The 121,896-nt window shown below is 48.1% G+C and overlaps 1 protein-coding gene and 1 pseudogene across 1 annotated transcript; one reads left to right on the top strand and one right to left on the bottom strand.

The window, feature by feature from the left end:
- Nucleotides 1-539: 539 nt before the first annotated feature.
- Nucleotides 540-103,341, bottom strand: Ark2c (arkadia (RNF111) C-terminal like ring finger ubiquitin ligase 2C). Its single transcript, XM_034518248.2, has 8 exons — nt 103,206-103,341; nt 25,775-26,090; nt 19,329-19,439; nt 11,531-11,660; nt 9,389-9,493; nt 9,046-9,141; nt 4,987-5,093; nt 540-4,571 (listed from the first exon to the last, which is right to left on the bottom strand). The coding sequence occupies exons 1-8, from the start codon at nt 103,264-103,266 to the stop codon at nt 4,454-4,456; spliced, it is 1,044 nt and encodes a 347-aa protein (XP_034374139.1). The 5' UTR covers nt 103,267-103,341; the 3' UTR covers nt 540-4,453.
- On the top strand, nt 28,961-30,107 carry LOC117719865 (gem-associated protein 8 pseudogene; annotated as a pseudogene).
- Nucleotides 103,342-121,896: the final 18,555 nt, after the last annotated feature.

Here is a 121,896-nt window from a genome sequence, read left to right as displayed (position 1 = left end):
GACTGACTCAGGGGGACCAGGGACCGACTTACTCTTGATCACAGGGAACCTACTCCAGAGCTGGTCTGAAGACAAAAGTCTTCTTGCCCCTACCTAATAAAACAGGCTCCCTGTCTTTCAGATGGCCGTGCTCATTCTGTCTGAAGAACCCCAGTTCTGAAATTTCACGAGTGGGAGCCCAAATCTAGCTTAGTAACCTCTGGTGCACTGAAACTGTCCTCAGGGGGTGGAGGGTGAGTGGGCTTGGGATTGAAGGGAAGGGAGGGAAGACAGAAAGCAGACTTGAGGTGGGGAAAGAGGCGGAGGGGGGGTTGGGGGGAGGGGGTGGGCAGGGGTGGCAAGTGAAAGGATTACCCCAGTCTGCTGACAAGTGCAAATTATATTTATATATGTGCTAAATACACTCACTATATTGGAGCTTTCTCACTAAATCACAGCATACAGAATCAAAGGTTTGCATTTCGTATGGAATGTATCCAAAGAGGCCAGCACCACAGTAGGACAGCTTGCAATCACACACCCTGATAGTTTGGACAAAATAAAGTTCGCAGACTTTTATTTAAAACGGTTTTTTTTTTTGTTGTTGTTGTTTGTTTGCTTGTTTCGCAGTTGTCATCGTACCAATGCATGCAAAGCATTCCATTCCCAGAAACGACGCCAAAATGAGGTAATAGGAGCAATAAAAAACATTAGTATCCTTTCTAAATAAATAAATTATAATTAAAAATGCAAAACAACTATAAAAATAATTAAATAAGAACCCACGATATCTACAAGTTAGTCATAAATTATGATTGTTAAATATAAGGCATTTAAACTCACAAAACCCTGTAAACTAGCAACGTGCCATGTTTTTTTTTATTTTTTTTTGTGTTTTTTTTTTCTTTTTTGTTTTTCTATCAGCTGAAATCGCTCTAGCATTTGCTCTACGCGCGCGCAGGAGATGAAACACAAGGGGGACCTGACAGACGTTGCTACAGCCCCACAGGGGGAATGTTTGTCCCACAGGTGGGGGTGGGGCTTGGGGGATTTCTTCAGGAAAAAAAGTCTGGTGCTTTTTCTTCACCATTGAAAAAACTGTGCTTGTTCGTTAGGCGTAAAGAGTTTAAGAATGCTTGCACGGAGGCTGGGGGCCTTTGCGGGAGAGGAGCTTGAGGCCTGTCACAGGTGGTGGCGAGGGTGACCGGGGAGCCTGGGGTCCTTGGCAGGTGGAGGAACGCGCAGCCCAGCTGCCCTCTGCCTGTGCCCAGCTGGATTCATGGCGTTGCGTTGATTGGTGTCCTAGGTGGACCTGCTGCGCCATGGCTGCGGTTAGGAGGCCCAACTTGTCAAAGGCACTCATGCGTCTCAGTCAGAAAAGGGTCTGAGTCCCTTGAGTTGAGCAGGAGAACTGCATGTCCCTCTCCTGGAGATGGTGGATGTGAGATGCTGAGGCCTGGCCCTACCTCCTCTACACTCTTTTCTGGCTTCCTGACCAATCTGAGAACTGAGCAGAGACACTGGCTTTTCTCCACCCAATCAGTAGCCCCGAAACGGGAGCTGGGAGGGCTCTAAGTGCTGTTCCAGGGCACCAGGACCCCTGATAGGTGGGAAGGGGAAGGGGGTGGAGGGTCAACCCCTTCCCTGCTCGGGTCCTAATGTTAGCCTGGGGCATTCAAAGAGCCTGCGCAAAAAATTGCAGCAAGAAGAAACCATCCTGCCCTTTCACTCGGCCTGTGTGCCGAGGCCTAGGAAGCAGGCGTACACACGCACAGGAGGCCTCTCAGCAGTATGGCCGGGCGGAGGGTAGCTCTACAGCCTGGATGATGTGTTGATGTTAGGAGGAATCACAGGATGTGTTTTGGGAGAAATTTAGGGAGCATCCAATCAACTTCCTTGTGTCACAGCTGAGGAAGCTGAGGTCCAGCAAGCCATAGGGGTGGGGACAGGGGTTCCAGCATCACCCAGTTTGTCAGTGAAGAGACAGGACTAGAATCTGGGACACTGGTTCCAGTTCCCTCCTGGGTCCCTGCCAATTTCCTTTCCTACTAGCCTTTCAGGAGAGCCTCAAAGGAAAGAACAGAGAATGACCCACCTAGGCCACCCAAACGACAACCTCTGAGCCACAGCCGTCTTCTGATGACACCTTGGTTTTGACACAGCCATCGGGGAGCAGCAGGAAAGAAGTCACAAGTTGTGTCTTGTGGCTAGCTCTCTAGCATCCTGACTTTCTTTCCCCAGCTAGCCTTTGTACTGGAGACAGTGTTCACGACAGCAACCAGAGTTGACCAAGGCCATGTTCAGCACTCCTGACCGTCACCGCACGAACTGCTGGATGTGTGCTGGTCCTCCACCCCTCTAGTTCCACCAGGCCAAGACATCGCCTGAGTGGTCATCTTCCTCAACGCTTGTCCCACGTAGGCAGTCCACAGAGATTGTATGAGACACCAGAAGACGGGGGCCTGGGAGTAGCCTTCGCTTGTATAGTAGACCATTCCTTCATGATGGTTGTGCTGGAAGGCTTTCTCTCAAGTCCAATCGGCTGCTGTCATTTTTTGGTCACGATTCATCCTCGGCTAACTTAACTTGGTAGAATTTCTCCTTTTATCTGATCAGCATCCCATCTCCTGCTCTGAGCATATGAGGGTACTGAGACTGGCTAGGGGTTGAGGTCAGGGTAGTTTCTGAGAGCAGTGCAAATGAGGGGGTTGAAGGAACAAAGAGAGGAGGAGGGGGAGGGAGAAGAGGGAAGAAGAGCAGGGTTGAGGAGAGCCAGTGGCAAAGGAAGGTTAAAGAATGCCAGGAGACATGGTATTTTCTGCACACAATTAAGAGCTACAGTCGGGTTAGAATTTGGCAGATTTCCCCCGGCCTCCAGAACTCTGTCCTTCCATCTCTCTGAGTGGTACAGAAAGCACGCACTAATACTGTGTCACTTGGGACTCTCCTTTTTCACTAAACCCTCAGAGACTCCTGTGAGAGAACAGAGAGCACAAGAAGAGGCTGGAAGGTGTTAACTCTCAGATCTAGGTGAAGTAGGAGGAGTTGGGGGAGATGGGGACACGCGGTTGTTTCTCCCCACTGGAAGGAGAAAGAAACTGAGGCACAGAGAAATAAAAGGAATTTCCCAAGATTACAGAAGAATCAGAGGATCGATCATGAGGCTAGGGGCACAGGGCCTCCCAGCCCAACCAAGGAGGAATCTTGCAACAATGGCCATCTCGGAGGGTCTAACCAAGCAGGATCCCGTAGGAGGCTCAAGTTACTCCCAAGGTCGTGGACCTGACCTGAGCCCTAAGTGCTGAGAGCACTTTGGCCAACACCAAGTCACACTGCTGATGCTGTTCCGTCTGTATCATCTGGTTAATTTTTTTGCATAGGGAGGCAGTGGCTACATTGCCTCTTTGTGGCAAGATGAGAGCTCAGGATAGAGTTAGGAACTGGAGTGAGCAGGGGATGCCGGCTCCCAGGAACGTGGGGGTAGGCTGTAGCTGGAGGCATTGTACTCCCTGCTTCAGTGTGGAACCTAGGAACACTTTTGGGGCTAAGCAACGGGCTCGAGAGCTGGGGAGCCCACTGCGAGATGGGGAACCCCTTCACTGGCTAGGGTTCTGCGCTCCTCACCTTGCCTGAAAGCCTCAAAAACCCAGTGAGACCCCCATCTATTTTTAAGCCCACCCCCTTCTCAGATGCCCCTCCCACACTCCGTGCACTGTAAACATGAGAAAAACAAAGCCCAAGGAAAAAAACAAAAACAACAAACAAGAACCCCCCCTCCCGCCTCCCAACCTGGGTGAAAAATTATCAACTTTTTTCACCGTAAACAGGATTTGGCTTTTTTGTTTTTCACCTTTGATTTTTTTTTCTTTTTCTTTTTTTTTTTTTTTTTCTTTTCGCTCATAAAGACGGGAAGATTGGGGCTGTCGTTGGTTGGTTGGTTCGGTCAGGCACCAAAACAAGAAACTCAATGAGAAATATTTGGTGCAAGTTCAGTAATAGCGACATGTCCACCACAGATGACGAGAGCACCACACACGACATTTTTCTTAAGCTAGCATGCTCTGGCTGCCGTCCACAGAATAGCTAGAGACCCCTACATGGTTTCTACGTGGTCAAGAGGTATATACACAATCCCTCAAAGGACAGGATTGAGGGGCCGATCATCAGCTAGTACCCTCGCGATCACATCTAGTCCTCAGCAGCTGGGCCCCCCCTTCCCACCCCTGCTCTGGGCACGGCCAGCTCCCTCCCCGCTGCACAGCAAGGCGATGAGGCAGTCATCATTCCGGATGGGTGGGTCCTCCCTACCCCTCCTCTCCCTCAGACACCGCTACCAACTCCTCTTTCCACAAAATGTGCTTGCAGGCTTCTTCTCTACGTCAAATGGCTCAGAAGGCAAAGTTTGGCTGCAAGGGCTATGGCCGTGGGGGGGACCTGGTGAAGGAAATGGGGCGTCCACTGGCTAGCTCCTCCCTCAGCTGTCGGCTCCCAGCTGTGTCTCAATGTCCACTCGGCAGATGGGGCATTTCTTGCTCATGGCGAGCCACTGGTCCACACACAGTTGGTGGAAGAGATGCATACAAGGTAGGCGTCTGGAACGAAAGAAGAGTCTGGTGAGCAGGAGCAGAGGATGAGGACCACTGGGGTCTTGATAAAGAGAGTTCTTGGAACCCACACCATGGAGTAAGGCTGCGGCTGAGATGGGAAACCATGACTGCCAATGGTGAATCTCCAAGCTCTCTTCCATAAAGGCCTTAGCCTTGTCCTAAACCCCTCCCAGCCAATAGCACATATTGTCTCTATGACTCCATGCTCAGGGTGACCACATCCAATCAGTACTTAACTTTTCTAGTGCAACCATGAAATACCACAGCACTCTTGGCACCCTGAGGTACACACCAAGTGTGTGCCGCCTTCCTTGAGTATGCAGGACAGTGACTAGTCCCTAATACCCCTGAGAAAAATGGGGGTGGGGGCAGAGGATGGAGTCAAGGAACCGGCTCTTACCTCACATCTTCCCCATCCTCCAACATAGACAGACAAATTGTGCATTTCTCATCTGTGTCTGACTCTTCCCCTTCATCTTTTTTGCCCTTGCTGTCCTGGGGTCTTCGCTGTGAACAGAGAAAGAAAAAGGTTTTAGTTCGGTGGTACAGACTCCTGCTCGCCATTGGCTTTTGCCTGCAGCCTCCTCCCACTCTGGTAGTCTCTTTAACCCCTCACCCCTAACCCTTCACTCTTGCTTCTGAAGAGAGAAGGTTACAATCAGGTGAGGAAGAGGCCGGTGGACTGCTGGTGGTGGTCAAGGGTCCAGTGTTTGCAAAAGAGTCAGGGTCTTAGTCAGTCTGCCTTTGCAAAGCTATGGCCTGTGGCTTTTGGCTTCCCCTGTCTCCCTCACATTGTCTGCTTCCTCTCCCACCCTGTTCAACATGCATGCCTGCCTCTAGGTCCAGGATGCTTCATTCATTCATTCATTCATTCACTCACTCATTCATTCATTCCCTTTCCCACTAATGTCTGTTCATCTACGCTCTCATTATGAACACAGAATTTCTCCACCACCATTCACCCTGCAATTGGCACCACAATCTGTACCACTGTTTGACAGCAGTTAAGCACTCCACAGAAAGTTTTCACGTGGTACATGTGGTCAACTACAAGGCAGGCCATTGCTGCTTAATAAATACTCTGGAGGGGGAGACAGCTAACCACTGAATTAAATCAGTCCACTTTCCACGTCCTCATCCCCAGTGCTGCAGACACTGGATAAGTCTGAGAGGGACCACAGAAAGAAAACCATCCATCCTGTCCTCTCTCCTGAGACAAGCAAACTGCGAAAAGACACGTGGAATCACAAGATGAAGACCAGAGAATGACCTTGGGGCCAGACCCAGGTGTCAGGATTACCTACTCTGGTTGGAAGTTCCAAGTTCCTACTCTGATTTAGTCTTGTGGTGCTCTCCCTGGCTAGAGCACACAAGGAAACCTATTGTCTCTGCTGAGTCTGGTGCGCCCTGTGTACCAGCTACAAAATGCCAAGCTTCTGCAAAGTCCCTCTATCCAGAAAACCAAGCTGTACCCACTGTCCTGTGTTTGCCATGCATGAGGTTTTACTACTAATGGAGTCACAATGATCTGCCTGCTGAAGGGTCCGCTGTGTTTGTGGGAGGACTGGCCCCACAAGAAAGGACAACCAATGCCCAACCAACCAGTGTTCCACCCCAGCCTTACTCCCGGATTCTACTGCTCTTTGCCACTTTTCACAGTTTCCTTCTTGTGTCTTAACTTCAGTTCAACAGCATCTTGTTTAGCTGTTTCGAGTCTTTATCTGTCTGTTCTCACATCAGGTTCTTGCTGTCTATAATCTCTTAGGTCTTTATTTCTCTCCATTATCTACAGAACTTTCCTTTTAAATTTTTTGTCGTCAGTTATTTAACATTCGCTCTTCATCCACCTTCCATTCCATCAACATCTCTTTTTAACTTTGATGATCTTGATTTTTTTTTTCCACTCTCTTTGGCTTTTCACACAGAGTCTCACTATGTAGTGTTGGCTGTCCTGGAACACAGATCCTCTCTGCCTCTGCCTCTGCCTCCCGAGCGCTGGGATTAAAGGGGCATGCCACCACACCTGGCCTGATAACCTTGATTTTTAATTTCATACTTGGCTTCAATTCTTCCTACTTCTTGTTCCTTTCATATATTTTGATTTTAATGTCCATATTGTCTAGTTTTATTAGTAGTAAACATACCTTTTGTTTTAGATTACTTTAGTCTCTTGAAATTTTTAAGACTGTTTTGACATTTGATTGGGGTCCTAAAGTTTTCTTTACATTCTTCCTGTTCCTCTCTTCAATTCGCTTCCCTTGATGCTCTCTTGTGACTTAATCCCCTGCCTTTTATCCCACTGACTCAGCCCCCTGAGCCTGTATGTTTATATGGTCTCCACTTGCTGGAATTGTTTGGGATGGATTAGGAGGAAAGAAATTTCCTAATTATGAAATAATTAGGAAAATTATTAAGTATGAATTATATTTAAAAGTCTGCTAAGCTGTATTTCGCAGCTTAGATGGGGTATTTTATCGTCTATTTTTATCTCAATGGGTTTATAATTTTGTACCTAAATCATCTTTTATTTTAATTTGCATACCATCTTAGAAATCATCTTTTAAATCTAGAACACCTTCTTTAATATTAAATGATTTCTGTTAAATAGTGGCACTATGACTAATCTTTAACCCCGGTAGAGATTTGAAAAAGGGGGTGGATTATTTAAGTATGTAGAAAGTGTAGGAAAGCAGCTTTTATAATTTAAACAATTGGCAACAAGGTTTGTCTGAGTAGCCCTGGAACTCAGTCTGTAGCTGAGACTGGTCTCCAGCTCACAGAGATCTGCCCGTCTCTGCTTCCGGAGTGTTAGGAGTCAAGGCATGTGCCACGACCACCCTGCTGGATCTGAAATATTAAAAAGGATCTTAAAAATAATAATAACACACAGTCCTGGCTTTAGAAAGTGACTGGACCCTCAGGATGTTGGACTTATTAATTGATTAATCCACGGATGCATTCCTAACTTGAGGAAGCAGATCACTGGGGATGTTCCCTGGGAGGTTATGTTCCTTTCCCAACATCTCTGCACCATCTCTGCTTCCCAACCACCAGGACACAGGACACAGGCCTAGAAACAGAAACAAGGAACTATGGACAAACTTCTGAAACTCTGAACTTGTACTGGCTGGTTTTGTGTATCAACTTGACACAGTCTGGAGTTATCACAAAGAAAGAGCCTCTCTTGAGGAAATGCCTCCATGAAAGCCAGCTGTAAGGATTTTTTTCAATTAGCGATCAAGGGGGGAGAGTCCAGGCCATTGTGGGTGGTGCCATTCCTGGGGGGGGTAGTCCTGGGTTCTATAAGAAAACAAGCTGAGCAAGCCAGGGGGAGCAAGCCAGTAAGCAGCACCCCTCCATGGCCTCTGCATCAGCTCCTGCCTCCAAGTTCCTACCCTGTGTGAGTTCCTGTTCTGACTTCCTTTGGTGATGAACAGCAGTGTGGAAGTGTAAGCTGAATAAACCCTTTCCTCCCCAACTTGCTTCTTGGTTGTGATGTTTTGTGCAGGAATAGAAACCCTAACTAAGACAAAACCCAAATGACTTTTCCCTCATTAAAGTTGTTTTTCTCTGGGATTTTGTCACAGTGAAGGGTAAGCTAACAAACCGTAGATCCCTCCCCACGTTTTTGGTAAATGCCTATTGTCGCCTGTTTACACCACAACCACCTTCCTTCGCTCCACGATGGCCATCATTGGTCCTTTGTTTTGTTTTTATTTTTAACCTTTTCTGTAGTGTTATTTTCCAGAACGTCACAGTTCAGAGTATACAGTTTACAGCCTTGGGTCTGTCTCCTTTCACTTCTTAGTGTATATTCAGCTTCCTCCACTTTTTTTTTTTTTTTACAGCTTATTTCTTTCTATCGTAAAATAACAACAATCCACTGTGAGTGGTTTACCTATTCACCCACTAAAGAACATGTTGGTGTCTTCCAAGTTTCATTTGTTTTAACTGAAATAATGTTTTAAAAGCTTGGACTTCCAGGTAATGACCCTCCAGACAGATTCTCCTTTAAGGTCAATGGCTACAGCCCCTAGGTCTGTAACTTTCAAATGTCCCTAGAAGAGCCCAGTCCCACACGGTTCAGAGGCCTTCTTTGTCCATCTGTCCTTACGTGATTGGACTGTGAATTATTTTCTGAGGTGAGCATTAGTGTACAGGAGCCCATTTGCCCACAGGACTGATACAAACAGTGATGTATCTGTTCACCTACACATGCTCAAACACACAGGAGAACACATTCAGCCTTCATTCCTTCCCTGTCAAGAGCTCTCCCTGGCTGCATGTGATGTGGGCCAATGAGAAAATCCTGAGGTGCCCAGCTGTAGAGCATCTAACCAGAACAAAGGCTCCTGGGCTTTGGATTATGTCCCCTGCAGACAGCCAGGGTGGTTCAAGCAGACAACCGACAACTCCCTTCCTACCCCCCCTGACTGTACCGCTAGTGGCGCAGCCTCACCTTCTTATACTTGTGGGGGAAGGTGAACCTCTCGATGGTGTTCTGTACAGCTCCTCGGGTCACGTTTCCCAGCCTGTCCTCGAGCTGCAGCAGCTCCTGTAGAAAGGGAAACACAGACACATGCGCTCAGTGTACAAACACACATGACGAGCAAGCGGGAAGATATATGCAGGAAGCCAGCACATTACCAGCAGGAAGACTTGTCTGGTGTGGAAACACAGCAGTTTCTCTTTGTGCCCTCTTTCTCTCTTACTTTCAACCCGAGAGCTCCCCAACACCCACATCTACCCACCAGCCAGGACAGAGAGTGGTCACCTAGTCAGTGCCCTACAGGGTAACATACCTCATAGCTCTCCCGAACAGCAGAGGTGTGTCGGCTAGGATTTAGTCCCTGGAGGGCGAGGAAGTGAAGCTGGGGGTAAGGGTAGTTTCGAATTTCATGGACAACCTGAGAGGGAGAGAGCAGATTGGATAGAGTGACTATGCCTGGCTTCTCCTGGGCCCAACGGGCAACTCCTCCTGCCACAACCGCCAGCCAGCACACCCGTGACCTGTGACCTGCCGCAGTCAGCAGGGTAGTACCTCCTGTTCTTGTGTTCAACGCTATTCATGCAGAGCCAAGCTTGTGCATGTTGTGCATTCCAGAAGGGTTAGCCACTGCCACAGCAACACTGGCCCTGACTGAGCGCTAACTGCACAGTGGTGCTGCTCTGAGCACCTCCCCTGCCTCACCTGATAGAAGCCGCAGGAATATTATAACCCCATTTTACTGATGGGGTGAGTAAGGCACAAGTAGATTAAATAATCAGCTAATGGTGTGCAAACAAGTGACAAAGCCAAGACTCAGACTCAGGCAGCTGGGTGGCCTCCTCTACTGTCTCTGAGAGCAACTGGATGGCTCAAGGTCAGCACCAGTGCCAAGGACAAAAAAGTCAGCAACCTGGCAAATAGTATTGTGATGCAGTGTCTCTAAGTAAAAAGAATCTTTACAAACCCACAGTGAGCAAAATATTAGTCTTTTAAACATAGACTGTAGAGGTTTGAATAAGAATGGGCCCCACACACTCATGTGGTTGAATGCTTGGTCTATATAGAGTGGCACCATTAGGAGGTGTGGCCTTGTGGGAGTGGGTGTGGCCTTGTGGGAGTGGGTGTGGCCTTGTGGGAGTGGGTGTGGCCTTATGGGGTGGGTGTGGCCTTGTTGGAGAAAGTGTGTCATTGGGGGTGGGCTTTGAGGTCTCTATGCTCGAGCTATGCCCAGAGTGGCTCACAATCTCCTGCTGCCTGTGGATCAAGATGCAGACTCTTGAGCCCCTTCTCCAGCACCATGTCCGCCTGCATGCCGCCATGTTTCCCATCGTGACAATAAAGGACTGAACCTCTGAAATTGTAAGTCAGCCCTAATTAAATGTTTGCCTTTATAAGAGTTGCCATGAGTGCTGTCTCATCACAGCCATAAACCTCTACCCAAGACACAGATGCTAGTCCAAACTTGTCAACCCCTGTTTAATTCAGCCCACTATAACACTGGCTAGGAGCCAGTCAGGCTTCCATCAAGCCATGCTCTGCATAACTGGGGACAGCTACTTAACCTCTCTGTGTTTCAGAGAGGTTTTCATTGGCTTCAGTTTGCCAATGTGCAAAGTAGACAAAACGCCTGATCGACCGGGGTTGCTGGCAGAAGGAAGTAAGACTAGTTACGCAAGGGGCTCATAACTGTGTCTGCTTCCCCAAGATAAGGTCAAATGCGAACCATGGAGTCTCAGAGCTGACAAGCTTCTCAGGGGCTGCTTGTCCGAGTCTCTTATGATACAGATAGAGAGATTAAGGAACTACGTGACTAAATGACAGAAACAAGGGCTAAGAAGGTGGAATTCTTTGGGAGGACAGCAACATGGAGTTGTATGGAAATAAGACTTTCTGTTGGCCTTGTGTAGCTTTTGTTATGTGTCATTTGCAAACCCAAACCCAACCTGATCTTTCTAGCACATTCAGGGTTCTATAGCCCCAAGAGGGCTGTCCCTGGGGAGGGTGTGGCCTGTGCTGTGACCCTTGCGCCATGTGTGTGCGCACGCAGTGAGCCCCTCTTCCCCAGCTCTGGTCTTATAAGCACACACCACCATGCCTGAATTTGCATGTGTGCTCAGGATCAGACTAATGCTTGCACAGCGAACATTTTACAAGTGAGCCATCGTCCCAGCTCCAAGACAGAGTCTTTCAGCACTGGGCATTTCCCCAAAAGCTGCAGCCTGCCATGCTGCCTCTTCTACTTGACCCCCTTCAGCCTTGATGGCTTTTGAGCCAGTCACTCACTCCGCTTCACCTGCCTCAACCTGGGATAAGAACTGAGGCTGAGAGTGGAAGGCAGATGCTGGTCTGCCTAGGAGCCAGGACTCAGAGGACCCTGGGCACTGAGAACCATGGCCTCAGATCGCCACTGGCATGTGGTAGGCAGGAAGTCCCTGTCCCCTCAGGAGGCACTCACCATCTGTGTGGACGAGGAGTTTCTGGGGAAGTGATGCATTCGAGGAGTGGCCAGGTAATGCTGATAGTGCTGGGGGATGGGCCGCACCTGGAACTGGGCAGGACTCAAGCCGGCGTCCACACTGAGATCCCTGTGGGGACACAGCCTCATGAGCTACACGGTGGAGGAAGCACCGCCCTGTAGGGTTTCAGAAGAGGCCTCAGGCATCACCATGGGGCAAAGCCAGCGCACACGCTGCCAACTCTGCTCCTCTGGACAGGAGAAAATGGCACCAGTAACTCTTTTAACAAGCTGCTTGCCTGCAATGAGCCGTCCCCATGTTCCTCCTGAACCCACATCTAAGCCTTTTCGGTCTGAGGCACCTGGAGCAGCCCAATCATTAAGTTCTCTCCAAAAAAGAGTCTAAGTGGAGCAGGTCAGATACAGCACAAAGGCGTCCAGGCAAGGGCTTCCACTAAGGACAGGCAGTGGACAAATCTTCATCGTTCAATAAAACCACAGCAGAGGGACCCCTTCTGCTGCTTGTTCTATAGGCTAGAAAGCTATCCTAGCCCACCCAGGTACATTCCTAAAAGTTCGGGGAAACTCACTTCATTTAAACATGAGCCACACTAAAACATCCCCAAATTTGATGGAAACTATAAACCCACTGGCTCAAAGTGATCCAGTGTCAACAAAGCAACACAAAGGAAAGTACCTCCAAGTACATAATAGTGAAAATTTTACAAATTGTTAAGAAGTTTAAAATGAGCCCAAGATTAAAGAAAGAGGGCCCTCAGATAGCTACAGATCATCATAGATTCTCATATAAATGAAGCAGTCAGGAGGGAAGGAGATGGCATCAGTTAGGGAAAAACAAAACAACGGCCAAGCACCAGGTCTGTACCCAACAAAAAGGAATTCCAAAATGAAGATGAACTAGTCTTTTCAGATGAGCTGAGGCGGTGCTCACAGGCCAGCGCTTACAGGAAAAGGTAAAGGCAGAGAGGTAGACGGACGAAAAGTAATGCCAGGTAAAAACTTAGATTCCAACAAAGGAACAGAGAGGAACTGGTGGCCAGTGAGACCTGCAGATTATTCTGGGTCTGTGGAGAAAACTCACACAGAGAAACCAGAACGTTCTGTCAGAAGCAAAAGCAGGAAGACTACTAATGTGCACCAGGGTCATGGCAGAAGGAATCCCCCAGAAGAGGCTCTGCCAGCAAGACTGAGTAATGTGCATGTCACTAACAGTTACTACAAAAAAATATTGAAGCCCATGAAATACATTTAAATGTGGGCCTAGATGGTGCTGAGCAAATCATCCTGTCTGAGGGACGTCAGGGGACCACCTCTTGACGGGGAAGACGAGGAACAAAAAGGAAGACCTAAGCAGCTGTGCTTCAGAGTAACCTAATAGTTGATGACTTTTCCATAGTGATGTTTCCCAGAAAGCATATGAATAAGGAATTATTAAATTACCTGTCATCATTTTGCATCTTCCAAAGAAATAAAAGACCCAGACAGAGATCATCAATTGATGCCAACACCACAGAAGGACAGGCAACCACACAGTGTACTTTCTGACAGAAAACACAGTGGTGTCTGCTAAGAAATTAGAGAGGAAGAGAGATGGGGAGGGAGAAGGGTAGAGGGGGGATGGGGGGGACAGAGTGGGGGAGAGAAGGCCAGAGGGAGAGACAGAGGGGGAGAGAACTGGGGACAGAGAGGGGGAGAGAACTGGGGAGAGAACTTGGTTTCTTAAGACAGGGTCTTACTCTGTAGCCCAGGATGGAAGAGAACTCACAATCCTCCTGCCTCATCCTCCGAAATGTTAGGATTGCAAGCATGACCTGCCATTTTCCACTTTTGAGGACTATCTCAAGTGACATCATCAGGGTGTAACAGCAAAATCTAGATAAGGGGAACTCTACAGGAGAAGCAGACTACTTTCTTAGTGAGATTTTACACACACACACAGAGAGAGAGAGAGAGAGAAAGAGAGAGAGAGAGAGACAGAGACAGAGAGACAGAGACAAAGAGACAGAGAGATACAGGAAGAGATAAACAGAGAGAGAGAAAACTTAAAGGCATTTTTCCTTCCAGCCATGGTTTTAGGTAGCAGAAACTTCACTGTAAGCCACTGAAAACCCGGACAGAATGTATACAACATCTGCTCTCAGATGCTGCATGAACCATACAGAGCTGCGAGCCAGGTGACCCTACAACTCACTGCCTTGCCTGAGAAGGTGCATCTGAACCAGAGATACACACTGGTAGTCCTTTTGCAGAGACTGGCATTCTCTGCACTCACTGGCTTACTGCAGGAGCCTCACTGCAGGGGAGCTGAGGTCTCTGACACTCCTGGTGCAGTGTTCTGAAGAGCAGGAAGCTACACCAAATGAGAGCTCTGCACTGACCCCTTGAGTGTTTGCTGAATAGCAAGTTCTGTGTGTGTAAGGCAGTGTTTCTCAACTTGTGGGTTGTGACCCTTTGGGGGTCAAATGACCCTTTCACAGGAGTCACCTAAGCTCATTGGAAAACATACATATTTACATTACAATTCATAACAGTAGCAAAATTACAATTATGAAGTAGCAACAAAATAATTTTATGGGGGTCACCACATCATGAGGTCGCCACATTAAGAAGGGTGAGAACTGCTGGCATATCGTGATGTCCCACAGGCTGAGCGGAAAGCACCCATGGAAGTAGTGGGTGGTTCCCAAAAATCAAACAAATGGAGAAATGTTTTAATTCCATGTTTGAGAATGAGACTTCTAGTCAATCACTAAGGGCATTCAGAAGACCCCAGAATGACTCTTTTGAAGCTGGCCTGTAAGCTCTATTAAGGCAGATCTAGAGTTCTTGCTGATTTGGGGACATCTGAGATCTGCTGTAACGAGACTTAAGCCTCTAAAAGCTCAAGTGCATCCACGAGTGTTGTTTGCCAGAACAAGGTGTACCAACACTCCATAAATGATACAAGCAAATCCACATACTCAATAATCTACAGCTCAGGATGTCCATTGCTCAACGGGAAATAACTGGTCATGATTAAAAGAACAATATGTCTTCTAGTCAGGGGGGAATCAGAAAACAGAAATACCCCAATACATGAGAGTGACACTTACAGTGAAATTCTCAATTAAAGATGCTAAAATAGCTATTATTACACATTCAAGTACACCGATAGAAACACAAGCATGAGAAAGAGGTTCTAGAAAATTCCTTGGATAAAAAGTGGAGTGTCTGAAATGGAAGCTTTACTGGGCTGGGTCAACAGCAGATTCAGATTAGTGATTTAAATGTACATTAATAAAAACAATCTAAATGAAGCCTGCAGACAAAAAGGAAAAAATTAAACCTCCATTTAATTTAATTAAGACCACTTGTTTAAAACAAAATTTCTAGTAAAGTCTTGTGTCAATTATAATATATATACATGTCTACACATATGCACACATACACACACACAGAGAGAGAAGAAATAGCAAAGGATGTAAAAGAAGAAAGGTAAATATACAGTTTTTCATACATGGTTCCATTTTACACAAAGCAATATAACCTATTTAGTTATATTGTATATATGTATACTAAAGTGACAATATACATATTTGTAAGCTAAATACTAATAAACTAATAAAAAACAAAATAGTGACACAATGGTGAGCCTAGCATCCTAGCATTTATTCCCATCACTCAACCAATCCAAAAGAAGGCACACAATAGACAAGACAAGGCAAACAGAAATAAAGCACAAGATAGTACATTCAGCTTTAACTATGTGGGCAATTACAATAAATGTAAATGTCTCATATATTCCTATTAATGAACACAGATTTGTATCTGGAAAACAACAGCCAACTATTTGCTATTTTAAAAACAAAGACATAAAAAAGGTAAAAGGCCATGGTGGCATATGCTTTAATCCTGGCACTCAGGAGGCAGAGGCAGGATGATCTCTGAGTTTGACGTCCACCTAGAAAGTTCTAGACCAGCCAGGGATATATAACAAAACTCTGCCTTAATTTTGTTGTTGTTGTTCAGCCTACATATGAGGGCTTTGTCTTGTCTTACTGTATTTTGTTTTACCCTTTTTGGCTGTTGTCTCTTAGATGCCTGCTCTTTTCTGAAGAGAAAATGGAGGGGGAGAAGTGGAGGAAGGGGGAACTGTGGTTGGGGTCTATTGTATAAGAAAAGATTCTATTTTTAATTTTTTAAAAAAGGGTAAAAATAAACTTTTATTTATTCTTTATTTTATTTTAGTCAGAAGGAAAGAAAAAGGAGGAAGAAGCAAGCACCATTGGAAGAAAGTTAGTACGGCTATGTCAATATCAGACAAAGCAAAATTGGACCCAAGGAGCATAACCAAAGAGAAACCTAACTATGAGGTCATTTCATTTTGAAGATATAACCATTGTATAATTCTTAATAGATGAGAAATATATATTCCCAATATTTATAAATCAAAGTAAGTGAAGCAAAAACTGACAAAATTCAAAGAATCAAATAGGGGATGAAGAGACAGCTCAATAGTTAAAAGCACTAGCTGTTCTAGAGGACCCAGGTTCAGTTCCTATCATCTATAAACTACCTGACACTCCAGCTCTAGGGGATCTAATGCCTTCTTCTGGATACCTTTATGGGCAGACAAAATGTAACATAAAATGAAACAATCTTATTTTAAAAAAACAAACCAAACAAACAAACAAACATAAACATAGTTGGAGACTTCAACTTCTCCCCCCCATAATTCATAGAAGAAGCCAACAAAACTAGTCATAATGAAAATTAGAGGGCTGGAGAGATGGCTCAGTGGTTAAGAGCATTGACTGCTCTTCCAGAGGTCCTGAGTTCAATTCTCAGCAACCACATGGTGGCTCACAACCATCTGTAATGGGGTCTGGTGCCCTCTTCTGATGTGTCTGAAGACACATGTCGTCACATATATAAAAATAAATAAATCTTTTAAAAAAAAAAACAATTAGAAAATAAACATTTTCCGTCTTTAAGTCTACAACTTTATATTCTTATGCTAACTGGAGACAAGTCACAACCCAAAGGTCCACCACAGGGGAGAAAGGGGAGCAGGAAGACAAGAAGTGAAAGGAAAGATAAGTAATGTTCTCCTGGGCCCAGGCTCAATCAGCAGGGGATGAAGTTCACAGACTCTTATTTTTTTTAATGTTTGAGATTATAACTACATTTCTTTCTTCCCTTTCCTCTCTCCTAAGTCTCCTTCAAATTTGTGATTTCCTTTCTCACTAATTTTTGTTGTATTAATTTACTAAACCAGCATAGCCCCTAGCAACATTCTATAAGCATCTGTCCTTATCCCCCACAGATGTGTAGTCTTCACCCCTTATCAAGGGAACTTCTCTTTACAACACACGTTAACAGGAAACCACAATCACTCAAAACGTAGGGGTTCGCAGACTAATTCAGAGTCCCCTCCTGCACATTCCTGACTCCTTTCCTTTGTGTACAAACATCAAGGTCAAGTTTATTCCCACTGCCAATTTTTATAAAGTTTGATGTGGTCTTGTTGCATCTTATGTTCTTCCTAGAAACCTATCTCTCAAAGTGCCAGCATCTTTCTTGGATGATTCTAGACTCTGAAGCCCTTAGGACTTGGTAGAAACAGAGCTACCTCTAGGAACAGCAGAAGGTCCTCACAATCCATCACACTTTGCCTATAGGACCCAAGTGCCTGCAAAACTGTCCTTAGGTGGAGCTGGGCACAGTCCATCCTGGGAGTCAGAGTTGGGACTGAACTGAATCGTAGACCATGACAAGGATGGAGACCTGGGCTGTGGCTCAATTCAGGGACAGGTTTTAGGCATGGGTAGGGAAGGGGGCTATCTGAAATTTATCTCCCAAGCCTGATGCTCCTGCTCACCCTTAGGCCAGGACTTGTACTTGGAGAACTGATTGGGAAAGGTGTGATATCCCAAAGGAAGAACAGGATAGCCTTAAACTAGGGGCTGAACCAGACCTGAAGCCAAACTTTTACAATGACCCAGAACAGAATTCAATGGCTTCTGATGGTATAAAGAAAAGAACTGGATCCAGGGTGGTAGCTGTTGCAGACAAGCCCTTCCCTCCCAGGAGTTCCCTGCAGAGGGCGAGAGGAGCCTCTGCTACAGTGCATTTTCTGTTGGCTAATTACCAGGCTGTCTCCTGCAGGTAAGCATGCGTCATAGAGAAAGATAGGGATACAGTCAGCATGAGTGATTAAATAGATAGACAGACAGACAGATGATAGACAGATGATAGATAGATAGATAGATAGATAGATAGATAGATAGATAGATAGAAAGAAAAAAAAAAAAACCCTTCTCGTCACTGGGCCCACTCTTGCTGAAACTGAGCTCATTACAAGAGAGAAGAACCTATTACACCAGTGGAGATAAGTCAAGCAGAATGAGCCCAGGATGGGTCCAAACAGGACGGCAAAATGTGAACCAGACCCTGATTCCTCATGTTCCTCGGGGCCAGCAGGAAATGAGACTCCTGGGAACACAGAAAGGTGGGAACAAGAAAGCAGACCAGGTCTGGATGAGTAGGAAAGCCACAGACAGGGCTGATGCATCTCACTACTCCTGACTCCTCTCTGGATGACTCTCCTCTGTCACCCATGTAATCCCGCATGCATCATGGGACCCTGTATTTGTGTTCAAGTCACTCAGCTGTGTACAAGGGCTCTGGGTGCTCCATGTGTGCCGAATTGAATCAAATTGACTTGACTTGACTGCTGAGGGGCAGGATTTAATCCAGACTGCAATTAAATCTTCCTAATTTGAATCTGCTAATTAGGAAAAAGGCTGGGCTGAATTTGGCAGTAGTGTGATTTATCTTTGCTGAGTTCGTTCCGTTTAACAGAGGGTACCCGAGAATGCTCAGAAGATGGAAGACAACGGAGAATGCTTACAACACTCTTTCTGGCACCCAGAAAGGAGCATGGGAAGCAGTCAGCCAGCAAAAATTATGCTGTGTATCGTTCTCAGCTATCACGGACAGAGCTTCCAACGCCACCCTGACCGAACCAGCTTTCCTGACCCGAGGTGTGGAAGATGATGCAGCTTTTAAAAAGTTGTTCCTTTTTTTTTCCCACTGAGGAATACTCTCCCCCCAACCTCAAACTATCTAAATGTCTCTGAATGGGCTGCAGAGTCCCAAAAGTACAGGCAATGAGATGGCTTCCTAGGGTACCTGTCTCTAAGACACAATGACATCTCCACTTCCTTCTTTGCTCCTATCCACGGTCCTAAGCTGACCTCTAACCCCATCCAAGTCACGCTCTCTGTATTGTCTTTCTCATACACTCTATCATTTCTCTGTGGATTCCTCCCTCCCCCAGGAAGCCTTCCCTGACCACCCTAGCATCTCTGAATTCTCCTACCAAGCTGTCCTCTAGAGTCCACTGGTTTATAGGACTACTGAACTTAGGAGACACTTCACATCCTGCCTCCCTTCTTTCTGGCAGGACCATGAACACTGAGCTCCAATCTTGGCACAGGATAGTGCCCAGTTCCACTGAGTGAATTCCTGCAATCAGGCCAGTAGGTGGGTGAAGTAGAATCCAAGGCTGAGTGAACTGAGGACTAACTTGCATCATTCAAAAATGATGCAAATCAGAAACTCCATGGATCTGGTGCAATCTCCCCCTCCCCCCTTCTTCCCTCCCTCCCTTTTCCTCATTTCCTCCCCTCCTCTCTCCAGTCTCTTTCTTCCTCCTTCCCTTCCTCTCTCCCTCCCTCTTTCCCTCCCTTCTTCCCTCTCTCCTGTCCCCCCACCCCAGCATCTGGAGACTCACCAGTCAGTGCCTTCAGCCAGATACCGGGGCTGAGGTGTCTGCAGTTGGTGGCCAAAGTCAAAGCCGGGGTGAAGGCGGTGGGGGTGGACAGACACTCGATCCTGACCCCGCCTGCACAGTAAACAAGAATGGCCAGTGTGTTAAGCCACAGTGTTGAGCCAAGCTCCCAGGAGCTTTGAGTGACACCCCTCCACTTACTATGAATGCTATCTCCTACAGAAACTTGAGTTCCCAAAGAATGTCCCAGGTGGGCAGAAACCACTTCCCTGAATCCGTTCGTGCTCTGCCACCATGCTCCTCTCTCCACCACACTCTTCCTAGCTTTCAAGGCCCAGGCCAGAGTTAGTCTCCTCCAGAAAGGCCTCCCTGAACACACTAAATCACGGCAGCCTTTCTTCTTGACTTCCTACACCCCTGTCCCAGCTACCCCAGCCCTCTAGTCACTAATGGCTGGGGACCTATCCATGACTGAGCCCAGCAGTGGTCCAGTTCTCCTTAGGGGTCTCTGAAGCTCTTTTCAGGTAGCTTGAGAGGAAAAAGTACTTCCCTTTTCACCCTTTACTGTCTTGCAGGCAAACAGTGGAACTTTCCAGAAACTTTGTGACACAGGACTCTTCAAGATCTAGTACAGAAGTGACATGAGGGCACAGAGAAGTTCCATTAAGCTATGTGTCACAGAGACTTGCAAATACATTTTGAGCGGTCCTCACTAGATTGATACATAGTCCTTTTTCATATGGATATTTTATAGCCCTGAGAACTCACAGGCCACTGCTGCCAGGGAAGCAGAGAAGATAACTGCACATCTTCACCTGTCCATCCTCTTTCCAGATACGATCCCCCAGTCTCACCTCCAGCTCTGTAGCAGACCATTTGCTGTGGTCTCTTCTTACCATCTGTCTTATTCTCAGGGGATTAACCAGATCCTGGTGGAACACCCTGCTTTCTGTTTTTCTGTAGACCCCCAAGCACCGCTCCTAGCCCACCCCCATCCCTAAGTGTCAGCTCACTAGACCTAGAAACACATTTTGTCTGGAACCACCCAGTGACCACACCTGTCAGGATCCCAGAAGAATCTCCTACCTGGCAACACACAGCCACCACACTGGCCTAAGAACCAGAGAGGAAACAGAAACCAAGGAACAAAACACCCATTCACCAAAGACAAGAAGACCAGGTATCAGCACTTAGAATCACAATCTTCCCAAACCCAGATGCCTAGACACCAACATAAAAACAAAATCAGTAACAGTGGGACAATGTGTCTCCAGTAGAGCTCACAAGCCTACCACAGGAGGCCCTGAGAAATGCCGCATAGCTGGAACACAAACAGAAGACCTTAAAATCGCCTGTATGATGAAAGGAATCCTCGAAGAGGAAATGAATAAATCCCTTAAGGAAATCTCTGAAAATACAAACAAACAGTGAAAGGAAAGGAATAAAACCATTCAAGACCTAGAAGTAGAAATAGAATCAATAAAAAAAAAAAAAAATCCAAACTGAGGGGAATCTGGTAGTGAAAATTTTAGGAAATCAAACAGAAACCTCAGAGGCGAGTCTCAGCCACGGAATATTAGGAGACAAAGAGAGAATCTCAGGCACTGAGGACACAACAGAAGAAATGAGTACCTCAGTCACAGAAAATGTTAAATAAATTTAAAAGTCCTGGCACAAAACAACCAGAAAATCTAGGACACTATGAAAATATCAAATCTAAGAATAATAAGAATAGAAGGAGAAGTAATAACAGGAAGAAGAAACCCAGGTCAAAGGCCTAGAAAACATTTTCAACAAAATCATAAAAGAAAATTTCCCTAACCTAAAGAATGAGGTGTCCATCAAAAGACAAGAAGCTTACAGAACACCAAATAGACTGGATCAGATAAGAAATTTCCTTTGGCACATAATAATCAAAACATACAGCACAAAGAAAGAACATTTAAAACTGCAAGGGAAAAAGACTAAGTACAATATAAATGCAGACCTATTATAATTACACCTGCCTTCTCAATGGGAACTTTAAAATCCAAAAGAGGCTCTTCAGAGGCTACAGACTCTAAGAGACCACAGATGCCAGCCAAGATTATTATACTCAGCAAAATGTTCAATCACCAAGAATCCAGCAAAAAGATCATCCACCATGATCAAGTAGGCGTCATTCCAGAGATGCAGGGATAGTTCAACATACATGAAAAAATAAAATCACCACATAGAGAAACTGAAAGGAAAAACAAAAACACATGATCATCTTATTTGATAAAGAAAGGGCCTTTGAAAATTTCAATACTCTTTATGATAAAAGTCCTGGAGAGATTAGGGATACAAGGGACATACTTAAACATAAAAAGGCAGTTTACAGCAAGTCTATAGCCAACATCAACATAATGGAGAAAAACTCAAATCAATTCCATTAAAATCAGTAACAAGACAAGATTGTCCACTCTCTCCATACCTATTCAATATAGTACTTAAAATTTTTGCCAGAGCAATGAGACAACGGAAGGAAACCAAGGGGATACAAATAGGAAAGGAAGAAGTCCAAGCATCTTTATTTTCAGATTCTATGATAGTATACACAAGTGACCCTAAAAACTCCATCAGGAAACCCTTATAGTTGATAAACACTTTCGGCAAGTAGCTAGAAAATTAGTTCACAAAAATCAGTAACCCTCCTCTACACACATGACAAACAGACTGAGAAAGAAATCAAGGAAACAACACCTTCTGCAGTAGCCTCAAAAAAAATCAAAAATATCTTGGGGTAACTCTAACCAAGCTTGTGTGATCAAACAAACAAACACCCTTTAAGACGTTGAAGAAAGAACCTGAAGAAGCTATCAGAAGGTGGAAGGATCTCCCATGCTCACGGATCAGTAGGATCAACATAGTGAAAAACGACCCTCCTACCAAAAGCAATCTACAGATCCAAAATTCCAACACAATTCTTCACAGATCTTGAAAGAACAATTTTCAGCTTCATATGGAAATACAAAACCCCAGAACAGTTCAGAAATCCTGGATAATAAGGAACTTCAGAGAGTATAAGTAGCTCCGATTTCAAGTTGTACTACAGAGCTATAGTAATTAAAAACAGAATAATATTGATACACGTTGGTCAGTGGAATCAAATTGAAGACCCAGTCATAAATTCACACACGTATGAAAACCTGATTTTTTTTTATAAAGAAGCAAGAAATTCATACTAGAAAATAAGATAGCCCTGTCAACAAATGGTGCTGGCAAACTGGATGGCTGCATAGAGAAGAATGCACATAGATTCATACTTATCATCCTGTGCAAACCTCAGCTGCAAGTGGATCAAGGACCTCGGCCTAAAACCAGACACACGGAACCTGATAGATACACGAGAGAGAATAGCCTTGAACTTACTGACACAAGAAAAGACTTCCTGAACAGAACGCAGTACAGGCACGAAGATCAACAATTAATAAGTGGAACCTCATGCAACTGAAAAGCGTCTATACAGCACAGGACACCATTGTCTGGATAAAACAGCAGCCTATAGAATGGAAAGAGTGGTTTTTTTAAAACTGTACATTCAATTGAAGGCTAATATCCAAAATAGGTAAACAACTCAGAAAATTAGCTATCAAGAGAACAAATGACCCAATTAAAACTGGGTCTAAGCAGAAAATTTTCAAAAAAAGGAAATCCAATGGCTGAGAAACACTTAAAAAAATGTTCAACATCTCTAGACATCAGGGAAATGCAAATCAAAACTACTTAGAGATTTTATCTTACACCTGTCAGAAAGGCTAAGATCAACAAGACAAGTGACAGCTCAGGCTGGCAAGGATGTGGAGTAAGGGAACATGCCTCCATTGCTGGTGGGACAGCAAACTTGTACAGCCACTGTGGAAATCAGTGTAGTGGTTCCTCAGGAAGCTGGGAATGGATCTACCTCAAGACCCAGCTATACGACGTGGGCGTGTACCCAAGGGATGCTTCATCCTCCCACAAAGACACCTGTTCAACCGTGTTCACTGCTGCTCAGTTCATAATAGCCAGAAATTGAAAACAATCTAGACGTCCGTCAACAGAAGAATGAATAAAGAAAAAGTGGTACACTCATACAATGGAGTATTACTCAGCGGTTAAAAATAATGAAACCATAAAATTTGCAGATAAATGAATAGAAGTAGAAAAATCATCCTAGGGGAGGTATCTCAGACCCAGAAAGACAGTTATGGTATGTATTCCCTTATACATAGATATTAGCTGTTAAATCAATGATAACCAAGCTACGACCCATAGAACCCTAGAGAGTAGGTATGGAGTAGGTGGATGGGGGAGATAGGGGCAGATAGATCTCATTAGGAAAGATAAATAGAATAGTTAGCTATGGATGGTAGGTAGGGGGTTGGATCTGTGGGCTCAAGTGAGGAGGGGGAGTAACAAGGGAGGGGAACAGAGACACCTAAAATCAAGGGTCATTTGAGGAGTAGAATGGAAACTTAATACAGTAAAAGCTTCTGAAAATACACACATATAAGGACAAAATCTAAATGAAATAGCCAAATGATGGAGGAGGCAGCCCCCCCAACTGGACATCTCTTGTTACCAAGTGAAGTTTTCAGTACCAGGACTGGGTTACATATAATTGAGTTGTTGGTCAAAATGAGTCCCCAAACAACTCAGGCTGTTGCCAAGACCACAGGTTGCTCTCCACAAGCTGACAGCAAGGCCGCGTTGCTGAAGACAACACCCACACCACCCACTGAAGATGTACGAGTTGAGCTGGTGCCTACAGACGGCCTTCGCCCTTACATTCTAATGCCTTTGCTACAGGGAGGCACTCTGCACACTACCAAAAGAGAGATGGAAACACCGACCCAGCCATAGACCCTCTGATCTACAGTGCTGTCCCGCCTGCAAGATCTGCTAGTGCAATCACCAAACTTGTGCAATCACAAAGCTTGAGGGAGTCATCAACCAATATCTGATTTAAGTTCCATTCCACAAGATGGAACCCATCCCCAACACTGCTTGGGTGACCAAGAACCTGAGACTAGACAGCCCTGGGATCTAGAAATACTACTGTCCTAAAAACAAAACAACCCAGCAATAAAATGACTCCTAATGACATTTGGCTATACTCATAGATCAGTGCCTTGCTCAGCCATCATCAGAGAAGCTTCCTCCTGCAGGAGATGGGATTGAACACAGAGACCTCTGCATAATGCCCTGTGCAGGTGGGGAGGGAGCAGACTTTGGAACCCAGAGCTCTAAATGCAATGTCTTCATCAAATCCCTCCCCTCAGAGCCCAGGGGACTCCTTGGAAAAGGCAGAGGGGCTGGAAGACACCAAGAGAGCAAGGCCCTCTAAATCAACTGAGAAAAGCTCGTATGAACTCAGAGACACTGAGGCAGCATGCAGAGGGCCTGAGCAGATCTGCGCCAGGTCCTCTGTGTATATAGTATGGCTTCCAACTTAACGGTTTTTATGGGATTCATGAGTGTGTGAACCAATGGGAACTCTGATTCTTGCGCCTTCTCTTGGACTCTTCTCCTGCTGTTGGTTTGTTCTGTCTAATCCCAACTGTTATTTTTTGTTGCTTTACCTTATTTTTTTATTATATCATATTATTATCAACACTTAGAAGCCTGTTTGTTTTCTAATGAGAAACAGAAGGGGATGGATCCCCAATAGGAGGAGAGAGGGGAGGAACTGGGAAGAGTAGAGGGTCGGAGAGACCATAATCAGGACATATTGCGTGAGGAAAAAATTCTATTTTCACTACAGAGAAAAGAATTAATAACTAAAAAGAACATTTTAAAAATTCACCATACACTATCTATTGTTATTTTTAATGAATTAATAGATACTTTAAAATTTCTAACATGATAAACTCATGTAAGTTCTTTGTAGTCGTTTATTTTTTAGAGTGAAAAGGGCCCTGAGACCCAAAAGACTAGAAGCACTCAGTTATGTTCATTCATTTTTTTTCTTTATCATTGAGGCTCAGAGAAAAGTAGTGATTTGCCATTGCACAATATTTGATCGCTGCTAATTTTATTCAGTTACATGGGCATACAGCCACAGTCTCCAATTCTAGCCTCCAACTAGACGTTGGCCCTTTGGAGGCCAAAGCTGGAACCAGTCATTTCCTTTGGTACTCTGGTATGATTTGGGGAAAACCAGAATTAGGCCGCCATGGGAGCTGGAAGGGACTTGAGAGACCTTAAATCTCCCATGCTACAAAAGTCCACTGTGAGCATCACTGGTCACTGCTTACCCCAACCCCTAACCCTGAATCTGGGTGATGCGAGAGGTCATGCTAGGGTCTGGCCTAAATGAATGTCACTACCAGAGGCAAAAGGAATCCCCTGAGGAACCCACTTTGTGACTGCAGCCAATCTTGATTTAATGAAGTCCCGCCTAGCCTTGCCCAGCCCCGCCCCTCCTTGGCCCCGCCCCTGCTGACCTGGGATGCGAGACGAGCCTGCGGTGCTGAGCTTCCAGGAGCTGCTGCTGCAGCAGGTATTGCTGGTGCAGGGCCTGAGGTAGGAAGGAGGGACCTGTGACGTCCTGGAACTGCAGGGTGGGCAGCGGGGTCAGCGACTGGTGCAGCGTGCCACTGTGCTGGTGGGCCGGGGCCATGTGGGCGCTGAGGCCCGGCTGCGACTGCACTGGGTGGGCCAGCGGGAAGTCCGGGGCTAGCTGCTGCGGCTGCGGGGGGCCCAGGTGGAAGTGGCGGCAGGAGGTAGCGTGAGGATGCTGAGACCTTTGAAAGGGGGCACCTGTAGAGAGACAAAAGACAGAGGTCTCCGTGAAGACCTGCAAAGGGTTCTCCCACCTGAGCGGGGTCCCCACCCTGGACAACCTGGACCTTCCTAACACAGCTGATCTACAGCTTTACTCTGTGTGCCACCGTCTTTAACGCTCCACGTAAAGGTTCTGTTAGCAGAGGAAGTGTTTGCCTTAATGTACAGAGAAGGAAAGCAGCCTTTTTTATAAGTGACACGTGCCAAAGGGTTTTAAGGGCCCCTCAAGCCAGCCTGGCCTTCTTGAATTAGACTCCCCTCATTCGATTTCTGAATTGCTGGTGCAGGACCTGTGAGAAAAGTGTACATAAAGTTTAGGGTGACCTAGCCACACCCTGGACTTTACGGAGGAAGTTCTATTCCAGCATGAGCCGCTAGAAATTTTGTGTTACAGTTTTAAGCAGGAAAGGATCACACAGAGAATGACCTTTTAAAATACCAATCAGGCCCAAAGTTGTTGGCAAAGGCCTTTTATCCCAGCATTCGGAGGCGGGTGAATCTCTGTGAGTCCGACACTAGCCTGGTCTACAAGCCTGTCCCAAGACAGCCATTGCTACATAGAGAGATGTTGTCTCAAAAGGGGGGCAGAATGTTTAAAATAAAATTTTAATAAAAAAAAAATAAAATACCCACCATTTATTGTAAGGTTAGAATTTACTTTACAGCAAACAAGTCCAGGTATAAGCTGGATGCCAGTTTTATTTAACTAAGGCTCCAGTATTTTGTGACTAGAATTGAGCTGAATTACAAAGCTTCGCAAGATGCCTTAATGGACAATGCAGAACTAGAAGAGTCCTTCCGTGAGGTAGCCATCAGACTTGGTGCTGCAGAAAGATCCCCACTAACAAAAGAGGGAAGGGATAAGAAAAAGACAGGACGTGGGGGAACAGGAGAGACAACACCAGCACCTACCTAAGGGGCAGTTAACAAACAGTGGACAGATCATGCTGGGGGAGGCTAGAAGGTCAGGGAATGGAGGCACCAGCTACTTTGGAAGGCAGGAGACCATGTGGGACTAAGAAAACAAAGAGATGCTAGGTCTGCGCACAGGGCAGCTATGCCCAGAGCTTCTCCCTTTCCCATCCTGCCAGAAAGGTCTCGATGCATGGGGGAGGGGACACCAGGCACAGAAGGCAGGGGTCCAGATAAAGCAAACAGGGTCTGTTGAAAGCCTATGGGACTTTGGGACCCTCTGCTTTTCATCTGTCACTAGGTTTTTGACATTGTTCTGCACTCTATGCAGGTACACTGGGCTGGAAATGGGGGGTGGAGGGGGCTACGTCTTCAAAGAAAGTCATTGTTCCCACAGGTTCCGTGGTTAAGAGCACTGGCTGCTCTTCCAGAGGTCCCGAGTTTGGTTCCCAGCACCCACATGGCAGCTTGCAACTGTCTGTAACTCCAGTTCCCAAGAGATCTGACAGACAAACACCAGAAATATTTAGGTACCAAAATCCAAGAAAGAAAAGCAACAAAATAGGGGGCCATAGGAGCCATAGTTTAAAGAGGTGCGGTGTTCCCAAGCAGGGTCCTCTGGAGGAGAGGAGAGTGGGAAATAGTATTTGAAGGCATTTTACACATTAACAGAGGCTTTGGTAAAACTATAAGTACTGTAAAAAGCAAAGCAGCCCTAAAGGGACTGGGGATCTTCGCCAGGGAAATAAAAAGTTGTGTAAGTGTAATTATCACACACCGCTTGGCTCAACATTAAACAGTATGTACTAACCATAACACAGCTAATAAGCTGTATTAGGACAAAAAAAAAATGTCTGAAGAATCTAAACAAGGGTCAGGAATTTTAAAATCAACCAACAGCAATCACAATGGCTTAGTCTGAGATTTACATAATAATGTACATGATTCAGGAAGTAATTGCCTAGTTCCAAAGCATAGGAACTATCGGACTTAGAAGCATAGGACCTGCCTGCCTCTAAGGCAGTCGGAGTGTATTTATGTGAGACTTCAGTTCCCATGCGCACATGGACAAGTCAGGTCCCTCGGCCTTGTGAACAGTGACATCAGAGCTTCCAAAAACTGGAGCCTGAGAAGGCAGACACCAGTCCCTCCTTCTCAAGTCCCCATCCTCTCATCACACACAACAAAAGAGGAGGAGCAAACCAGCAAGACGATGGAGTGGGGTGGGGGGAGGAGCAAGGGCATGAAAAAGAAAGAAAACCCTGCACAGGAGCAGGAGACAGGAGCAGGAGATGGTGGGACCACACGGGAAAGACATGGAGGTGTGTGTGTGTGTGTGTGTGTGTGTGTGTGTGTGTGTTTGTGTGTTTAAAGGATATTGATTAAATTAAGGCCAACTTTGCCATAGAATTATGTGAGACCCACACAGGTAGTTTTAACTTTCTGCACCAATAGACAGGTGAAACTCACTTTAAATATGTGTAAGCATAGCCAGGCAGTGGTGGCGCATGCCTTTAATCCCAGCACTTGGGAGGCAGAGGCAGAGGCAGAGGCAGAGGCAGAGGCAGAGGCAGAGGCAGAGGCAGAGGCAGAGGCAGAGGCAGAGGCAGAGGCAGAGGCAGAGGCAGAGGCAGAGGCAGAGGCAGAGGCAGAGGCAGAGGCAGAGGCAGAGGCAGAGGCAGAGGCAGAGGCAGAGGCAGAGGCAGAGGCAGAGGCAGAGGCAGAGGCAGAGGCAGAGGCAGAGGCAGAGGCAGAGGCAATCAGGCAGATTTCTGAGTTCAAGGCCAGCCTGGTCTACAGAGTGAGTTCCAGGACAGCCGGGGCTACACAGAGAAACCCTGTCTTGAAAAACCAATATATATATATATGTAAGCATGTGCCTAAAATGGTCTTTTAACATGTATTCAGTATAAGAATGCTTTTATACGCCCATCCTCCTCCCCACCACAAGAACTAGGTCCGTTGTTGCCCACCGCCTGAGATCTTCAAGCTACGTGCCGGCGAGTTCCCATTTGGACTTTTGCAATCAGAGATTACAGCAATGGCCTCAAAATGGAGGGCTACTTCATCTTGGTATTGTCACCCAGTATATGCAAGATACTGGCAGCATTATCATCATGCAATGCTTTGGATGCAAAGCCACCAGCATGTCTACAGAAAGTTGAGGGATTCCTATTTCACTTCTCCATGGTTCTTCCCTCATGGAGTTCTTCCCTGGAACTCTCTTGCTTATGAGGCTTGGCATCCTTGGAACTCTCAAGGCCAGCACATGGCACGGCAGGAGTCTCCCTACACTGTTTCCCATCTCAAAAGCCCTGGGCAGCCTCTGCATAACAGCAATAGAACCCAGACATCCACAAGAGAAAATGAAGCACTGTATGAAGAGGAAGAGCTGGAGTCGGATTCAGATGATGAAGTGGAGTGTGACCTGAGCAATATGGAAATCACTGAGGAGCTCCGCCAGTACTTTGCACAGACTGAGAAGCACAGAGAAGAGAGACGGCGACAGCAGCAGCTGGATGCGGAGCGCCTGAATGACTATGTGAACGCGGACCATGGCCTGTACCTCAGCCACCACAGGTCAGTGGAGCCCCCATCTGAGAAGCCCTGGGAGCGGCGCCAAGCAGAGATGAAGCGCTTGTATGGGAACAGTGCTCCCAAGATCCTGGCCATGGAGGCTGCTATGCAGCTGAGCTTTGATAAGCATTGTGACAGAAAGCAGCCGAAGTACTGGCCTGTCATTCCCCTGAAGTTCTGAGTCCTGGGCACCTGGACCCTCACAGTTCCTAACCTTTCCCTCATCATCTCTCCTGGACATTTTTCAGAGAAAAAGACCTGTATACTGATATGGTGGATACAGTCTGTCAGCCACTTATAATTCTGTCAACAATACTGTTGCCACCACAAAGAATGTTTACTTGACATAAAGTGATATTTGTATGTATTGGACCGGCTCTCAGTTTTCTCTGTAACAGTCCAGTTCACTGAAATTATTGCCTAGAGATACTGCCTATTGCTTTACATTTTTAATTTCCTTCTTTACACTGTCCTGAATGTCATAAAAGCCCTAAGCCACATGTCATTTGTTGTTATGGTTTTTTAGACCAGTTTTCATACAGCACATGCTAGCTACGAACTCTTAAATCTTCCTGCTTCCACCTCCCAAATGCTAGCTTATAGGTTTGCACCGCCCACACTGGGCTTCTGTCCACATATTTTCTCAGACTATAGATCTTCGGATCCCTCTGAAAACAATGCAAGTGAACCGTAAGAGAAGTGGCACTTGCTACTCAGCTAGGTGTCAGCCCACATGCTCTATAAAAGACCTGAGAGTAAATACTCTGGGCTTGGCAGGCCATATTGCCTGTGTCATAACGGCCTGACCCTGTCTGTCTTCATAGTATAAAAACAGCCATTGTTACTGAATAAAGAAATGAATGTGCCTGTGTTTCAATAAAACTTTATTTGTTTAAAAAAAAAAGAATGCTTTTATACAAGTGCACGTGATCAGCTGTGGTTTGGCATTCTGACGCTTTCTGTGTGGTGTATTCTCTGGTATGTGGCTTCCCTGCGGATGGTGCAGGTAGCAGAAAGAGGTCAACACCATCCACAGAGCACAGCCTTCCTTCCAGCTTTCCCTCAGATGGGATGAGGAGCCCTACCCCTCCTATCTGTGAAACCCAACGCCAATGGCCTGGCACTAAAGCTTCATACTTCCTGGTCTTCCTAAATCCTGAATGGTGTGGATGCTCACTCAGTAAATGCCTGGGTGTCTGCCTGGTTACAGGAGGAAACGGGGGTAGGGAGAAACGAGGGCTAAGGGGCTGGGGCTGACTGAACTCAAACTGGCTTAAAATTGACTGAGACAGAGAGGAGTAAGAAGACCCTGGGTGAGCCCTGGGTTTTACAAGGGCAGGGCAGGCACAGATGAGGCCAGCTGGACAGTGTCTTCTACCTTTGCCCTGCTGGAGCCTATCTGGCTGCCAGGAGCAACCACTGCCCTTCCACTCCCACAGACCCTCCTGCTCCATGAGGGAAGTTCACACCCCTGCATCCTCTAGCTGGGGCATGTAAAAGGGATCTCTCCACCAGAATGGGCAGTGGAGGACCCTAGGCTAAAGCAAGTTCTTCAACACCAGAACAAGTTCCGCCTGCAGTCACCTCTATCCCCTGGGCCTCGCCATCTATACTGAAGCATAGAAGCTGGGAACAGCAGAACTCAGCCCTATGTCGTGTAGTCTTTGTGAACAGCTGCCCTGTTCAGTCTCCAAAACCAACAGTGAAACTCAGGGGAATCTGGAGTCTTTGACAAGCTAAGAGCCAGTGATATCTGAACAGCCGTGACATCTCCAAGTCCAACCCCCCCAACCACCCTTTAGTCAACTACCCGAATTTTTTCCCATTAGAGTCATTCCATCCCATTAAAAAATAATTTCCAGATGTCCCTGATTATTCTATGCATTTATCATATTTCCCCAGGGTTAAAATGCCACCAACTGAAAGATTCATCACAAGCTAAATAACATTTTCAGTGAGTGGGGAAATAAACAAAATAAATCCCACCATATTAAATAAACACATCAATTATAAGACACAAATTACTATCAGAAAGGGGAAAATGTGTGCCTTAGGATTCTGGAGATTGATGCTGACAATTGCCACCTCTTGAGACTTGGCTAGGAGCAATGCTTGATGGTAGAGGGCTGGGCTGGAGAGATGCAGGTGCCGGGCAGAGGCTGGGAGGCCCAGGTCAGGCCCACGTGTACCAGCTGGGACCAGGGAAGCCCACAGGTGTGTGGCTCACCTGCTGCTCACCTGGTACACGTGGGACACAAGACAGGTGCTCCACAAATGCCTAGGAACTGGCTGCCTCGTGCCTCTCAGCAAGGAGCCCAAAGAAGCCAACAGCTGGAGAATGGGTAGATCTGAGGGCTGAAGATTCCATACAGCCCCAGTGGGGACAGGGGAAAAAAGAGGATTTAGAAAACACAGGGTGGAGGGCTGTGGGAAGGTAAACTGAGATAACAGTAACAAAATCTCAAGTCTAAAAGGTTTGCTGATTTACATAGGACACACCCCTCAGAGTGAGTGACAGATGGAGATTTCAGTCTCGAAGTCTCCTTTTAAAGGCCAGGATGAGAAGACAGGGCAGAGCCAAAGGAGCCAGGAACCTTGAACAGCAATGAAAGAGGCTGTGGTCTGAATGTCTGTATGTTCAAATCCCAACTCCCAGTGTGGTTAGATTAGGAAGTAGGACCTTTGGGAGGTGATTAGCTCTCATAAAGGGATTAATGTCTTTAGAAAAGAGACCCCAGAGACAGAGCTGGCCCCTTCATGGTGTAAAGACACAGCTGGAAGTCACCGTCTATGAAATAAAAAGAGTGCTTGCCAGACACTGTGTCTGCTAGCATCTTGACCTTGCACTTCCAGACTCTAAAACAATAAATGTTTATTCTTTATAAATTACCCATTTTATGGTTTTTTGTTTGAGTAGTCTAAGGGGCTCTGGATGGGGCCTCCCACGGAGGACAACTGTGACAGTCCGTCTTTACGGTCAACTTGATGGGCCTAAGAATCACCATGCAAATGTCTCTCTAGACGTGAAAGACCCACCCTAACTGTGGGTGGTACCATTCCTTGGGCTTCGGTCCTAGAATAAAGAAGGAGAGGAGAAACTGGGCAAGCCATTTGTCTCTGTTTTCTGGCTGTAAACAATGTGACCAGCCACCTGCGTTCATATCACCACAGCTTCCCCTCCATCACAGTCGTGTTCAATTGTGAGCCAAATTAGCCCTTGCTTCACGAGCTGCTTTTGCCTTTGTTACAGTAGCAAGATGATTTAACTAATACAAGGGTGATGCCCAGAGACAAGAGAGACAGGATGTCTAAAGGATGCCTTGCTTTGTCTGAAGCCTTCTCTGAACTGTGGGTGAGGGTGGTCTGGTCAGAACTGGGCTCTGGGAGCAGAGGAGCCTAGCTAAGACACCAGAGTGCTCAGAACTGAAGTCCCAGAAGACCAGCAGAAGTTCCTTCAGGCATGGACAGACAGACAGACAGACAGACAGACACACACACACACACACACACACACACACACACACGAGCAGTTCATTCTTCAGGTAGTGACTCACACCCACAAAACTTCAAGGCTGAGGCATACTGCATTCAAGCCCTCACTAGGGTGCTGCCCTAGTGACAAATAACTTTACTCATGGACACTTCAGGAACAGGTCAGCCTAAAGCCTTGTCACCGGTTATTCAGATGTCCTGGGCTAGACTTCCCAGACTCCTCCCAAGAATAGGCCCAAGACCCTGGGGGAGGGAGTGAGAAGGATGGGAGCCAGACCCTCTAGGGCCTCTGGGGAAGCTGGCAGCCTGTCCCCTCCTGCTCCAGCTGGTTCTCAGGGTGTCTGGTTTCCTGCTGTTCCTAGCTCATTGACCCAGGTCACTCACCATCAGCACTGGGACAGAACAGGGAGCAGGCAGTGGAACATAAGGTTCACATAAGCAGCCCAGAGACCCGTCCTCTGCAGAGCTGATGTCTGTCCACAGAGGCCTCTTGGCAAGTCACTTCCAAGGACAGGCAGAGCAATCTGGTGTCAGGATTCCATCTAAGAGGTCAGGGCACCTCTCCTCACAGTTACCGTGGATGTCTCTGGGCCTCATTTTGACTTGTGGCCCGAGTATGCTGCTGACAAGGAGCTCCCAAATGAATACCTTCTTAGCTGACCTCTCCTCTCATTCACAGGAAAGCCAAGTAGAAGGCACAGGAAAATTCTGATGAGCCAAACACATGCTGGCCTCCAGGGTCCCACAGCTGGACAGACCTCACCTGGTCCATGCCACCCTCCCTTACTGAGAGGACTATATGATGCTGAGATATTGAGCATATGTTGAGCATCTGAAGTGGTCACGCAGTGAGAGGCGGGAAGAGCCTGTATCCCAGGGGCAGCCATTTACATCTCCCTAAAGCCAGTTCTGAGCATACTGTTCCCACCACGCCCCCTCCCCTCCCCCGCCCGTGTAACCTTCTCTCTGGTTTTCTAATCCCACCCCCAGGACTTTGCCTGCCCCTCTGCTCTCTATGGCTGCTCTCTATCCCCAAAGGTGCCACCTTCCCTCACAGACTGTCCACCCCTGACTGCTCAGGGCAGATGACAGGAGCCCTTGGAGTCCTCCAAGTTCTTCCCAGATGGTCCAATCACCCTGTGCTTGACCTGGGCTGTTTGCCTGGTGTACTTAGCATTTGTTTGTACACAAACTTTACCTCCAATAAAAGCTATGAAGTGAGTGTGTGGTGGTTTGTATATGCTTGGCCCAGTGAGTGTCACTATTAGAAGGTGTGGCCTTGTTGGAGTAGGTGTGTCCCTGTGGGTGTGGGCTTTAATATCCTAGTCCTAGCTGCCTGGAAGCCAGTATTCTGCTAGCAGCTTTCAGATGAAGATGTAGAACTCTCAGCTCCTCCTGCACCACACTTGCCTGGATGCTGCTATGTTCCTGCCTTGATGATAATGGACTGAACCTCTAAACCTGTAAGCCAGCCCCAATTAAGTGTTGTCCTCATAAGACTTGGCATGGTCATGGTGTCTGCTCACAGCAGTGAAACCTAACTAAGACAGTGTTTTCGGGGCAAACACCATTTAGTAAGTGAACTTTCTTTTTAGAGGCTTAGACATAGTCCATGAGGGACCAGGGAATAAGAGAAAAAGGGAAAGGGAGAAGAAAGGCAAGCAGGAAAAAGAGAGAAGGAAGAATAAAAGCCTTCATCATCTTAGAGAAGGTAAAGTTATGTTTCCGGCTGGTAAGGAAATTGATTCTTTATGATATTGTCAAATAGTCCAACTCAGTGAAGTCAAGATGGTAAGGCCTTCAGTCCAAAGATAAGGAAGGGCCTTGAGCGATGTGTCCCAGGGCTCTCAGGCACTTAGGACTAGACTTGAATCGGCTAAGTTCAAATCCATCCTGCCCTGCCAGACACAGAATCCCTCCTCCCTCTACAGGATCTGCACATACCCATCCATGTCAACACATCGTCTTCCCAGAGATGGATCCTCCTACAGACCTGGCTGCTGAACAGGAATGGCCCTGGTGGCCCTCCCCCCTCCTCTCTTCCACCTCCCCCTCCCCCCCCCTTTGATTTGCTGTGCATCTCCCAAGCTCCCCTGGGAATGCACCCATTCCTGCCTCAGGAAGTGACTGTGAGTTGGCAAATCATCTACCTTTGACATCCATGTGGAAAGATGCAGAGGTGCCGACCGAGGGATGGCATGTGGTGAGGAAGCTCACGCCATGCTGGTCAACTGCTCCAGGCTCTCTCTCCAGCCTGAGATCAAGGACAAGTCCAAGAACATGCCAAAGTGACAGCTTTTCTAGCAAGACAAATTGTACTGTATCTTTAGAAATCCCCATGGAAAAGGCATCAAGGCCTTGCCTTTAACAGAGTTTAGCTGACAGAAAGAAGGGCAGAAGTGTCATGAGTGCTGAGAACCATTTAGACTCTTTGTACTGATGAGCTGGCCCTGATGATGGAGTAGTGTGAGATCCCTCAAATGACCTGGCATGAGGAATGGATGGAAATCAAGTTGTGGGCAGGGGAGAGGTCACAGTGGTCATCAAAGGGGCAAAGCCCTTCTGAGACAGAGGTTCAAGTCTACATCAGAAGGGCATCTTTCAGAAGGTGCTTTGTCCCCCCAAGTTCCTGATCAATGAAGATGCCACAGAGGAGAGTGGGTACCAGCACGGGGTGGGAGGAGCCTTTCTGGGCATTCCACAAGATAATACACATTTCCTGCACCATCTACCCCTGCTCCCTGTTGTGTATGTAGTGGGTTGATCATTGTGAATGGCTCAGCCCCAACCAAGATGGCCTTGGTGCTGGGGGAGGGCGGAAGGAGCTAAGCAACAGGGAACATAACCTGAGGTCCTCAGGGATTGAAGGCCTGGCACGGGAGCCATAGTAAAAGGATGAAAGCTCCTCATCAGAGCTCCCCAACATCGATTCCAGGAGCCCCTTTCCCTGGGACAATACAGTTCAGAATCCTATTTCCTGTATTCTCATTGCATCCTGGGAGGCGTTCAGACTTGGACTCCCTGGAATGAGGGAATGTATCCCTTGTGATTCATTCAGAAGTAGATGTTTGGGGAAGTGCCACAGGAAAGAAGAGGAAGGGTACCCTGTGGAGAGTCCTGAATGACAGCCTGGGAGTCTGGGGTACATTTCTAAGCAACTACTTGACTACAAACCAGGAAAATTGGAGATAAGAAAATGAAAGCGGGCCATGTGCCCAGAACCCAGCTGCCTGGGCCACTCTTCCAGCTTTCTGTGCCTCTTCCAGGTAACGCGGTTGAGCTATTGTTCTACTCTGATCAGCCCTAAGAGGCCCATTTCCAGGCTGAGCCTCTTGGGCAGCCAGATGTCTGCTTTCCTGCCTCTCCATATTTTGGTTCCCTGTCCAATGGAGGCTTAGACAGGAAGTGATATGCCCAAAGGGGTCCTTACAGCCCAGAGCAGCTTTGTGATGCTTCCCCAGGGCCAGTCTTTGATCTCTGATGAAAAGCTCAGCTTCACCCAAGAAGCTGGATTCCAGCTCTCAAAACACTGCAGGGAGGGGGACTGTGCGGTCTGAGGGAGCGGATTTGTCCACGGTTGAGGCAATTAAGCAGCGAGCCTCCCGCTTGTAGCAAGGGCTGGTGTCATGACTCCATTTGTTCACTGGGCATGGAGAGAGGGAGTCTGGAGGGGAAGATGGTCAGGGACAGGATGTAATCACAGAAAAGGAAACACCTTTTCTCCATTCAAAGCCTTTAGGAGGTCTGCAGGCCCTCTATAGACACAGCAGCCAAAATTTCTGGAGAGCATCTGGAGTCCAACAATGGTACTGCATGAGGTCAGAACAACGTCTGCCTCATTCACCCCCATCCCGCTGCCTAGCAACACATACTAATGCACTAGACCCTTACTAAATGAAGAGATGAGCGAGGACCTATGGTGCACAGGAATATGGGTGTGTAGGAGGCAACACTGGGCTGCAAATTTCGGAAGAGTGCAAGTCGGCGCCTCTAGCATTTGAGCCCTGTGTGGATTTGCAGGTGTCAAGGGAATGAGGATAACTCGAGTAGACACAGGCAGGGAGACTAGCCTTGAAGAGACACAGAAAGAAAGGCTTGACTCTCTGTAATAAGCAGGGTTATGTGGCCAGTCCGACACGAATCATCAGTCAGTATGTGTCACCATCAACTAGCCCAGAGAAAGAAGTGTCTTTAGAGCCAGAGAGGAGACTCCCTGATGCCGCTTGTGGCAGAAGTAGGAAGCCTATTCCACAAATCCCATTAGCTGGTGTTATGAGCCTCATGCATTGAGGGCCTGTTCCCTCAGCGATGCTCAGAAATGGTCTTTAAGGAAGTGATTGGACCAGGAGTATCTGACCTCATCAGTGGATGGGTTCATAACTGGATAGATAAACCGGAGGTGGAGGAAGCTGTGGTAGGTGGGACCTGACTGGAGGAAGTGAATTGCTGGGAGAGTGGAATTGCTTTTGAAGGTATATCCTGTGTCCTGCCTCTCTCTGCTTCCTGGCTGACTTGAGATGAGCAACCTCTGTCACAGACTTGTACGTGTACGACTCAATAGTATTTTTCAGAAAAAAAAAAAAATCAAATCTCCAAATCTCAACATCTTCCTAGATGTGATCACCTTACATAAACACTGCTCACTTTAGTGGGTGCTCAGAGCAGTGGAGCATGTTCAGGAGGCCCCTCCCACCAAGCCATGGGTTATACACACACAGGCCAAACTGACCCATGTGGTCAGGACAAACTACAACATCCTCCCTTGGTGCTCACTGCTCCAGAGAATTCTGATGTTAGGCTGCTGTTCCCCTCCCTGCCTGGACCCGACCTCTGAGCAGTGAGGAAGAGTGGCAGCCATGAGCTTTGACTGTGGCTTTTTTCAGGAGCAGACCATGTCTGGGATTTAAGACAGTAGAATAGTGAACCTCTGCTGTTCCAGCCTCCCCGTCCTCCATAGAGCAGCTGGGGGCGGGGTAGGGGTTCTAGGTATCTACTTGCCTTTGGAGGGAGCTGGAGTCAGTTAAATTCTCAGCCAGTACCTTCCTGGGATAGTCCATCTAGCACTTGTGTGTGTGTGTGTGTGTGTGTGTGTGTGTGTGATAGAGACAGAGACAGAGGATGTTTGTAGAAATAAAAGAGAAAAGAGAAAGAAAGGTGGGAGGGAGATAAGGTTATAAAGAACAGGAAGGGAGATCACAAAAGAGAGAGAGAAGGGAGGGAGGGTGGGAAGCAGGAGAGGGAAGAGGATACCTGGGAACCACAGAGCTGAAGGTTTCTCGCAGCTGGCAGATCCTAGAGGCCATTCTTGCAGCCTGGCCCATCACGTGACTCTGTCAGCCCTTTGGCTGTCTCTTGTACGTCCTGTGACTAGCCCTGTCTTACCTTTCTCCAAGCAGACCTGGGTTAGCTGGACCTTGTTGCCTCGGCTAACCTCTTAGAATCCTACATAGTTGTTTCAAGCCAGCATCCCTTCCCCCAGGTCACCCAGCTGGACCAAGAAGTGCCTCAGGTCCAGCCTGCCTGCTCTCTCTCATGCAGGAGAGCCCTCAGAATAGTGGAGCAGATAGCTTCCTATTTCTGGTTCCAGCTTCTCACCTTCAGAATGAGTATGACATCCTGACTGTCTGAGGTGGCAGGGTAATACTGTGATGCATGTCCCACCAAGTAGAAATGTTTTCAGCCTCTACCGGGCCAGCCCAGAGCTAACTGTAGACACTGGGCTGGGGAACCTTTCTAGAACTGGAGCTACCTCCCAGATTGTGAGAGCACCTATTCCCATCTGCCAGCCCCCACTCTTTCAGTCCAGCAGAGGGCAGTGTGCCAACAGCAGCACCCCAAGCTGGCATCACCTTAGGGGAGCCACAGTGGAGCAAGAGCATTTCCCTGCTGGAGCCAAAACCCAAGGAGGGGATTGGAGCTTTGGATCAACCACTGATCCTCTCATCCATTTTCAGAGTGGAGATGTGTGAAAGAGGGTAATACATTAAATCCCTACCGTGCAGGGTAGGGGAGCGGGAAACCATGGCAACGCCAGATGAGGTAGCAAGACTAGGGTACAAAGTCTAGTTCCGCCCCAGCAGCTGAGCATCGAACAAAGTGCACAGGAGTTCTCTCTCTGGGTCGCTCTGTCAGGCCACAAAATTAGCTGTCACTCAGAACTTGACTCATTCATTCAGAATTATTCAGGTTTTATAAAGAACAGGAAGGGACGTGACTGCATGCCTACTATGTGCAAGCAATCTAGATGGAAAGAGTCCAGCCCCAAGCAAAACAGTCAAAACCACTCGCCCCTGTGGAAGTGTAATCTCCTTCTGCAGTGCCACATGAGAAAGGTGGCTAGTTCAATTAAGTAACCATGCATATGCCAGACTCGAGTCTTAATATGAATTTATATAAAAACAGGAAAAAATCTTTAAACTGATTACATATTGAAATTTTATTTTAGATATATTGGATTAAATAGTGCATATCATTAAAATTAATTTCACCTGTCTCTTTTTACTGTTTTTAAAAATGCGGTTGCTAGCAAAGTTTAAATTACAAAAGTATCTTGCATTGTATCTTCATGGGCTGTGGTCTGGATATGAAGTAGCTATAGAAGGTTAAGTACTGACAACATCTGTGATGGTAACTACACAGAAACTGGAAGCAGGGACAGACGAGGTGAGGGACGTCTCATTGTAAAATAGCTTGGCAGGAGAGCCTTCACTGGGAAGTAACTTAAAACAAAATGAGCAGATGAGAAAACAGGAGGATAAGCAAACAGAGGCAGAAGAACTGTGTGCAAAGTGGTGACAGTGAGCCTGGCATCTGGAGCCTGGCACACCAGGAGAGTTGTATGGTGGGATCTAGGTGAGACAAATCTTGGTGGCAGGTATCAGATCATTCAGGAGCTTCCTGGTTATTATACATATTGACACTCACTCTGACTAAGACAAGGAGCCAAGAGATGATAGAATGTGACTGTTTCCAGTGAAATGTGACACAGACTGTCCTGGCTGAGGCCACCTTAAGCCAGTGTTTCCTAGCGGCTTAGCAGCTGAGCACAGATATATAGGTAGGCCTAGATAAGACTGAAATGACTTCCTAGCTGAGCCAACGACAGTCATTGTTTCTGGGTCAAACTTAACCACTCTGATGATGTCATTTAGTGAGGTGGAGACTCTATTCTGAGTTCTGTCCTAATTGATCTGAACATCACAGTAATCTAAATATTCAGCCAAAGCTTCATCTTCTCTCCCTGTAACACCCAGATAACCCTCAGGATAGAGCTGAATGGCAGATGGGTAGGTGAGTGGATGAACAGGATGGATGATGGAAGGATGGATGGATGGATGGATGGATGGATGGATGGATGGATGGATGGGAGGGTGAGTGAGTAGATGGATGGGTGGGTGGGTGAGTAGATGGGTAGATGAATGGGTGGTAGGTGAGGTGAGTTGGGTGGATGGATGGATGGATGGATGGATGGATGGATGGATGGGAGGATAGTGGGTGAGTTAATGAATGAATGGGAGGATGAATGAATGGCAGCTGAGTGAAGAATAGATCCTGGGTAGTTTATTAATTGTATATCTAATCACAAGCTATAGCCCTATCACCCTTCTACTGACTATAGGTCAGATGAGCCAGGTCATCTTGTTCCCCTGCCAATTGCTCTCTTGAACATGCTGCAGATAACCCTAGATTTCCTAGAAGTTTTAGCGTAGAACTTATGAGACAGCAACAGAAATGTGAAACCTCCATGTGTCTTCTTTGGAACATGAAGTACTGACTTCTGGATCGTTTTGACAGCCCACACCCAGCCTCTGCCAGATGGGCTAGCAAACACACAAATCAATTGTTTTGGATTTTCTCTCTCTCCACCCCTATGCCATGTTAATTAGCAGAAAAAAATGCCAGCAGCAAAGTCAAGTAGGCTGTGGACAAGCCCTAGCGCTGGGTAGCCAGCCTTACTCCTCCTTCCATGGTTACTCTGGGCCCAGTGCTCCAGCACCGTTTCCTGCCTCCTTGCTCACCAGTCCTCCCACCATAGTGCTCCAGCTTCCCTGTACACCTTGCTTCTGTCCCTCTGTGGTGGCCTCATAACGGATCACCTAACATCTTAGAAAGCTTTCTCAGCTCCACTCCAGAGTTATCCAAGGCAGACTGTCCCATCTTTAAGGACAAGATACAGGGTCCTGGGGTCAGAGATGTAACCTGGGTCAGGGACTTCAAGCCTGGGATTCTGATTCCAAGTCTGCCTTTCACTCACTGTCAGGGCTGTCAAACCTGTGTCCTCAGCAAAACATATGCTGCCGAGGGCTCCTGGAGACAGTCACTGGGGGACCACGGTCAACATCTTTATAGACCAAGATCAGACAAGCACCAGTAGGGAGAGTCTCTGTAGATGACTCTGGCACAATAGGGTGATCTGGCTTCTGCCCCTTCCCATGCCCCATCCTTTGGGCGTAGGCTCCAGATGTTACCTGAACCTGTGGGATGTCCGTGAGCCTAGAACAAAGGTCCAGCAGGAAGTGTGGTTTAGATGAGACACTGATCATCCACGTTCTCCTGTAGCCCTGGGCATCAGTCCTGGCTTCCCAGTTACAGCATTGTGAGTGCATACAGTGGACCCCAGGAGACCCAGTGTGACCTTTCTTACAACCCTCCCTCCCATGCTTCTACTGAAGCACAAGAAACCCTTGGAAGCCTGATTCTACAAGCTGTATATGATCATCTGGAGTCGGGGGTGGGGTGGGGGCGCAAGGGAGGGAAGAGAACAGTGAACGTGTATGTGATGTGCTCATAAGTTGTATGCACAGAGAGTGGGTGGTCTGAGCATCCACCTAGCCCATGGGAACGTTAGTCTGTCTATTGGCAGTGCCTACAGGATCCTGGGTTTCTAGGCCAAGGACTTTCAGGGTTTTAGACAAGGTCTCATTATGTAGCCTACACAGGTCTGGAACTTAGCCTTCCTGCCTCAGCCTCCTCAGTCCTGAGGATACACACTGTGACGCTGGACCTGGATCCAATAACTTTCTACTTACGCAACCGCTCTATGGCCGTACAATATAGTGCCTCCCTTGAGGAAACACTGGGATGCATCTGCCTGGGGAGTCAGGCAAGCTGTGTTCAAGTCCAGTCTTGCTTTCTGTGTGACCTTGGCAAATACCTTAGCTTGGCAGAACCTCAGCTTCCTGACCTATAAAATACTTACGGAATCCTGTCATCTCTACCTCTAGGACCATCACGAAGTCAAAAGAGGCATGCTGCAGGAAACTGGGTTTCTTTTTAGGGTGACTTACATAAATGAGGCCTGATGTTACAGATGCTCCCATGAACACTTACCACCCAAGAGTGAGGCAGTAGCTGGACAAAGTTCATATGGTTCAAACTGAAGCATGTATGTAGTAGGTTCCATGAGGAGATATATGATTTGGTTTTTAATTACCCTGAGTGGTTCTTTGAAACTATAACAATGGGGCAAGAGAAATGGACAAGTCCCCCTGCCCTTCCTTGTCCCCCTAGCCCCTATCCCCAAGTACCTAGGGTTCCCGGGTTCTTGATTCCCTAGTCTGAAGCCCAACTCCCACCCCACTAATAGAGATAAACTGAGATTCAGGGGCTAGAAAGAGAGCTTGGCTTGCTGCTGGGCCTGAGAACCTGAATTTGGTTCCTGGGACCCACGGGATGGAAGGAGAGTGTTTACTCCCACAAACTGTCATCTGACCTCTATCTGTTCAAATGTGTGTGCATGCGCAAGCACATACAAATAAAAATATTGTTTTTAAAATATAATACATTAGCCAGGTGGTGGGGAGGGGCACACACCTTTAATCCCAGCACGAGGGAGGCAGAGGCAGGAGGATCTCTGAGTTCAAAGCCACCAGCTTTGAAAAAGTGAGTTCTAAGACATCCAGGGCTACACAGAGAGACCCTGTCTCAAACACACAAACAACAAACAAAGCAAACAAAACAATAACAGCAAAAACAAAAAGATAAAATATGCTGAAGTTCAAAGAAGAAATGTCATTCTCTGACATCCCAGCTGAGAGTGCTGGGTTGGTCCAGGATCCGGGGACTTGAGGATGCCAAAGACCTGACAAAGACTGGAAGTGTCCCATCTCTTTCAGAGCTGATGAGACAGCTACAGGCCACCCCGCCCCCATGGGAGTGTGAGTTCAGCCGTGTATGTGTGTCGTGTCATCACAGGGCCCACTCCCGGACAGAACTGTGCTACCCCAGGACTGTGTATAGAGTTGGAAATCTATGTCTTGAGTCAGTCTGTACCCCCTGGGGAGAAACGAGATCCTGCCTGCAATGATTTAACCAAACAATTCTGCAAGTCAATTTTAAGAGCTGTCAATCAAAGTGACAAACTTGAAGTGATTAACAAAACAAGAAGAATCCTGGTCACCTGCAAGTCCTCAGAGATGAGCTATGGGGTTTGGAGTCGTTCTTTGTATCCAAAGGCCTGGTGACTTCTGGTAGTCTTCGGGGAGAGGGAGGAGGAGCTGGCAGTGACCTTGGCCAAAGGCTACTCCTTTAGGCCTCTTTGGCCTGTGGTAACAATATGGCCTACAGGTGTGTCATCTGGAGCCTGGAAGGTGATCACTCGATGTCAGCTGTGAGCCCCAACCCCACTTCTGGGAAGGCTCCCTCTGAGGTGTCATGTCTACATCTGAGAGTGAGGAGATAGTAAGAAAGGAGTTAGAAATTGCCCTCCTTTCTGCCCCCAGGCCTTGAGAACACCTCACAGGCAGCCCCTGAGGTGGAGTTGGAAGAAAGGAAAACCCTGCAACAGAGTAGCACACTGACTTTCACAGCCCTCTCCTCAGAGATCTCTCTGCCTCTGTGGGCAGAGGCAGGAAAGGGCTTAGCTCCCCACAGGAGTGACAGGCGAAGGGTGGCAGCTCTCTGACTTTTGAGCCTGACAAGCAGCTGTGAGCTGCTACCAAGAGTTGTAGACAAAAAGAAGTCAGAGACAAATCTGCTCAAAGGCTTCAGGGAGCCTCTGGACTGCCAGTCAACCAAGACACCAGGGCTATGGCTTGCTTCCAGACGGACAGGCAGCAAGGCCCCATCAACTGATCCCCAAGACCACCAGAGTCCACCCTTCTACAAGCCAAGTCCTGTGGTCATGTGGTTCACGAGTGGTTGTCCAGTTTAGAATCTGATACTGAGGGGTTGGTGGGAGAGCTATCAGGTGGGAGATGGGGCTGCGTTTTGATTCCTGGAGCTGAGAGATGAGCGGTTCTCTCCTGCTGGAGCTCTGCACTTGGGGAGAGAGGGCGGTTAAAAATAGCCCTGCCTGCTGCAAGACAAGTCCTGTTACTCTGTATCCAACAAGAGGCTTTTAGCCTGAAGAGCATGGATTATCAGTGCTGCTCCAGGGTGCCAGGACCCATGGTGCACAGTGTTCTCCTGAGCTTCCAAGGGTCCTGGCTGGAGGGATTCCACAAGTAGGGTTCATGCACAAGGCTCAGTCACACATCGTCCTCTCTGGGGACCAGAACCTGCTTTCCTTGCCTCTTTGGCTTGCACTGGGTGAGCAACTACAAACAGAAGGCCCATGACTGAGACATCACTGGGAGAGCCTCATGCCTCAGGAACACAAAATTTATCAGGATATGCCTCTAAGATCCAGTGGCCCTCATTTGGATACGCTCCTGGTCAGAGGTGGTGACACAAAACGAACACACATAGAGAGCACCACATCCACAAGGCAGAACCTTAGCCATAGGCCTCACTGCTGGCTCTTGGCAGTAGTTTGCCAAAGGTGTGTTGAAATGAATCTATCACCCAAAAAATACTTGGCAAGAAAATCCAAATTGTGGCCTGAACCTCCTCTCTACCACCTGGGTAAAAACCAAGCTGACTCAGAAGGATGTGTCCTGATGGCTGTGTGGCATCATCTTACCAACAAAGGCCAAGTTCTGAGCCCACTAGGAAATCTGTCTTTTTTCAGCACCACCAATGTGATGGTTTGTGTATGCTCAGCCCAGGGAGTGGCACTATTAGAGGGTGTGGCCCTTCTGGAATGGGTGTGGCCTTGTTGGAGTGGGTGTGGCCTTGTTGGAGTAGGTGTGTTACTGTGGGTGTGGGCTTAAGACCCTCACCCTAGGTGCCTGGAAGTCAGTCTTCCACTAGCAGCCTTCAGATAAAGATATTGAACTCTCGGCTCTGCCTGTACCATGCTTGCCTGGATGCTGCCATGTTCCTGCCTTGATGATAATGTACTGCACCTCTGAACCTGTAAACCAGCCCCAATTAAATGTTGTCCTTTATAAGACTTGCCATGGTCATGGTGTCTGTTCACAGCAGTAAAACCCTAACTACAACAACCACTAAAGTGTGGTTATCTTTCAAGAAACTTGCCCAATCCAAAGCTAACTGTTGGTGGCCCCAAGCAGACAGCAATGACAGGGCCGAAGCTCTCTCTCTCCAGAAGGCTCTCCCGCGCACTCTGGCTCACCACTCTCATTAACTCCTACCATCTCCAGATGCTTAGGGTTTGGACACTCAGAGCTGTCGTCAGCCCTTGCCAGGGTCCAGCAGGCTTACTCACTTCAATCTGACACTCGTCACTTCCCACACTGAGCTTTGTCACAAGGAACCTGGTTTTAGGAAGCTCCTCAGAGTGGAAACAGGGTCTTGGAACGTGCAACTCCGGCCTGGAAAATGTTTGAACAATAAATAAATATTTGTATATTTATAATATATAAATGATAAATAAATAAATGTAGGAGTGTAGATGGCATCTCGTCAGAGTTGCGCAGAAGTTTACAAGGAACACAGGGATGGTTTGCTGGTCCTGGGCATGGGCAGTTGTGGAAATGTGTAATAAGAAGTCTACCATGATCCAACCGCATCGACTACAACAGATGCCTCACTCCTGTCTGGCTTTCGGTTTACAGTTCCGTGGTGATGGGCTTTCATGACTTTGTTACTCATTACCACCTGCCCTCCCACGGACTGTTTAAACCCACGGACTTTTGGGAGAACATGATTTGGGTGCTTTAAGGCATGGTTTCAGAACTCAACAAATAACCAGGGCCTGCTAGCCACTCCTTAGGAGTGACATCACCGTCAGGATGGTGGTGTCAGGAGCCTTGTGTAAGCTCACTAGTTGTGATACTCCTGATGGAAACCTACTGAAAACCCAGGATACCCCCAATTCTCATTGCCTTGGAGCGAGAACGCTAGGATTCCATCCTTAACCATACTACGTGGGTTACATGTGCCCCAACCATGGGCAGCCAGATGTGTGTGTGCATGGCAGCTGGAGGCAGTGGTCAGCACAGCACTGCTGCATTACAGCACCTAGAACTCTCTCCCCTCTTGTGCTTCCTCTCCACAAGGAAAGGTTGGAGGTTGAGGTGCAGGAGGGCAGCACGGACCAAGCCTGACTAAGCACTTAGGGCCAGAGCAGGGCCTGAGGGTCATGCCCCCTGAAGGGTGCCCACTTCTCACCCTAGAAATAAGGCAGCTGCACACACAGCTTGCCAGTAGTACTGTAACCAGTGTGAGCTTCATGAGGAACAGTTTGTCTTTTTTTTTTTTTTTTTTTTGGTTTTTTCGAGACAGGGTTTCTCTGTGTAGTCCTGACTGTCCTGGACTCACTCTGTAGACCAGGCTGGCCTCGAACTCAGAAATCCACCTGCCTCTGCCTCCCAAGTGCTGGGATTAAAGGCGTGCGCCACCACCGCCCGGCCAACAGTTTGTCAATGGCGCCACCACCGCCCGGCCAACAGTTTGTCAATGGCTCTAGAAGCACAACCCCTGTCAACTGACAGCTCCACCTGGCACCCTGAAGACAATCACGCACCACGCATGAAGCTAAGCATACATGTGTAATTCGTCTGGTAAGTGTGACCAGTGGGTCCTTCAGCAGAGGGAGCCCAATCGGGGTCTACAATGCTCCTATGAGACATAATGTCCTTGACCTTCAGGATGCCTCAAAGCAAAGAAGCTGAGATTCTGAAGGGGCCTTCCCTAGATAAAAAATAGGTGAATGTCAGAAAGCTACCCTGTGCCACCCAACACCAGGACAGTCCTGGACCCCAGAGCTGGCAGCCCTTCACTTCAACAATTCAGCCTAGTCAGCAGTGGGTGGGAGCCTACACCTCAGCCTCTTGTTCCATGCCAGAGATCCCTGAGCTGGGAAATTATCCCCAAAGTATCCTCAGATCCCTTTCCATCCCTTCTTCTTAGAAGATCCTGTCGGTCCAACATGGATTTGTTACATATCCTCCATAATGGTGGGTGTCTAGATCAGTGTCATGTCCTGGCCAAGGCACCTTCTAGCATGTCCTTTTTTTACCCTGGCCCTTAAAGTATAAAATAAACCTATCTTTCGATCATTCTTGTTTCTCCCCCATGCTAGGGAATCAAACTCCAGTCTCATGTGTGCTCTGGGACTGTACCCAGCAATGCCTGACTATAGGGGTGTTCTCAGTGGCTTTGCCCAGGGCCTTGATGGACCAGACTGGGAATGTAAGTCGTGGATTTCCAGCTCTAAGTGTCAAGTGTTGCAGTCATTCTAGTGCTTCCCAGGCACCTTACATGATGTATCAAGCTGATACCTGGCAGATCAGCAGGAGGCCAGGTTAGTCCAAGGCTAGCTCTGGCTCAAAGAAGGAGATTATAGGGACAAGAGATGGCAAGCAGGGCTTGCTTCCAGAAAGATGCACTCACCTTGTTTGCGGCCGTCATTGTCCCTTAGAGCAGAATCAGATACTTCCTGTCCATCCTCCAAGCTGACCTGGATGTTACAGCTCAGCCCGGAGGCCTCCTCTCCTAGGAAGATTTTCCTCTCTGCCTCCCTGGATCTTTGCCACCCTGGATTTCTGAAGACACTGTCCACCCCCAAAGCTTCTCAATAAGGCAGGCAGGCCTCCAGGCGGCCTTGTGACACTGCCGCTGATGTAATGCTTCAGATTTTTAGATGGGTGGATCTTGTGGGATGCAAATTCCTTCCGTGTAGCAGTTACTTGATATACCTCGAGGTTTGGAGACCTACGCCAGCTCCCAGCAACTGCTCCCTTGCTCTTAATTTAAAAATCCAGCTCTGAATAACAGCTGTGACTCATTTCTTCCCATGCAAGCCACCGCTGCACTGGAGCCTCAGGTCTGAAAATGCCCTGGGCATTAGAGGGGATTAGCCTCCAGCCACCTAAAAACAACCAAAACAAAACACGCTAAACTAAACAGGCCCTCATCTGCCTGGGGGTGAAATCTAGAAAGGAGAACAGTAACAGGCTGACGTGGACTGGGGGGGGGGGGGGGGTAGGTGTTAGAAATGATACCTGTCAAATTTCTTGGTCCTTGATTGTGTAGTGTGGAGAACTAAAGCCACGTAACTACAGTAATGACAATAAACCGTCTATCCCGGAGAGGAAAAACACATACAAGATCAAGCAAGAGTCTATGTGTGGCGGGCCAGGCATCAGCCAGCCTTGCTTAAGAGATGTTAGAGAGCCGCTCAAAGGGGGGGAAACAGGACTCCGCAAAAAGATTGGCAGGGGGCTGGAGGCGGGACTTCCGGGCCAGAACTGGTTCCCCACATTGTGGATTTAGGACTGTGGTGAAGGTGGAAAAAGCAGGCACGAGCTTGTGGCAATAACTAATCCCAGGACTTCAGATAGGTCTCAAGTACAGCCAGTCAGGCTGAACGAAAGCGGAAGAGCTTTCTGTGATAAGATACAACTTATAAAATTCATTTCCTACCAGGTGGTGGTGGAGACGGGGGTGGGGGGGTGGGGGGGGGGGAGTCAAGTGCACAGAAGTTTTAGGTATCTCTCAAGCAACAGCTCTGTAGCCAAGGGAAACGTGCCAACATGACAGGGCCATGTCAGGAAAGACATTTACCTTGTCCATCCCATCAAGTCAGGCCCAGAGCTGTCCGGCCCCCGCTTTCCTTAGCATCTGCCAGCGGCCATCCGCCCCTGATACAGAGCCAGCTCACTGCGGGGCAGGTGGGGGGCACGGTTGGTTCCCACAGAGCAGTGCCTGGCTTGTTGCTGCTGGTAGTGTGCCACGTGCCTCACCCTCACAAGTTGAGCCCACATCTAACTCCAGCTTGCCAGCCTGGTACTCTGAGGGCCTCTGCCTCAAACAAAAATACCTGAGGTTTCAGTCGCCAGCTTGTCACAGCCTGGCAGGCCTTCTCTGAAGGTGGGGGGAAAGACCTAGAGTTGTCCCGTAGACCCTGGGACCCCAAGTTAGTTCTGATTGGTGAATAGAGATACAGACAGCCAATAGCTGGGCAGAAGAGACATAGGTGGGGTTGAGGGTTCACGGGCTAGCGGAGAAAGTACCAGGAGGAGGGAGGAGGGAGAAAAAGAAGCCGCCATGGAAAAAGAACGTGCAGGAGAGAGAAAGAGAGCCACCACTGACTATGGGCCAGGAGAACATGGCCCGAGGGCTGCCCTATTGGGTTAAGAGCAGAGCAGTAAATAGTAAGTGATAACTTGGGGTTATCGAAGGCAGATTCTCCAGCATGGAGGGTAGGCAACTGTCCAGCTATTGTGCTGCCTAAGGCATATTTTAAAATAGAAAGGCTGCGTGTGTCTTTCATCCATGAACATAGATGGTCTAAGGCAGAGAAGCCCCGCGCTGGGATCTTTAATATTTTTTACTACATGTCTGTGTAAAGATGGTCCTGCAGAGAAGTTATGCCAGCAGAGCTATGTCAGACGGTATGCATACCAACACCTCCAAGAAGGGCTCCCCTTCCATCAGCATCCCTAACTGTCACCCTCTCCAGACCTTAAGAAGCTATGCTCTGTTCCTCAGGTATTGCCTTGATGCAGCCAAATCGAACTTCTTTCCCTCCACCTCCCGGTTCTCCCTTGGGACACAGGGCTCTGAATCCTTTCAGCATTTTCGCTTTTGCTGTCTCATCTTTCTTTCTGGCCAATTCTTCGCCTGATTTTATGGTTTCTTCCACTTCCTATAACCATCCCATCAACTACTTCATCCCCCTGCCTCAGCTGTGTGTGCTTCCCCAGAGACCCCACTGTCACACCGGCATGCTCAGCCAGCTCACCTTCCAACTGCCATGCCCTCCCTGGCTTCCAGCAGCTGCACAGATGGTCCCTCTGGCCCCAGCCCCACCTCCACCCTGTAACTTCTGGAGAACCCTTGGAGCTGAAGAGGAACTTCCAGGCACTTGACAAAGCATTTGAGCTTCCCCGTGTCCCAGAGAACACACAACGGATGTGTCACAAGCTATCATCTGGGAACAAAGTCCTACCTAAAAGAAAAAACGTGATGAGCTTAATCTAAAAATGGAGAAAGGCTGGCCATACAACACCTTTACTTGAACTTAAGCTCTGCATCGTGAGTGCCATGGAAAGATAAGAAGCTCCAGAACCCAACAGAGCTGAATGTGGTCAGTATCTGTTCCGTGGTTATGCAACTGTGTAACCGGGAGCATCTCACCCAACTTCCCTATACTTCACCCTCGTTTTCTCCAGCTCTACAGTGGGTCTAACCATCAGTGCTGATACGTTCTGAGAGTAGGGCAGTGCAGTGTGTCCTGACGGTATCTGGCGACTAGACCTGTCAGCTCCGCCCTTGCCCTACACATCCCACAATTCCCTAGTAAGAACTCATCAATGGAGGGAAAGAGTAATGGAGCCATTCAGCACCAGGCTGAGCCCACACCTTCCATCTTGTGCAACTGTAGCTCAGTGCGGGGGTGGGGGTGGGAATGCTTGCAAATGTGCCTGGGTCCACTAGGCCGTTCTGAGCAATCAAGAACCCTGCAGGTGCCGCAGACTATAAACTGTATTTAAATCTTCTTGCATGATAAGTGATGAAATCCAGAACTTGCGGTGGGAATATTAAGCTCCTTGACAGATGATGGCATTTGAAATGGTTTGTGATTGGCTAAGAAAAAGGAGGAGCAGGAAGGGACCAATGCTCACCAGGGGCCGGTGGGGCTCCCCTAAAGTGTGTGCCTTTGTGATGGGGTCACCTAGGTTGATAGATGAAGGACGATCAAGTGTAATGAGTCTGACTTTCACCAGACAGCTGGCCCATGGCATAAGGAAGCTTTCAGTGTGGTCATTGAAATGAATAGACAGGGAAGTCACAGAGGACTGGCCTGGAATGTTTATGGATAGAAGTGAGACAAGTAGTTCAGGTGTCCCATGAGTGTGGGCTCAGGTTAACAAAGAGGGGTGAAGGAGAGAATGGGGGATGGAGAGCAGCCCAGGTTGGATCATGTTTCTCCCCAGTATTGACAGAAGACCTGAAAGCCAGGTGGATCCAGCTTGACTGTATTCAAGCCTGGTAGAGTAGGGCCTTTTGCTAGGTGACATGCTATGACTCCCTGACATTCAAATGGCCTGGAAGTGTGACCAAACCCACAGGATGAGCTATAACAGACACAGGAAATCCCAAGCCTGCGGGGTACCCAGAGGCATCAATGCCAGCCTGAAAGCAACCCCAACACTGAGCTCAGTAGGGGCCATGGAACATTGTGACAAAGTGTTGGTGAAACTTGACACAGAGAGTAGGGGGATGGTGGGGCAGATGTCATCTCCCTGGGTCATGGACAGACAGCTCTGAGGTCTTTGTTCTCAGACAGGGATTTATGTGGAGTAGCCTTGCCCTTTCCCCTAAAATATAACCGAGCAGTTCCCAGGGGACCGAGCACACAGTACCCCTAGGCTCCAAGCCTGTGTCTGTGACCCTGAGAACTCAGCCTGGCACAGAATTAATTGCTCCTTGTTCCCTACAGGGAAAGTCTCCACCACCACACCCCCCCCCCAATTTCAACATATGGCTCAGTTTGGGTCTACCTGTGGGGTTATCTGTGCTTTATAGCCATCCCCTTTCCTTCCACTTGACCAAGAACTAACAAACCCAGAGGAGGGTAAGTTGTAAATGCCTTCATAGGCCTAAGCCCAAGGCCCTGGCCAGGAGTTCATTCAAATGAAAGGCCAAGAGGACAGTGAAGGGTAAGCATCGGTATTTGGCCACTGGGTACATGGTGACAGGGCCTGGGTACACGGTGACAGGGCCTGGGTACACAGTGACAGGGCCTGGGTACATGGTGACAGGGTCTGGGTACATGGTGACAGGGCCTGGGTACACAGTGACAGGGCCTGGGTACATGGTGACAGGACCTGGGTACACAGTGATTGGACCTGGGTACACAATGATAGGCCTGCTGTTTATAGAAGATCCCTTCCCAGGTTGTGTGGCCACAGGCAAGAGTGTGTTAAAGTGTTCTGTGAAAGCCAGTAAGGAAAGTGAACTTCTAACAGAAAAGCTGAGAGATAGCCAGAATGCAGAGCAAGCATGGGAAGGCCTGGCCAGAAGCGCACAGAGAGCCAAAGATTTATGACCAGAGGTCACAAAGAGGGAAGCACATTGTGAGCAGAGCCCAAGCTACAATAAAGGGTGTGACCTGGAGCGAGTCTTTCTGCTTCTTGGTTTCCTCACGCACTAAGTGAAGTGTCTTCCACTGTAGCTGCATGACTCCAGAGTTCCCGTGGTCCTCTCAAGGGAAAAGACCAGTACAGGCCTAAGCACTAGTCAAGACTACTTGGACTCTTGCTTCATCAGCTCCCTCTTCCTCTCCTCTCAAAGCCTACCTGTTCTTGCCCCAGAGCCCCGAGATCTGCTCAAGACCATCTGTAGCCATAGCAACATGAGTTTATCAGACCAAAGAGGCCCTGCCCAGGAAGTCACATGTCTTCACCCAACTCAAGAGCACACATTCCCAAGAGGTCCCGTCACACTCTGCTGAGAGGTGTTTGGTGAAGGAGCAGGATCCCTGTGTCTATGGACCCTAGCATAGGACTGCCCATGCCCAGGGTAAACTATTCTTCTCAGCTGCCCGTGAGCACTACCTGTGAGCACTGCCTGTGAGCATTGCCTGTGAGCACCTGTAAGCACTGCCTGTGAGCACCTGTGAGCACTCCCTGTGAGCACTGCCTGTGAGCACTGCCTGTGAGCACTGCCTGTGAGCACTCCCTGTGAGCACTGCTTGTGAGCACTGCCTGTGAGCACTGCCCGTGAGCACTGCCTGTGAGCACTGCCTGTGAGCACTGCCTGTGAACACATGAGCACTGCCTGTGAGCACTGCCTGTGAGCACTGCCTGTGAACACTGCCTGTGAGCACTCCCTGTGAGCACTGCCTGTGAGCACTCCCTGTGAGCACTGCCTGTGAGCACTGCCTGTGAGTACTGCCTGTGAGCACTCCCTGTGAGCACTGCCTGTGAGCACTGCCTGTGAGCACTGCCTGTGAGCACTGCCTGTGAGCATTGCCTGTGAGCACTACTATGGCATCAAGAGTCCATTCTTTTATCCCATTCCATCCCTACTGTGTGATCCTGAGCTGACCCTTCTCCTGGACACTTGCCTATCCTCAGCTAACCATGGTGCCAAGTGAGTTCTAAGAAGCATCCTACAGCTGAAGGCATTTGTCAGTCATGAAACTTGATGCAGTTTCTCGGGACCTAAGACTCTGTTGGTCGCACATCGCCATGTCCCATGTGAATTCTCATCATCGGGATCTCTAGGACTACACCCAGGTCTGCTCCCTAACAGATGCTGTGGGGGGCTTTTGGCATAGTAACATTTCCAGTCGCTGCCCTACCTGTGAGTCCTAGTTGGTGGTTAGTGTCATGTCTCCTTTGATATGTACATCAGAGGACAAAGAACAGAAGCCAGAGAGACAGTGGTCTCCATCAAATCCCCAGAAGCTAAGCAGCAGGCTCTTGGTTCAGTAGCAGGTGATTGATGGCAGTCATTCCCTACCAAGTCCTACCAACCTTGAAATGCCAGCTGGGCTGGCACCACCTCTGCTTCCCACCCCCACTCCTCTTCAGATGTCTTAGCCCTCAAGCTCAGGCCAAACCACTGTATATTTTGAAGAAACTGTCCAGCACCATTGGCAACTGTCTCGCCTCTGCCAGCCTCATGGCTCCACCTCAGCACCTAGGGCTGGATCTGAGGTGCTCCTTCTGGACTAGAAGGAATAGGTCCTATCAGTAGCATCAGAGAGGGACGGGGAACATGACAGACACTTGACAGTCATATCTGGTCTCCATATTTGTTCTTCTTACCTTCCTGCCTGCTTCCTTCTTTTGCCACCTCACCATGACCACACACATGTACACATTCCCATCTTACCTTGATCACACATACACACAAATATATCCTTAACATGTATCTCACTATGACCACACACATACACACACCTCACCACACATGTACACACAATCTTTCCACAAACACATCCTCCCACCTTACAACACGTGCATGAAAGCTTTGCCCACATACTGTGAGCATGCATGTTCACACATGCCCTGCTATTACATATCACTGCACAGACCTCTCTGTCCCTGCTGTCACCCGTAAGCTCCACAACTTCATCTGGCATGCTCTGACCAGGACTTGGCAACTCCCTCAAATAAAACTTGATTCTGATGGTCTTCATTAAGTACCTGCTGCAGCCGGGCGGTGGTGGCACATGCGTTTAATCCCAGCACTTGGGAGGCAGAGGCAGGTGGATTTCTGAGTGCGAGGCCAGCCTGGTCTACATACAGAGTGAGTTCCAGGACAGCCAGGGCTACACAGAAAAAACCTGTCTCGAAAAACAAAACAAACAAAACAAAACAAAACAAAACAAAAAAACCCTGCTGCCTATTGAATTCTGCCCTATCTGTTCCTCCATGAGGAACAAAGGATGGTGTTCATGTCATGGTTTAGCTGTCAAGGCCATGTCCAAGGATAATCATGTGCATTAGGAGGCTGCAGTATGACCTCAAATTTACCTGGTTTCCTCCACCCCCAATGGCAGTCCCCACTTCTATGCTCAAGAAGGCATGTAGGCAGAGATGTGAGACCAGAATGGCATCTTGTTAAGACCTTCCCTTCATCTTCCTGGGTTAGGAAGAGGAGATATCTCCTGACCAGCACCAAGCCTGAGCCCAGGTCCAACCCAAGGGAGGTGAAGCTCATTGACTCTTGGCACAGGCAGCTTCCTGTTTCTAAGAATCTGGGACTTTGAAAGGCCCTGCTGACATAGCCGCCTTCACACAGACCGCATTGTGGTGACTCTCAAGCGAGTCTCAGATTTCCCTTCCAGAGAGCTCGGGCTTTCAACGGAAAGGAGAGGCAGCAGGCTGCTTCAGACACCCTCTGGATTTGGCTGATCTAAAACATCTGAAAATCCACACAGCCACATCATGCCAAGACCTTGCAAAGAGTTTCCAGAGACTTCAGCCTCTGCCACACCCTTCCTCTGGTGGCTCAAGCTGTCTCGGGCTGAGTGGCATATGCTAGCCTGGCATTTCCAAAGCTGTTCAAATCCCTCCCCTACAGCCCCATAACAAATGTGATTATACTTGGACACGGTCTTGACAGCCAGACTGAGGACTGGGCTGGATCCAGTAGAGAGCAGGGACTAACGAGGACCACTGAAGTCACGTTCTGCTGAGACGAATTGATATGAATGAACTGGATTAAGTTTACACTTAGCTACTATTAGCAGAGACTCTACTGTGAGTCGGCCACATGCTAGTATTTACATGGTAAGGATGAATGTTGGGGGACAGTGATCATACCCCTCACTGAGTTTTCATCCTGAGAGGTGACAAGAATCTGTATTGTATCCAGGTGACCGGAATCTCTGTACGGATGCCTATGCCTGCTGATATTTCCCTTGCCTCTTACTAATGAACTCTGAGCTCCCGTGGCTAAACCAGAAGGCCAGAGGAGCACTCTGTCAGTACAACATGGCTTCTGACACAACCCATCCCTGCCCCACTGGCTGTAATGTGACTCTTCAGCTCCCTGACCAAGAGAGGAGGGCTCTTCCTTATCACGAAGCATGGCTAGCTTGGTGACTTACTAGCCAATGGCAGAAATTACTTCTGAGCCTAGGTCTCCGAGTATCTTGCGCCTTTCCTCTCACAGATTCCTGTTCCTGCCTGGTGAGCGTGGCTGAGCTCACCTTCCACACCATGGAATAAAGCTAAGCTGGCCAGGCCATCCCGCCTGAGTCCATAGACACCAGAGAGAGAGAGACAAGCCGAGATCAGCAAGCCACACCTACGTGAATGGGCTCCACAGAACAAGGATGAACAATAATATCAAATATGTTCTCGGCCATGGGTTATCGGACAGCATTATCATGACAGTAGTTACCAATATGTACCCAAAGCCAGACTATCTGCAGAAGAACGGTGTCACCACCCACTTCTTTGCACCATCTGGCCCTAGAAAGGCCCAGAGGAAGAGAATTCAGAATGTGGGGCTCTCGCTCTGGACAATAAATAAGCCATATCACCCATTGCAAACCTAAGTGAGTTCCTAGGTGCACATGGCCGAGATACTCTCCTCTGTGGAAATACAGTGTGTGGAAAGAGCTAAGGGTCCTGGTCAAAATGAGAAACCTTGAGTAGAGGACAGGAGGTCTAGCTTTGTGTCATAACAGTCACGATGTGAGCCAGAGGAGAACAAATTAAAATCGGTGATGTTGGGAAAGACATGAGTTTGGTCAACAAAGTGCCCAAAGCCACTCTGTGGAACTAGGGAGGTGGGACCTGATCTCTGTGGGCTGTTTGGATGGAAGACAGGCCAGGCCACTGGATTGTCTCACATGGATGTCCACAAGAACAGAGACATCACCTGGGGAGAGGATATGCTGACGAAATAGTTACTTACATTCATATGAAGGTTATGTGAATATATTTAACACTAGAAGGAAATCTCCTTACTATGTCAGAACCAGAGGACTGGCCTGTGCTTCAATGTGTGAGCATATTTACCTTTGTCAGCCGTGACTGAAGATAAGGGGGTAGATGTTTCCACTGTTCTTAACGATGCCAATTTAATTAGAGTTCTCCACATCAAAAGGCACACTGCCTTCTACGACTGAAAGGCGGATTAGTGTGGTTATGTACGCTACCAAATAAAGACTAACACTTCTCATACACACACATAAAAAACACAGACCAGCATCAGGCAGACTCGGGTTTGAGCCCCAGGTCTATTGTTTACTGACTACAGGGAAGCAAGTTAATGTGCTCAGCCCTGGCAGACTCATCTGTTTAGCAGGGCTTATGCTGAGCGGAGGCCTTGAAGCCTTACCATGAGGGTTGCATGTAACGTGTGTGGCAGACACCATCCACACTGCACACTCAGCTAGGATGGGGTGACATATTTCCACTAGAGGAGACTTAGTCCCCAGAGAACATCTGGGGATTACCTAAGGACGTTTACAGCTATTGAAACAAGGGCAGGTAGACCATTGGTGTGTAGTGAGGAGAAACCAGAGATGTCACTAAAAACACCAAGATGAACACCACAAACTTCCCAAGAATTGCCCAGCCCCAGTGTCCAGGTGTGGTGGTTTGAATAGACATGGACCCCATAGTCTCATATGTTTGAATGCTTAGACCATAGGAAAAGGTACTTTTAGGAGGTGTGGCCTTGTTGAAGTGGGCGTGGCCTTGTTGGAGGAAATGTGTTACTGTTGGAGCAGGCTTTGAGGTCTCATATGTTCAAGCTATGCCCGGTGTGGCACACAGTCTCCTTCTGCTGCCTTGGGATCAAGATGGAGAACTCCTTACCTCCTTCTGCAGCACCATGCCTGCCTGGATGCTGCCATGATGTCATCACTGCCATGCTGATCACGGACTGAACCTCTGAAACTGTAAGCCAGCCCCAATTAAATGTTTTCCTTTATAAGAGTTACCTTGATCATAGTGCCTCTTCACAACAATAAAACCCAAACTAAGACATCAGGGTATAAGACATCTTTATACAGGGTATAAAGAAATCCAGTCCTTGGAGCACGGCAAACAGTAATGGAGAAGGTTGTGTAGCTTCCCAGAAATATAGGGCTCGGGGACTCCTGCTTTCTTCCTGGGAGTCTCAAGGAGGACTAACTGGGAATGTGCTGCAGTCCAGGGAGTCTGGGCTGATGTAAGGTGGGATGATTAAGCTCGGTCAGGGAGGGACACATTTGAGTTTCTAACACCCAGGTTCTTGTGTCTCCAAAAGCTGAGTAAGGCTTTTGGACCTCAGCACACTGGGAGCGAAGTCTGTGCATAAGATGCCCTTGTTCACTGACTGCTCCGTGTTCAGAGTTCCCCTGGCATCTTCCACCAAGACGTTGTTTTATAAGAACTCTCCTGCCCTTGGCTGTTGCAGAAACACTGTGGGGACCATTACGGAGATCTACAGCTGTTCTTGTGCGGTGAGGGGACCTGCAAGGGATCTGAATTTCATGTTTGTTGGGATTGGGGATGGTGTGCAGACAGGGTGCTAGGTTGGTACAAGCATGGTTTGAGCTGGTTAAAACTGCGCTCTGTTTGATCAGTCTGGGTAGAAAATTCAGTGTTACTAGCAAGGTGAGAGTGAAATGAAGCTCAGGGTCAAGCCCGGCCATGGAGAGTCAAGGATGGAGAGTCTTGATCCGCCACAGGGAATATCTCCAAGGACCACCTGTGTGCCAGGCAGGAGATTACTGATGAGGGAGAGAGAGAGGTACAACAGGACTGAACCAGCACAGGTGACTTTCAGGGACAGCTGGTGGGAGAGATGGAGGACAATGGTCCTTGTTAGGCAGGAGACATGACTGGCCAGGGCTACAGACCCCAGAGGAGGGCTGTGTTTGCTCATGTCCCAGAAATATCATGCTGCCACAATGACATCAGAGAATGTACTATTACTTCAGGACCCTGTTATTACCCTGTTTAAGGTTTCGCCTCTACCAAGGACAAGACTGTTTGTCTCACCATCTCTAGTCACTTGTAGCCAAATGAGAAGAATATTCTGGAGGCAGGAAATCAGTGGTAGCCTAGTATCCAACAAGATATGTGCTCCCTAGGGGAGGCAGAAAGTTAGTGGGGGAGGTGGATCACCTAATTCAGACCCTATCTGCTTTCTATGTTGCTGAAGACAACCCAATAAGGGTTTCCATCAGACCTACCCGTGTCCCTGCCAGGCAGTGGGCATCTTATATTGTTAGGCATACATGTTTATAGGGGTGGGCAGGGGCAGGTGTAATAACCTCCCACTACAGTCTCGTTGGTTTCTCTCTCTCTCTCTCTCTCTCTCTCTCTCTCTCTCTCTCTCTCTCTCTCTCTCGGCAGTAAGCCCGTCAGCCCCCACTCATGAGCACTTCTGGTGTGTAAACAGAGCGACCGAGGTGACCTGAAGGAATGTGGGGTGATGGTGGCTCTGAATTCTAGACTGGCCTGGATCTGGTTCTCTATCACCTCTGTGCTGGGTGCCCTTGATCTTTGTATTTAGTTTCCTTCATCCATAAGTTGGGGCTGTGGGTTCGAGGAGCAAATGATACAAGGCCCTCTATCTGCTCAGTGTGAAGAGCTCTTGGAAGCTGTCTGAGAACCAGAGGCCAGGCTTAGGGGCTGAGGAAGGTGCTGGGTTCAGCAATGCTCTCTATCTAAGGGCCCTGCAGTGTCAGGGTGTTGCTCCACACCCCGCATTGGCTCTTCTATATAGGAGACTCACTCTCTTGTGCCGTGAATCCTTAGGAGTCCTGGGCTCTGGTGGCCCCTTTGCGGGTGAGCTTTTGAGGCAGGGCCAGTAGGTACTCCCACCTTTCCTTGGTTGGCAGATGTTAGATAAGTTTGACTGGGCTGATCAATGGTCAACTGCCATTTTCCTGTGCTGTAGCATGGAACCATCTCCCCTTTCCAGGCTGGCTTCCTCAGTCACGTACCGCCCCTATCCCACACACAGCTTCCACTTCTGACTTCTCCTGTCCTCAGGCCCGTCCTCAAGCCATCGTCCTCTGTCTCCTCCTGTTGCCTTCCCCGGCCTTCACAGTGAGCCTCCATATTCCCCAAAGGTGCTCACACTATTCTAGACCATGGTGACTCCTCCACTTTCCGGATGCTAGGTGGAGCATTTGACAGGTTCAGCTTGGGGCTTTTGATTCAAGTAGGATTCAGGCCACATCCTACCCAGATTCGACCAGTGTGACCCATTCCACCAAAAGGCATCAGAAGGGTCAGTGCAGGCAGGGTGAGGGACATGGGTGAAGAGCAGAAAAAAGAGCTGTCACGGGCTGGAAATAGCCATTTTATTTCTTGGAGATGGCTGCTCTGGTTTGAAAAAAAATCTAAGGAAAACGCAAAAAAGGCCCTGCGTAGGCCTTCACTGACACAGCCAGGAGGCCCATGTTTATAGGGGTGGGCAGGGGCAGGTGTAATAACCTCCCACTACAGTCACCCTTGACAACAGCACTCTTTGAATCATGAGTGGGAGATTCCTTGTGAGCCTCTGGCTGAGTGTCTCCTGAGCTCCACACAATGTTTCTTTGCCTTCCAAACACACGGGTTGAATTGAATAACTGACATGTATTGTTTTTTATAACATAGTGGATATCTGTCCAGTAGGGACAAATCTAAAGCATCGAAAACGTATAGGGAGTGGCAGTGTGTTTCCTAACGTTGTTAAGAGTCACACAAGTGAATTATCCCCCATAGCAGAAACACTCATTTCATGTAGAAAGCCTTCCTAAAGGCTCTCACTTGCTTGTTCTTGGCTCCTTGGGCAGGGAATCAACATGGTAGACTTATTCCTATGGAGTCCACATTACCTAAGATTGAGTGTTGACACAGGAAGTAGGTGTGAGTTCTTTGTGTCAGTCCTGGAGTCACTATGGCTGTGACTCCCCTTCCAAATGGTTATTCCTCATTTATTGTGGACTTTGAGACAAGAGGCAACTCTGGAGCTGGTGGAACTCTCCATAAACTGAAAGCCAGTAAACGCAAAGGCAATCCAATAAACCATCCCAGAGCTAGGAGCCCAGGCTTCACCTCCGAGGGGTCCGTGTGCCTCATCCTCTCCTTTTTACTCTCTGATTTAAAAGGTCTGATCTGACAGGGTCACTGTTGAACCCAGCTAAGCACATGTTCTACCATTGAGTGACCCCCCAGCCTTTGGGTCTGTGTTTGTGGCCTATTGGTGGGGTTACCACTCCAGACTTACCTCCCCAACACAGTCACATCTCTCCAGTTCTTTCTCGTCTGTTCTTTGCTCTAGGAAGTGCACTTTTCTTTGGCTTATCCTAAAAGCTCCTTCTCCAAAGAATCTATTTTTCTAACCTGCAAGAGCCTAACCTGCAAGAGCCAAAAGAAGCCATAAAAATCCATCACACACCAGATCCTGACCAAGGGCGACTTTATTTATTTATTTATTTATTTATGCCGATGCCACACATTTCCTGAGTCTGTGACTGTGGGCAAGGCAGATCAGATCGGGTATCTGTCTTCTTGCTTGGCCAGAGGGTTCCAGCAGCAGACTCTCTACCTCTGAAAGGCCCAGGACCAAACCCACAGGGACACACTGAATTTAAGAAGTTTAACAGGTTCTTCCTTTCAGCTTTCCAATCCCTTAATGTGCCATCACACGAACAGTGAGCCTTTAAACCAAACGGCTGTTGTGAACAGAATTTCTCAAACGTATCCAGCCAGGGAGCCCAGGCTCCTTCTGTAAATCCCACCTTACTGAGTAACTGCCTCTTTTCCCCTCTCAGCTCTAATTTTTAAGAGTGACATGACCCTCAGCAAACCATCTCTCCTCTCGGGTTTCCACTCTTCCCGTATCAGATAACAGGGCAGGGGTCCTGATCCGAAGTGGTTGAGAGGTTTAGCTGTGAATTTGGGGAAATGGCAGCCTATGTTGTCCTGTCTATGCCTGTCCCCGGAGCTCATTCCCATCTGGATGCTGGGTTCTCCCAAACTCTTCCACTGTCCTGAGGAAACGTCATTTTCTTTCTTTCTGAATGGTACCCAGTGATGCTTGGGAATCAAGAAGGGGATTGTCTGAGAGCGGGTTCCCAAACCCCAGGTCTGAGTGGACTCACTGGAGCCCAATCTTTCACCTTTGCCTCAGAGGGAAGCTGACATTTGAAGCTACAGGACTTAAAGAAATTTGTCTCCTGAAATGGCCAGACCTGTCAGCATTCATTACCATGAAGCTTCCAGAAATCTGTTTCCCCTGACCTGCCTCCTAATCCAGGTCATCTCCCGCCAGCCACTGTGAGGAACAGACTAGACCAGATATATTTGCAAAGGATCTGCTGTGACTCTGGTACCCAAACCTGGGACCGTCACCCTTTCTGTAGCGTGCAGCCACTCTTCTACCTAAATTCCACCCACCATGCTGGAGGGTTTTGAAATTGGAAGCTGAAAAGCTCCTGACAGGAGCTTCCATCCAGTTAGCTGTGGGCAGAAGGAAGAACAGGGCGGTGTGAAGCCGACTATGGTCCTTCAAGAGTTTCAGGTGTAGGCTTCCAGAGCATACCCTATGTAGAGATAGCATGTTCCCTGTAAGAACTCCCCTGAACACACAGCTCCTATCTGTGGGGAATGGCTCGTTGTATTCACTACCGATAACTACATGATGCACACGAAACATGTAATAATTATCTGTTAGGGGAATGGACAAGTATATGGATAAATGGATCAGTGGATGGATGGATGGATGGATGGATGGATGGATGGATGAGAGGTTAAGACATGCAAAGCCAGGCATGGTGCCACATGACTTTAATCCCAGCACATGGAAGACAGAAGCAAGGAGATATCTGTGAGTTCAAGGCCAGCCAGGTCTATATAGCAAGTTCCCGGCTGGCCAGGGTTACACAGTCAGACCCTGTCTCAAAAGAACAAAAAGAACAAAAAACACCTAAGGCGGTATGGAAGGAAAATTAGATTTAAGTTCTGGTCCCAGTGCTTATTGCTCTGAAGAGAAAACTGTCATTAATCTCTTTGACCCTGTTTCTTACCAAATAATGACCACTAAAACTGCCCCCAACTCCATCACAGAGAAACAGTGTCTCAAGCAGAATGGCCATGTCCACAGTAGTACTTGGTAAACTATCTGACTGTATGTAGGTCAGGGGCAAGGTGAGGTACTATTCTGATAAGAGTGGCTGAAGTGTCAGAGTGTATAGCGTGTGGACAGAGAAAGCTCTGTCCAGCACAGGAACCAGAAGGAACAGCTGCAGAAGAGTGGGTACCCAACCACATCCCATCACTCACAAGAACATCCTGTCTAAATGGATGGGGTGTGTATTTGCTGCTGAGGCCTCACAAGGCTGTGAGTGGACCCCAGTACCCCCTTTTAGCAAAGTAACTGAGGAAGAGACTCAGATGCCCTGGAAGCAACACTTTCCTGTAGACAAAGGACTCGTAAAACTAGTGCCCTGGGACTGGCAGCTGCCACCATGAGGCGGTGAAGCCCTACCATCTTATTTTCTGGAGATAATATTTGCAGGCTTCTTGGCATGGATTAATAAAAGCAACCCCTCCTGCCTTAGACACCTCACCAGGCTCCACTGAAACACTTATCACTTACAGAGGGAAAACATCACTTTTCCAGGAAGAAGGCAAACACTGATTTATTAATTAATTACCTCCAGGGGGGTCCTGCCGAGCTGCAGGTGGAGAGCAAGAGAGAGGCTGGGGAGGCACAGAGAAGCTGTGGGAGAAGGCGGGGGCACTTGGCTCACACTCCAGGGGTGAGAGCTGACACTTCCAGATCGGGCCTGTGGCCTGTGGTGAGATTTTTCTCTATACACATTTAAAGAGCAAGCCTTGTTCCTGCTGCTGCCTTCCAGTCTGAAAACTGATGTCCTTGGGGGCATCACCTTCCTCTTTAGTGCCCGTGTGCACACATAACAACACACACACATTCATACACACACACACACACACACACACATTCATACAGACAGACACACACACACACATATACATACAGACAGACACATACACACAGGTGCACACACACACACACACACACACACACACACACACTTGTGAGCATGCACACCCATATACACAGAATCTACCTGGTGCTCAGATCCCTCCAGACAAGACAAAATATTGTCAGTATTTACAGCCACTTGTGATGATGAAGCTCTACATCTGCTCCCCAAGGGGACTGTCAAAGTGACTCACATTACTGTGCTCTTGGATCTGGGCCTAGAAAGCAACCTTATAATTTGGAGTAAGACCGGCCTTCCTCTGGCCCCTGACATCATACATCCTCTTTGGGACAGCATCTTCCCCAGTCCACAAGATGATATTGGCAGCAGTGTAGTGAACAGGACCCTTGAGGACACACGCAAGTGTTGGTTGGGCCATCTTCCAATCGATATTAGAGAGGTTTGCCAACTGAAAATTTGAGGGGTCCCTGGAGGCCACTTCAGAAACCTCTGGGGGAGGGGAAAAGCCAGCATTTACAGATGCGCTGCCTGCTCCGGGCACCAAGGTATCCAGCAAGGAGCTAGTGGGAATGAAGTCCTGACTCAGGGCCACTTCTGTGAAAGAAAAGGGCATTTCCTAATCTGTGCAAAGGTCTAGGAATGGACCAGAAACGGCCAGTAGAACGGACCAAGCCTCTTCGATGTGTTCCTCTCCTGCTGCCTCAGAACAGCTAAGTAAGTGGGTTTGCTCATGGCAGGGATCACATTGTATCTGCATAGTTGAAACTGAAGGGGGTACCCGTGAGAACATTTCAAAGAAAAAGCAATAGGCTTGGAAAAACACAGAGAACAGGAGCCAGTCAGTTCTGGGTAGGAATACTACCAGGGAGAATCTCTAACAAGAGGAGTCACACAAACTCAGATAGAAACCCACACACAGCCAGCACATCCTCAGGAAGACCGGGCATCTCTAAGACCTCCCCCTCAGGAAACTGTAAGCATCTCAATATGAAGATGGTCTCCGGTTCATCGTGAGATGACCTCATTATCTTACTGACCAGAGTGGAACTCCAGACAAGGAATTTGTAGAAAGGATTATGGATTCTATCAAAGTCATGCTAGCAAGGGTCAACCAGACTGCCCAAGGGCCAGCCCACAACAGCGGTTCACTTACTTGCTACTGAGTTGAGCCAGACTGTACAGTGAAATGCCATCAGTGGAGAACAGATCTGGCTTCAGCCATTTGTGTCCGGTGACAGTGAAGGATAGATTCATCGCCCTCTTGAATATTAACCATTTCACACGTGATTTCACACTGGTGTTCTAACATTCTCTTCCCCAGTGTGCATGTATTTATACGCATACTTTTTAAATATCTTACTTTCAACCAAGAGAATTACTGAGCCGACTTCTTTATTTACTAATTAATAAACTCTGATCCATTTGTAAGATAATTACATAACAATTCTACTTCTTTGCCTTCGGTGCTAGTTAGGCCTTACCTTTTGTCTTCAGCCCCTAAAACCCACGGCCTCTCCTGGCTGGATGAAGTCTAAATCATCTCCTGGGCAGACATTGTTCTTTGGCCCTGTACCCTGCCTCCTTCAGGTCTGATCTTAGCCCACCCCGCTAAAGGAAAGGAAGCACCGGGTGGGTGGGTTCCAGCTTTGACTATAACTGGTCTAGCTGGATGGTGTGTATGTGGGCTTCCAGGCACAGGGCTGAGTTCTCTCAGGATCGCAGTCTTCCCCTGCTCTGTCTCCTTTTCACCAAGAAGGCAACCTCACCCACCCCTGCCCCAGCATGAACGCTCTGCCACCTCTCTTTCTGTGCAGACAGAGGAAATCACACTAGCGTAACATCATGGGCCTGTACCCTCTTTCTCCTGACTGCTGACCTGAACATAGCGTATTTCCACAGACAAGAGAGCCACAGACATCTAAGGGCTGAGTTGCCCAAGGGCCAAAACTTGCCATATTGAAGCCCTTATAGCCTGTCATTTAAAAACTAAGTCCCCAAGCAAGCCCCTCGGCAGGCTGCCCAGACTGACAATCAGAGGAGATTCTGTTCCAGTCACATAGCTGGCACGAGTAGTGATGAGACCAAGGAGCACCTGTTCTTGAAGCCAAGAGGGAGGGGCTCTGCTGGTACCTGGGCTGAACTAGGGCCACAGAGTATCTCTGTGCCTGCTCCAGGTGGCACCTGCAGGATGTTGGAGAATTGTTCCTGCTTAAAGACCCTGACAGGGGTCACACAGTGCACAGGGCTGGTGCTCCTGGTGGTCTAGGGTGGGACAGACTGTGATCTTTTGGGATGGATGTGGGTTCTGCAATTGCAGAAACAGCAGGGCAGGAAGGGGGACAAAGTAAAGACATAGAAAACGGTCCTGGTCACTGGTCCCTGGGATTGATCTGGGATTGCTCTTGTAGCTTCAAAAAGAAGACCCAAACTCCTCAGAGATTGTGGAGCGGGGACAGAAAGTCAAGGAGGGAACCAGGTGTGAGCTCAAATCACGTGTTTGCCTTTCCTTCCGATCCTGGTGGGAAGAACAACACCACCTTAATTCTGTGTTCTTCACCCATTCCAGTGGGGCTGGGACAACATTGCCCTTTTTGCAGCTGAGAAGGTGAGACCCAGCAGAGGGCACACCCAAGGCTTTGCTACCATCCTCTGCCTGTCTGAATTTCTGCCAAAGAGCCAAAGACACTCTGTACATCAGATTGGTTTTGGAAACAGAAGCATACAAGGCAGCTTTTGCCATGCACAGTCTTTGTTGGCCCCTTTCCTTCTGCCTCCACCAGGTTGCTAAGTTCTAGGGTTTCCAAAACCAGGAGGAAAGGCAGGTAGCCTGTGTGAGACAGATGCTCCCTCCCATCTCTCTACTCCTGGCAGGTGCTATACAAACATCCAGCCCTGGACACATGGGCTAGATGCAAGGCTCCAGGATCTTAGATACTGGATGTTGGGGAAGTCAGAAGTCACAGCTCCCACTCACAGGGGGACACTCCAGTGCCCAACAACAGCAGGGTGTCTCTCCCTGAGAAGGTAAGTGGACAAGAACAGAACCCTAGACCCAGAGGAAGGACGCAGGTCCTCGGCCAAAGTTCACGGCAGTGAAGCACTGCAGACAGTTCCCTGATCCAGTTCACACACCACGCATATGTCACCCGTCTGCCCTCACCATTACCATTGACGGCCTCTGAGGAGATGGGTGGGAGTCTGGTTATTACATTCACTTCTCAATGAAACCTTAAGCAAGCTTCACAGGGCCTCCTTCAGAACAAGGGATGCTCCTGCACACACTGCCCACGTCAAGGGAAGACAAAGACTGTCAGTCAGTCTGTCCCCTCAAGTCCACTTCAGGTCCAGTCAGGGTGGAACAGACTGGCTGCAGCAGTAGGGCAACTCCATGCAGAGACCTTTCCACTCCAGTCTCCCACTTTACATCAGAGGAAACTGAGGCAAGGGGAGGGTTATAGCACTGAAGTGTAAGGTTAAGGTGCCTCCCTCTTTGCACTCTGAGTAAGCAGTTTCTAAAAGCCCCAGAGAATGACGGTGTCTTACGGAACAGCTCATTGAGCCTGGTGGCCTGGAGGGACTTGAAGGCGGAGAAGGCCTTGGCTGGTGGCTTACGTTCTGAATCAGCACAGTTCTACCTAAGATGGGGAAGCGCTAGAGGTGTCAGGACCGGCCCTGTGGGCCAAGGCAGGAGCCTGCAGCATGGAGGGTTCCTGCAGAAGAGTTTAGTGACAGGAACATCCACAGCTAGCCTCCATGTCCTCCTTGGCTTCAGACACTTCAAAGGCTCAGACTCCACAAGCCCCTGTAGACTGAGAGGCTCACTGGCTCCTCAAGGGAGCAGTAAACCACCTCTGCTGAAGAATCTTGTGGGGTTTTGGAAAGAGAGAGGGTCCCAGACAGAGACAAGGACAGTGCTGCTGGCCAAACCACAGTGGGACTTTGGAAGTTCACTTTGCCTTTCCAGGGTTGTCTTCCCCCATCTGCAAAAGCGTGATGAAGCGCAATAGATGTGGAGATATGAATTTTCCCACAGCCTGAAAGAATATGGTTCCAAGCCCAGAACGTCATCTTACAGAACTGACCTGTTCTTTGGAATTTCAAGCTGAGTGTAAGAAGAAGGTTTGTGCCCTCCAAACAGTATTTAAGAGGGTTGTCCTTGCCTGAGTCACTAGCTAGGACAATAGTGTCCTAAAGCAGCTCCCTTATGATGGGCAAGAAATCAAAGAGCTTCACATGTACTGGGGACCAGATCCAGCTGGCCTTCTGATGTCTCCTCATCTCTCTGCCTGAGTCTCAGACACTGCCATCACCTTGACCTACAGTTGGTTTCAAATGCTTGTTCCTCAGAACCACACAGGGTAGGTAGGCTAGATGCTCCAACAGGAAAGACACTAAGCCTGACCACAAGGTCCCCCAAGCCCTTCTAAGCTGGGTTGGGAAATTACAGGAAGCAGGGCAAAGCCTTCTCTTCCTATGGTGTTGAGAGAGAGGAAGGGTGGACGGCAGTGGTTCTCAGCCTTCCTAATCCTGTGACCCCTAAGTACACAATCTCTCATATTGTACTGATCCCAACCATAAAATTAGTTTTGTTGTTACTTCATAACTACAATTTTGTTGCTGTTGTGAATCGTAATGTAAATATATGTGTTTTCCAATGGTCTTAGGTGACTCCGATGGGACGTTCAACCTCCAAAGAGGTCGTGACCCGCAGATTGAGAATCAACGTCTATGCGTTGTTTTCCAGTCTTAGAACCTAGCTGTCAGCCCTGCACTGACCTGCTCTGTAAAAGTAACTTTTATTAGCCTGATGTCATTGTCCTCTCCAAGGCTTACTGCCTCCGTCTGCTAACCTAGGCCTAGTTCCGGAAGCTTCTAGTCTCAGGACAATCTTATCTTGGCTTACAATGTTTTCAGCCTCTGAGACTTGCTGCTGAGTAAGCTCACCCTTTCTTGTTCTTTCTGAACTCTGGCTGGCTAATTCAACTCACCTGTTCTGGCTCAAACTCCTCTCCCAACTGACTTATTCAGTCTGGATTTTCTCTTGGCCTCTGAATTGCTCTGCCTGGCCTCAAACTAACTCTAGCAATCTGTTCTAATCTTCTGGCTCCTTCTCGTTCTCTTGCTTGCTCTGTCTTCACCTGTGTCTAGCTTGTTCTCTCTTCAGTCTGTCTCTGTACAACTGTCCTGGTAAAGCTGCCTCCTCCCTCTCTGTGCTGCTCTACTCTCCCTCTCAACTCTACTGTCCTGCTCGTCACAAACTCCACTGTCTTCCTGGGCTGTACTCTCTCCTCCTGCACTGTCTCTCCCTTGAGTAGCTTCCCTTTCCTCTCTCTTCTCCTGAGAGTTGGGCATACCCTTTCCTGTCAAAATCTTTCTCTGATTGGTCACTTTGGCTGCCACTCAAGTATGAATCCCTTTCATACACGAGTGCTTCCTTCTACAAGCTTTACCTTCATTGTTTGGGATTAAAGGTGTGTGCTAAGGGCTGAGCCACACCCTAACTAGAAACAGGTTCAAATATCCTGTAACACCACCCTCCACCCAGCCCCCCAGTTATATATCTTACTCTTCTCGTCTTTATTTTGCTTTGAACACCAAGTCCACAAATTTGTTTCCCGATACAAACTGATGAATGGAAGGAAAGGAGTCTCTGGGGCATGAAGGAAATCTATTAGGAGCTGGCAAAAGAGTTAGCTCAAATGTGAACCCCAAGGCTGTCTTTCATGGGGCATCATCTCAACCACCACAACAACTCAGTTGTCAGCATACCCACTTCACTCCACACCTCCTCCCCCACAGCCTCACAGCACCCATAGCAACCCTCCTGCCACCAAATCCACCTTGCTTGATGCTTGCTCATGCAAGCCCCACCCACCTGGACCAATATCTGTATCACTGTCTAAATGCACCATGCATTTATTGGCTCATACCACTTCCTCTGTCTGAAATATTCTCAAACTTTGCTTAGTGAGCCCCTATTTATCCCAGGAAGTCCCAAATGACAACTCTAGGAAACGTTTATCCCCCCCACGACTCTGCCCTTGAGCAAAACTAGTTACTCCCTTCCCTGACAGAGCCTGTCTACAAATGTATCTTTTTCTCAGATGTCACCTCTCCCCAGGCTTGTTTCCGTTTAGTACCCACCCGCCCCCACTTCCACCTGACAAACTCTACAGTCTGTCTATTACCTACCTCTCTTCTTGCAAAGTTCTCTAGCAGGTCAAGACATACTGCAACTATGTTGACACTGTCTTTTGTTTGTCCTGCCTCAGCCACCTCACTGGAATTACATTTATTGTGTCCAGTGCAATGCCTGAGGCAGAATGTGTTCCGAAAAGGACCAAGGAGTAGAGCACATTTTAATACGGTCTACAATTTCTCGTGTTAGTGTTATGAAACATTCTATTCTGTCCCTTAAAGTATATGTATTGACAGTTCAAGGTTGGCTGACTAGTGTGTTCAATTGTTTGTTTTAGTTTTTTAGAAAGAGGAGCTTGATTCCCTGTCTAGATATCCACAATGCTGGAGTGCAGGACTCACACGGGCACTGTGGTGCCCAGCTTTGACGTTTGAAGTATGACATATCTTCTACCTTCTTAAGCTCTGGCATGTTTGCCACTAGAAAAAAAAAATCCATCGTCAGGCCATGTGCTGCCTTGGGGTTCAGACAAAAGGGCGCTCCGAATCTTCCCGCATCACAGAACAATGATAGCTGCTTGCTCCCAGTAGCCTGGAGGCTCCCCAGGGGTGGAGCTGGTTCCGACTTAGAATCTCTCACATGCTCTGCGTGTAAGTGACCCTTAGCTGGTGCTTGCTGAATGAACTTCAACTGAACTGAACTGAGGCCTCCAAAGACAATCCTATCCAAGTCATGAGAGCATGATCTAGCACCAGACCACAGTGGCTGGCCAAACAATCCAGTGGATACGTGGGATCTATGGTCCCAGCAGAGTCCTCAAAAAACAAACAAACAAACAAACAAGAAAAGTAGAAACACAGCCCTGTTATGCTTAGGATCTGAAGTGTTCCCCAAGAGATCAGGTGTTGAATGAAGATTGGTTTTCAGTGCAGCTGTGTGCAGAGGTAGGGTGTTCAGGGAAGTAACTAGACGATGAAGATCTCTGACTTGGCCCCAGCATGGCCCCTTGGTGTGTGTATGTATGTATGTATGTATGTATGTATGTATGTATGCATGTATGCATGTATGCATGTATGCCTCTGTGTGGATCTCTCTGTGTCTGTCTATATATGTATGTATGTATGTATGTATGCATGCATGCATGTGTCTGCCTGTCTTTCTTTCTGTTTCTGTCCCTCCCCAATCCTCCTAGCCACCATGAACTGAGCAGTATCCTTCACCACACCCTTGCCACCACGGTGTTCTGTCTCATCGAGTCCCCAAAGCAACTGGCTCAACTGTGGAGTGAAACCGTGAGTCCAGACCAACCTTTCCTACTCAAAGCTAACTGCTCTTGGATGTTGATTGCATCACAGCAACAGAGAACGTGTTCCCAGGGGCTGCACTTTCTGGCTCCTCTGCAGACACAGTCATTATCACTGGCCGAGTGCAAAGTTCTGTCTGGGTCTGTCTGGGTTGCCCTGGGCTCCTTCCCCAGTGTCTGTAAAGTAAGATGCTCTGGGGAGGGGACACGGGGGACAGAGTAACAAGAATGGTCCTGGGCCCACAGATAAGGTGCCCAGCTCGTGTAGGTTCCATGCCAACAGCTAGTTTAGGGAGAACTGAAATGACAAGTAACCACTTTGCCACTAGGTTGGTAAAAGTCAGGAACCAACAGGCACATGGGGAAGCCTGCTGGCCCTCAGTCCCAGGTAGGAAACACTCTGGTAGCCAATGTTCTCTGCAGTTAACACTGGCCTTTGCCTTGTTCTGAACAATGTGAGTTCACTAGTCACCCATTTTTCAGATGAGCAAGTGGAAACAAAAGAAGATGGAATAAGTAGCCCAAAATTAGAGACTGTTGTCAAGGGCAAGGGTTAGGCCTGTTCTGCTGTGCCCTGAGCACAGGGCTAGAGCTGCCATCAACACTGTTTGGGGTAAGCAGTCTGGCTACTGGGATGAACTTAGGTCACAATAGAGCTTCAGCTTTATGCGCTACTCCTGTCCTATAATGGTGCTCCTGTCTTGCCCTGCATAGGGTCTGAAATTCCATATGCAATCTGAACCTTCACAAGAAACATCTGGATCCGAGTGTTGTCTGATGCACACAGAACAGCCAGCAGTGCAGGTGAAGCCGATCATGAAGCCACCGGAGCCAGGAAGAATGGCGTCAGGGCAGCCTTGAAGGAATGAGAAGCTCCAAGGACAAGCAAGGTTTGGGGGAGCTCGGGGACACGGAGATACTGTGGAAGGGGTGGCAGAGCCAGATAAAGCCAGCCCAAACAAGCTACGTACGGACAAAACTCCTAGTCCTCCAAGCAATGGACACTGCACTTCTCTCAGGACCTCTATTTGAGTTAAATGGTCCGGGATGTGGCTGGGGCCCGAGACTGGACCAGGACAAAGAGGGGAAATGCTCGGAGAGCCAGAGGGAGGTGTGGCAATCGAGGTGTCCCCTCAGTGCCCACAGTCGGACTTTATAACCTGAGGTCAACCAAACGGCCTGCCTTCCTTTCTCCGGGACATGTGGGTTATTAAATGCAGAAACCCGGGAGTCCCCAGCAGGTGTCTCCGGAGACGCCAAGGTTGTGGTGTGGGGTTCTCACGCACCACAATTCAACAAAGACCCTCTGCTTTCAAATGCCCTATTTTAGAACCTCCAAGCAAAAGAAAAGGAATCAAGCCACCCAGCTGGAGAACACCCTCTATGACACAGATGTACCTTAAAGGCATTATTGTTGAAAGAAATAAGGCAGACACACATTAGACTCTTCCATGGTCTATGTCTATGACCTGGAGTGGGTGAACCCATGGACAAAATGTGGGATAAAGTTTGCTGAGGGGAGATGAGCAAGTAAGGCATAATAACAGGTAGTCCTTGGTTCTGGAGATGGATGGCAGGGAACACTGTATAAACCTTGTGGATTTAATTAATGCCACTAATTGTGGCACTTAACATGGTTTTAAAAGCCAAATATACATTCTATATATTTTACCACAATAAAAGTTATAACCATTTTAATGAACTAAAAGTCATCTGGCCAGTGCCCAAGTCTCTTAGTGACCCCAGCAAGCTTCCCGTGGCTGGGGCTCTTATGTGTGAGAAGGGCTGTCCTTGGTGTAGAGGGGACATGGGGGACAGAGTAACAAGAATGGCCCTGGCCCAGTTTGTGCTCACACCCTGGGAAGAAAAGAACACCAGGAGTGATGAGAAACACAAGGGGCCTGAACTCACCATAGGAACTGCAGCGCAGGGTGCCACTGCCCCTTTGTGGAAGCCTCCATCCATCTGCTTCTGGGAAAGCGGGCAGCTGCCAGGAGGGCTCAGGGGCACAGCCAGGGACTGAGAGCCCAGCAAGCCCCAGCCCTGCTCCCTCGGGCATCCAGTTACTCTGAACTCAGCACGTTTGTGTGTGGTGCAGACAATAGCTCCTTCTATTCCCTGGGAGATTGTTGGAGGGCTGAGACCCCAGAAGAGCCATGTAAAGCCACACCTACCCACTGTGGTAGTGTGCTCTCCTCGGAGCCTAGAGGGTAGATCTGGATGCTCAGGCCTCATCCAGCTTTATGTTATCAGGGTTTGAGAGCACTGTGTTTTCTCTATTGTCACATCACTTTCAATGGGGTATCCATGGCCAGAGGCACCATAGGAAAGGACACTCATTCCCTGGTATACACCCAACTTTGTCAGCCCTTCTGCCCCAGGACATGAGGGCACTGGGTTCAAAAAAGCTGGAGAGAGCTCACTACACTCTGACCTCACTAGCCTAGGCCCCCAAGAGCCTCACCTTCATCATGTGCCTGGAGGGCTGGTCACCTGGGCATGGCCACCTAGGACTCTTGGCATGAGGTGTATAAATGCAAGCACTGTAGCCACCCAAGAGCACAGGCAAGAGCTGTCCGTGCTGCCAAGCTCAAGGGCCTGAAGTCCTGGGAAGCCTTGGAGGAGAACACAGACTTCCAAAGGCCTCAGAACCGGGGAAGAATCTCTTCTGCTCATGTTAGTGTATGTGGAGGGAAGGATGAAAGAGCCCTGTGTCCTTCTGTCATTACTGACGTTCAGCCCACTCCTTGCACACTCTACACATTCACACACATATGAACACACATACACACATTTCTCTCTCTTTGTCTGTCTCTGTCTCTCTCTTCTCTCTTTTGTGTGTGTGTGTCTCTCTGTGTGTCTCTCTATATCTTTCCCTGTCTATGTCTCTTTGATTATCTCACACGCATGCACACACATGCATGCACACGAACACACTCACTCCTCCAAGATTCCAAGCAGGGGCCACCCTCCATCACCGCATCTAGCTGTGCTGATGCCATTAGGAGGTTGTAGGGAAAGAAGGAGGAAGTGGACGGGTGAGATGTTGAGGCTTCTCTTGCCTGTGCCCTGGTGCGGTCTTTACAGAACAGCATTGTAGTGTAAGGTCAGAATGAGGGAAACAGGTTTGTGTCTCTCCAGATGTACAAGGCTGAAACAGCCTGGCTAGGAGCAGTGGTCCCCTTTCTACAGCTGAGCAGGTGGCGCCACTCCCTCTCACGCTCAAATCCCAATAGGAAAGGCAGACCAGCCGTTTCTGAGACCTGTGAGGGGTTAGCATCCACACCCCTGCTTGTTACTATGACAATGAGGACTTGGTCCCATGAATACAGAACCTCGAACCTCATTTCTGGGAATTTGGTAAGCTGAAGGAAGCTGGGAGTGAGCCTAAATAGGTGTCCCCCCATGGTGATGAACAATGAATGACAAGCGTGTCTTTCATGTCACATGGTACTGTTTTCAGGCCCCATTGTGTACCCTGTCCCTTTGGGTCTTCTGGAGGTGTGGTGGTGAGGAATGATGGAAGCCAGGCAGGAAGGCAGAGAATGAATGATGAAGGATGCAGTGAGTGGATCGTGGCTTACACAGCTTGATAGCCAGATGCTGGGGGACCTCCATTGGTGCCCTCTGAAGAGACCCATGTGAAGGCCCAGATGCCTCCAAGCAGGCACCGCTGAGGCACGCCATGGCCACTGAAGCAATTCTAGCCACCAGCACTGCCTCAGGTGGACTTCTGAGTAAACCACAGCCCCTTGTCTGCCCTAAAAGCACATTTTTTTTAAGGACGCTGTCTGACATGGTCCATCCAGGGCTCTGTAGGCAGCTTGCAAAAATGAGCCATGGTCAAACCCAGTTCTCTGAGGGTCAGTTTAGAACACACAGCTATTGAACAAGTAGGTGAGTCAACAATGAACCAAGGGGTGACCCATCCACCTCTGAAAAACATGTTCTGACCACCCACCTCTGAAATACATGTTCTGACCCACCCACCTCTGAAATACATGTTCTGACCCATCCACCTCTGAAAAACATGTTCTGACCACCCACCTCTGAAAAACATGTTCTGACCACCCACCTCTGAAATACATGTTCTGACCCACCCACCTCTGAAATACATGTTCTGACCCATCCACCTCTGAAAAACACGTTCTGACCACCCACCTCTGAAATACATGTTTTGCAACCTTGCTGAAGGACCCTCTACCCATCTGTGCCTTCCTCACTGTGACTCCAGCTCAATGCTAGCATTCTCATCTGCACCACTGGGAACACACCCCATGAAAAGCCAGGGCACAGCTTCAGATGAACACCAGTACTTCATGGAGGGGACCCTAAACCACGATTTCAGCTCCCAGTTCCCATGTAAGTAAACTAATTATGCTGCTTGATCAATACCAGATACCACATGGGGCCATATGCCTGCATCATCCTCCAGGCCTACTGTTTCTTTAAAAGCCTTTTCGTTTGCACATCTAATTCCCTCAAACTTCTCCCTTACCCAGAAGACATTGCAGAGTTTTACATTTGCCTGTGTTATTTATTGAGGATCCAGCAAGGGCTTGTGACATCCCTCAGATTGTTTCATGGTCAGACCCACACACAGACCCCCCCCAACCCAGCTGTGTTACCCTTCCAACTCACTGAACTCGGTGCCTCTGTTCCCCACCCCCCCCCCAAGCTGTCTCTCCCATCGGCTAGGAACTTGCTAGCTCCACTCCTGCCTTTGCTGGTCTCCCCTCTTCCCAAACACCTCCCCTTTCCTGTCCCAAATTCCTACTAGTCCCAGAGCCCACTCTGACGATGCTCCACGAACGACACAGCTCTCTAGGCTGACCTGCAATGTACTCTGGCCTGGGCCAGGGTCTGGAGAGGGTTTCTCCCACATCTGGAATGCCCAAGGTCAGAGATGGAGGGGTAGAGCTAGGGAGACTGTGGCCTGGGGGCCAGTGTGAACATGATTGTTCTCTATGCCAAAGGTCAGGAAAAGCATCGAGAGGCCGCTTTTTCCGTCTCCCCTTACCTCCACACCACCCAGCTCACAGGACTAAGGCTATGTGGAAAACCAGCCCAGGCCGTGGCCTCTAAACAGTGATCTCCTTCACACAAGTCCTGCCTTCACTCCTTATCAGCTGTCTTATTTTGGACAAGATGATGACCATCCCTCAGCCTTCTCTGTAACATTATGTCTCCCTACCTTCTCCATGGAGAATGTTATAAAGATAGACATGAAGCACACTGAGCAAGTCAAGGCTGGTCCATTATAGTCTGTCATGTTTTATTATTATTTAGTATTTCATTTTTTTTACTTCAAAAGAGAGGGAGAAACCCAGGCAGACAATGATAAAAAGAGATGTTTTGCAGGAGCAAGGACGGCAAGGCCTTTCCCAGTTCCTTTCCCTTGAGGGGGGTCTTGCAATAGCAAGAAGCTTCCCTGTCCCCAAAGATACTGTCAAACCATCTTCCAATCTGGAGTGTGAGTGTGCACTTGCCTGTCCGTGTGGACCACCAACAGCTGTCCCTGGGGGTGTTACTCTGCCTGTTTGCAGCAGATGAGGCCCAAGAGCAACAGGAAGAGAGCAGACACAGGCTCCCCAGCATCTTAAGGAGACGCATGGATGAAATTTGACTTGTCCACTGGAAGATGAAGCACTTGGAGAAAAGGTGACCCAGAGCTCAGAGAGGCCGACTACAAAACCACCCCCATCTAAATGCAGAGTGGTCACCAGGCCGACGGTCTGGCTGGGTAGTGCACTGGTTACTAGGGGAGGAGAGTCCTGCCCTGCACACGTAAAGCATCACATCAGCCTATTGAGGCACCTGCCACCTCCCTTGGCACCCACAACACGTGTTCAAACATCCCCAGAGGCTTCCCTGCCTCACCCTATTTCACACACAACTCTCTCCTGTTGCTGTCCTTTATACTGGGCCTGCTATGCACTTGTGTACATGTACATACGTACACACACATATGAGCACACACATGTACACATGTATGTACCAGGCTTCCACAAGCCCCTCTTCTCTCGGCCTAACCTCCTGATTCCCCACTGAGTCTAATGTAAGCAGCCCCTGACTCAACCTAGCCCACAAGGATGTCATCTCGTGTGATTCTCTAATGGGCTCATAGGTTTCCAGTAAACTACAGGCTGGCTCTACATATGGGTTTTAAAACAGATCTTCTGGCTTTTCACAGAACACTCACACAGAGAAGGGAAAACTTGGACTCTTTCGTCCCAGAAGACTTGGGTTTGAATCTGTGCACTCTGTTTCCATGCTGTCATCCCAGCCATGACACGGACCTCACAGCCAGCTGTGGTACACACATGGCTTCCTGAATCCCTGAAACAGAACAAGACTCATCCCCATGTGGCTGTCCTTACAAAGCAGGACTACATTGCCTTAAAATAAAGTTCATGTGGCTTCTCCTGTACCGGCAATGGGGACATGGACAATACCCAGGCCAGGTTTTGATGAAGGTGATATGTGTACCCCTATCTCATAAGAAATCTGGGGGAACTCATAGGCATATTCATTCTCCTGGGTCTCACAATCAGTCCCTGACCTGGGAAAGTTTGAGTTCCCATTCAGTGATCATAGGTATTCAGGGTGGGAAAAGGAAAGAAAGAAGGCAGAGATATAGGATGTGGTGGTTTGAATGAGAATGGCCCCTGTAGAGTTGTATGTTTGAATATTTAGCCCCTAATTGGTAGAACTGCTTGGGTAGTAACTGCTTGGATTAGGAGGCATGGCCTTGTTAGGGAAGGTGTGTCAATGGACACTCGCTTTGAAGTTTCAAGATATTCATACCCTTTCCAGTTTCTCAACCTTATCATTGTTAATCAAGATGTGAACTCTCAGCTGTTTCATTGCTCTACCATCATGGACTCTAACCCTCTAAAACCATAAGCAAAATTAAATGCTTTCTTTTATAAGTTGCCTTGGCCATGGTGTTTTATCAGAGCAATAGAAAAGTAACTAAGATGTGGGCAAAGAGTTCAATGTTTTATCAAGCACATTTTGTTCTCTATTTAGGTCTCTGTAACCCAAGTCCATCTTACCCAACAGACAAATATAGGCAAAACTTCTCTAAGAGTGAACCCACTTAGTGAATTCTAACAGACTTGGCACTGAGAGAATTTCTCTCATCAAATACACAGGCTCTAGAGAGTCAAAGAAGCAAGCAAGGACTAGAGCAGTGGTTCACCTCCATCAGTGTGCATTAGAATGTCCACATGAGTTCTCAAATGCCACCTCAGAGATTCTAATTCAGTAGCTTTGAGGACAGGCCCAGAAATCCACGTGTTTCACAAGCTCCACAAGCAGGAGTGCTGCCTCAGTGGTGACATCTAGGGACACTGTGGTCTCAGCGGATGGTTCTCAAACTTCTAGGCATCAAAATCATGTAGAGAGTGATTAAAGGTATAGACATCCCAGTAAGAATCAAGTGAAAGTATCTTTTCCCAAGAAGCCCAAGGAAGAAGTGACATTTGAGCTGGGTATAAACCAAAAAAGCAAAATGGGGGAAATGTTGAAAAGGTGCTATAGAAGAGAGAATATCAAGTTCATAGAAAGACAAAAATTTTTCAAAAGTAGCAGGCCTTGTGAGAGACTGGATATGAAGAGAGGATGGAGTTATATAGGAAAAGAAAATACACACCTGTCCCCAGCCAAGACTAGCTGAAGTCAAATAATTTCTTGTTTTAAACATTGGATAGAATGCTTGAGAACTAGCCTCTAACCTCAAATCCAGGGGGTCAGAGTAGGTCTTCACTATTATACAAAGCCACAAGTTGCAGGTAGAGTGATCTAGACCAGTTTGGTAAAATATGCTACCAAATGTCATACAAATACAACTTTCTCCATATCAGAAGTTTTATGCAGTGTGAGCTTAAGGCCTCTCTAAGGCTTTTTCAATGAACAATCTGATCATGCGTATACCAGGCAATGGGTCTAATGAACCTATCTACCATTCTCTAACTAACTGTAAGTCAAGGCTTTAGCACCAATGAGCAGAACTAGGGCTTATTTCTTCTTTTCTAAGCAGAAGCCTACTGCCTTTTAAGCCGCTACTATGGATATGCGTGCAGTCCTGCAGCTGGAGCTCAGATCCCAGAGTCTTCTGAAAAGACTCCTAATTGATGAGTCCTCAGGCAGACAGAAACATCAGTGGTCATCTGGTCTACCCAACACCTGGGCAGCAGACCCAGGAGTCAGTGATAGAAGAAGCAGGATTGAGCTAGTTGAATGAGACGCTACCCATCCTAAAAGGCCCTTGGCAAACTTGCCAAAGTCTGTAAGTGTAAAAAGACATCCACGTCACAGGCAGACAGGCAGCCTGGCAGGAGCCTTTCATCCACTCAGCCTGTCTTCCTGGTGTTTGCTTTAGAAGACTCAGAATGTTTTGATTGGTCACTTACTTCCTATTTCTTGGAAGTTAAGTATATGATGAATTTCCCTCTTGGTGTGAATCCCAGAAGTACAAGTGGAGGACTGGGCTCTAAGCCAGTGTTAGGAAACCTCTTATTTCCAGCAGGACACAGAGGACCTTTCTCCAGACTTGGATCTCGCAGCTAGGTGATGGCTGTGTTTGCTACTGCTTCCCCCAGCCCAGTGCTGGATTCAGAGTGGGCACCCTGGCCGTGTGTACTGAGTCCATGGTGAGTGAGTGGGTGAATAGATGAATAGGTGAATGGAATTGGACTTGGTATGGAAGACTCTGTATACATAGGTGAGTGGGGTTGACCTTGGGGTGGAGCACTCTGAACACAGAAGTGAGTGGGGTTGACCTTGATCTGAAGTACTTTGAATGCAGACTGAGTGGAGTCCAACTTGGTGTGAAATACTCTGAACACAGAGTGAATGGGGTTGAACTTGGTATGGATCCTGAGCTTCCCTGACACAAGCTGCCCAAGCTTCACTGGCCAAGGTCTACATTCTCTATGTCTACAAATGGCAACATTTGGGGGTTTTTCTTTGTTCAACAAGAAGGGCCTGGTTGAGCCGCTGTGTATTTGAGTGTCAAGGGTTCCTAGTAAAACAAAACCCTGGGCCACAAGCATCACATCTAGAATGGAACCCCAGGATTTGGTAGAGTGGCTCAAAGAGCTTGTGACCTGCCAGGCCTCCACAGTTCCCTGCAACCCACTCCCTTATGTTAAGCCTCTTGAGAGAGGGGTTTCTTAGGAGCATCCAGCTGGCGTGTAAACCCTGAATGTTAAAACCTTACGGGGAAAACTGCCTTTCCAAGAATTCATCCCAAGGACCTGCTGAGCCCAGGCTACGGCCTCTGGAGAGAAGCTACTGTTTGCCCCCAATCTGTCTCCCTATCTTGGACTTGCCCCCAAGCAAACCCAGGGCGTCCCTGCGGCGCTCCGCTCATGAGCGGAGCTGGGAGGTTTGCCTTTAGCAAACCAACCGTAGTCAAATTCGAGCTCCATTTTGCTTGAAATCTGGAAATGCCTTTGAAATCCTTCAGGGACACAAATGTGCTATTATCTTCAATGCTGCTCTATTTCTAATTTCTTTAAGTGGGGAAACGGGGCATGAAGTAGATAATAGGATCATGGAAATTGGAGCTAAAAGGCATCTTCAAGAGCGGAACACCCAACCCCCTCCCCTGCTACTGCCAAACTCTAAGGACCGAGGAGGGACCGGGAGTGTCACCCAGGAGCACATAAACAGCAGAAGAGAGGGTGACTGGTCTCCAGGGTCTCTAGCTTGTACTTGAAGGAGGTGAGCTTGTCTCTGTAAAGAAGGGCTCGTCAACAGAGCACCAGCCTGCCGGCCTGTCTTACCTCCCTCTACTGATCATGTGTGCTTAATGGTGATACTGAGAATAGCAGGAGCAGGGATGGAAAGAGCTGAAAGGAAGCAAGCATAGCGATATTTGCAAAGGTCCATAAACACCGTGGAGAGCAACTAGCCAGGGGAAGGAGTTGCCTGTCCACAGTGCCTGTCCTTAGAACACTGTGTTATGTGCCTATAATCCCCAGTCAAATCTTGATACCCATGTACAGAACATATACATGCATCTACACATACAATAATTTCTATGCCATTTTAAACATAAGAACCTCACAACCTTTCTTGTTCTTTTTTAGAAGAGCAAGTATACAGGGGTTGGATTGAAATCTCATTCTCCAGAGCATAACTGATATTTTAACATCTGGTGCTGGGAGGAGGTGTCCAATTCAGAGCATCCAGATCTGCTAAGGGCACCTGGAAGCCAATAGCTGATCCAAGTTGACCAGAAGCAATGGCATGTGGGACATAGAAAAGCCTTCACGTTCACATCAGGAAAAAGACACTTACACCCCACCTGTGTCACAGGCTGGTGACAAGAACTTGGGTAAACAGACCCTCTTCCCAGCAGTGTTTGGTCCATCTTGCTGCTCACCGAAAGGGTAACTACAGGCTTAATACTACCTTCAGATGCAAGAGACCACGGGAGCCCCCTTAGGAAGTGACAACAAAGACCATGCTGTGTAGCTAAGCCGGTGCTCCCCAAAAGCTCTGCAGTCCAGGGTGTCCCCAGGAATGGTCCAAGGCTGGACATGTATGGACTTCACCAATATAGTGAGCCCTGTGGCTCTTCCTGGTACTCTGGGAAAGATCCCTGAGGGCTCAAGGGAGTCAGAAACACAGGGATGGCGAGGCAGGCCTGGGCTAAGGGACTCTTTTACAGCAACTGGATCTCCTTTTTCCAGTGACACTGACAACTTCCCTAGTAAGATAATGGCCTTTCAGTGATGCTGTCTTGTACATCACTCCTCTCCCCAACAAAAGGAGAAAGGAAGAAGAGAGGGGTGTGTTGGAAAACTGGGATTGCTGTTGAACTGCCTTTGAGGAAAAGACACAATTTCTATTTCTATTTCAGTTTTAAGAGTGTGTGAGAGATTCCAGATTCCAATGGCATTTTCCTTGGGAACCCTAAGTCCCTGGAGCAGGCTACAGACATAAGAATACTGCTCTCTCTGATCTTAGTTCAGTCCCCTGTAGAGACCATCCTCTGTGTTCTTCCATGATGGGTATCCGCAAACACATTAACCTTCTGCTCTTGTCCTAGCAACAAAGAACCTCCCTACGCCCTCAGTAAAGAATTCAGCCGCACTGAGAAGAGGATGCTCTTGCCCGATCCACGTGACTGGGACGTCCTAACTTGAGCCAAAAGGAGCCAACGGACTCTTGAAGCATCTCCAGCTCGTCTGGACCTTGGGCACTTTTGTCACCTGAAGTAGTTAGTCGCTGGCAGTGGTAGAGGCTTTGGGTTTCCCCCAACATATTTCTCTCCCTCCTTCCATCATTATAGGCATGCAAATATCTAAAGTAAAGATGCATTCCCAGCTTCCCCTGCAACTATCTGTGACTGAAACCTGCCCATTAGGATTTAAGGGGAAATGGTGCTTATACTTTCCAGGAAATGCCTTCATTCCTGAAAATATTGCTGAAGAATTTACAAATCTAACACCTGCAGCCTTTGTGGCCATCGTGATCATGAGTGACTTTGGGAGTGGCTGTTACAGAGAGAGGAGCCGACCACGGAAGTAGAGGAACACTGGGGGTCTGAGCATGTGAAATATCACACCAGTTCCAGCTTGCTCCTTACAAAGTTTTTCCTACATAGATATGTAAAATAAACTAAATTTTCAACCAAATAGAATTATTGGATGCTAATTCTTCTGGGTGGAATAGCTCTAGACTGATATTAGTTCTCACAGTGCCCTTGCTCCAGACTCCCAACCATTCTCATTTCTAACCGTGGGCAAAAAGACCAACCACCCAGATAGTACAGCCTCTGCTGAGTTCTTCTGTTAACGTCACTTCATCTCTAGGTCTCTCTTAGGTGCCATGTTCTCAGGAAGATTTCTTGACATTCCCCTCCTTTACGTCCCCCCAGAGCTGACCATGTGTCCCCTTTTTGGAGTTCAATAACTTTGTAAACTCCTTACCTAAGACTCACCTTTCCCAGCAGGCTGACCATAACCCACGTAGGCATATGTGGGCCCAGGTACCACACTTGAATCGCTGGGCCATCACTCAGATAGTAGCACAAAACTGCACTACACAATGCCAGTTTCTCATAGCCGTTGGCTCTTTCTGTCATGCAAGCCTTGTGTGGCTCTTCCTACCTCCACTTCACAGAGGATAACCGGAACCCAGCAAGAGATAGGACTCGCCCAAGATCAATGCCAGGACTGGAGCCCACAGTGGACTGGATGAAGGGGTAGTGACTGGAGAAGGGACAGGAACAGGAAGTAGAGCTGATGGCGTATTTCAACTTGTTATGGTCTTTAGGTCAAAACCAGGGTTCTGTGAGCATGCGCAGAGCAAAGGCCATCAATGTAGTGGTGAAAGCTGCCTCATTCACCCAGGTTTTTCCACAGACACATGAAAAAGAAAGGAACGTGAAGAGAAGTGGATCCATACAAGAACAAGAAAGGGATAGTCCTGGGTGTTTAGAGACTATCAAGGGCCACAGACTCTAGGCTTGGGTAAAACTTCTCAGCTCATCCAACAGTCCAGGTTACTCATATTTCTTTTGAGGAGAAATTTAAAGTTCAGGCACTGGAAAACATCACAGAAGCAAACACATGTGCATACATACATGTGCACACACACACACACACACACAACATATCACAGTGCCTCCTGCAAAGGAGGGGGCCAGTGGGTGGCCTGCAGGATGAACTGCAGCTTCTTAAGTTCTGTGGCTTCGTGGTCCTTGCCTTACAGTCTGTAGGCAGCTCTGAGGGGGAGGAGCCTGCTCCTATGTGTGCGAACTTGTGCACCCTTAACTCTACTGTTCATTTATTCAAGTTCTTTTCGCTCACCAACCTCTCTGTCACCAAGCTATCCAGAGCCATGGACGTTCCCCCTTCCTGGAGCCTACTGGGGCCCATGCTGCCTCCGTTGAGTCTTCACTGTCCTCATACACCACCTCGCACCCAAGTCTTCACCATTTATCCTTGTTATGGGTTGGGCTGTATTGCCCCCCCCCCCCAAAAAAAATATTGGTGTGTCGAAGTCCTACTCAAAAGCTGTGAGTGGAAACGTCTCTGGAAATAAAATCTTTGCACATGGAGTCAACTAAGGTGAGATCATAATAATGAACATATTACACACCCAGTAGAGGCACCAAGAAAACACACATGATCACACAGGTAGGCACTGGATGGAGAAAAGACACTCAACGTCATAGGTAGACACTAGGCACAACAGACCAAAGGACTGTCAGCATCAGTGTCTGAGGCCACTGAAGGAGTCCCTTTTGATTTAAAAAGCAGCAGGACCTGCTGGTCCTTTAAGGCCATGGTCCTCCAAGGCCAGGAGACAATCTCCGTTGTCTTGAGACACAGTTTGTGACATTTGCTCTAATTGCCACAACAAACAAACAAGCCAGACAGCCTTTAAGTCTTTACCATGGATGATGGATGTCTTCCTTCTCAAGTGACACCCTCCAAGCATCAGTGGAGTCTTGCGCCCCATGTACCCCAGGCTTCAAGCCCAGTGCCCTTGAGTGAGAGCAAATGAAAGACTGGAACTTAACAGAGAGAGAATCCTGAGCCCTCTGACGTTCCTTCACAATCACAAGGAATGCTGGGAAGGGCAGAGGTTTTCATTCTCACTGCCACCTCCTCCAGCCTAGCCTACAAAGTTAGGTCATCCTTACCACAATATGTTCACATGAGCGTGTCTCTGCGGATCATGTGCTCACTGTCACCTCCATGAGACTAAGCTCTGCTAAACTTCATGCCATGCCTCATGCAGGACTATGTATTTGATAAAAGGATGCTGGGGAGGGGACAAGGAAGTAAAGGGGATGGGAGGGAATGGGAGCTAGCAAAAGCCCACTGTCTCCAATTGGACCCTAGCACCGGAGCTGGGACTCATCCCCTAAGGCTTTTCTCTGCTCAGGAGGACACCTCCGCACCCTCCTGAGTCCCAATGTTGCCTCGCTGTGAAGCCTATCACCTGCACCATGATTAGAAGTGGCCAAGGTCTAAACCCAAGACAGGAAGTTAAAGGAGAGAGGCCACATGGTAAGAAAACCCTAAGGACTTAGAGAAGGGCCTGGGGAAGAGGGAGCTCAAAGAGAGATGTAAAAGCCTAGAACCCTCTTAGCCATCCGTAGCGGGTGTCTCGAGCTGGACTCAAAGGAGGCTTCATGAGGTCTGACGGCGCGTGTGTGTGTGTGTGTGTGTGTGTGTGTGTGTGCGTGTGTGTACACGCACTCATGTGATTGGGGAGCACAGCTGTGATTCATATTGTCTCTTGAGGATTTAGTCCCAAGATTCCCAACCCCAATGATGTTCAAGTCCCCGTATCAGGTGGCATAGCATTTGCATATAATCCAGGCACATCCTCCCAAGTGCTATAAATCCTCTCTTGATTATAATATCAATCAATAAATACAAATTTGCTGCGTAAGCAGTTTTCAAATTGTATTGTTCAGGGACTAGTGACAAGAAATAAAAGTCTGTTTGTGTTCACTATGGAAACAACATATTTCTCAATTCTTTTCTGTCAACAGAAATGAAGTTTGAATCCTTGGACATGGAGCTACCTGGTAAGAAAAGCTACATCTACTGCCCTCCGAAGTGTTCAGTCTAGTCACATCATGTCACGCTCTGATAGGACCCGAGGTTCACTGTTGATGTCCCTAGGACCTCCTCGTGCACTGCCTGAAACTTGAGGGCTCTGGTGAATACAGCATCAAGGCATAAGGTCAGCCCTGAATGTCAAACAAGGCAAGTGCCTCTCTCCACCTCTTCACCAGTGTCACATCCCCGGTGTCACATGTGACCTCTGACACATGACTGACTTGTCTATCTTCTCCAGTAGAGATCAAACTCCAAAAAGTCAGGACAGTTCACTGCTGCATTCTCAGCCCTAGAACATGCTAGGAAAGGGGCAGCCATGTGAGTGAAGGAATGAATGAATGAATGAATGAATGGGCATTCATAAGGCAATATCTTTTTCAGCTTCTGCATACTTCCTGGCAGAGTAAGGACTTAGTAAACACTACAGTAATAAGTAAAAGCAATAATAAGAGATGAAGACTTGGTCTGTGGGTAGCAGTGGTTAAGCTCATCCCGCCCAGGGATAAGGGCCACGGAAACTCTGCCAAGGAAGAATCAGACTAGTGCCTGACCCAGTAGCTGTCACTCAACTCACGGCAGAGCCTTCCGACATCTCTATCATGGCCGCTGTTAAATCACCATCATCTACGGTGCTCGGTGCTCATGCACCCAGTGTGGCAAAGCCAAGCTGGATATCTACACACAGTGAGCCACGCAAGACTTTGATTGTATGTATAGAGCTGAGTTTGCAAAAGGTCTAAATAACTGAACACCTGAGGGATAGAAATGGAGGAGGTGGTCATGGAGCTAGCGGACAGCAGGGACCCAAGGGACACTCCAAGACACTTGAAGATCATTATTACTGAGGGGACAAGAAAAGGAGGGGACAGCACCCTTCCAGGTCTTCTGTACTGCAGAGATTGGCCTCCTGACTCTATCTACACACGGGAAGGGAATTGATAGCCAGTTTATGGGAGATGGAAGGCTGCAGTGTTTCCCCTGGAATATTAATTCTGGGGAACATAGATCTTCTCCAAGTCTTCTCAACAGCGAGCATCTTCTGAGCTCTTCCTTAGGGAGTATACGGTAAAGAAGAAAGAGGGTGTGCAGCCCTGAGCCAGCAAGAACGTCTAGGCCGTGAGAGAGGAGAACCAGGCTGCCCTCAAAAGGGACCCCAGAACTTGACCTCCTGAACCTCTGACTTCTGGCCTTTGTGTTCACTGTCCAGTTGCTTGAGTCGAATTACACATGTCACAAATATGACAGATGGGGACATCTATGGTAAGAAATAAACCCACGGCTTAAAACTCACTAACTCGGCCATGATTGTTTGAGGATTCTATAGATCTGTGGTCCCCAAAGCTTTATGTATGGAAAAGGATGTGAAGTGGTAAGACTCTGTGAGAGGCTCAGCTTCACCATTTCTTTGCAGACTACTGAACGGCTTTCAGGAGACAATTAGACCAGGGTGCACTGTCATTAGAGGGCATAGTCCAGTCTAAGATGTGTGGACACAATCCTAAGAAACAGGAGTACTGGTTGACCTCCTGTCAACAGCTGCATTCTGGGCCTGTTCTTGCTCTCTGACTCTCAGAACACCCCCCTCACTTCCATCTGCAGACACAGGGAGTGCAATTACAATGGCGGTGAGACCAGGGACCACCAGCAGGCTAAAACTGGCTGAAAACAAAGTAGATAGCATATGATTCTCTCAACAGTTGACGTGCCAGGCCTCACACCTTGGCTCTTGCCGAAGAGTCCAGACACTGTGCCAAACACTTCCTATAGACTTTCAAGAAACGTCTGCAACATTCCAGGGGAAATCTCACAATTCCATTCCGTTCCATTCCTCGGATGAGAAAACTGAGGCATTGGAGGTAGCTTGAATCAGAGTTGGAGTAGTTTGGGTGAGAATGGACCCCATGGGCACATAGATTTGAATGCTTGGTCCCCACTTGGTGGAACTGTTTGGGAAGGATTAGGAGGTACGGCCTTGTTGGAGGAGGTGTGTCACTGGGGGGGGGGGGCTTTGAGCTTTCAAATGCCCATGTCATTCCCAGTTAGTTCTTATCTCCTCCCTCTCTCTCTTTCTCTCTCTTTCTTTCTCTCTCTCTCTCTCTCTCTCTCTCTCTCTCTCTCTCTCTCTCTCTCTGTCTCTCTCTTCCCCTCCTCCCCCCATCTTCCTGCCTGTACCTGTGGATCAACTGCTGCTCCCGGGCCATGTCTATCTGTGTCCAAGCTCCTTTTCATGATCATGGACTCCAACCCTCTAGCACCATGAACTCTATGGTCTATTTATACCGATCCTGGGCTACACATGTCAAGTCCACCATCTTATATTTTGCTCAGCTCTACAGTCACCTCCACAGGCCAAGCCTTACTGGAAGCAGACATGTAGGAGCCTGCATTCCTCTGAGAAAGATCTAGACTCCAAAGCCAGGGTCATGACTGGAGAATAGGGGGATTTTCTATTTATTTTAGCAAGCTTCCGTATGATTCTTACAGAGTTTAGGTTCAAGAAAGTGAAATTTCCCAGGCAGATAACACCCTCCCAAGGGTCTCTCTCCCAACATAGACAGCTCCATACCCCTGCCTGTCCCACTCTATCTGAAGAGCAGTCCACCTGCCAGGACTTCTCCTTGGCACATGAGTGCTGAGGCTTGCCTAGCAGGAGCTCCCAGCCTCTGGTCTCAGCGGTGCCAGTGTCTGCCATGATTTATGGCCGAGACTCCCACACATACTCCGGGGCAGAGAGATCCGGAGGACTGTTCACAAATTAAACCCAGCCCTCCTCTTCTCCCAGGTAATGGGTCTATCTGATGATGGAAGACTTTATAAACACCTATCGTCGAATTAATCTTGGTGTTGGAGAAATCAAAGCAGCCATAAAGAAGACTGAGTGCATCTGGCTCACCAGCTTGTTAGAATACTTCATAAAACAGGCAGCAGCATTAATATCATTTCATCTCTTCTACTCCATGGCTGGGGTGGCAGAGGTAAGTGGACACCTCAGCAGTGCTCAGGACCAATGCCTGGGGCAATGATTCCACCTCCATAGACTGTGCCCACATGATGTTCAGACCTTAGAGGTGGGTCCTCTAGACCCAATAACTCTTCCTGATGCCCTTTACATGGTCTCTATCCTCAATGCCTTCTTTCTCCCACTTCCTGCAGACACAGAGCACACCCTCTGTCCCAGCTCAAGATCCACCTCCTTCTGAATGCCCTCCCCTGCCCTGTACCATTGCTTAGAGGCCTTGTGATGCCTGCTTTACCCACAGTGACAGAGAGCAATCAGCAGAGGCATCCTCCATGGCACCCACCACCACCTGTGTCTCACAAGGATTCTTGGAAACAGCAGAGCCCTGAGGACACTGATAAGGAGGTATGTGGACCCCTGTTCTGTGGCTGGCCTGGGCATGTTAGCATCGGTAGCATGGTTAGGTCTGGAAGTGTAGCTGTCTGATGGCCTCTGTCTCTCTGTTGGGGTAGTTACCTCAGGAATCTCCTACAGCAGTGTGAGAGCATCACGGGGCACAGTGGACAGGAAAAAGAAAAGAAGGCAGGAAACCCAGGGGCAAGAACTGAATTCTTATGAGTAGTGTGTCTGTGTGTGCACACACACACACAAGTAGGAAGTGATAACTAAGCATCATCACCCAAATGAACAAGACTAGTGATCTTAGAAGAGCCCACCCTTCTTCCTCCTGTGAATTCACAGCAAAGGGACAGTTGTCAGGAAGCAGACCCTCTCCATACACAATACCTGTTGACACCTAGATCCTGGACTCCAAGATTCCAGAACAGTGTGACTGACCCCTTCTGTTTTATTTCAACTGGAGTGGATTCAGATAGTAGCTGAGGATAGTAACCCTTAGAGGAGGAACAAGGCACAGGAGACCTTGAGACAGGTGGTCACCAATCAACATGCCACCTCCCTCAGTACAGGGGAGCTGTCTCCGGCCAGTCTTGAGCTAGGTTCTCAGGCTAACACTTCCCGTGTCACGTTCCAGGCATCAAGTTTAATGGATGTTTCTAGAAACCATACAATCTTATTCACATATGTGTGCACATACAGAACACAAATGTGTAGGATAGTTTTCGGGAAATGCTAGTGAAGAAAAACTAAAGATCTCTTTTACGAATGCCCCTTGCAGAGCTCTGAACAAGGTGACACGGGATGCACCTCTTCAAGACTGGGGTATATGCATACTCCCATCACTGAGTATGCTAATCCCGTTACTGAGAGCACTATCCATCATTGCTTTCTGGGAGACTGTGGAATCCTGGCGTGTTTTTCATGGTCTTCTAGGACAACACCCAGCTCACGGCAAGCCTGGGCTCGGAGTAGACAGTGGATGTTTGATTCCCAAGCAACAGGTAATACTGTTCTGCTGATGGTTTGGGGTCTGTAGTGAGGCCTGATCGTGCCCCCGTCACCCCACCCTCAACAGGTCTCCTTCCCTGCTGCATTTCCCTGCAGCATGATTCCACCACCCTGTCCTGCTCAGTGCACATTCTTTAACCCTTGCTTAGCCACAAAACTCCTCCCCCAGCACATCTGTCCCCATATTAAGAGAGGACCAAGTAAATACTTTTGGCCCAACCATCCATCTATTTCCCACAGAGCTCAGCTTCTTCAGGAGAGGTAAGGGACTGGGACCATGCCTGGCACAGAGTGGACATCACACAGATATCCATTGCTGTTCCTGTGTGGGTGTCATCATTGTGTCTTCAATGGCATGGGGTCTTGGATCAAAGACAGGGACTCAGTGTACCTCTGCTAGATGAGCCAAACAAACTCACTCTCCCTTAGTCTGAGCCCCCTTGTAACCCTGCTGGGAGGTCACCATGATTCTTCCCATTTCATAGATGAGAATGCCAAGACTCAAAAGTTCTTCCTCTTACCATATTCAAGGTAGCAGCAAGCGGCAGAGAGCGTCTGCACTCAGCAACTCCTAGCAGGCGAGGCCACATGTAACCTTGAGGGCAGCCTGCTGGACACCAGACATCACAGCAGATGCAGTACATCCAGAGTTTACTGCATCATGGCAGGATAGAATGAAAGCCCTGTCGTCAGAGGCCAGAACCAGTGGCCTGAAAGGGTTGACCACTTCAGAGGGAGACTTTGAACATCCCATGGAGAACAGAGAAGCCCCCCATGGGGTGCTCAGGCAGGTTCAGACTAGCAGGGGGAGAGCAGATGAAGTAGAGCCGGGGTGGACATGTCCAGGCCAGTGGAGAGGGCAGGAGACAGAAAGCAGATGGGATGGACGGGATGACAATGAGCTAAGAGGACTCACTACTCCAGAAAAAGAAAGGAAAACTGAAGACAAAAGTGACAGCCACAGGACTCTGACATTTACCTCTTGGATTGAGTGTGGGCCCATGTGGGCAGACAGGGGCCAGAACTGGCCTGACAGCTGCAGAATCCAGATCTTCCCCCCGCCAAAGGGACCCCAGGGTTTCAGTGGCCTCTCCCCATCCCAGATGATGGTCCACGCTGCTACCCAGACTGACCACTGACTTGGTCTGGTTGTGGAGCCTGACTGTGCGTTCTCTAACCATTTCAGAAGTGTCCAGAGGTGTCACTGGGGAGGCTATGGCCAGAAGACGTCTCTTTCTCTGCTGCCCACACTCAAAATGGAGACTTGTGAACCGCTTACAGAATTAAGCTACATGCAATGTGCCTGACCTCTCCTGTCTGCTCTGTTTTCCCAGGATCCCTTTGCATTCCCCATACCCTTGAGACTGTTTCTAACGTGGACAGGCAGGCAGGTGCTTGCAGAAGGGGAGAGAGCACATGGGTGGGGTTCAGAAAAATGACCACCCCTTGCTAAGTACTTGCAAGCGTTGTGTGTCTCTAACTCCATATGCATAACTGGCTCCTACCACCTTCTTGTGGCACTGGTATCAAATCGACTCTGTACCATCTTTTCAGAAGAGATTAAGGTCCTGAAAGGCGCAAGAGAGCCAGCTGGTAGATGGTAGATGGAGAACCTGAGGACAAAATCTAGGCTCTCTTTGCTGTGTGTGTGTGTTCCTCTCTTTTTCTCCCTCCCTCCCCTTACCCCGCACTACACACCACCACCACCACTATCAGCACCAGTACCACCCCAACCCTTCCTGAAGGACATTCAGAAAATGCAGCCCCAGCCCTGCCTGGGAACAGGCTCCCAGGGACTGGGGGAACTAAGCAAGCCTTAGTTGGAAGAGATTTAAGAAAGGTTTGTTGATAGCAATCAGTGATGGCCGCCCAACACTGTTGGGGTATATTTAAGACCACTGTGTATTTTCCCACGATAAGAAGAGTCCTGAGGGTATCTTGGTGCACCAGGGACAGCTCCAGCTGAGCGTCCCCTCAGGCCTTTCTCGTACCCCCAACCATGGATTTGTCTACGAGTTCTGACCTCCCTTTGTCCAATTATATTCATGTTGTCCTTAGACTCACCCAAGCATGCCTTCTGCAATGACACCCTTAACTGAACAGAGTCCCAACTCTACTCACTAGACAGCTTGTGTGTACAGCACTGGGAAAAAGAGGCCTTGAGCCAACCAAGTAGCCCCCACCTGGCCCTGAAGTGCTCACATTCAGGAGAGACATGAAGCAACTAGACTGGATATATCACAAAGTACCAGACTGTTTTGCTCAGGTTTGTGTAATGTCAGATTCCTTGTTTAATTTATCTAAAAGTCACTTTTTTTCTATAAATTCAGAAGAACTGCAGTCTGCCCTGCCTTATATCCAGGTCATTTTCTGACCCCAGACTCAGAGTTCTGGGATCTTCCAAGCACATATCTAGTTTCCCTGAAGTCTAGAGGCTACTTGAGGCCAGATACCCAATTGCCAGGGGGGAGCCTCAAGCATGAGCACAGATCTGGGATGCCTGTGACTGACAGATGCCCCTGCTATGGAGAACCTGGGGGCATAACAACAGAGCTGGCCTCTGTCACCTCCTCTGCCTTCTTGTCCTGTCTTTTCTTGTTCCTACCTCTCTCTGGGAAGGCACAGTGACCCTTCAGAAGAAATGCCACACCAGGTTAGTACCCAGGTCACCCCAATCTGTGTGCCCTCACTTGCAAGGCATGACCAAGCTGAGGACCCCCATTCACTCTGGCTGGTCCGTCTTCTTGTCCACGCCACAGCTTCATCCTGGCATCATGTCTCACTGCCAGTCTTCTAAAGGCTGCTCTGGGGCAAATGCAGCACCCCTCAGTTCCCGAGGCTCCCTCCTGACCTGCTTCGACCTCCTCCTTTGCCCATGAGGTGAGGCTAAGGCTGTGGCTTGCTTGCTCTGGCTAACACTGACGAGACTAGAACTGAAGCCCTATCTGGTACCTCTGTGATCACCCTCTGCAGAAGCTGGGTACATTTGGGGTTGTGGGGTGACAGTAGTAGAGGAAGCTCTGAGAAGAGATGCCTGGGCCTAAGTCTTCCCAGCTCTCTACTCTTGCTTCAGAACGGGATCCTCAGCTCTGGTCAGCAGACCAAGGCCTCAGTAATAAAGAGGTAGGTAGTGGGGAGGCCTGTGGTTTTTCACTCCAGGGAATGAGCCCTGCCAAGCAGGCTGAGGTTTTGTGGAAGAGCCTCTTCTGGCTGAGGAAAGACAGCCAGGAGTGGGAATGGTCACATTAATCCATCAGTTCCCACAGAGCTCAGAGCAGAAGTTGTTGCTCTGAGATGGGGTTGGGCCAGAAAGGCAGCAGCCCAGAGAGGGCCCTGAGCTCTCAGGATGGGGGCAAAAGGGATTCTGGCAGCTGAGGAGAAAAGCTGGAGCAACTTAAGCTGTCTGGAGAGACAGGGAGCAAGCCACCCCACCCCTTCCAGCCCCACATTAGAGGGAGGGAGGGAGGCAGCAGCTGTGGGAGGAGGGGTAGGGGGTGGGATCTTCCATCCTTGAGACAGGTGCTAGCTGAGCCCGGCTCCCTTCAGGCTGAGGCTCCTGGCTCTCTACTCATCTCTGATACTTGTTCTCCTGGGCTGGGGAAGCCAGCCCTAAGAGCTAGGAAACACACATTGGCATTGACATACGGGAGCCACCATGTGGATGATGTCACCATCCCTTTTTGGACGAGGGGGATGCCCATCCCAAGGCAGCACACCTCATTCGAGTTTCAAGGAAAGGTGCCTCTGCCCTGAAACTGCTCCTTCCCTGCCTGCTGCACCACGTAACCTGACAACAGAAGGGCACTCGCCCACCATGCACCAAGACACAAGCAGCTGCCTTCCATAGAAAAGGCAAAGGGAGGGAGGGGCGGGGAAGTACAAGTTCACACCAAGAGGAAATCATGGGTTTTTTTAGAGCAAGAAGGGTAATTAGGCCGATTATCTCCTTGGCAGACAGGAAGTGAAGTCGGAGAGCCCTCAGCTTTGGCCAGCCTCATAGGGTGGTTAGCAAGAGAGCGGGATGGAAGCCAGGACTACTTCCACTGAGCGCCGCAAGGGCCCTTATTATTACTCTTGCCTTTGGCTGGCTTCTCTGATCGGTGTGTGTGCATTACTTCATGTGACAAGCTCCAGAAAGCACCAACTACAGACTCACCATCTGATGGACACAGTACCAGAACCGATGGTAAGTCAGACACACTTGTTCGTGAGCAGTGTAGATGTTCCTGGCAGAAGGACCAGACGCCAGGCTGCTGCTGAGACTGTTTCAGCGGCCATCCTCCTCTCTTCCCTCCCTGGACCCCCACTAAGCCTGTCGGTGAAAAGGCCTGGTAGAGGGCAGGAACCATCATGATAACCCTTAGCCGGAGTAGCCAACACAGGGAGGCCTGCATCCCATGACACTCATAGAGAACCAGATACCACCAGGAATGACTCAAGCGAGATGTTACATGGCCGCTAAAAGCAAGGCCTGTGAGAACAGCTCAGCAAACTGTGAAGCTGCTCATGTAAAAGAAAAATGGAGACCGTAGCTGGGCCCAGTGTCAAAGGCCTGGAATCCCAGCTACTCAGCACTCTGAGGCAGAAAGATGCAAGTTTGAGGCCAGTCTAGACAACTGAGGGAGACTCTCGAAAATTAAAGGAGGGAGGGGAACTGGGATATAGCTCAGTGGTGGAGCACATGCCTAGCACACGTGTGGCCCTGAGTCCACCTCCAGTGCAAAGCATAGTTGTTTATATGTTGATTCTACACGCAAGCACACACCAGATGCAAATACAGAATGTGGCAGGCATTCCACGCGTGCGCTCAGCAGATCACATCACGCCAAAGTGAATGCCCTGGGTTGACTCTCTAAACTTCCCAAATTAGGATTCCATCATCTCTGTGATGTTAGCACTCATCATCCGTGAAGTCACCAAGGTGATCTAAGAAACACCTCAACGAGGACTTACAACAGAAGAAGCACCGCCTCTCCAAAGGGGCAGCTATTCCATCTGCAGAAATCAGGGCACCTCCCAGACACCTGGCAGCTTCCTCAGAGTAAGCATCTAAAGATCTTACCATCCCGGCTGGAGGCCCGGCTGGTCCTACATTCTAACCTCTTAGTCCTACAGACATCCTAACACTGCATTTCAGAGTTCCCTTGTGGGAATACAGGCTGAGAACATAAACTCCCTCTTAGCTTGACAACCTGTGTGGACACGGAGCCTGACTTTCTGAGTCGCTCCCACCAGATACAAACACCAAGCAAGAATTGCTTTTCCTGTGCTTAGCTTGGTGTCAGGGGTTTCTAACAGTCTGCAAACTACAGAAGACACAGGGAACCAAGACTGGCCAACCAGTCACCTTGAGTCAGCAGCCACTTGGATTAACAATGAGCAGATAGCAAAGGCTTTTGCCACTTTGGACCTCAATTTCCTTCCAGGTCCGAAATGATGTCCCCACAGACTATGGTTATACCTGGAGGAAATGACTTGATAATGAATTGACCCTGAGATCACTCCACCTACCCTTGCTCTCAATGCCACACCCATGCCTTTGAGCTCCAAGTGTGCACCCTAAGATTGGCTCTTTTTAGCTACTTCTCACCCATGGATACAGATAAAATCTTTCTTCTCTCTCTCTCTCTCTCTCTCTCTCTCTCTCTCTCTCTCTCTCTCTCTCTCTGTGTGTGTGTGTGTGTGTGTGTGTGTGTGTGTGTGTCTGTCTGTCTGTCTGTCTGTCTGTGTACAAATACCCAGCTAGGACCTCGGCTCTCAGATGTCTTGGCCCTTGGAGTCTCTTTTCCCAAAAGTTGAAATTCAATAAAACTTCACACACTGTAACATCAGGACACAGTGGTACAGCTGGCAGAAGGGCCGAAGTTTTGAGGCAGGTAGCTCCCAAGGAAAGCCTAGCAGCCGGAGAGACATGGGAACAACCCCGTAGGGGATGCCAGACATGAAGCTCATCACAATGCTAGAGTGACTGGTATACAAGTATCCTACTCCACTAAACGTGCAGAAAGGTTGTACAGGTTCTGACTTCGACATCACCACAGTCCCCCGTCTCTCTGCCAAGCTCCATGTTTATCCACATACTAGGTTCAGAACCCACCAGAGCGCATCTGCTTTTGTCTTTATGATCTTACACTGTCCAAGGTACACTGAAGACCTTCCATCTCCCTGTCCTCCACATCAACTTGATCCTGGTCCTTCCTTCTTCATCACAAGGCCCATGATGTAAGCCTGTATCTCACTCCTTAGACCAGGAATCTGGCCCCAGCAGATCATGTTACCTCTGCTTGATAGAAAACCAGAGGCCAAAGAAGAAAGTCCAGACTATTCCCAAAGGCCTCAACATCCTGTCCTGACTTTTCTACATATTCTATAGTGCCTGTGCTACAATACTCTGGAGTTATGATTTAGGGAGACTAATTCAAACACAGGACCATGACCTTAGGGCTGCCCCTGCAGCTGCAGAAAGCAGCAATTCTACTCAGGTGTCCTCACCAACCCCCATGTGCACATACCATATGCGTGGCCTGTCCCCCACCCTACCTGGTGCTCTCTATGTCTGTGTACATGTCACCTCAGAGACACACACAACAAAGCTCCACAGTATCCCCATCTGTGACCTTATGTGATCCTGACCCTTGGGACAGTAAATACCTACAGTAATGAATGGCAAGGAGCAGCTAGCTTTATAGCCTGTCCTTGGCACCACTGTGTGCCAACTGCCTTTGACTAGTTTAAACATATCCTATGAGGTAGGTTTTATGATGGTCATTATCCAGATGACGCTCAGAATGGTACCTATATGCACCTTCCAGGTCAAGACAGCCAGGACCCAAGTCCTAGACCACTCCAAATGAGGTCACTCTGCTGCCTACTCTGGCCCTCTGCTCAGGTGTCTTAGGCAGTCTCTGGTTTGCTGAGCACTGCTTGCTGGTCTCAGCCTTAGATGATCTCCCTTCTGCACCCCCTTAGCTCAGTGTTTGGTCCAAGCAGGTATTTAATAAATATTCATTAAGTAAAATGAATGAACACGTAAGCCAATGGAAAAAATGAATGATTGAAACAGGCATTGCAAGTACATAATTCATCAATTATGCTGAACCTGAGCAGCCAAGGAAAGCCCCTCTGTGGCTGAACCATACCAGAAATGGACAGTCATTTGCTTCAGTGCTTTACGCCAGGAATTTTTTTTTTTTTTAAGTTATTTACATCCACAGAGACACTAAGGTGAAAGTGTCCTGTATATCAGGGCAGCAGTGGTCCAGCAGAATTGAGAGACCCACTGGAGTCATGGGTCAGAATCAGGAGCCAACTGTCCTCTGTCCAGGAAGACTCCACCTAACACTGGATATAGGCCAAAGCTGTGGCTTCCCCTTCCTGAGAAGCCATAAAGATAATAGTTTCCAAGGAGAAACTTCAGGATGCTTATTTACAGAGAGAAAGGACAAAGGAAGGGTGGGCAGACGATGTGACAACTCTAAGAGAGGCAGCAGTCTGCATGGCCTTTCCCCCCTCATCTTGAAAGCTTAATTGCATTTGCTGTTTTTTTTTTTTTTTTTCAGGGAAATTTCTACTAAAGAAAACCGATTAATCAAGTGGGGCTTATCTGCTGCTAAGGGAAATCCAGAAGGGAAATCCAGAGAAACCTGGAACAAGAGGCATGCTCCATCCCATCAGAGTACCCTAGGGTACCGGATCCTAGAGTCAAAGGTTTCTACAGCGGATAGACGGCTGAGAGAATAAAGAACAGTGTGCGGTGGTTTTATAGTTGTCGGATCATAAAATTGGGGGAGAATTCTCCTGAACGTGTTCTGATAACCTGGGTTATACACAGTTGAGCCTCAATACGCACACGGCAGAGACTCAATATGTAGCTAAGGCATGCTGCCATGAAGTCAACTGCATTCTGTACAATTACTGGATTATTGAAGAACTATCCTTGAAATGTATTGCTAGAGAATTCTGAAATGCTGGGCATTAAGTGAGAAAAGTAAAACCTTAGAGCCGGTCAATATTTATCTTTTGGAGGAAATGAGAGTTATCACCCAGTTTGTTTTGATTAGGTTAGATCAAAGGGTTATTTTTGCTCTACCACACTTAGGTCTCAAACAAACCCAAAAGAAATTAAAGAAAAATCAGGAAACTTTCAAGGGCCAGGCTTCATAGAACTGCATATCTCCTTTGCACACATCCCAACACAAGCCTCCGCCAGGAACATCCCTGTGTGTCCATGTGTCACAGTAAATCAGTTCAGCTTTTCCACCCTGGCTGGGAAGAAAAGAACAAAGGGCCTGAGCAGAGAGGGCAGCCCTCTGGGGTTGGGGGTGTCTCACGAGGCCACAAAGATAGCGAAGAAGCACAGTGGTCAGGCGACAGTGAAATGACCATCTTCCCTGAGGGGACCATGGGAGGCCCGCCCAGAAGTCAGCCTAGAGGAACCAAGCAGGACTAAGCACATCCGCCAAGAGAAACAGCTTCAAATGATGACCCCTTGAAGAAACCATGAATTTCTTTAATCAACTGATTTCCTCTGGTGTCTAAAACGCCTCATTTAACAAGGCTTGTTCTGGGCTGAAATTGAATAGATGTAATTGACAAATGCTTGAATTTGGGTTCCACTGGGGGTAGGGGTTGGGAGGGAGATACTTGGCTTTTCCAGAGCAATTACAGGAGGGTGGGGGTAGATACTTGGAAGAGTTCTTGCAATTTGGATGGAGGTCCTGACTTCCCTCCTGACCTCCCCACCCCCACCCCAGCAAGCACACACTCAGAGACAATGGCCAGATCTGGTTTGCTTTCTCCCCAGAGAGGGCCTAGGGCCACAGATGAAGCAGCTGTCAAGCAAGCAGGCTGTAATCAGCTTTAACTGGCTCACAGCCCACAGAAAGTACAGACTCTTATCCCTCCAATCCCAGGTGGGGCTGCCAGTCCTGGGATGGGGAGGGGTCTCAGGGGCTTCTGTCCCAAGCCATCTTCCTTACCCAGGATCTAAATGACAAACTTACATTGGAGGTCTCAGGAATCTCAATCTACACATAGAAAAGGATGTTTTAGCACTTTGGATCACGGCTTTCAGCTACGTGTCACGTGTCACCCCCAGGATGATTTATAAGGACAGTAAATCAATGAGACAGTGAACGAAAAGTTAAAACACAACTCAAAATGGGTTTTTCGGGTGAGTCAATGCTACAAGATTGCTAGTTAAGTACAGTATCCCTTCTCTCAACCTGGGTGTGATTTCTTTTTCCTTCCCGGTGCCTCACGGACACTATGTGGAAAATGGAAGGGGTTGAGTACACAGGTGGCCAGAGATAGAGGATCTCTGTGCCATTGGGCTGTTTGGGTGAGACAAAACAACTGACCTTCCCCATGGCCCCAGGCTTCTGTTGCCATAAGATATGGACTACATAAGATTTTAGAGTCACCATATCAATACCACAAAAAGGGAAAGAAGACGGAGGGGGTAGGGGGAGGGAAGGCAAAGAAAAAGCATTCACTCGACTCTTACAATGGGAGGTGGGGGTGGTGGGTGGGCGAGGTTGGCGAGGTTGAGGACAGAAAAGCAAGGAGCCTCCAAACAGCGGGATACAACAATAAATGGGAAAACAGCAAGAGAAAAAGCACACTAGGTTAATATAGGAAAACTAGTTCTTTATTGAGATCGTATATTAGTATTAGTGGATTCTGTGTGTAACAATGTCATCATGCACACGATACAAAAAAAAGGGGGGGGAAGAAAAAAAATAAAGAAAAGAAAAGGCTGGGCCCACCATGCTTCGGAAGGGGACAGAACAAAAGCAGGCGTACAATGAGCGGATGGCCCGGGCTACACGACCACAGTGCGGTTCAGCAGGGGGAACATCTCTAACCGAGCGCTGTACATTGTCAACTGGGGGATGTAAAAAAATACAGATCATGCTTTAGTTTTAGTACAAGAAAAGGTGAAAAGATACACAACCAAGAGGGTATTTGATACATAAAAATTACCCACAAAATAAGAACAGGAAGTAAACCCAGCACAGCAGAACACGCTACCCCTGTTTAATGGAAAACCATTTTGCTGAGGTTTTTTTGTTTTGTTTTGTTTTGTTTTGTTCTGTTTTGTGTTTTTTTTTTTTTTAAGATTGCCAAACAGCCTTCTGAGGCAGCTACTTGGGACTATTTTGGAAGGGCCCTCAAAGTAGGCGCCTTATTCTTTCATGATTGCTGCTGTTTTGTTTCCGTTTTCAAGCAGATCTGGCTGGCCAGGCAGCAGAAGGGAGCCCTGAGGGCCAGGGCAGATGTCCAAAGATGCTCTTGACGTTGTACAATTAAACAATTGGGACCAATGGCTCCCCTTAAACCAGGGACCTCGGGTGCACCAATTTCTCAGAAGCTGAAATAGCAGCAACTGTCATTTCATTATGGATTTTTCTTTTTAATATATATTTAATAAATTTTGCCTCCAACTAAATGATATGCCTGGGTGCTGCCAGGAGGCCAGCTGATGGTCACCCAGACAAGTGGGAAACGGGCTGCTACAGCCTCCAAGCCAAGGCAAAAGGAGTCCAGTTAACAGGGATTTACAGTGCAGTGTACTCAGCTAAACAAGATGAAGATACACAAATGGTTATTTCTCTGTATCTGTTCTGAAATGACCCTACATCCTACATTACTACAATGGAAACTAAAAGAACAGGCTTCAGCTAGCAGACTATATAATAGTTTTACAAGAAAATTGTGGTTTAGGACCTTTTAGTTAAGCATTAGTATCCTCTATCGGAAGGTCATGAGTTTCTTAGTACATTGTGCTGAAATTTCACCACAGCCCAACTCACCCCTCAGACCCTAAAAATTCCTGTGGGCGTGTTTACCATGAAAGTTTGCCATTGCAATTCTGCCCGGTAGAATTGGTTTTGTTTTTGGTTTTTTTTTTCTTTTTTTTTTCTTTTTTTCTGTGGTGGTGGAGGAGGGAAGGAGGGGGTTATTAAAAATAAAATTTAGAAGCAGCTGAACAATTTGAATTTCAAAACATGGAACCAGCATGCTGCAATGGTATTTAGGAATCGGTGGTATTAATGAGAATGATAATGATTTAATCAGGATAATTATACTTTCAGGCTCAACATCCTTCTTAATCATTTTTGAATTTCTGCCTAGTGTCATGTTCCACACCCGTTTTAAGAGGAAATGCCAAGTAATAAGAAATAATTGTGAATTGGGGGATGGGTGGCATTTCGTGATCTAGTTCCGACCTCCCCTCTTACCCACCCCCAAGCTGGCCTGAGATAGGGGATACTGCCGCTTAAGTAGCAATGCCTTCCTCGGATGGAGACAGGAAATGGTTAAGGGGTGTCACAATACAGCTAAATGCGGAGGCAGAAGGGTCACAGCGCACACAGCAGCGAGTTGACCATTCACTGAGCTACACAATGAAGAAAAAAAAAAAGATTTGATAAATGCAGAATGTCATCACTCTATCATCACACACAAAAAACTGCAGTTCAAACAGGCCTAAAGGGCCAACCTTGCCTTTAGGGTTCTGGGGAGAGGCACGGGGTTGGGGACAGTTTGGCTGAAGGAAGGAGGGCTGGGGTTTCCTGGCCTGGTGCAGTCTGGCCCCTGGGGCTCACTAAAGCTCTGGCCCTGCGACCCCACCCCACCCCCCACCCCCGCTCTGACTCGGAGGACCAGTCTGGTTGGCCGAAGGGAAGACATCATTCTTGTAAGGGCGGGGGGGGGGGAATTGGAGGGGGGGAGCCAGTCGGAATTTAAGCAGCCGTGGAGTGGGAGAGAAGAAACATTTCCAAGAGAAATGTGAGTCCAGAGGCAGAATACAAAAAGAAAAAAAAAATGAATTGAAATGTATCTCAGATTTGCTTTGGGAAGTGGGAATTTTTGATTAAAAGGAAATGGAAGATGTGGGTTGGGGAAGAAAAGGGAAAACCAAACTATTGTTGCAGGGGAATGTAAGGAAAAGGGGGTATGGGGTAGGGGGACCGTGCAAACACACCCCATATACCACAGTTAAAAACAAAGACAGCGCCAGCCTGCTGCTTGGTCAACCCTTGCCCCAGGCAAAGGCCTGGGTAGGGGCAGCTTTCTCACGCACAGCTCAACACCCAAGGAACAGACAACCCGCTCCGGCCCGGCCCAGGGGTTCAAGGCAGCGCATGTCTGATTTCCGAAGCGTGTAAGCACGAGTGCACACACACGTATACATGCATGCATACACGCGCGCGCGCACACACACACACACACATGCACACGCGCACACAAGCGTTTTGAACCTATAAATGCAACTGTCATACAAAGACAGTTGCGGAGAGGAAGGTGTGCAGGGCCACAGAATAAGAGCAATAAAACAAAAAGGATTAAATGAAAGAAAAGAAAGGGAGAAGTGCCCATGAGAGGGAAAGGGTTGGAGCATGGAATAGGCTGATATCAGATCCCAGCTCACTGGCCATTGGCCGTAAGGCCCCGAAAATGAAAAATTACAAAACAGAACAAAACACAATATGCCTTTAAAAAAAAAAAAAAAAAGGCAAATCACAGAAAAGCAAACATATTCTCTCTCTCTCTCTCTCTCTCTCTCTCTCTCTCTCTCTCTCTCTCTCACACACACACACACACACACACACACACACACACAGCATGCATCTCTCCCCTTCTTTCGGTCACACGGGGCTAGGTCGGGGAAGGGGCTGTGATTTGGAGGAACCACGTCCGCCGCAAATAATAATAATAAAAAATATGGGGCTAGGGAGGATGGGACCCAAATCCACCAAACCCTAACTTCACTACAAAAGCTCCCGCGAGGGTGCCACCCCACACTTGGGGGGGGTCTCCCTAGAAAGGGGTGGGGAGCAGCACCACTCGCCTCGCCCCGCGGCTGTGCCTGCGCCCCCGCCCGCCCGCCGCGCCCGCCCTCGTCCCCGCCCCCGCCCGGTGCCTGCGGCGATCCGCGCTCGGAAAAAAGCAGACCCCGAAAGGAAAAAGCGATACCTCTGTTTCGCACAGAGCCAAACACTGGAAGCACGAGATAGCCGACGTGGACCAGGACCATCCTGGCTCCTCGCGCAGCGGCGGCGGCTGCGCGCGGGCCCTTTGTGGCGCGGCTCCGGGGCGCGGGCGGCGGGGCTGCGGGAGCCGCCGGGGCGGGAGGCGGAGCGCGGGGCGCGGGCGGCGGGGCGGCGGCTGGCGGGGAGACAGATGGCCCATGGAAAGGCTCCCTTCCCGGCCCCTCTCGACATTCAAAGGCGCTGGGGCCGCAGCTGCCGCCACACAAAGGCGCGCGCAGCCAATGGGAGCGGAGCGCGGCGCGGCGCGGCCTCGCCGGAACCGCGGGGGACAGCGGGGACCGCGGGCGCGCGGGGCGGGGGAGGAGGTGACGGCTGGAGGAGCGGGCGGCCAATCGCGGGGCCCGCTGCGGTGCGGGGGGCGGGGGGGTGAGGGTGGGGACGCGGGGCGCGTGGAACCTGGCGCGGTCCTCCGGCCGCAGCGCGCAGCGCCCTGCACACACACACACACGCGGGCGGCGTGCACACGGAGCGTGCACACGACGGGAGACGTGCTCCCGGACATGAGGAGGTGCGTTCGCCAGCGCAGTCTGGCAGCGAGTGCACACGACCCAAAGGTCCCCGAGCACCGCACACAGGTCACTCGGGGACGTGCGCACAGAGGCTGGCGCACGTGCAAGCGTGACTGCAGGCGCAAGTGAAACTGGAAAGCCAGCAAGCAACCGCAAACAGGACCCAGGCACTGCCGCACAGACTCGCACACAACGAACAAATAAATGCCTTGTTAAAGCGTGACGTTTGCCCAAAGACACACAGAAGGGGACACATAATGCAAAACGCTGGTAAGACAGCACACTCCAAGACTGACACACGGTGGTCTTATTCTTGCAGAGCACAAAGCTCCCCAAAATTTGCTCAATTGAAAACCACACATTCCCTGAGCTGTGCACACCGTCAGTGCAGCGATGCACTGTTCAAAAACCCAACTCCGCATCTCCACCGTCCACCTGCTCTGACACTGGCACGCCCAGCCATTTCACAGGCACGCCCACTTCCGCGTTCACAGGCAAATAGGTGACATGAGAGTTTTTGCAGACTTGCACCCACGTGGAAGCCCAGCCTCCGTGTCAGGAGTGACCCTTGGTCAGTCAACTAGTCAACTTAAGAGAAAGCAAAGCACTTCTGAAACTGTTCTCAGTAGACAACCAAGACTATCTTCAGGCACATGTAGCCTACCTAGTATGAAGACACTCAGAGAGGATGCTTACAGTCTATACCAAGGCCAGAGATCACTTGGCCATCCACTTGCTGGCAAGACAGGCTGTTTCCTACACCAGGTTTCTCTTTGAAACCTAGTGGCTCCTTTAATCAATTAATCTAGTATGGACTGGCTGGCGAAATCATATACGAAAGTGGACAGAATCTAATAGCACCCTGTACAGACATTTATGCCAAGGTTTCTCAACCTGTGGGTCGCGACCCCTCTTCCAGGAGGGTCACTTAAGACCACCAGAAAACACATGTATTCAAATTATGATCCACAACCGTAGCACAACTACAGTTATGATGTAACAACAAATAAAGTTTTATGATTGGGAATCACCACAACATGAGCTGGATTCAAGGGTCGGAAATGTCAGGAAGGTTGAGAACCTCTGATTTATGCGGTGCTTCAGTCAAGGCTCTGGGAGGTGGCGGGAGCTTGAGAGGGAGCTTGAGAAGTCAAAGCGCAGGATACATCAGGTGCAACCCCACCCCCCACCCCCACTCCCACATCCCACCCCCACTCCCCACCCTCCAACCCCCCACCCCCGGTGAATCTCATGCAGCAGACTGGTACCACTAGATGCTTGCTCTGAAAGACAGATCCCCGGGACAGGAGCAGAAGCTAGGGGAGCAGTTAAAAGGAGTCCAGGAAAATGCCCTCTGACACTTAGATTGGCCCCATCCAACTCAGAGACAAAGGCAGCCAAGAGAAGCCTACCACCAGTTCCAAGCCTGGCCCTCAGATAACTATCTCTAGCCGGCTAGCAGCTCTTTCCCAGTTTCATTATCTGTTAAATATGCCACCACCAAAATGTCCAAGAACAAAGACTTCAGCCAACACCTAACTACTAGAATTTCTTCCTGTCCTCTTCCACTGACTGCCATGCACATACGTTATCAGTGTTGTCAGAATCCACGTATTTTTAAATTTGACACATGGCCCTTTAATAAATAAATTTCCCTGCCCTTTGATAGTTGTTAACGCTCATCAGAGAGGCTTCGTCTAGTAACTGATGGAAAAAACAGCTGTAGAGACCCATGGCCAGACATTAGGCTCAGCTAGGGGAATCCTGAGGAAGAGGGGAGCACAGAGCCAGAGCTGTCAAGGACACCATGAGAAAACCCACAGAATCTGGGCTCATAGGGGCTCACAGAGACTGAACCACCATCAGGGAGCCTGCGTGGGTCTGACCGAGGTAGGCCTTCGTATATAACATATATATGTTACGGTTGTGTATCTTGGTCTTCTTGTGGGACTCCGAACAGTGGAAGTGAAGGCTGACCCTGACTCTTCTGTCTGCCTCTGGGACCCTTTTCCTCAGAGTCGGTTGCCTGGTCCAGCCCTATTATGAAGAGAGGTGCCTAGTCTTATCGAGACTTGATTTCCCTTGTTTGGATGATATCCTTGGGAGGGAGGCCTGTTGTTTTCTGAAAGGAAAAGAGGAATGGGTGGGGAGGGGGAAGGGGACAGGAGAAGAAGGGTGAAGGAAAACTGCAGTTGGAATGTAATATATGAGAAAAAAAAATTTTTTTGTAAAAAAAAAAAAAAAAAAAAAAGACTAGGACAAGCCAGGCAGTGGTGGATCACGCCTTTAATCCCAGCACTTGGGAGGCAGAGGCAGGTGGATTTCTGAGTTTGAGGCCAGTCTGGTCTACAGAGTGAGTTCCAGGACAGCCAGGGCTACACAGAGAAACTCTGTCTCAAACAAACAAACAAAAGAACAACAAAAAAAGACTAGGACAATCAAGTTATATAAATTTAAAAAAAGAAAGTCCAGCTAGTGAGCATACTGTGAAATTATGTAGCCATAAGTTACTCTGGGCTACTGATTCATTCCCAGTTTTCCATTATAACAGAACATGGCCCCCTGCATTGGTCGCACTATAAGCTTAGAGTAAACTTCTGGGCTGGCATTCCCTAGTCAAGACTGTAAGGTTTTATAGATCCTGCCACATCCTGCTTTCTGAGAAACACTAAACCCATCCGTTAGTGCCACAACAATATACATTATGTTCACCCTGATGTCAGGTTTCGAGCCTACAGTAGTCACTCTTCTCTTAAGTGCACATTCTATTACAGCCGCTCACAGGGTTTTATTATTGCTCCATCTTGGCATCAGCGTGGTAGGGAGCAACCTCGGAGATCAGGTTGCCTGGCTTCCTGCCCTGGCTCTGACGCTGAATAGTTTGGACTAATGTATCCAACTCTCTAGATCTTGGTTTCAACATCTGGAAAATAGCTGTGATGGCAGCAGCTTTGCTCCTGGAATTAAGAGTGCAGATGTCGGAGCTGATAGAGTACACGGAGTGGTACCTGGCTGGGCTCACTGTTTAGCTTTTCTTCAGTCTGCCCATGTCTTGACCCATCACCTTTCCCCTCCAGTGACTATTTACAATTGCCTATTTAATGCATTCAGCGCAGCTACAAAACAGAACCCCCAGCAGACAAAAGCAATCAACATGGATGGGGGGAGCAGCAGTCATGAATCCATCTAACAATTATACACTTTGTATTCACACATTGAAGAAACCTGACAGATGATGCCCCTGCCCGTTATACCAGTACCCGCCACAGGCATATGCCTTTGGTTAAGAAGAAACTATGTAGAGTAGAAGGGAGAGTTTTATTTTTAATGAAACCTTGACCCAGCATCTAATGTTCCTCGGCCTCAATATGCCCATCTGTCTAGTAGGCAAAATATCCCCTGCCACATCTATGTTACCATGGGTTTATCATGAGGGAGAAAAATGAGAAAATAGCTGTCATGTCAGTAAATAAGACAGAGAAATATAAAAGTGTAAATGCGGTAGTAGCTACAAGAATGAAACATGGCTGCTATCTGGCCTGCCTGCTTCCTGGATAAGGAAACAGGCTCAAAGACTGAGCCAGGCCACCACCATTCCCGGCTGAGTTAGAACTAGAACCCATATCTCCTTAAGTATAGCCTAGTGTACCTCCCATCCCTCCCTCTTATAAACCCATAATGTAGGGATAACTGTTCTTAACTCTTCCTCCCATTAGTTAAAATCTACTAAAGGTACAATAAAGCAGCTTTCTGAGATGAAAAGGGTTTGCAGAAATTTTCTGTTCCTTGGGGAAAGATGGAGACTTCTTCACATGTTCTTTCTGTCCATTGCCCCAAATCAACTACTTGTTTACAGGTCTAGCATGGGACTCTCAAAAGATACATAAACCAACAGTGAAGGTCCATTGTACTTCTGACCTGAAAGGGAAAGCATGATCCCTCAGAGGCAACAGTATTGAGGCTGCAGCTACTAAAGTCCTAGCCTGACGTGTGTGGTGCTAAAGCCAGCTCGCCTGAACATTAAGAACAAATAAGTTGGGGCTGGAGAGATGGCTCAGGCTAAGAGCATGCGCTGTTCTTCCAGACGACCTGGGTTTGATTCCGGGCACTCACAAGGTGGCTCACAACCGTCTATAATTTGAGATCCGATGCCCTCTTCTGGCCTGATGCATGGGTGCACAGACAGACATGAAAGCAAAAGACCCAAACACACAAATAAATAAATGATTCAATTTTTAAAACAAAAAGCAAAGATTGAGTTTATCTTTGGTCCCAGACCCACACTTTGAGTCCTTTCTCTGGCTCCGCTGTAACCACCCACAGAAAAAAGGTCAACACGTGTCTGGAGCCCAGAACTTCTGCTTTGAGAACAACTTCAGAACCTGTTTTGTTTGGATACAAAGTATTCCCGATGGCTTCTGTGTTGAGGCTTGGTCTTCAGCTGGTGGTGCTACTGACAGATAATTGAATTATAAGGCAACTCCCCTAATCGATAGATTAGTCCATAGCCATGCGGACTGTTGAGAGGTGGGGTCTGTAAGAAAGTCTGTTCCAAGGGGTGGGGCCTAGGTAAGGAATTCTGTTCTGAGGGGTGGGGCCTCAGTAAGGAAGTTTGTTCCAAGGGGTGGGGCCTAGGTAAGGAATTCTGTTCTGAGGGGTGGGGCCTCGGTTAGGACGTCTGTTCCAAGGGGTGGGGCCTCAGTGAGGAAGTCTGTTCCAAGGGGTGAACCTTGTCCTTGATCGCTTTATCTCCTTTTTCTTTCCGGATACTGTGGGGTGACCATCTTACTACGCACTCATGACCATGATGACCTAGCCTGTAAAGTAATGGAGACTGTTGATCACATACTGAAACCCCTGAGTCCAGGAGCCAGAATTGATCTGGTTCTCACGGATTTTTGTCACAGCGATGCGAAGCTAGCACAGAACGAAGCACTGGTCCAAGCTATGAACAACCATCGCCTTTGAATCAACAGAAGGAAACCATGTACCACAGTAGTCAAGTAGAAATAATAATGGCCAAGCCTAAAGATGAAATTTCTACTTACCCCCATGCTGTGCTGGTATCAAAATCTATACAAAACAGTCATGCTCCTCACAGTGAAAACTCCCCATAACAAACGGCACCTGTGATGATTTGTATATGCCTGGCCCAGGGAGTGGCACTATTAGAAGGTGTGACCCTGTTGGAGTAGGTGTGTTCCTGTGGGTGTGGGCTTTAATATCCTAGTCCTAGCTGCCTGGAAGTCAGTGTTCTGCTAACAGCCTTCAGATGAAGATGTAGAACTCTCAGCTCCTCCTGCACCATGCCTGCCTGGACGCTGCCATGTTCCCACCTTGATGAACCTCTGAACCTGTAAGCCAGCCCCAATTAAATGTTGTCCTTATAAGACTTGCCTTGGTCATGGTGTCTGCTTACAGCAGAAAACCCTAACTAAGACAGCACTGTAGCTCTGTGTTGAGCAGGATTGGGATTCTAGAAAGAGGCTCAGCCCCTGCGGGTCAGCCATAAACACACAAAAAGGGAGTGATCCCAGAAGAGCCTCCCACACAGTCCAGGATGAAAGTGAGGGAGGCCAGAGTAATGAAGAAATTTTCTTACTGAGTCGGTCTGAGATGAAGACACTCAAGTTTGGATCCATCTAAAATAGGCTGAGAAACCAGGTTTGGCACTGGGCATGAGGTTCAGAAATCAAGTTAAAGAAAAAAAAAGAGAGTGCTAGAGAGAGGGGAAGGGGGGTAACCTGCAGGTATTCAGATGAGGACACCATAGGAACTCATGTTCTCAGGCTGAATCAATAACCTGGGCTGAGGTGTGGATAGGAATAGAGGAGCTGGACTTCCGGACTTCCCATGCAGCCACTGAGCAGAGCCCGGAAGCCACCCACCAAGGATCAAGCTGGATGGAATAGTTCAGCTCTAGTCAACTCCCAGGGTCTACAGTGCCCTTCCCCACTGCTACAGGTAAGGGATCCTAGCACCCAGCTGCCCAGCTGAAACACTGAAGGTCTTCATGGCCCTAGCAGTGAAGTGGGGAGAGACAATGAAATCCAGAGAAGGGGATGCAGGTGGGGGTGCTGTGAGAGAGAGAGGGATGCAGGCAGGGGTGCTGTGAGAGAATTTCCCCAAGGATAGCACTCACTTCAGAGAGATTCAATGAACTGGTTGAATAAGGCGGAAGGAGCCAGGCAGAAATATGACCTTTCCTATCCAAACTGCACTACGGTAAGATATATATTTAACAGGGGGTTTGTCTTGAGAGAAAGATTGGGGAAGCAATGAAGAAATCTATACTGAGAATATGAGGTACATGCTGACATCATACTTCTAAGCGCTTACCTACAATAACTGCCATTATCAGCTAAAGAGGGGATGGGATATGATGTTGTGTCACCTGTGTAGCTAAGGATACACCACCACCTTAGTCTTTCCAAAAAGCGGCACCTGAACCAGATCAAAACTCCCAGGGACTATCCCTTAATAAGAAAGGAAAACAGAGTGAAAATACTTCGGGGGGGGGGCAATCAGCTCCCCTCTATTGCCCAGAGGGTCAATGGGGGAGGAGCCTGCAGAGGCATAGAGTACCAGTCATCTATGTGTTGTGTGTCTAGGCTTTTGTGAAATAAAATTTGAACAGACGAACCAGTGCAAGGCAATCTGGGAAAGGCAATCGTTGGTCTTTTGGATACTGAGGGTTGCTTTGTTTTAGGTGAGAGAGTGGAACCTTGCCCTTAGTTGGTGAAATGAAACTCTCTAGGGCAGTGGTTTTCAACCTTCTCAATGCTGTGACCTTTTAACACGGTTCCTCATGTTGTGGTGACCCCCAACCATAAAATTATTTTCATTGCTACTTCATAACTGTAATTTTGTTACTGTTATGAATCATAATGTAAATATTTTCGGAGACAGAAATTTGTCAATGACATGTCAACCCACAGGTTAAGAACCACCGATTTAGATGGCTCTTACTGCTCTCCAAAAGGCAAGTACATAAATATAAATAAAACTGTACCCTCGCAGGAAGGCACGGGAAAGCACGGAAGGGTCCATTATACTGTTTTTCTACGTTTGTCTTTGTTTTTTTTTTTTTCAAAAGCGAAACAAAATAGCTAGTTTTTGTAGCTCTTGCTTCTGATGGTACTGGGTCTACCCACTGCTGTGGTGGCTCTGCCCCTGGAGCTGCTCAGAACATGTCCTCCAGTGGTGGCAAGGGGATACCTGCATGCCAGTAGTGGTAGCTAATAATCAACAAAAATGTGATGCTGTGTGTGTGTGTGTATTCCTGTGTGTGTGTGTGTGTGTGTGTGTGTGTGTGTGTGTGTGTGTGTTCCTGTGTGTGTGTGTGTGTATTCCTGTGTATGTGTGTGTGTGTATTCCTGTGTGTGTATGTATTCCTGTGTATGTGTGTGTGTTCCTGTGTGTGTGTGTGTGTGTGTGTTTTCATTCACCTGCTGAGGGACTTGCGGATTTATTTAGCAGGCAGTAAGAAGCACTAGCACTGAGCTGATGGAGGCTTAGGAAGTAACCTATGTATACACAAAATAAGCAGGTCAGCAGATCAATTCTAAGACCTGGACATCAGTTAGGTGGGTTTGAAAACCAGTTGCTGGAACAGTATGTTGAGTCTGAGCACGAGTGTAAGGAAGGAACAGAGGACACACCGAACATTCCTAACCAGGGAAAAGAATGTTCTGCAGGCAGCTTTCCTTATGACACAGAACCAAACCCATCTGTTCCGAAACCCAGAGCGGCACCATTCAAAGGGCTCAGACTCTGCTCTGAGAGGCAAGCGTTCCTCTTATTAGCTGAGTAATGGTTTGACTCTCAACATGTTCTGATCTGTCCTGATCAAACATGAAGAAGACCAAGGTGGTGTCAAGGGACTGCCAGGGCCCTCTGTATCTGTTGTGCTCTTCTTTGTGTTGAGACAACCTCTTATTCTTAGCTGAATACAAAGACTACATTTCCCAGACTCCACTGCAGTCAAGTATGGCTCTTGGCTCACTTCTGACCAATGAGATGCAAGACAAGGAGTTATACCCTTCTTTGCCTTCTCACTTGTACTAACTGGAAGACGGATGGAAGGCTGGACCTGGAGCAGCCATACACAATAAAGTGGAAGGGAAAAGCTGGAAGGGCAGATCTGAAATCTCTGGATAATGAATGATGTCACACCAACCCCAGGACAACAGCATTCCTACGGTTTTTTAAATACAGAAAAAAATTAAACTTCCACCTCATTAAAGCCATCGCTGTTTACAACTTTCTCTCTCTCTCTCTCTCTCTCTCTCTCTCTCTCTCTCTCTCTCTCTCTCTGTGTGTGTGTGTGTGTGTGTGTGTGTATCTGTGTGTGTGTGTCTGTGTGTGTGTCTGTGTGTGTGTGTGTGTGTCTGTGTGTGTCTGTGTGTGTCTGTGTCTGTGTCTGTGTCTGTGTGTTCATTCACCTGCTGAGGGACTCCAGGATTTATTTAGCAGGCAGTGAGGACAGGTGTCACATCATTCCATAACTGACTCTGCCCCACATGTGCGCTGGACAGAAGTGGCATGTCTTGACTGTGACACAAGACTAAATTCAGGCCTGTTGGAATGGGTAAACTGCAAATCAACACGCTTTAAAATGAACGGAAAGATGTTACCGGAAAGCAGAAAGCAGAGGATGTGGCCCAGATTGCTAAGTACCCTGACGGTGTGGAAGGCCTTAATGACTATTTAAAATGTCCTGCAGCCAACGGAGACGGTATGACCTTGCTTCTTTATCCCCGCAGCACCTCTTACCTTCACTGGCAGTGGTCAAGGGGTGGAAACACATGAGACAGACTGCACAGGGTGATCGATGCACAGATGAACCGTTCTCAGACGTGCTTCTCACACTACAGTGTTCATGAGAAGCAGGGAGGGGATGGGAGATGGCTCCATTGGTAAAGTGCTTGCCTTGCAAGCACAGGGAGGGGTCTGGGTTCGTATCCCCAGCACCCACATAATGTTTTGAGCCCTGGCCTGAGTTTGTAACCCCAGCCCTAAGAAGGCAAGCGCAGGTGGATCCCTGGAGCTCACTGGTCATCTAAGTAGTGAGTTCTGGGTTTAGGGAAAGAAGCTTTCTCAAAAAGTAAAGATAGAGCACAAGTGAGACCCAAATATAATATCCATGTGCACATTTAAGCACACCTACATGTACACAAACATATACATGGATTCATCTCCCCCCCCACACACACACACATGCATCCATCAAATGGTGACCCTATTTAAAAGATGCGTCCCTGGCCCCTGACTCCCACATGTGCAGCAGATGTACAGCTTTGCCTCGTGTGGGTCCCTCGACACTGGAGAGTGGGCTGTCCCTGAATCTGTTGCCTGCCTGTGGGCCATGGATCCTGTTCCCCTAACTGGGTCACATTGTCTGGTCCCAGTGGGAAAGGATATACCTAGTCAGTCCTGCAGTGACTTGATGTATGGAGATGGAGGGGTGGGGTGGGGTGGAGGTGAGGCCCCCCTCTCTCCGAGAAGGGAAGGAGGAATGGGCACAGGATCTGTGTGAGGAGGTACTAGAAGGAGGAAGGGCTGACATTGGGATGTAAAGTGGATAAGTACATTTTTTTAAGATGAAGAAGCATCCCCAGGTCTTAGTCCCAAGACTCAGGATACCCAAGGTTGGCCTTAGCACCTGCATATCTTAACAATTATCACCTCCATCATGCAGATGATGAGGGTCCCTCTTAGAAAAGCATAGTTCTGAGTTCTAACCTTCATCTCAAAGTGGGGCTGCCTTGCTTTACTCTACAACAAATACCCAGCATCCCAGCACTCACGAACCCCGGGGTGCTCGGCGCTGGTCTACAGCAGTGAGGATCCCTGTGTACCCTTGAACAGAATGGCCTGAAGAGCACCTCCACCTCACGTGGCTCTGATACCCAAAAGTCTGTGGGGGAAAAAAAACCCAAAAGACATTCTAATGCAACAGAAAATAAGGATTTTTCTCCTTTTTAAACATCAGAATCTTGGCCCGGCATTTGATCCTGCGGTGGTTCAGCCTGCTCTCTGTGTTCACACAGCTGTCTGCGTGACCCTCGGTAAACTGCGTGTTACTGAGTCATCTCTTTGGAGACAAGGCCTGAGGTACTGAAAGTCCTCATTAGAGAAGCTTTTTTTTTTCCAGTGGATGACAGTTAATACAGAGACACTAATGGTCAAATCGGAGAGAATGCATGTCTGCAGATTGCTCAGCTATAAGACATCTATGTCACACTCCTTCCCTCAAGGATCGAGGAACATTTTGGAAGAGGAGGCAGAAAGATTGGGAAAGCCAGAGCAGAGAGAGAGAGAGCTATCGTAAAGTTGTGTCCTCTGGGCGTCACAAGGCTATGGCACCCGTGAACACAGCAGCTGTAGCTGCCACATAATAGCAAACCACATAATACCAGGCCAGTCCATATTTCAGCGTGGATGGGAAACTCTCACAACCCCACCCCTAGGTGAAGGCTATCGCAGTTGGAGGCTGCTGGGAGGGAGTCCAGTCGCAAAAGACCTTTGCAAGGCTTCCGGTGATTGCCTTTCTGAGTCCACCTATCAATCCAGGGGCTTGTGCAGTGTGTACCAGAGGCTTCGCCTGTGCCAACTCACAGATCTAATCAAGCCCTTGCCTTGTGCAGGCCAGACACATACTCTGTCACTGTGCCATAACACTAGCCATTTTTAAGATATGTCTGACCACTCCCCGCCCCGCCCCCAAGGAATCCAGGGTTCTTTTTAAAAAGACTTATTATTTTTATTGTATGCGTATGAAGAGCGTTCTTCAAAGCTTGGTTTATGAGGCTTCTCAGCTTTTATGGCTACTCTGACAGGGAGGATCCTAGTGAATCTGGTCAGTTTTAGAGGCATACTGATGCTATTTCGAGATGTTTACCTTGCTTCTTTGAAGGGTGGGATGTTTGGTGTTAGGTCACTCCCCAAGCTAGGAATCATATGATTAGGAAACACCCCCAGGGATTCCCTGGGCACAGAGTACAAGGGACTTGCAATCATCTCTTGGCATGTCACAGCTCTGCCACTCCAGCAGGGATGAAACAGCCATCGAAGGGACCTGGAGTGAATCCTGTCACGTCATCTACGTTTCTTTTCTGTGCTTGAAGGCAAGTGTGACATGGTCTCAACCTGGGCAAATCTGAATCTCACTTATTTGGTTGGTTTGTTTGTACTGAAAAGGACAGAACGCAGATAGCGTGATGTCTCTATGAATTTGCCTATTTGGGGTCCTGTCATGTAAGTAAATCATAAAACATGCACCGTTTTATGCCTGGCTTATTTAAGGTAACGTCTTCACAGCTCATCCATGTTGAAGCATGTGTCAGAATTTCACACACACCCCTGAGGCTGGATATCATCCCGTTGCACAGACAGATGATATTTTGTTTATCTACTGATCTGCTTGTGAAACCTGGGTTGTTCCTCCCTCTCAGCCATTGTCAATCGTGTGTGAGCATGAGAACCTGACATCCAGCCCCAGCCAAAGTATTTTTCAATGTGTATCTAAGGGAAGTGTTTCTGGGTCATATGGTAATTTCGTGTTTAACTTTTCAAAGGAACCTTCAAACTGTTTTTCTGAGTCTTGCTTTTAAATGCTGAGAAAACATTGGCTCCGCTGTAAGGCCTCTCCTCTGTGCTCTGGGACCTCCTGAGCATCTAAAGAATACAGCCCATCACACCAGCCTCTAGCCAGATACATTCTGGTATCTAGCCACAAGTGCCTTACAGGCAGGGATAGCGCCAACTCCACCATCACGTTCCCCGGCATCTCCCATCGCTGAGCTTGCACGTGGTAGACCCCATAAATAATTAAGTAAATCCCTTTTGCTAATTGGCTAGGCAGTCAGTTACTCCCTTAGACTGCCCGGTTGGCATGCTGACTGAACAAACATGGCACCTCTCCCTGTTCTCTCTGCTAAATCATGTTCTTTTCCTTCTGGCTGGAAATGGGATGCTTCCCACAACCTGTCTACCGTGAAGGAATTAAGTGTGTGGCCAGGGATACAACCCCACACTGTCAAGTTGCCATGGAACAGCCTCTTGGAGCCTTGGTTTCTTCCTGTGCAACCCAGCATAGTGCCGATGTGTCCTAGTAGAAGCTGGAGATCAGACTGGGAGTCGAAAGTTGAGCACACTGCTTGGATACCCAGTTCCCACGCATGGTTAAGCTCAGTGCATGGGGAGAAAACCTGCTTTGTCTCTTTCCAGTTTCTGCCTCCCTCCCACAGCTCATTTGGTTTTGGATTTCCAATCTCATACCTAAATAAGTGCCTGGTATCAGACCCACTCAATAAACACCACACAAGCCAACTGCTGGTTTGTCCTCCAAAGAGTCATAGCTTTCATTCCAGGCACCAGAAGACTATGAGACAAGAAACACAGTCTGGGAGTGCTATTAGTCAGGCTACTATCTGTTTATAAAGCTACTGGTTGCTCTCCACAGCCTGGTGATGAGGCCCCATTGCTGAAGAGAACACATGTATGACATTGAACATGAAAAATTGAGCTGGCGCCTCACTGGAAGCTTCTCCCTATCGACCAACATTCATTTTGTTTTAAGGTTTTATTTATTTATTTGTTTTACATGTGTGAGTATGTCATCACTCTCTTCAAACACACCAGAAGCCACTGGATCCCATTACAGATGGTTGTAAGCTTCCATGTGCTTGCTGGGAATTGAACTCAGGACCTCTGGAAGAGCAGTCAGAACTCTTAACCTCTGAGCCATCTCTCTAGTCCCATCAACTAACATTCATGGTACTGGAAGGTACTCTCCATACTACCCAAGGTAAAGAGAAATCAATGATACCACCCAGCTACAAACCCTGAAACCCACAACAAGTGACCTGCCTGCACCATGTTCTGGTGCAATCTTGGCACAGATGTTATGGGGGTAACCAACTACTTTTTTTAAAAAATTGGATTTAAGATTCACTTCTTGAGTAGAACCCATACCTGACACTGCTCAAGTGGCCGAGCTCTTGACACTAGATAGGTCATGGGCCAGTGCTATGATTCTGCTAAAGGAATCAATCGATAAAAATGACTCCTGATGATATACTGATATACCCATAGATCAGGTTTCACTGAACTGACAGCAGAGAAGAGGAAGATGGGAATTAACACAAAGACCTGCAGCTGGACAGCGTGCAGAGCGTGAGAGGCTTTAGAACACTCAGTCCTAAATGGGATGCTTTCATCAAACTCCACGCCCTCACGGCTCCGGGGCTATGTAGGAGAGGAGGTAGAAATGTTGGAAGAGCCAGAGGGGATGGAGGACACCACATTCACAATAGGACTGATGTACATACAGACTCACCGAGACCAGCAACGCACACAAGGCTGGCACAGATTCAAGCCAGACAGGATACCAGCCCTGGGATGGGGAGTGGACATGGGTGCTCACCCCTAACCAAGAAGCTACCAGTGATTGAAACCGACTGAAATGGAAAATATCCATTTTCTCCAAGGGAGCATCCTGGGTATATCAACCATATCCCTGGGCAGGCCCCATGCCCAGGAGTATTTGGCCAACACGAAAGAACACAAAGGGGGTGCTAGAGAAATGGCTCAGTGGTTAAGAGCACTGCTTGCTCTTCCAGAGGTCCTGAGTTCAATTCCCAGCAACCACATGGTGGCTCACAACCATCTATAATGGGATCCAGTGCCCTCTTCTGGTGTGTCTGATGATAGCGACAATACACTCATAAATAGTAAATAAAACTTAAAAATTTATTTTCATCCAATGTTTTGATCATGTTTCCCCTCCCCCAACTCCTTCTAGACTTCCAGATCCTCCCCACCTCTCTCTCCCCCTTTCTCAAAGCAAAAACAGAAATATGCCCCCCCAAACCCTCAAAATAAACAAGAACAAACCAAGAAACAAGCTCCCCCGCAACAAAAATCAAAACAGGCAAAAGACCAATAAGACCAAAAAAAAAAATGCCAAAACCAAAACAAAACAACCAAAGTGAAACAAAAAGTTCATAAAAATACCATTGTGTTCTTTTTTAAAAAAAAAAAAAATTATTTATTTTATGTGTTCTTTAGAAAAGAAGGCATCGGATCCCATTACAGATGGTTGTGAGCCACCATGTGGTTGCTGGGAATTGCACTCAGGACCTCTGGAAGAGCTGTCAGCAGTCAGTGCTCTTAAACACTAAGACATCTCTCCAGCCCCTGAACATAATTTTTAATATATATATCTCCTTTGGTCCCAGAGCTCAAGAGGAAGAGGCAGGTGGATATTTGGGTTTGGGGCTATCCTGGGCTACAGAACAAGTTCCAGGACAGTCAGAGGCACACAGAAACCATGCCTTGAAAACAAAGAAACAAAAAACACCCACCATTAAAAGACTGATGTGTCTTGCTGAGCTACTCAGAGCATCCGTTTTGTGCCCCTCCTATCACTGCCTTACCCGTGAGCAGATGCACAAGAGACCTACTGAGGGAGACGGAGTCCAAACACCCCACAGGCAGTAGGCACTGAGCAGGAAGAGGAAGACAGCACTTCAAAACTCATCCGTATCTTCAGGGACGTAAGAGAAGATATTCCACAGCAAGAACACTCAGAGGACAGGAATATCTCTTGGAAGCCAAACCCTGAGAGCAGACATGAAGCTGACTGCATAGCAGAAGAGTTGTAAGGTCAGCCTAAGGAATCAAAGAGAGACACATCGGGACAGGAGCGCTGGCATTGGCTGTGACAGAAACGGGGCAAAGGGCTCAGCAGGCAAAAGCAGGGGACACCAAGTTTGACAACCTGAGTTCAATTCCCCAGACACCCACATATCATGGAAAGACAGAGCCGACTTTCTGTTAGCTATCCTCTGATCTCCACACAGTGCTATGGTATATGAACTCTTCCTCAGAATAAAGCAAGAATATTTCCATATGTAGAAAAACTTACAGTACAGAACTGTTAAAAAAAAAAATGGGCCCTTCCCTCTATTTTCTCTTCTGGTCCACACTGGTGTTTATGGAAATTTTCCCAGTCTCACTAAACTGGTCTTTACTAAATAAAGAGAAAACAAAGCTATAGGCTATCAGAAAATAGATGGGGATGAGAGACCAGGCTCTCCCTGTGGCCTGTCCTCATCTCCTGTCTAAGACCTGAGTCTCTGGCTGGTTCCCAGCCTTCCATGATTCAGTGTGGATTGTGGTTTAGGTTTCTCCAGCAGCAGCAGTTTAAGTATGGATTTCAGAGGTGACCCACAAGAAGACAGTGCCAAGAGGCCGGGAGAGAGAAACAGAGAGAAAGTGTGTGTGATTGTTTAATGGTCGCTGTTCTCTCCACTGAAGTATCCAGCACGCCTCTCTTTGATAATGTCACTTGGTGCCTTCCCATCCAGGATGGAGCAGTGTTTTTCTCCACACCACTGAACATGGGTGTGGGGCTGTGTTGACCAATAAGATGGGCATTGGATGAGTCCTAGTGCCTGGGCCTGAGGAACCTGTGAGGGAGCCGCTGTCTCTGACCCTGTGAGGCACTGCTTGAGGTAGTCACATGAGGAACCCTGGCCTCCTGGAGGACGTGAGGTCATTTAGATGAAAACCAAGGTGCCCAGCGAGTTGCCAAGGTTTGAATGTAGCCACCCTGGACTTTTGTTCTGGCCAGCTTCCAGACAAATGAAGCTGTGTGAGTCCAGGCAGAGGCAGCACAAGAGTCTCCAGTCAACCCATAGAATCATGGGAACTAAGTGATGATTGCTTAGCAACCACAAAACGTTAGGATGATTTGTTCCATGGCGATAGATAATTATCATCTGGACCCAGTTGCCAGTAGGAGCAACTGGAGTTCAGCCCTTCTGGGAACTCTGGGACATGGCATAGAATACACCTCAGTTATCTCGACAGAGAGCCTAAGAATCCATTCATGGAGTCTCCACCCATCGTTGGTTGAAAGCTGCTTCTATCAAGTCTCTGACTCTTCCAGTTCGCCCTGTGCACTGGCCAGAGAACTGTTCTGACAGCGGGCTAACATTGGCCTGTGGCAATGGAGGCAAGCGAGTCCTCCCATGGCGCTGGTAGAGCCACTCCAGATCCTGGGTTTGTTATCTGAAATATCTTTTCTGTCTCATCAACAAGAGTTAACGCCTGCTCTCACTTCCCAAAAACCTGACTGTACTTTTTCCACCCCAGGCTTTCCTGGCTCCCAGCTAATCTAGGGTTTTTTCTGCCTCACGGTCCAAATGCTGGAGCACATAGGAAAATTGGCTCTGTACACCTGGCTCCTCACGGGTGGAGCACGCCAAGCCAAATAGTCTGCAGGTGCCCTGCATGTGGGCTACCTGCAATCAGGGACCAGTTTGGGCTCGTCAGAGTTCAGGAACTTCTTATAGGCGGGATACATTAAGTGTATCTAGGCATGTGAATGGTTTTTCCAAGGAGGTTGGAAAGAAACATTTTTGTCTGGGTTCATGCCCCTATAACACCTCTGTGTGGGGCTTTGACACTGAATCCCAGTTCGGCATTTCAGTAACATAGAATCCTCTGTCCACGTTGTATGCATTTGGTGTGTGTACACGTGTGTGTGCTCCCCAGTATTTACCCATCCTCCATCCAAACAATTTCCCAGACCCTTGATACCACTTAGCAGTGAGACCTATGCCAGGATGGTTCATTTGGACTGTTAATTTGGTGGGATTTAGAACCACCATTGAGACACACCTCTAAGTGTGTCTATAATAGAGTTTCTAGATTAGACAAACTGAGATAGGAATTATGAGCCTTGGGATGGGTTCCTGGTCTTCCCCAAAAGAAAAGGACTAGCTGAAGACCAGCCAGCCACCTTTTTTTGCTTTCTGACTGCAGATGCAATGTGACCAGCTTCTACATGATTTTGCAACCATGGCTTCCCCGCCATGAGGAACTATATCCTCAAACTGTGAAACAAAACAAAAACAAATTTGTCAGGTAATATGTTGCAGCAATGAGAAAAGGAACTAATTACACACACACACACATATATAGACACATATATGTATTATATATGTATGTATATGTATAACTTTAACCAAACTAAAACCTTAAATGCATTTCCCTGCACCCATCATTCTAAGTTAACATTGCTGTTCAAAAAAAAAAAAAAATCCTGCAAGAATCTAATGAGTTAAATAGAAATTTGTGGACTGGCCTGAAAAACCAACCACCATTTATAACTTGGTTTCTATGGGGAAATGCATTCAGAGTTCCAAAAAACTGGCTCACATAGAGATTTCTGGAACACAGCCTGGTCACAGCGCTAAGAACTGTAGGTGGCTTCTCAGTATACCCAATTAATATGGTCACTGTAGCTAGTTAGCGGAGGGCTCTTGTTCCAGACTCGAAACTCTGAGGAATGTTCTGGGGAATCTCATGAAGTGTATCCCACCCACTTCCTTCTGGAGCTGGAAGTGACCTAGCACTGAAGGGGACACTGGAGAACACCTAGAGCCACATGGTACCCAGGAGAACAAACCTGGCGTTATCTGCTTACAGACTTCCAAAGCCAAGATGGTCACTGCTTCCTAGAGACTGTATAGGGCTAGCACACTCCAACCATTGTTTCATTGAGCTAATCATGCAGTGTTCTTCCCAACCCCATCCTGATAATACCACTGCAATCTCAACTCATCCTTCAAACCCTGCTCAGGTACCAATGTCTTGGAGAAGCTGTTCCCAATTTCCCATCTTCTTCCACATTAAATAAGACCGATCTGCGGTGACAGTTAAGCAAAGGTGTTTCAAATGATGGACACTCCTGGGTAACAGGCCAGAAGTGTTTCCCACCTGCTAAGTTATGGTTCTCAGCTCCTGGCACCTGTCAGCTTCCTCTGAGCAGGTGGGAAGGAGCACATGGGCTTCTGATCTCAGGAGGAACTCACCAGCCATTTCTACTCTGACACTGACAAGAAATAGAGCGATCACATTCGTATTTACTGGGCATTTGCTTTGTGCCTGGCATCGTGCTGAGAACTCATGAATTTACCAGCCCTCATTCTTATGTTTAAATCTAGAATTTTCTGCACTATGAATGGGAGCATTGAGGTACGGAGTATTGGGGATGTGGGTGGGAGGTGGAGGCTTGGGGTGGGGGCAAGA

Source organism: Arvicanthis niloticus, chromosome 14, assembly GCF_011762505.2.
Source record: "Arvicanthis niloticus isolate mArvNil1 chromosome 14, mArvNil1.pat.X, whole genome shotgun sequence".
Taxonomy (NCBI): domain Eukaryota; kingdom Metazoa; phylum Chordata; class Mammalia; order Rodentia; family Muridae; genus Arvicanthis; species Arvicanthis niloticus.
The sequence above is the reverse complement of the archived record's forward strand: the minus strand, read 5'-3'. Positions and strand labels throughout refer to the sequence as shown.

Coding starts and splice junctions, on each gene's coding strand:
- Ark2c (XM_034518248.2), bottom strand. CDS start 103,266: ATGGTCCTGGTCCACGTCGGCTATCTCGTGCTTCCAGTGTTTGGCTCT. Junction 9,494..11,530: donor ACTCCTCGTCCACACAGATG/GTGAGTGCCTCC, acceptor TCTCCCTCTCAG/GTTGTCCATGAAATTCGAAA. Junction 5,094..9,045: donor TCCCCCACAAGTATAAGAAG/GTGAGGCTGCGC, acceptor CTCTGTTCACAG/CGAAGACCCCAGGACAGCAA.